Raw genomic sequence first — 104,420 nt, forward strand, 5'->3', positions numbered from 1 at the left:
GACTTCACATGAAGCAGGACCAGTGGTCATCATCTCAAACACACATGCAGAAATTTCTGGCCCTTGAAGAAGAGCATGTGCTCTCATTTCCATCATTAAATCTTAAAATTAAATGGAAGGAAAAATCTTTAAGAATACTGCTGTCATTTCAGACATTTGTATCTGAGTAAGTGTAAAGGATGGTCCAATGGAAGAGTCAACGTATTTTAATCGTCTTTAAATCAAGCAGCTCAAAAAATTTCTTTCATTGTTCAAGTTCTGTGTTTCAGAGCCCAAGCACCAGATAAATACAACACACACTTTTCCCCAAAAGCAATTATTTTAATGAATTGACACTAGGAGAATGTATCTATGCTGCTACTCTGTTGGCCAAAAGTTAGATACATTAAAGGGAGGAGAGGCATACACAAATCCTCTGCTAAAGGCTCTCACTGCAGGAAACAATTCCCACTGCAGACTAACCGTTTCCTGTATTAGTACTGAAAAAATATTCAAGAAAATAACTCGGTAAAGATTTCCACTTAGTAACAATATATATTTCTATTCTGCCAGAAAAAGACCAGAATAAGCATTGCTGATATTTAAAATGTTCACAGCATAAACATGTTTCACTTCAACATGTAGTTTTACAATTGCAGCATGAAATCTATTACTGCCTCATCACTTCATGTCCTCCCTACCTTTTTGAAAAAGCTATTTAAAATATTAAAGGAGAATCTATCTTCATTCTACTCTTCTTTCTTTATTTTTTTTAAGGGGGAAAAGACGGGTTTTGCTATCTGAAATTTTTAATTCATTAAAAATAGTTTACAAAATCTGAGGACAGACCTGCTTTACCCAAGTAGGAAAAAGCTAACTAGCAACCAATCGAAGAATTTGGTTCCGCAAGTACGTGCACAGCTGGTTCATCAAGTCTCTGTTCTGTCCTTCAACCCAGTGCATTTCTACTACTACATCATTTCCTTCTTTCTTCACATTCATTAAACACTTGAAGAGAAACCCCCCACTAGTTTCTTTAGGGCCTGGCTCTTTTTCCACTGTCAGATTGCCAGCTTCCTCTGCAGGGCAAGGTTCCTCCTTCACATCACCAGAACCTTTCCCAAGCGATGTTTCTCCCTGCTTTGCTTCCATCTCCTCTTCCTTCACAGGATCACTGTGCTCTTCTTTGGCAGCAGATTCCTCTGGTTGCTCATCACCCGCTGTCATCTGGACATCCTCATCAGGTGCCATAAACCCCATTTCAGAGTCTTCAGCCTTGGGGTTTTCACAGTCTGAGTTGTTGCTCACGCTCTTCTGGCTGTTCTTTTCCTCCTCCATTGCTTGCAGAACATCTTCAGAAGCTCGAGGAAGTTCTCGCAATTGCCTTACTCTCTCTCGTTTCTTTCTCCTCAAATGAATCCAGGAGTTTTCAATGGCAGTGACAAAGAGGCTAATTTCCTCTTTTCCACATGGAACGCGTTTATGCTGAACCTATTGCAGAAAACAGAATTTCATACAATCCTCTCAATGCTATGCTTTCAATTAGGACATTGTTTTAACATCTAATACTTCATACTGTACCTTCAGATCAGTGAGAATCTTCTCCACCCAGGCTCTAACCACAGCAATAGCTTCCACAGCATCCCAGCCCATAGCTGCAGCTTTGACAGACAACTCTTTGACTGTAGAAGCCAAAACCATGAATGTAATAGGTTTTCGTGGTTTTTCTAGTTTTCTTCTTTTAGAGGGAGGTGACTAGAAGAAGAAAGAAAAGAATTACAAGGCTATGCAGTATTAGTGGGGTGACTTTTGTACTCAGAAGACTGTGATTCCATAAGACACGAGGATTAAGAGTGTAACATAAGGCACTAAGCAGTCATTCATTTGGCACGTGCTCCATTTCACCCCCAGGAGTTTCAGACTCAAACCAGCTAACAGGATCATGCACTTTATGCTAGCCTGATGGACAGAGGGAGTTTATCTTCAGGTATTAGGCAAAAAGCTTCATTTGTTCCTTTAAACTATGAGCTCTCCATGAGCTGAGAAAGTGTGGCTGCTCTTGGGAATAGAGGCCAGCTGCCAATATCCACTTTTGATCCAACTTCATTGAAGGTTTACTTGCATCCTCCTTAAGATTTGTTATCGTCTATACCTATATTCAAATATACAAATATCCAGATCCAAAAAAGCAACTGGCTCACATTTAAGGTGAACAAGCTCCACTTACATTCATGTAGGCAAGTCTGAGTTAGACGTGGTCATACCTATTTGGTAACAGAATCCACATGTTAAATTAAAACTGAGTTCTCAGAGGGAAGTTTAAATTCAAATCCAGCCCCAAACTTAGCATATTTTTATTACTACTAAACAATACGAGGTATGTTACAAATGATCCTTATTTTCACTGAAACCCACAGGAAGTTCCTACAATGGTTTCCTTTTTCCACCCTCAGCAGGGGTCACTCATGAATCACATGTCACAACTGCTAACAGACTGGCAGCCATCTAAGAAATTCCACTGTCCATACAGCCCAGCACATCCAATATTCCAGTCTGAAGAAGAACAGTTTGTATCACAGTAGTTATAGCTCATTAGGCCCTTCCTTAAGTAAGAGGCAGAGAAAATCACAAGCAAACCAGAATTAAGCTACTTACAGGTACTTGCACATCATCATAGAAACTCCAGGCCAGAGCCCATCTCATGGTACGTCCCTGGCAGAATTCCGTGTGAGTGACTTTAGGGACCTATGCAAAGAAGCAATACAATATTTCAGATTAATAAACAACATTGTTTTACGGCACACATTTCCAAACAAGGCATATTTTCTCATTATACAAAAGGAAATTCTTTCTGACGTGGCTCAGAGGCGTCAGGGCCCTCCCTCATTTCTCTCCTTTTACTAAGACTGAGGTGCAACAGCTCAAGGACAGAGAAGGGAAATCAGATATTTTGTAGGGAAACCAGATATTTTGTATCTAGCTCAGCATGTGCTTTTGGTAGTTCACCTTTCTGGGAATTTATTTCACCGTGCATTCTCTTTCCTTCCACTGTACACACGGACACATCTCACAATTATTCTCTTTGTATGGGAATTAGTGAAGAGAATGCTTCTTCCAGAGAGCCATCCAAAAGTCCTTTGCACAGCCCTCTTTAATGAGAATTTTACTTGGTGCCAGAATTGAACACAAACAAAGCAAGAGTGCCACTTAAATCATGTTACTATTTCTTTCAACCAAATTGCTAGAAAGACTAGAAACCTTGATTTTTTTTTTTATTCTTTTTTCTTTACTACAGCCTTGTTAAGCTATTTTAAAGCAGAAACCCTGAATCTTCTAGACTGAAGACATACTCCAACATGTGCTAAAGACAAAACTTTGGAGATAATATTTGCCAAATATCTGTCAGTTTTGAATCTACAACAGTTAAACCTCAGTTGTTTCCCTAACAAGGAACTGCAGTTCCTTTCTATCATAAAAACTCCATGAAATAATTCAACAATAATTACCCACACACATTGAGACATACTAAATTCTGTATAGAACACAGGCAGGATATATAGGGACTCCATGCAAACTCACCCCCTGGATTCGAAGTTCTTCTTTCAGTGGTGCCAAACTGCATTTCTTACCCAACATGCAACTGTACCATCTGCAAAGCACATTACAAAATTAAATACCAAAACAACAACAACAAAAAACCACACTTAATCAGAGTGACTAGGACACGGTACAACAAAATTCAGAACAGAAGGTCCAAAGACAGACTGGAAAGGGAAATCTTTTTGAGCTTTTAAGAAATACATTAGGAGTATTTTAGAAACAACACACGAACTAAAAGCAATCTTGTTTCAAAGAGTGACTTCAGTCGTGGGGAAGATGTTACACCTTGCAAGAATTTGTTTCAACTTCTCCACTTTCTTTGAATGAATGAATCAAAACAAAAAGAATAACCAACTATTGGCAAGTAATCATGCTCAAAAGCAGACATACTGACTATCACTTGTGGTCACTCATATCTTATCCAGGTTTCCATCATGTAACCCATATTTTATGAGGAAAATATCAGGAAAAAAAAGGAAAAAGTTATTCTCCCACTTCTAGTGAAGCTTATCCTTCCACCCAGCTCCACATCTTCAGAATCTCCCAAACATTATTGCAGATGAAGCTCTGTTCTCCATCTAAATTATTATTCAAGCTTTACAACCCCATCTTTCACATTTTTTGATGACTGGATCCAAAAAAGTTTATTCATAAATATAACGTATTGAAGTACAAAACTTAAGATTTCCCAGTTACCAACACTGGGAGAGTGAAAGCCTGATGATAGAGTCAGAAAACTGGAGACATGCCATCCATTTCAAAATAAGGTCAAAAGAAAGTCTCACTATGGGTTTTTTTGCAGCTTCTGCTCACCCCAGATAGCATTCAGTACAACAGTGTCCTTTAGCAGGCAAAGCTGCAAGTTACCAAATTCAGCCAGGAAAATATTGACATTTTTAGGTAATCAACAGATAACTAAGCAGTATCATAAAGCCTCTTCCATCCCAAAAATCCTCAAGGATGAACCCTGATCTGTCTCTTATCAGGTACATGTGCTAATTTGGCTGCAAGCTACAAATGTCACTTTTACAGGCTATTTTTTGTCTTCTCTCTTTAAATACCCCCAGCAATAACTTCTAATTGCTGTTCAGGAACAATGGATGTGGAAGTGTGATCAAACAAACTGAGCAGATATCACTAGACCATAGATACTAAAAATAACATTGTTACATGACTTCTGCCAAAGATGAAGATAAAAGGTGTTAGTTTGGGTTTTTTTGACTGGAACAGAACACTTACCGTAACCTCTTTTTAAGTTGGAGACTATCATGAATAATTCTTTTGACAAATTCTAGTTCTCCTCCCTCAGCCATGATTTCTGTGATCCCTCCTGTATTTACAGAGCTGGGAGGGGGACGCCGTGGATTTCGAGAATTAACTCCCTGGATTAAAAACCAAAAACATTTGACATGAACATTTAATGAAATGTTATGCTGCTTTGTACACTGCTTCCTGTCCTAATCTTTAGGGGAAGCAAGCATCACGACCTCTGCTTATCCTCCCCCCATCAGAACCATGGATAACAAAGATCCATTGAAAATAAACATACCTGAGTGAATTGCCCACAATCTCAAACCTAGGTAAGCTACTTGTCACACCAGGATTCTGCTAATATGAAATACGTGGTTCCAATACATGTAAGACATGCTAAGTGCATCTATGCAATTACAATCTATAGTGCTTAATTAAATCTTAAACCTTCTTTTCTACTGCCCTGCATTATACATTTCTGACTATATTCAGTGGGTATGCATGACCTGCATGATACCATCTACATGACTAAGGAAATGAAAAATACAGTTAAGCTAAATTCCAGAGGTGCCTGTTATGCAGCAGGCATCTGATTTCAGATTTACCAGCTGTCTACTTTCCAAACTCATTTTCCAAGACAGTAAGAACTTATGAAAGAATGCTACAGCTCATTCTCCACTTTAGGAGGGGTAACAGTTAAGTTTTCAGAAGTTTTCCTTAAGTTTCCTTTAGGGGCTAGGTGATGAGGAGGGAGAAGACTTAAATACTATTCATGATGATTTGGGATTTTGCACTCAACCTTGCCCAAGCCAAGAGGTTAAACTGATGCTGCCTTTTCACTGACTACTGAAGTACCTATAACATGGACCTTGTTACCTTACCTTAGCTTCCAACTGGTTGGCAAAAAAGGGGGGGTTACACATGCAGAAATCATAAATTATCTCAGATTCCTCTTTCAGTGCATCCATTAGAAGAGTCTTCTGTGGTACCTTAACCACTATTAGAAAAAGTGAATTTGGTCAGTAAGGAACTTCATATTTTATTTAACATGCTATATACATTATACATTGTATAAAACCTGTACTTTCTAAACAATGCTTTCTACAAAAGAGATGTAACAAATATCACCATGCAAATAAAGACTTCAGGTCAAGGATTAGCATACAAACAGCCTGTATGTTTAAACACAGCAGCAGAACCACATGAATCTGTTTAAAACAACAAGGACTACCTGAGTTATGCCAAGTTCTCCAGCACAACCACAAATGTGCTTTAAGCCTTTCCAACTGCAAGCACTAAAACTCCACATGAGGCCTGTTCCTTTGCCAGCTGCTTTTCCAGTGTATTGAAACACCATCACACCACTAAACATCAGTGGCAGCAGTGACAGAAAACTCTCATTGTTCTCCACATCAAGTTCTGGATTTTCAACACTGACATGGACAACAGATTAAGACATGTTGTTCAAATGGATGCTTCTGAAAGTTTTTATTCAGAGCTCATAAATGGACCTGTGATTTTTACTACACTGTGTTCCTTCAGAAAATTCTCCAAGTTCATTCCCAGACCAAGTCTGGCATACTGCCTCTGCTACCATGGGCAGTGTCAGGACTTCATTCAAGAAGTGAGGATGAGGAACTCTCTGTACAAGATACACCTTTGTGGCAGCATCATGCAATTATCCAAGGGGAGCATTCCAGGTCTCCTACCAGCAGAAATAGCCCAAACACTATGAAATTCTTCTATAAGAGACAAGGAATGCAGAGAGAAAAACACCCCAGGGTGAAGTTTAGCTTTCAGATTTTTGTAAGGAAGAGTATTTCTCTATCCACACATCCCAAGCTAGACAAGGCAGCTTTTTGGTTTAAGCATGCACTGACTTCAGTAAATATTTTGCTCCAGTAAAAGTAATTGAGTAAATAATTGAGTAAAAAACATACTTGGAAGGAATACACATTCTGATATTCCACTGAACACGGCAAAAATATGCCAGAACATTCATATGCTACTAAATACCTCCTTACATTGTACCTTTTATAAGATCAGACAAGTTATTCTGTTCCACATTCTTCTTGGCATAATTGAAGCACATGTCATCCACTTCTGTGGCAAGGAAATACCAGCCATTCAAAGTTGCTCCAAGCAATGGGTATATACAGGATGCCCCTGTCCCTGCAGAAGTGAAAATCCATGAAAAGGGCATAATAAGTACTGGTGTTATACTGTTAACTATGTACTTATTACACCAAAAAGAACTAACTTCAAGAAAATTTATTATAATCATCTGCTGATTATTATCTGATTATTGATCATCTGCTACTCAATTCTTTAATGAACTTAATTTTTGTAACTTGAAAAATACCATTGTCCAATATGCACTTTTAATAAAAGAAAAAATTTAATAATCTGTAATAAACTTCTAGTAAACTATAGGCTTTGGTTTAAGCTATTTTTCTTCTATATGATATTGGTTAATTTATATAAAGAAAGCCAAATACATTCTGGCTTTACTGAAACAAAAACCCTACCACAAATAAATCTCTCTTCTGCATTTTTCTATCATCTATCACAAATAATCTACTTTGATGCATACAATAACCACAAAAAAAAAATCTGTTCCATCAGACTGCCTTTCTCTAATGTCCAAAACTATCAAAGAAACCTAAGTGTCAATTAAGATATTCAAAAAGAGAGACAGATAGATAAAAACTTGCTTAAAACGTGAGGGATGCCAGCACAAAATAATCATGGCATACCTAGGTGATCAATGACCATCAAATTATCAATGACAATCAAATTTAGGATTAAGGGGAATGGATACAAGAAAAGGGAAAGATATCCCACAATCACTAAACCAGAGTTTAGACATGTATTCACAATCTGTTACACTGACTTATTGAACCATCAGTAACTTCATCTGTCAGTACACAACAACAAGGGGTTACTTCTAGCACTTCTGTCAAGTCCCTCTTGGATGACTTCCTGCTTTTCCAAAGCTGAAACATCAAAGCTCATGCAAACTCAAACTGAAGATTTTGCAGTATGTGGAGGACTTAGAGGATCTGTCTCTCCTACCCAGCCACCTACCATGATGAAGTTCATAGAAATCATTTTCAAAAATGAAAACTAATATCAAATGCACAGAAGCTGTCTAAGATATTTCAAAGTTACTAGAAGAAAGCTGCTGTGGACACATATGTGATGATACAAACCTGGTATCCAGCACAACTCCAGCTAAAAATACAAGTCAGCAAATTTCAGGAGAACAAAAAAATCCCATTACAAAAAGTCATGCTAGCAGATGCCAAGAAACATAAAATCTGACACAGTAACAGAGAATACTGAACCTCACTTTTGAGGAATTCAGTAACTTTAAAGTTTTAATGTCAAGCATTAAAACAGGTTACAAAGGAAATTCCAACTTCTCTCAGTTTCATTCTAAGTTTTCTTCAGCACAAAACAGTCTTTGAAATCAAGCCTCTGGAACTGTAAAGGAAGATTCTATTGACAAAATAAAAGATGTGAACTAAACTCCAATATACTATCACTAGTGCCTTTTAAATAATTCATACAGAATAACCAAAGATTGGGAATCCAAATGCCAATTTTATTATTTGTGTGTGGAAGCTCTTATGGAGCCTTTCTTTTATTTCCAATGAAAACCAAAATATGGCCATCAGTTTACATTTCATACATTCACACCTCTCCTGTTTCTATTTATCTGCTGCCTAATCTAGAAATCATCCTGATATAACCCAATAATCCAGACTGAAAGTAGACAGTATCATCCATCTGCTGATGCTTGGTCCAACTTAAAAGACATTTTGTTCTCAACAATAAAGAAGAAATCTTTGACCATCTACAACCAAAACACAGCTTAGCTAGCATTTGCCCTGGTTTCTAATTTGGCCTCTTTTACAATTCAGCTCACATATATAACTGCATTGAAATAAATTAAAATAAAAATTGATATTTAAAAAGGACAGATCATTCACTTGTCCAGTACACCTAAAACAACAGGAAAAAATGTCATGTGAAAAACGCCAATCAGTTGTTTTTAAAATTATAAAAGTTTAACAGTAATAAAATGGTTGTAAAAATAGTAATACAATTCCAGTAATAATAATTTGGACAATATGAATTAGGACAATATGAGACAACAGAGACAAAGAGTTACAGACGTCCAGGTACTTTTTTCTGGGCAGCATGAGTGCGAAAAAGGACACACATTAACAGAGGATTAACCCTTAAAAACAACAGCCTGTTGCATATTCATACATCTCATACATGATGCATAAATTCCATCCAAACACAGGATTCTGTCTGGTCAGTGTCAACTTCTTCCTCTGAATCCTAACAGCACCTTCAAGGTGGGAAGAAGTTAATTTCTTCTGATAAGAGGGCAATAAATTCTTTTTCTCTGAAAGATTTAGGTGCCCTGTGGCTGCTATATGGTGCGAGCGCCTCATTCCTTTCTTAACAAAAATATCCCACTTACATAGCTCTTATTTTAACTACAAAAGTTACCTTTTAACTACAAGACTATATTTATCATATAATTAAAATGTTAATACAGCACTACTAATCAATACATCAAAATACATATAGTAAATATCTGCATAGAGCCATATAATATGCACTTTGCACATGTCACTCATTGGAGCACTAAAATATATTGCTATGCAACTCACAAACTCTCTGGTACAGACATCCAAAAAAAAAATCAATAAATTAGCAGCAAGACACAATTGGCTAGTTAGAACACTGAGGAGAAACACTTTTTAGATCCTTTAGAATGAAATTTTTGCCTGCATTTCTAGAAGCACAGCACACAAAGCTGCACTCCCTTGAGTTCGAGGCCCTGCAGAGCCACATAATTGCGTGCCACGATGTTCCTGCGTTTGTGCAGAGCAACGCTGCCCACCCAGCAGGCACATGAAACACCTGTGGAGCTCAGAGTGCTCCCACCACAGCCAGCACACCTCAGACCTCTCTCTTCCTCAAACCTGACGTTTTCCCGTGCTACTGTCGCTGATGGTAATAAGGATTTAAACATTTAGCCTTACCTATGTCAATGCCTCGTCTCAGGGTCTGCTTGTCAGCATCCCGGTGGCCGATGAGATCCTCCACCCAGTGGATGTAGTTCAGCCTCAAGGGGACGGTGGGAATGAGCCTTTCCACGGGGATGTCGATGGTCAGCCCGAAATCCTCCTTCAGCAGGGTGCACGTCAGAGCCCTCACGGCCTCGGGATCCTTGAAGTTCAGGCTGAAAGGCACACGCGGAGCTCTCAGGGCTGCCCGGGGCAGGACACACCGGGGGGAACACACACACACCGGGGGGAACACACACACACCGGGGGGAACACACACACACCGGGGGGAACACACACACACCGGGGGGAACACACACCGGGGGGAACACACACACACCGGGGGGAACACACACACACCGGGGGGAACACACACCGGGGGGAACACACACCGGGGGGACACCCGCCCGCCCCATCCCGCCCGGCCGTACCTCACCCTGCCCGCCAGGGTGGTCTGCACGTGCTGCTGGAACTCGGGGTACTTGCCAGCCAGGTAGGCGAAGTCGGGGGGCTTGTCCTTGTAGCGGTTGCGGGCGTGCATGGACTTGTTGAGGGCCATGTCGGGCCGGGACGTGCCGGGAAATGCCGGGATGTGGCGGGAGCGCGGGATCACGGCCGCACCCCCGCCCGCCGGCCGGGCCCGCTCCCGGCGCGCACCGCGGCCCCGCGGGCCGTACCAAAGCGCGGCGGCCGCGGGGGGGGCAGCCGGGCGCCGCCACGATGGGAGCAGCGCCCGCCGCCGCAGCGAGGGAGGTGCCATTGCTGAGGCGGAGAAGTGACCAGCACGGTTCCATAGGACCCCGGAATGTCATGTGTTAGAGGGGATTTTAACGACTATATAGTCCCAACCCCAGGGATACCTCCCAGTTGACCGGGTTGCTCAAAGCCCCGTCCAGCCCGGCCTTGAACGTGGCCATGGTTACCCCCTAGCCGCCAGTGCCTCCTCACCCTCGCGTTAAAGAATTGCTCCCTAATATCCAGCCTATATTTCCCCTCTTTCAGTTTACTTTTTGCCCTGTCACAACAGTGACGAAGAGTCCCTCTCCAGCTTCCCTTCAGGTACTGGAAGCTTGCTGGGAGGTTTCCACAGGCGCTTCTCCAGGATGACCAGAGCCCATTCCCTCAGCCTGTCCTCGCACGGGAGGTGCCCCCGTTCTCTCATCAACATCTTGGCCTCCTCTGGACTTGCTCCAACTGTTCCATGTCCTCCTCATGCTGCGGGACCAGAGCTGGACCCCATACAGTTAAAATGTAAGTGTTCTATATACAGGCATCATTGCTTCAGCGTTAGATAATCCAGGAGTAATGAAGACAAATAAATGAAATTACATAAATAGTTGTGTTTCTCTGGGGGCTGCTCTGTCCATGCAGCAGCCTGAGGAGCCTCCACTCCCACCTTCACATGTATTGCCCACCCAAGTCACCTTTGTCACCTTGAAGGAATCTTCAGCATTCTCTGAAACACCTCATAGCCATGGATTTCTGCAAAATTCCTGCATGAAGCTGTTAGTACAGGGTTAAATGTTTCTGAAAATCACGTATAACTAGGCCAAAAGAATGCTTGGTAATTGGGATAGTTTAGCAAGTGTGAAATATAAAGCTGTGTTTCGTGTCAAGTACATACTGGCAATGTGTGTATTTGTGATTGCGATATGTGTAGAAACTGACCATGGGACAATTATAAAGACAAATTCTAATAATAACTGAGGAAAGTAAAGCATGGAAGAAGGCCTTTGAAACTATCTTTTGTTCGCAATTAACCTTAGTTGATTTAGGAGCATTTGAATTAAAGCGTTAAGGATGTTGCTCTTTGCTTGTAGTTAAGCCTTAAAGAGTTTTGCAATGATAACCTTTTGAAGTATAATTTTAGAATATTGCTTGTATCCTTGAAACTATAGCTTTGGAATATATATAAAGGAAGCATGCTTATCTCACACCTTAACAAAACAGAGAAAAGCAGCTTGAGAAAGGAAGATGAACATCAACTCAAGGATTTATAGTTGTGACCACAGGAAGCTGGACATCACTGTTATGAGATTTATAGTCTCTGCAATTAAAGGTGGACACACATCTGGGGAGCTGGACTTCACCAGATGGGATTCGTCTTCCTTTTTTCGGATACCGGACCCCCACCATCTGGGGATACTCCTTTTGGGATACATCCTGAGAAAAACTAAATCACAATAGTGTGTAGAGTTGTGACGTAAAAATTGGGAATGGAAACTGCTGAGAAAGCTTATGATATGAGTACCCCTATAAATACCTGTAAGCCTCAACTATTGGTGCGCCGTTGGAGGGAAAACTTCCCCCACTGTACCCAGCGCTGTATTGCTCCTACTTTACCATATTAAATAATAAATTGATTGCTGCTTGAATATTGGCCTAGTCAAGCTTCTTATTTATAACAGAAGCTAGAATGTTTACAGTAACAGGGATCAGTATTTAGAGTTTCTAAGATACCTGTAGGTGAGATTCGTACATGTTCATACAAGCTCAGGATAAGCTCTAAAGAAGCAATATGGATAATGCTGTTACAGTGATTAGTGCTGTAGGTGAGATTGTACAAATATGTGCACTTTAAACAAAACCACGGAGCTAGATTTGGGTTGCTAATACCCCTAGTTCCTGTGTGCCTCAATTAAGCACCTGCATATAGTCTGTGATTATGTGTACTCCCCAACACCAACAAAGCCACTGGCAACCCAGCAGTGGCCTGGGGCTTGCTGCTTGTGGCCTATCTTGTGCCACAAGATTTGCCACACATGGATTTTAAGTGATGTACTGAACAGTTTGAGATGGGGAAAAAAATCCATGGCTTAGACATCACACCTGGAAAAGATTTCCAAGAATTTCCCCACTTCAAGCACTTTGAATATATAGCATTCACTTCTAATAATTATCATCCTGTTGTGCTTGTTGAACATAAATTACGAAAGAAAAAGTGTATTACAGTGTGTCGCAGACATCCTTTCACTAAAAATCCTCTCTTGGGATTTTTCTCCTTCTGAGAAGCTGAGGCCTCAGAAACAAAATGCAAACAATGGTTATCTGCTGCTGTGGAATGAATCAGGTGGTTTTTTGATTGGGCCATCTTGAATGTTTACAATTAATGGCCATCCACAGACCAGACAGCTTGGACTCTCTGTTTGAGCCACAGATCTTTGTTATTCATTCTTTTCTATTCTTAGCTAGCCTTAAGATGAAACCTTTCCTTCTATTCTTTTTAGTATAGTTATAATGTAATATATATATATCATAAAATAATAAATCAAGCCTTTTGAACACAAAGTCAACATTCTCGTCTCTTCCCTCATCCAAGAACCCCTGTGACCACTGTCACAACAGTGAGCTTTGTACTGCCTCTGATTAAAAATAAAAAAAAGCAACAATATCATCCTCAATTAAAATAGGATGTAGGCATAGCAAAACAAAGCCTCAAACTGGGAATTAAGACTGATGTCAGTTCCTGGCTTTGTCACTGATGGTTGGGAGCTTCCATGTTTCAAGTAGAATAGTCCTTCCTTATTTAACATGGTGCTCTGGTTCCTCAGACAAAAACATGTAAGATTAACATTAAAGTATAACCTATTATTATTATTTTATTTAAAGATCTTTTCCAGTTTAAAAAGCCAGATACAAATCCAAATGATTCATTGTATATTGCTTAAAAAGTCACTCTAAATGTGCTGGCATTCATATTCTGGAATATCTGAGAAGACCTGAAACTGGAGTCCATTTAAATCCTGCCCTCAGCTAGTTTCTTGTGATGTGAGGTCAGCTAAGTTTTACATACCAAAGTACATAAAACCTGAGTTTGTTTTTTTTTAAATGTACAAGACCACCAAACCATCTACTCTTGTAAGTTATTCCCCTTCGTCTCCCCCCAGCCACAGTCACAGAAAAGAAGCTGATATGAGCAAAACCAGAACAGAGGTAAAAATATTCACTTTAATTCAGAACATTTAGTGTATTTACAATAGAAAGTTCCTCTCTGATCAAGGGATTAGAGACTGAAAAACCCATGTTACAAACATGTGGACAACCTGCACCTGGTGCAGGCTAGTTGATTTTTTTCCATATCTGGTTCTCCCAGGGTAATTCTGGTGAGAAGCGATGGGGAGAGCCTGGAGATGGTACTGGATGGCTCCCACAGCCAAGCAGCAATCACAGTCCAGGAAGTAGTGTGCAGTTATTCAACAGTTGCTAGAACATCTATACAGACACGTAGACAGTCCCATGTGCAGTTAGATTCACGGAATCATCCAATGTAGGTGAGCAGGTAGACACAAGCCTACCAGCCTGTGTGCAGGCACAGACTTGCAGAGGTGCTCGTGCTACCTGTGCCCATGCAGAGGTGCCACTTCACCCAGGCAGGTGCACACACTCCTTGCCACCCTGCACCTGGACAAACACACAGGCAGGTGTTTTGTTAATGCTAACTTACATGATTTCTAGATACAGAAAAAAAAACTTGAGGAAAAAAGCACCAACCCTCTCATCTGACTCAATGGCTTGGAATTGTTACTCCTCTGGAACCTGAGGGACATGGTGTGGAAAGAATGATGTCCTCCTGTTTCTCACAGAGACAGAACCAGTTCTGAATCTCCAGGAGACTTTTGCTACAGCAATACCAACTAGTTGCTACTGGTTGACACCGAGAGGGGGCAATCCTCTCCTGTTCCCAGAAATAGGCACATCCTCCTACCACTTCCTCTGAGTCAGATTTAGCAATCAAAAGGCTGCAATATGAGCCACTTCAACTGGTTGATCTTGCAGAAAAATAGATCTGCAAGAAGTGAGTGAGTACTCAGCTTAACCAAAGCACCCTACAAGTTTACCCACCACACGATGTGTGGAGCACCTGCTTCAGCAACAACTTGTCCATAGAAGCTGATCCATGATCAAGTCACTCAGAGCTCCTATTTGCATCTTGCTCAGACTCCACACACCACTTCCTTGATGAGGTGCTTCCCCTCCTTGGGAGAGGAGGTGTTGCAGAGGTATGCCATGGCTTAAAGGTTGAACTATGTGGTGGTTAAGAAGCAAACCTCAGCCTTCCTCCAGCATAACCTGCTGCTGTCTCCAACAAAACCAGCTGATAAGTGTTACAAAGATGGGGAGATATGAGGAAAGAAAGAGAGCTATGATCCCCTCTTAAAGGTCAAAGGCAGCCTAAGCAGAAATAGATTAAAGATGGTTGCGGAGGCTGCAAGGCTGAGGAGAGTTCTGGTTGAGCAAAGCTTCTTGAACAGCCTCACTGCAGCCACTGAGCTCCATGTGGTTGAGAACACGGCTGATGTGCTCCACGGTGGCAGCACGGCCCATCTGCAGTCTCCAGAGGCGGAGCATTTCGTACTGGGCGTCCCGCAGGCGCCGGTGCTCCAGCTCAATCCGCTCCAGATCGCAGTCGCTGAGCCCCAGGCGCCGCACAAACTCCTTCCACCGCGACGGCGGCACGTGGTCCACCACCGTGTACAGAACAGCAGGGGCTGTGGACACACAGGGAGACCCTGAGAAGCAGGATTCTTCCACCTCAAGGACAATGGGGATAACCCAGGGCTGGAGGTTGCCCTGGCATCTTGCATTGCCCCCTCTTATTCAAGCCTTCTCCAGTTCTCCAGAGTAATCACACCGACTCCAGACTTGCTCTTGTCTCTCAAAGTATAATGGGAATGTTTCCATATGCTCTTGTATAAGGCTATGAGCAGAGTCAAGCACATTTTCTTAGGGTCTTTCTGCCATACATTCTTGACAAAGAGCAAATTATTAAAATTATTCTGGGTCACTGCCCGTATTGACAGCATGTCAATACATATGGCAATCCATTTTGCTGGTAGGGAAAAAGGACAACAGAAAGGCCTTGCACAGATATTTGCTATATTTGGCATATACAGACTCACAGGCTCTGGGCATGCTTCTGCCTTTCTACTGTGCTGTGCATGGGTACACATCCAGGTCACATACACTGGGTAAGGTCTCTCCAGCATACTCCTAGCTGCATCTGCGTAATTACGTTCCCATTTGACTGGGGAAGGAGAGAAGGATGGAGGAGTTTCACTTACTGTCTGGAAGCTGTGTCTTCCTGGCAGATCTGACACAGTCTGGTGAACTCTGGGTTGTATTTAATGGCAATTCTTTTTCCTTCTGGGACTCAGGACAAAGGGTGGAAATTTCATTTTTTTCCTCAACCTGAAAGGCACATTACATAGGCCAGAATTACCCACGGCAGCACAATACACCTGTCTCCTGGAAGCAGCCGCTAACTTTATATACTAAAATTTATCCAAGATAGATGAGGAGTGGGTGTTGAGATTTTAATCCTTCCTACATGCCTTGTTTCAGCAGAGGACACCAAACATTTCTTTCCAGCAGAACCCAAAGAGTTTAACTTTCTTTTGGCACCATAAAACAGTAGTCCAGGAAAAAGTATTTCTTTACAAAATCAAGTAAGGCTGGTACCCAAAATCACCACCATTCTAGAAGCTCCACAGGCCATCTTTCCCATCAGCCTCCTCTGTAAGGCTGTGGAAACCCCACCTCAGCTGCTGCCTGGGCACTCTTATTTGCAGAGTTACCTTGGACCTCAGAGAATACTGTGAAGCAGCACTGAGAGGCTTGTGGAGTCAAGATCTGAAGTGAAATAAAATTAATTAAATCCTCCAAGCTTGGGGTACATAGAGAGAAAAGGGGATTAAGGATCAACTACCTGAACAAAATGCATCCAGGAAAAAAAAAAAAAGCCAGGAGTTTGAAAAGCATCCTCTAGAAGAGGGGAAGTAAAGTGTTACTGGCTCCACCCTCTACAGGAAAAGACTTCTGAGTTAGACAGCCCTATTACTCAGCTCACTTGAAAATACAACGCCTGAAAACAGCCCATGGGGAAAAATATTACTCCAGATCCCAGGCTAACATATTTAAAAGTGGAAGGTAAGCTATATATATATATACTCATCATATTGCTCACCTCTGATACTCGCTCCTTGGTTGTCGGTGGCAAAGAAACTTCAAAGGAAGAAAAAAAAAAAAGAAAGTAGAAATTATTTTCACTTCCTCTTGTCCCAGAGAAAACTGGAAAGCAGCTACTCACAATCCTGCCCTCAAAAATGTTTTATAGCAAAATAAACATCCCAGAAATAAGCTCAAGTGTACATCCAGTCATAGCTACAGGCCTGGATGCAGAACTGCAATAAGAGCCTCGGCTATTTAATTCTTGTGCTACTCTGGCCTTGCAGCAGAGCAGAGTCAGGGGATCCCACTTTGTCCCTCACACACAAAAGCACACAGAAATCAGTGTCTATCCCAGCCAATATCACTGCACATGCCACTGTACTCACCACAGAAGCAGAAAGGCCCTGTCTTACGTTTCTGGACCAGCTTCCCTACTTTACATGCAATGCAGAGGACGAAGATAACTCCAAATATTCCAACAAGGGTGCCAAGTACAAGGTTTCCATCTGGACAAAAGGAAGAGAGCAAATGCATGAGTGAGTAAGAAAAGAGGAGGTAAGTGCTAGAGGAAGAACAGCAAGTGGAGATTTGCAAATGGTAGGGAGAAAAAGGATAAAGGTTTGACAAGTGGAAAATAGAACCCTTTACAAAAGGCATTAAGAAAACAACACCCCACAATGAAAAGATTCCAGTGCCCTTCAGTCCCCTGAGCACTCACTCAGCCCAGATGAGGTCGGTGAGGTAGTGACTGGGCTGGGACACAGCAAGCAGTCTTCTCCAGTGCAGCTAAAGGGGCAAATCAGAGAGGTGAGCACATGTGCAATGAAACTCTGGCCATTTCCAACCTCCCTAATTAACAGACAAGTCAAGATGAGCCTGCAAAGCAGAGCAATGCAGTGTGACTAGTGACTTTGGGCTCTTAGTGGGCTAATGTCCACATGGAGGAGACTGGGGGTGAAGACCTACTTGCCTCAGAAAGGCAATTAGAATATTGTAAAGTTATGCCTAGATAGAAGGTGTCATGAGAAGAATTTCCTCCCCCCATGAAGCTCCTGCTGTCCCTCCCACTCAGTGGTGGGGCATACAGAGTAAAAAAGCTCACCTGTTGCAAGGCTTGCAAATATTACTACGTGACAGGAAGAATTGAGGCTTACACCTGCAAATTGCATCTTTGTTCTTTGAACCTGTAGAGGAAAAAAAAAATCAGAAACTGTTGCCATAATATGGACAAAGAAGAAAACAAAGGGGAAAAAAATCAGCTTTAAAATGGATGAAAGGTTATCCTTTTTTTAAGCCTGCTACTGAAAACTGCTACTGAAGAAGAGATAAAGGAATTGATCTATATATAAAAACAGAGTTGAGGGAGGATAAAAGTAATAAAAATAAGAGTGCCTCTGTCCTGAAGGTGGGCACCCCTGTAGAGGCTTGGAAAGGGACTATAATTACAGAGCAGCTGGAATTAGTGTAATGCGCAAAAAGCAGTAAAAGTCACCCAAGTTCAAGCATGACAGGAAGGGGAAACCACATTAGTCAGGCCAAGATGAGGGAGAAGTGGTCCCTGAGCAGCTGGGACTGGTGAGGAAGTCAGTTCAGGGCAAGGAGAAATCATTACAAGTCATGGGACACATAAGCATTCTTCTGATGCCGTGAGTGGAAGGGGTAAGAAATGAAAGAACTCTCACTTCTAAGCAAGGCACAGGAGAGAGCCTGAATAAAACAGGTGTGGGGAGGAGCAGGCAAGAGCAGTGATGGAAGGACATCAAATTGCATGAGAGAAGGGGGAAATGTACTAGAACAAGGAGTATGCATTCTGATATGAGTGAGGGAGGGGACTGAAACAGTTCTACATCAGCCAAGAGGGAAGGAAGCTGCTCAAGGACAGTGTGCAATCACGACCCTTGAGGAGAAGCTTAAGCATGGAAAGTGTGACAAGATCATTGAACACTAGAGGGAACACATTCACCAGTGAAACAGCAAGCCTCACACTGGGCAGGGTAAGAGATGGGAAAGGGATCAGGAGCAGCACAGTGTGCAAAGAAGACAGGATAGCTTCAACACAAGGTAGGATGTGGCAGCAGCTGCACTGGAAGCATGAGCCTGCTAGACAATTAAAGAACAATGACTAAATTAATTATAATTGTATCTTTGATACAGATCATGAGCAGCTGAATAAGATGTTGAGAGGGGAGTGTGTGTCCTTGGACTGGAGACAGCCCCTAAGGAATGTATGTACGTGCAGATTTGGAAGACCAGTCAGGGTGTGAATGGGCATGGATGTGTGATGTCTTGTTTGGCTGCACAGTCAGATCCACTGGTGCAACCTTATAAAAGAGCTAATCAAGGAAAAAAGTTCACATTGCATCCAATAGTGACTCATGCTTTCTCAATCCTCACATCAAAAGAAGACATTTAAGGGACATGGAAAGAATTAGACTACAGACAGCAGTGTTTGTTAAGATCTCTGATTCCTGACTTTGGGACAGCTAACACAAGTACTTCTCCCAGACACTGGCATCATCCCAAGGTAATGCCCAGTTCCACTGGGTATAGTTCAGCATTACTAGCAGCTCTTTACTTTAGAACACTGTGGTTGCTCAGCAATTAGTTCAGTTCAGACAAGCAGTTCAGCTGGGCACCAGGGCCAGAGGTATTTTCGCCCATCATACTCAAAGTGCTTCCAGCAGTTGGTAGGGAAAATGCAGTGAGCATCAGGAGAAAAACAAACAAGGAAGGCAAAAACATAAAGAACATAAAGATCTTGCTTCTAGAGCATAAAGATCTTGCTTCAGGACAGACAAGGCAGAGGCACCAAAATTAAGTAGAAAGTAGCTCCTCACAACAGCTAAAACCAAGAAACAGTTCAAGGACAAAAGAAAGCAGCTATGATAGGAAACAGGGATTGATGCCAGAGCAGGCAAAAAACAGGAGTCTTTCTGGGGAAAGAGGGCAGACAAACCCCAGAGTTGTTCCAAAACCACCATCCTTCCAGTGCAAGGCACTGCAGCATATCAGAAATTCTACCCTACTACAGTACATCTGCACTGGAGCCATATCCATGCCATACTCACAGCTGGTAATAATCCCGTCAGCACACAAGCTGCAGTTCCTGCACTGGAAGTATTCCGACTCAGAATCAACCTGATACTGATTCTTCTGACAGCCACAGACAGTATCTTGCTTTGGGGTGCAGGGTGTCTCTACTATCTGCTGGAGTGCTGAGGAAAGAAAGGAGAAATTATTACTCCAGCCTCCACCTTCAACTGAGAGCACTGTCATGATCATAGGTATTGTTATCCCCTAATTTTCACAGAAAAAGGCCAGAAAGGCCTGCAAACTGTAGCTCAGACAGTTCTAGTTTGGTAAACCTTATCCTTGCTGTCCCAAATCCATCCCCATACACTGTCTTACCCATTCAACTGCTTACTTTTCCAAGCTCCCTTGCCCACCTTGCCATCCCCTCCAGCCCTCATCCACCCCCATTTTCCTCAGATCCTGCAGATCTGGCAGTGCCTCACCTGTACGGCAGCGTTTGCACTGGAAGCACTTAGACATGGTGTTATCAACAGCTGTGAATGTGCCATTGGCACATGGGAGACAGACAGTTGCCTGGTCAGGCCCTTCACAGTCTTTTGCCTTGTAGGTACCTGCAAGAAAATCACTTAGCAGAGCTCTAGAGGAAGGCAAATGCATTGTCTTAGGGAGGACAGGAGTCACTGGCTCCTCAAAGAAACCCTAGAGTTGGTGCCATAAGGACCAAGTATGCTTCCCCTCACCAGTGTGAATGACACTGACAGCCCATAAGAGGAGAAAAGGAATAAGAATAAATAAAAGAAATAAGAATTTATCTGGGTAGGGATAGGTACCAAGCGAAGGGAGAGCTGATTTGCTGTAGGAAAGAGACAGTTTGAGAGTGCAGGACCGGGAAATGCCTCCCAGGTGAAAATTACTACTACTGCATTTATTTAGTGTACCTGCATGACACCTCATGCAGCAGTGGGTCTTTCTGGGGTGTAGGTATTGTCCCAGTTGACAGTGCATCTGTTTCTTTTCTCTCCTCAAGGGGTTAGAGGGGTCTCTTCCATCCAAAGCCACCCGACGGACTTGCACTCTATATGCCACTGGAGTAATTTCTACAGATTCCTTTGTCAGCACACAGACAAATATTAGAATAACCTGTAAATAGAGAGAGAGGGAGGGAGAGAGGGAGGGAGAGAGGGAGGGAGGGAGGGAGGGAGGGAGGGAGGGAGGGAGGGAGGGAGGGAGGGAGGGAGGGAGAAGAGAGAAACAAGGTGAGAAAACATTATATCCTCCTGCACACTGCACTTCTGATTTCAGCACTTAGAATTACATCATATCATGAGTTCAGCTTACTTGGTTAATTCTGGTAATGGGACCCTCCACTGGCAAATATATGTGGGGAGATGATCTACAAAAATAAACCCCAACAAACCAATGCCTGCTGTCTGTGATATTAATATACCATTCAATGGCCTCTATGGTAAACTGGTTGTATATAAAACAAATATTTTTCATGATGTGCATTTTATACATGGAATGCCTTGAAAATGCTGCAGCTTGCATAGAAGTTACACAAGAGCAAAGAAATGTTTTTATTAAGGAAGGCAGTAAAGCTGTCCATGTAGAAACAGTTCCACAGAGAAGAATGCATCCAGTACTTGCAGTTCCACTGAATAAATACACAAGATGGGAAGTTTGGAATAAGATGGCAAAAGAGGATCGCACTGCCTACTAAGTACAGGGAATCTTACAAAACGCCTCCTGAGCAAGCCAGACCTAGTAACATGGGAAAATTAGGTTTTTGATTTCTCCCTGTGTCAAATGTACATTCTTCCTCTTAAACTGCAGCTGTTAACAATCAGCCCATACAATTCAACACAAAAATGAGCAGCTTCTTCTTTTTTTAACTCTGCTAAGATTTGATTTCTATTTTTCCACTTGAAAGTTACTGTTATCATGCCAATCTTAACAGAAATGTTAGGATTGGCATGACTGCCACATGACTGTAAGAAAGGGTGACTGTACACCCACACACACATGAACCAGGGGTTACAAGCACAGCTGCACCAATAATGAAGGATGCTGTTCCCTGGACACTGTTTGCAGGACACTGTTCCCAGCACTGAAATTGAGAAATATACTGTTTATGTAATCGCCAAAAGGTCTCCCCTCTGGTAAGAGGACAGCATAAATGACTCATCAGCAAAAGATCCTCTACCAGAAGGGTGGTAAGAAGATGCAGTGTATTACAAACACAACCTCTTTGCATCTTGGCCCAATAGAAAAACAGACCTCAGGCATGCATTTCAAACATTCAGATTAAAAAAACCATACAACAACAAAAAGGTTAAAAAAATCCCAACAAAACAAAACCAGGTCAAAACCTGGTCCAAAATATATGAAACCTGAAGTCAGCAAGTTTCTACAGCAAGGACCTATCTCATACCAACCAATGACTCCTGAAGAATATGAAAGATTTGTTGAAAAACTACTTTATGGTACCATGAAGAAGTCCAGCAGCATGATGAAGACTTGACAACTTGCATCCCTGGTCATCCTCTTTGCACACAAGTGATCCTGGCCACACTGGACATCCATGTGTTGATGCTTCTGAGTATGGTACAGATGTACCAATGAACTCTGTGCATCAGATCAAGTGAATGATGAAAATCAACTAATAACTTTTGCAAATAAACACCGCCCTGCCAATATAATCTCACACAAAGTTTTACTATACTACCTTCCCTGCAATTGTAATGTTTTCCCAGCTTGTTTTTTTGAAACTGTTTTTTTTTGAAGATGTCCAGCATTACAAGCACATCTTCAGAATTCTTCTTTTTTTTTCCCTTTTTTTGCTTTTTCAGCTGGGAGACTTAGAGCAAAAGCAAAGTAAACCAATAATGGTAAACCACAGTCATGATACCAATTTTGTGGTAGCAAGCTTACCAAAAGATACATAGAATGAAATGGTTATGACAGCCCTACACTGTTATGTTTCTCTTTCAGAATTAAAGCCTTGGGGGAGAAAGGTACACACCCAAAAGCAACTTAAAACCTCCAGAACGATGGAGTTTGCAACTTTGACAGAGCTAAAACATTGTTTTTTGGAGAGTTCTGACACATTCAATAGACCAGATGCTAAAATGGTGAACAGGAAAAAAGAGAACCACATATTTAAATAGATATCATTTCAGACTTCATTAGTTGACCACAGAATAATTGTAAGCACTCCAACAACTCCTCAGCAGAACTAAAAATTGTTTCAGCAGCTGACATTACAAGATTTATTGCTTGCAGGAAAACAGATAGAAGATCCTTCACACAGATGGTCTGACACACAGTAACAATAAAAACATTCTGATTCTCTAGCTAGTGATTAAAGATTGAAGATAAAAGCATCAAAGATTAAGTTAAAAATACAGAGAAAATTGGTCAGATACACCTTCAAAGACAAAAGAAAACAGAAGTGGTTTGAATTTTTCAGATTAAGTGAAAGCATGTCTGTAAGTGTCATCAAAGCAGAGTTAACATGGTACTGAACACAATTTGAAGAACAGAATGTCACAGGCCAGGAGTGACTCACACTCCAATGGCTCGGCCATCCAGCAAAATCATTCACATGATGGAAAAAAACCACCAAAACACCTCCATCTTAAGCAGCTCCCCAAGCCATTCAGCAATACACTGATTTATACCAATGAACAGCTTCATCAAATTCAGGTAATACATGAAATTAGAACAGTCTGTTCTGTTTCAGTTGGAAGGCACATAACTCATGGTATATGAACTGTAACAACCATATTACAGAACTGATGGACTACAGAACTGATCAAAATCCTCAGCAAAACCAAACTAAGAGGATATGAACATGACCACACAGCAACCACTTGGTAGTGAAAGAGTGACCCAATGAAGAGCAAGAAGACCCCATATAATAATGCTTTTTGATCCAGACTGTTGCTTGAGGAATAGGGAGTTTAGATCATAAGGGTGATATTGCCCAGGAATTTCTTTGTTGGGGATCCCTCTTTTGAGGCACCTGGCTTAAGCTACCATGGGACACAGTTGATTTGTACCAACAAATCTGTCTGATGGAAATGAGAGCCTGATTTTTAAAAATTCTTTTGCAGTTCCCCTCTTCTGGACACATTCAAGGAAATGTGCCAAAATCCTTAATTTGTGAGGCTCCCAACTGCTCCCAGCACTGCAGGTGAGGCCGCAGCAGCGCTGAGCACAGCGGGTGATGGATGATCCCCCTGTGCCCGGCTGTGCTCTGTGTCTGATGCCCCAGGACACAGTTCCTGCCCTCTGGGCTATGCCCTGCTGACCCTCACTGAGCTGCTGCTGCCCCCAGCACCCCCAGGGCCCTCCCTGCAGGGCGCTCTGCAGACACTCCTGTCACAGGTTGTATTTGTGCCCAGAAGTAACCCTGTCCCCACATTCAGGATCCAGCACCTGGACTTGCTCAATTTCATTCCAATAATCATTGCTCAATGCTCCAATTTATCTAGAATAAATACGTTGAACAGAACTGGCCCTAGAATTGAGCCCTGAGAAACACTGCTGGTGATCAGTCGCCAGCCAGATTTAGCTCTGAAGCCTCAAGTCATTGATAAGAGTTTGCCAGGCAAAGTTAAGAAGTCTTCTGCAAGTGAAACAAGCTGAATGTCCATTGTTAGGTGTACAACACACTCCACTTGCCAGGATCAAAAAAACCAGCACCCACTAAGCAATTTCACAGAGATAATGTGTATTACCTAAGCCGAGTGGTAATTCAAACCACGTGTGATGCACACCACTGATTCACACCTACTCCGCCTTTTCAGTCAGCAGGGACTACCAGGGAAAACAGAGTCAGCAGAAACTCTGGGGTTTACTTCTGAAACTGCTGCAGGAATAACCAAAATATGGCAGAACACTGGTTCCTTAAAACATTCCACCCCTCTGGATGACAGCTGCACATTTCCTCACACATAAGGCAACCCCAGTTCCTTCCCTGCCCTCACACCAGCACTTACTGCCCAGCACTTCACCTACAATGAAAAAAGACAGCACAAGCCCAAAAGTTCTTCTATGCAATGCTTTGACAGCTGAGACAGGAGTTAGGAGCCTTTCCACAATTTTCACACTCAAATATTCTCGAATTACTGCCACCACTACAATTTGCACAAGGGTGGAGGGAGCAGGAACAGTGACACACAGGTCATTTTGCTATCTTTAATACTGTTGCTTCAATATTTCTTGAGAAAACAGTACACCATACTACTAGTTATAACTATCTGTACTCTGTTGTAAATAATTGTGAATTAAGTCTTTTAGTCTCAGCATTATCATCATCAATGAAATCAGTATTTTATTCATATAAATATATTTTGTCATCCTTAATCCTCATGGACCAAGTTGCACAAAGATTCCATTGTAATAACTCAATCGACCACTTCTCTCAAAAAAGGCTTCGAGTTTGCAAATTCTATTTTTAAACTAATTAATTATCAATTACGTGCAAATAAGAGGCATTATGAGTTATTAGAGTGTCTCAAAATATTTTGTAACAGCAAGTTACCTTGGCTTAAGAATCTAGCATGATACACACCCCATGCACAAGTATTCTACACATAAATCATCTTTAATCATCATAAATCATCTGTCAGCCTTTTTAATGAGTCATAAAAAATTAGTCAGCTTGGAGGCTTGGGCAAAAAACAGTACTTGCTCAGACTAATGAGCTACCAAAGAAATCAGAGTACAGGATTTACTCTTATGTTCTTTGTCTGGTTCAGCCATTTCCAAAAGCTCTTTGAGGTTTGCATTTGTTTTAGTTTGCTATACAAAGATGAAAGGGAAACCAGAACTTCTGCTTTACACATTGAGAAATGTGTATGAAAGCAACATTTACAGGAAGCTTTCGTCATTGCTCTCTAAAAACTGGAAAGGACAAAAGAAGGCTACAAGAAATACTATTATAAATAATCCTCATTTTATGAAGATCAGATGAAATAATACTGTATTTCAGGCCTTGTCTAAATTCAGGAGACTAGTAATAGCTTTGATACAATGAAGCAAGGCCTTAGAAATCTTAACATAAAAATCAAAAGAAAACTGTGATTATCTATAAAGATTGTGGAGTTCACATCATTAAACATCATAAAGTGTATAAAGTTAGAAGGCTTTATTTCATGTTAGTAAAGATTAAGAAAATAATGGAGAAGTCAGAAGGCGATAACAACCATAAGAAAATTTCTTTGGAAGCTTTCCCTCCAAGGACACTGTGGTGGACACTGTGTCAGAGTGCCACGTCCACTGACCCTCAACACCCAGCACTTGGCCTGCCCGTGCTCAGGGCTGAGTTCCACTGTGCTGCTGTATGGCCTCACATCAGAGCACTGATGGAGCAGGAGCCAGGGGAAGGCTCAGGGGATCCTTACTTTTCCATCCTGAAATGATTTTCAGCTGGGCATGAGCCCTGGGCCCCTGCCCACGCTGTGCCACAGACCTGCTCATGCCCCTTGCCAGTGACTCACTAGGTGAACTTCTAAGTCAGGTGATTGTCAAACGCTGAGTCTTACTCATTGGAACAGATATATTCCTGTTTGGTTTAATAGGAAAATGTTGTGACATTGTTTGAGATGTGCTTTCCACTGTCAGGTTCCTAAGAGCACAACACAAGGATATGTGTTAGCAAAGGAAGCACTCAGCTATCCAGGGATTACTGAAGAGAACATGAGGCATCTGCCCCAAATACAAACAAAGTCTCTTTGTGATGACTAAAGAAAATGGGCAAGAAGGAGCAAAGTGACAACACTGGGTTTACCACAAATAATACTGCTAATGCAGAAAATTGATTACTTAATGAAAAGGGAAAGGCATCCAGACTGACAGTACTGGTTACTTGTGAGAACAAAAACTGCCACGTAAGTGTACTTAGCACAGACCCTAATACAAACATTTAATTTGGCTAGAAACAGTCAGTCCTAAAAATAGAAATTGAAACTAGATTAATATGCAGTTAAAGTTCAATTAATCTTGTTGAAAACAATCAGAAATGCAATCAAATGCTATGAATTATTAGGAAAGGATGCGAGAGCAAAACCAAGAGTGTTGTTATGACAATATATAAAGGATTGAATCTGACTGTAGTTCTGGTCCCCAGTCTTAAGAATATAAATTAACTCAGATATAATACAAAGAAAAGTAATAAGGACCACCATTGGTACAAACTGACTGCCACAAAGGGAAAGATAAAATATACCAGTCCATAAAAGAGACACCTGAGCCAAGGATCCTGTAGCAGGCTCAAAGCCACAAATGCCAAAGAGAAGATGAACTGGGATGAGTGTTCTCTGTCTCCTCCAGTACAAGAACTGGAGGCATCACGTAAGACAAGCAGCAGAGAGGTTCAAAACCAACGCAGGGAGGTACTTTTACAGCCAACATGTAGCTGAGGTGTGGGCTTCCATGAGAGACTGCTGGCTCTGCCAGAAACCTGTCCTGGTTCCAAAATTTATCACCACACCCATGGGAGAAGGAAAAAAAAAAAGCCACACTCAGGGATGCAAAATATGAAGACGCCATTTCAGCTTGGAAATTCCAACAGTCCCAGCCCCCTGGAAGCCAGGAAAGTATTCTTATTTTTCATTGCTGTACACTTGCCCTGCTCCAAATCCCTTGGCAGACACCTGTGACTGGTCACTACTGGAAACAGGCTGGTGGCCCAACAGCTCTTTCTTACAATGCGCTTGGTGGCCTGGTTTTCAATTTTTATATAATGTAGCTTCTAACTTCAAAATGGCAGTTTCTCCCTTTACTTTGAAAATAAATCAGTGCCAGAAGTACCCTTATGGCTATTTTGTCTTTTTTCTTCATAAAACAGAATTTTCTTTAATAAATGAAACTTCAATTATATTTTTTAATGAGACAGAAAACACCCTGGCCTCAGTGAAGACAGATGCAATTTTGTCCACTGTAAAAGTTAGGAGTGCATAGGGAAAACACAGAGCAACTGAAAATTAATTTAAGGACAGGCAGAAAGAGTGAATACATGGAAACAGGCTACAGGAAATTTTGAAGAATCACAGGAAACATACAAGAATCAGAAGAGTAGAAGGGAGGCATCAGGGGACCAAGAAGGTCTATGAGGGCAAACAGGATGATATGCAATGTAAATGACAGTGGATGGGCATGCAACAGAGTGAGAGCGAGACTTGAAACTCTGGGGGGGAACAAAAGAGAATATGATTTAATTGAAAAGATAAACGTTATCTGTAGGGAGTAGAGTGCTATTGACAACTTGATATGACATGCAAATAGGAAGGGAGAAACATCTTCAAAAAGAAATCCCACTGAAGGACACTTCCTCCAGTGCCTTATTTAACTGAAGATAATATAATGATTTTGGGGAATCCAACAGATCTTTCTCTTTTTGCCAACTGAATGAATAATATCACATATAGTACCAATTTGCACCAAAACATGTGCACCTCTATTCTTAAGCCAGAAATACACTTTTCAGGTTTGCTGCTTTGCAATCTGTCCATAAGTCAACATAAGTCCATAAGTTTGTGTGTCCTACCAAGGTCCCAAGGTGGTAAGTGATGCACAACTAGAGTCAAGGTATTCCTTCCCTCCAGTTTTAGCTGTGTTGTCCTGCCACTGCTAGCTTTAAGTCTACTACGAGGGTTTCCAAACTTCAAGCGGTAAAAAACCCCCAAGACCAAATCCAAACCCTTCTGGAAGGTAACTTTGCCCGCATTGCAACTTTCTGACCACAAATTAACAACTAAGCCAACATTACAAGCCCAGCGCAGCCAAGTGCAAGCACGCATTACCAGGATGTTCAAGTATTTAAGGACAACAGTTTGACCTCGTAACCTCTACAGCAGAATTTATAGCCATGTCATGATGCCGAGTGACACCACTCCGCTGTCCCAGCTTTAGCACACATCTGCTGATACTCGATAGCCATTCACGTCTGGCAATCAGGCTATTCATAAAACTCTCCGATATCTTTTAAAACTTTTTCGCCCGCAAAATCACAACAGGCAGCTTACGAAGCCCGGGCAGCCTAAAGAAGATCTACCGGCTGAAGAGCTGAACTTGCTCTTATACAAATCCCGTGGTTTGGGGCGTAGCTACAGCCCTCTAATCTTTGTTCAGACGCCCGCAGAGTGGCATTTGTGTGCGCCCGGCTGCGCAGCAAAGCGGGGGCGGCTCATCGCCGGTCCCTGCACAGCGGCCGAGGGAACGGAGCGGCTCCGATCCCGGCCCGGGCGGCTCCGAACCCGGCCCGGCGCTCGGTGTCCCGGAGCGGAGCGGCTCCGATCCCAGCCCGGGCGGCTCCAATCCCGGCCCGGGCGGCTCCGATCCCGGCCCGGGCGGCTCCGATCCCGGCCCGGGCGGCTCCGATCCCGGCCCGGCGCTCGGTGTCCCGGAGTGGAGCGGCTCCGATCTCGGCCGGGCGCTCGGTGTCCCGGCCCGGACGGCTTCGATCTCGGCCGGGCGCTCGGTGTCCCGGCTCGGGCGGCTCCGATCCCGACCCGGCGCTCGGTGTCCCGGCGAGCTCCGCCGCCCGGACCCCCCGCGCGTTAACGGCCGCGCCGCGGGCTTCGGGGAATCCGCTGCCGTTCCTGTAAGCCCAGACGCCTTCTCCCTGAGTCAGGGATAAATCCCGGGAACGGCGCCAGAGAACTCGGTGCCCAGCGGAGGGCGGGAGGCGGCGATCCCGGCGGTGCCGCTGCCCCGCGGGCACACGGCGGATGGCGCGGCTGCGCTCCCGGTCCCGCTACCGCCGTTCCTGCCGCTCTAGCGCCGGCACCAGCCTCCCCTGCGACGACGACCGCCCGCCTCGCCCTGCCGCAGACTCCCCGAGCCTTCTCCCGCCGCCGGCCGCCCCGGCATGGGGCTGCCGAGAGGAGAGCCCCAGCACCCCGGAGAGGGCGAGCAGAAAGCGGGCTGGGCGCAGAGCGGCAGCGATCGGGAGCCCGACGGCGGCCGGGAGAGTGGAAGAGAGCCCGGGCCCGAAGGCTCGACGGCGGACACCGCTCAGCGGACCCGCGGCGAGCTGCAGATCGCCGGGACCGGAGGCGTCGCCGGGCGAGGCGGTGTCCCGCCGGCGCTCGGCCCCGCTGCGCCGGGAGCGGCGAAGCCCCCGCCGTGCCTTACCGTCCCCAGCGAGGAGCGGGGCAGCGCCGGGCCGCGCATGGCTCCGCGGGCCGCTACATCCCCGAGGCAGGGTGCCCGGCGCGCAGAGAAAGCCGGCCCAGCCGTACCCAGCGCCGGCCGGAGCAGCGCGCAGGCTGACTACCCCGTCTCCAACTTCCTGGCAGCGGCAGCAGGAAAGAGAGCGGCGGGCGGGAGGCGGCCCGGAGCCCCGGCGAGCCCCGCCCGCCCGCCGCCGGGCCAGGACCGGCGTCGGCAATATTCCCTAGAAACCCCGATGGACGAGCCGAAGGAAAGCGACGGATGGGGCATCGAGTGGATAAAGCTGCTAGAAAACACAAGGGAAAGGAGTCAGAGGAGGTCTGCTGAAATCTTAAAGTTCTTGACGCAGGAGTGTTTCACTCTTCAGCTGTACTTTCCACGTGAAAATTAACCATGTACTTAGAAGAAAAAGACTTTTTGCATCTTAACTGCCTTAATTTTAAAGAAAGGCATTGTGCAGCCACGATCAGCATTTTTAGAGTCTATATGACCATCCTGCAGTTTTTAATTTAAAACACACCTTCTCTTGCATGCTCCAATGAACCAACTGTACAGATAGTGCAAATATAAGCAAAACCAACATGATATTCTGTGTAAGCCCTGCTTCATTTAATATATCCTCTTAGCATGTTTGAAAAACAAAAATACAGCTAGGAATGAGTGGCTAAATGTTAAAGAACCCCCCTTGATTTGTTGCCCATTAAGACTTCCCCTTGCTTTCTGGAATTGTCTCTATACTCCAGTAAAAGACATTAGATCAAGTTACTAAGCATTTTTTTGGAAGAATTTCCCCATTTCAGTACAAAATGGGTACAATTCACTCCATGGACTGCCTGAATTACTGCGGAGAAATCCAAACCCCTCCTCAGACTGATCCTACAATGGAGTTGCTTATCTGCGGTGTGGAAGCCAACGACAGCACGTGCACAGGAGAAAACAAGGAGGGCACTTTTCCACACTTTGGCTTGGAACAGCTGTGACTTCCCAGCTGCAAGTCTCAGGAGGGAAGGAAATAGCAGAATAACCTGTTATCAGATTGCAGCCATCTCTAGGGATAGAGGTGGAAAAGATTTTTTCCTGTTCTTTTCCTAGCCTCGAATGAGGACAATACAAAATTAGCCCCTAAAGGGAAAATTCTGGCACGCGTTCTGTGAAGGAGGAAATCATGTTTTTAATTAATAATGCTGTTTCGGGTTTAGCACTTGCTGGCATGTGAGTGGATGAGGCACATCCTTCAATCTTCCTGGAGCTTCAGCCTTCAAAAAAATAAAAAAGGCAAAACCCAGCTTCACTTCTCTAGAACTACATAAATGTCAAAAAATCCCTGTGAATCTTCACATTTGACTCCTCCCAAGTTTGGGGAGGGACGTTCTCACTGCACGTTTGACATTTACACCAATGTCAAATGCATCACTGCACATCCACTTCCCATCTTTCACCAGAACTCCAGGTCCAGGCCTCCCTCCATCCCTGCCACCTCCCTGCAGCCTGCCAGGTCTCCAGTGCTTCCTGAGGTCCTGTGGCTACGGGCTAAGGCCCAGAGGGACTGAGCCCACCCTCCTGTCTCAAACCAGTGGCTTGCAGCTCGTCTGACAGCCCAGCTGCTTCACACCCAGCCTGCAGAGCTGTGTTGGGCTTGCACAATCAGGTTCTGGTAGCAGGGGGACGACAGGGGTGGCTTCTGTGAGGAGCTGCCAGAAACTTCTGCGGTGTCTGGCAGAGCCACTGCCAGCTGGCTCCGAGGTGGATGCACCGCCGGTCAAGGCCAAGCCCGTGAGAAATGGCGGCAATGCCTCCGTGATAACCTATTTAAGAAGGAAAAAAAAATTATTGCGGTGATGTAATTGTGGCTGGAGAAGAGCAGAGTGAGAACATGTGAGAGGAACAACCTCGCAGACACCGAGGTCAGTGGAGACGGAGTGGGTGAAGGTGCTCTGGGCACCAGAGCTGAGATTCCCCCGCAGTCATGATGAAGACTATGGTGAGGCAGGTTATCCTCCTGCAGCCCATGGAGGTCCATGGGGATGCAGACATCCACGGAGGAGCCCCATGCTGGAGCAGGTGGATGCCTGAAAGAAGGCTTTGACTCCGTGGGAAGCCTGTGCTGGAGCAGGCTCCTGCCAGGGACCTGCAGTGCCCTGGAAAGAGGAGCCCACACTGGAGCAGGTTCCCTGGTGGGACTTGTGATCCTGTGGGGGACTCACGCTGGAGCAGGCTGCTCCTGAAGGAGTGCACCCTGTGGAAGAGCGGGCCATGTCGGAACAGCTCTGCTGTCCGTGGTAAAGGTTCACACTGGCGAAGTCCGTGGGAGGGCCGTGCCGGAGGAGCAGGGGAAGGATCCCTCTGTCTCCCTGAGCAGCGGCAGGAACGACGCGTGACGAACTGACCGTAACCTCCATTCGCCCTCTCCCTGCGCCGCTGAGGGGCGCGAGGGGCAAGGCGTATTTAAGATTTATTTAACTTCTCATTATGCTCCTCTGATTTTGCTTGTAGTAAATTCAATTATTATCCCCAAGTTCAGCCTGCTTTGCCGGTGACGGCAATCGGTTTGTGACCTCCCCGGTCCCTGTCTCAACCCGTGAACCTTTCGTTTTACTCTCCCCGCCCTGCCCACTTGCGGCGCCGGTCAGCGAGCCGAGCCGAGCCGAGCCGAGCCCAGGCCCGTCCCACCCGCTCCCGTTCCTCGCCATCCCGCGCGGAAGGGGCGGGAACAGCCGGGGAGCGGCGGCGGTGATTGGACGGAGGGCGGGGACGGCGCGGAGCCCGGCGCGCGCGCGCGGCGCTTCCCGCCGCCGCCGCGTCGCCACGGCAACGGCGCGGCCCGCGCGGGCTGTCATGGCGGCGCCCGGCGCGGCGGTGAGTGAGGGGTCCGGGCGGCTCCGTGCCCTCTCCCCCGCCCGCCCTTCGCTGAGACCCCGCTTCCCTCCTTTCCCCCCGCAGGAGCAGCGCTGGCTACGGGCGGCGCGGGACTTCGTTCGCGGGGCGCTGGCGGGGCCGGACGGGCAGGAGGCAGAGGCGCTGGAGGCGGTGCTGCGGTGCCTGCGGAGCGCGGGCGGCGGGGCGCTGCCGCTCGGCTGCAGGTGACAGCGGGGCGGGGGCGGCGGGGGCTCCGGTGCCCACATGCGGCCCTCCGGTGAGCTCGGCATGCCCGGATGCCATGCCCGCCCCGGATGCCGCTGTGGGAAGGGTGCTGCCGAACGCGGTAACCGCAGGCGTTCCTTCGGCCTCGGCGGGCCCGCCGCCCTTGCGGGGCGATTGAGCGCCGTCTCCGCCTGTCTGCGGTGACCGAAGCGGGCAGCGCTGCCGCACCGTACAGCCTTTGCACGGTGTGCAAAACGCCAATCACTTGTTTTTAAAATTATAAAAGTTTAATAGTAATAAAATGGTTATAAAAACAGTAATGCAATTAGAGTAATAATAATTTGGACAATTTGAATTGGGATAATATGAGACAACAGAGACAAAGAGTTACGGACGTCCAGGTACCTTTTTCTGGGCAGCACGAGCCCAAAAAAGGACACACATTAACAGAGGATTAACCCTTAAAAACAATAGCCTGTTGCGTATTCATACACTTCACACATGATGCATAAATTCCATCCAAACACAGGATTCTGTCTGGTCATCCTCAACTTCTTCCTCATAATCCTAACAGCGCCTTCGAGGTGGGAAGAAGTTCGCTTCTTCTGATAAGAGGGCAATAAATTCTTTTTCTCTGAAAGATTTAGGTGTCCTGTGGCTGCTATCTCAGTGTGAGTCCCTTCTTTAAAAAGAGCATCCTACATAGCACAGTTTCTATTTTAACATTTTTTTATAGCCTAAAACTGTATTTAACACACTACTTAAGAGAATTAATACAGCATTACTTTCTAACACAACACATGCAATTTTAATTTTAATATTTGCGAAAAGCCAATCATAAAATACGCATTTTTCACACATGGCAGCTTTCCAGCTGGATCCTGCGGGCCCACACGGGAGCATGCTCCTGGTCTCCCAACCTGTTGGCCAGCTGAGCTCAGCATTCGAGCATGTGCTCCTAAAAAAGGGGGATCTAGGATAACGTGGTCCATATTTTAGTTGCTAAAAGGCTTTTGAGTGCTCACCATCATGAAAAACATGTGGCTTATTGAGAGATATCCGTATTGGAAAGTTTGGCTTGTCTGGATCTGTTTCTCGCTCCAACTTGTGGGAGAATTAAAATCTCTGGCATGACCGGTTTTGGGAGAAAAGGTCAACTGGAATTGATTAGGGATTTGTGACCTTTAACTAGTAGTTAATAAATGCAGGTGGTTGATCTTTCACACCAGCTAAACTTACCTAATTTAAGCCATATTTTTCCTGTGTATTTTATGACATTTAAACCAGACTTTGGTTCATATTCAGAAGAATCTATAAAGAAGAGCTGAAGGTGCTTGGTATTTCTCTTCTGTGAGGCCAGTGGTCTGTTTGTGTGCTACATCCAAGATAACCACCCAGCTTTAAAGCACAAGGGGAGAGTCTGTTTGTTTTTGTATGTGATAACCATGAGCCAGTGTCCTGCTGTAATTCTGGTTTCTCCCAAAAAGCACTCAGCACATTTGACAAAAACACAAGCAGCACTGTGCTTTTGTGGATCATAGGTACCAGTATTATTACTGGTGGTGCTCTGTCTCTGAAGATGGAGCAGTTTCAGCCTATGGAATTTTCAACTAATCCCCTGTTCATTTTCCTGCAAAATGCACAGCCTAACTATCTGTGTAAATTTATGTCTTCTGATTAATTTTTCTATACCTAATTACTGTTTATTACTGATTCCGACCCATCACTCATCTGGACTAGTTTCTTGCTTTGAACTTGTGGTCCTCAACTAATCCAGTGAAACTCTTCAAATTCACACCCTTTGAATGTGATTATGTCCTGCTACTGAGCAAGTGGCTATTGTGACTAGAGCTCCAGTTTCACAACCTAAAATTGTCAGTGAAACTCACTGGAAACCAGTACCAAAATCACTGGCTGGAGAGCAGTTTGTGTTGGCTCTTTCAGTGTTGATATTAGGGTGCTTTGTAAACTGATTTCTTCACACATCCTGCTTTTATCTTGCTTTTTTTATTTCTTTCTTTCTTTCTGTTTTTCCAGTTTCATCTCCATCTCTGACCTACAGCATCAGCAGCGCATACCGTGCTGCAGCCACCTGAGCTGGAGCACTAAGGAGTTTAAGGAATGGTCTAATCAAGGACAAGGTGCTTTACCCATGCAGCACACTTTGCCAAGGACTTACCTGATCCTGGTTGGCTGTTTAACAGATGGAAGGCAAGACAACAAAGAAAGGCTGGTAGATGGTTGCCTGTATGTGAAGGACAATACTGGGATAATTCCATGTGAGGTATGTCCCCTTTCTGAGGGATTCTGTGTTTATTCCCACTCCTGGGCCAGTGTCACAAACCACCAGGGGCTTCAGGTGTTCTGCCAGAGTCTAGTGAAGGAAGTAACAGGCAGGAAAACAGCAAGCTCACATCCTGGGCAGAGGATAGAACATGTGGAATGTGCCTTTGCTAGAAGAAGTACTGGCTGTCTCTCTCTTTTCATGTACTGGCATGAAAAGAGAGAGACAGCCAGTACAGTTCTGTTCTATTCACCACAGTACAAGGTGGCCTGGGAGACTATTGTGTTTGTGGCAGGAAGGAATGATGAATCTGACTCCATGTTCTCAGAAGGCTAATTTATTATTTTATGATACTATATTATATTAAAGACTACTAAACTATACTAAAGAATACAAGGATACTAAAGAATATACTAAAGAATATAAGATATATATACTAAAGAATACAAGATACTAAAGGATACTTACAGAAGGCTAAAAAGATAATAATGAAAACTCGTGACTGTTTCCAGAGCCCCAACACAGCTTGACCCTGATTGGCCATTGAGTCAAAACAGTTCACAGAAAACCAATGAAACAATCACCCGTTGGATAAACAATCTCCAAACACATTCCAAAGCAGCAAAACACAGGAGAAGCAAATCAGATAATTATTGTTTTCCTTTTTCTCTGAGGCTTCTCAGCTTCCCAGGAGAAGAATCCTGGGCAAAGGGATTTTTCCAGAAAATATGACTGTGACAGGAGACCTTTCCACTCTTTGCTGAATTCCAACTAGTGGAGCAGAAATAACTTTCAGGAGAGCTGTACTATGTACGATGACATACTTTCAGGAAATAATAGCTTGCATGACAGTTGACTTAAAAGCCTCCTGAAGGTAATTGCAAGTGGAATTGAGATAACAAATAACCCCTACAGTGGTGGTGACAGAGCACTGAAGTTGTGCTTTCCAATGAGACAAAGTCTAGGAAAAAGTTGTGTTGGTAAGAACTTCTAACTGAAAACACAGGGGCAAAAGAAAGCAGGAAAGAATTTTAGAAAAATAGTCTGAAAATAACTAAGTCTTGCATTGAATTAATTATCACCTTTCTGTGAGGTTGTGGCTACAAACAGGAAGTGCTAGCTGTAGAGTTCAGCAAGTCTGTTGCATATTTGCATCTGGAAGGACAGAAGTTCTCTGTGCAAGGTAAGAGAGTGGGCAGAAAACCCTGCTCTCATTTAGTGATGAAGCTGGCAGTAGAAGAGTTTGTGATGCACATGCAAGGGTGTATTGGTAATGAACACTGCAAGTAGTGCTGAGAAAACAAACTGAAACTCATCTCAAGCTTCAATCTCATTATCTTTTGGTTTAGCTCTTGCACTTTGAACTGGACTGGCTGGACTCACTGTTTGTCTTCCCAAGCTGGTCATATATCCCACAGACAGACCAGAGTGCAGCAGGGTACTTGGAAATCCTGGTGGATCCAATGCCAGTAAATGCCCTCAAGGAAGTACTTCACAGCATTCCTGTCACCTCCCCAGTGCCAGCTGAGCCACTGCTTACCTCCAGGTAAACACCTGCCCTGCCCAGCTCCTCATGGCACTCTTGCTCTGGCTTGGCTTAGAAAGACACAAATTCTATTTCTGCCACACGTGAAGCATAGCAGCAAGTGGTGGATGTAAAAGTTATACAACTTTTCTTTAGTCTTATGTTTCCCAGAAGTTTACTGGAAGTTTTTGTTCTGTAATTTGAAAAAATAGGATGAATTTTAAGTATTTATAGATGTAATTTCAAATTATAGAAAGAATATTAGAACAGTGTTGATTCAATTGTTGATTCACTCTTTTGATTAGCGCAACTTTTTTTTTTTTTTATTCTTATCAGATTACTGAGATAAAAGTGCCAGTAAAATGTCAACTGATAGAAGTAACTGTGCTTTAGTTTACAGTATGTGAAAATGAGCCAATGGAATTGCAAATCTTATTGGAGTTGATAATTTCAAGTTGTGCTAGTTCATGTTTTATCTTCTTGAGTAGAGAATTCCTAGTGTAATTTAATTACAATAAAATGTCACTAATCATGCTGCTTTCATTTCTTTATAGTTATCTTTTGTTTTTATTGGGTTTATCTTGTTCAAAGAAAGTAATTTTAAGCTTAAATGATTGATTTAGCTCAAGGGACCTTTCTGAACAAGAAGACTATTTCCATATTTCAGTATATGTTCTCAGACTTTTAACATAAAGCTCCTTTGTTATTAAATGATATTTGACCAATTTTCCATGTTACAACTAAAATGTTACAGTGAAGTGCTGGTACCTGCTGTGTGTCTACTACTGGTCAGGGTTTTTTTAAAGTCATAAGGTTAGATAATTGTTTAGATGTTTTGGAATCAAGAATGCTTTTGTTCAGAGTAAGCAGGATGGTTATATTCAAGTCCAGTTGGAGCTGAAATGAAAATTACAAACATAAATTTTTTTGAAAAATTATTTTTTAATCTTTTGAAATGTAGGTTGGAAACAGCAAACAGAGTTTATTTAATAAATATCATCTCTCTCACCTCTCATCTGCTTTCAGTTTTGCTGCTCTTTCCCTGTGTGTCAAGTTTGTTAGAAAGAGTCCATTGTTGCTTTCAGGCCTCCTGTTCATAGGCTTGCAGCTTCCACAGTGTCATGTTCCATGGACATAGGAATCCGAGTTCTGTTTTCTGCAGAAGAATTGCTTGTGACTTTTTTCTTTTCCTTTAGACCAACAATTAGTTGCTTGTTTGTGGTAATGCCTTTTATAACATGGCTGTTGCCATGGAGTGTGTGAATTTGTTCTTCTGTTCCTTCTGTCTTCAAATGCTAAAATATCAAAAGGATTTAGTATAGAAAAGTTAAAGTAGAAATTTTGTAGTCAAATATTGTTTTGAAAACCCCTCTGAGAGATTGACCATATTGCTTCGTTGGATCTGTTATTCCCGGAATGTACATGCTGCATATTTGTTTATTTTGCTTTTGGGATACTTTGAAGATTTCTTTCATCTCTGATTTCGGTTGCCTCTTCAATTGCCCTCTAGGATTCCGCGTAAGAAAAGATCAAAGCTTACTGTAGCAGGGGAATTGACCAGACTCGGGCCTCTCCTTTGTGTTCACCACAAGACATTCTTCTTTCTGTTTCTGAAGTGCTTTGCATCTGCTGTTTGTGTCCCTGTGCTGGTGCGAGTAAGTACTTGGAATTTTGCTCACAAATTCACTATGTGGATCTGTGTGTGTGCTAGCTGATTAATTCTTTGAAGCTTGCCATTGATTTCCCAGTTTGATTTATTCTCCCTGTTACTAGTGATATATTTTTAATTGCACCCAGTGTACAGTAGTTTTGGTATGTAAGAAGTCTAGTTCTGTGCCCTGCCAAAATACAGTCCTTCTCCCTCATGCAGTTGCAGTGTCCCTGAATGTCTTGCAGATACAGTCATTTTGCTAAGAGTATGAGGCAATCCTCTGGGTGGAAAAAGGTTTTTTGGGTGGGATTATTTAGGTCGAGAAATTTTTTTTTCACTGGAGTTGATGCTGATGTTGCATTTTGTTTCTATGCTCTAGAAACCCAGCCAGCTGCTGTGGCATCGTGTCTTCCAGCTGGGTCACAGGTACACAATCACAGGCCTGAGTATGTCCAGCCTGAAGAAATCTGGACAAACAGTGTTCATCACCAGTGCTTCTTCCTGCCTTCTGCCCTACTGCGCAGAGCAGGTGAGGGAGCAGCCACTGGACAGTGCTTCACAAGGAGAATCCACTCAGTCTTCTTCCCTTGAGGCTGCTGAGCAGCTCAGTTGCTCCTTGCAGCTGGAGGCTGAAGAGGAGAGGCCAAGACCAACCAAAGAGTCCAAGATCATCTCCTATGTGGTAAGGGTTCATAGGCTTAGCCTTCACCCTCTCATGCACTGGGGTTTCAGCTCCTGGCCTGCTAGGACCATTATTTTCATCATGAGTTTAGTTTCTTACTGCTCAGGCCTGTGAGTCTCTTATATTTTGTGACTCCCTATAGTCCTTTTGCTTTCTGTTTGCTTTCTGTTTAGGGATTTGTCACCAAAGTACTCAATGTCCAAGCTGGTCTCTTTTTACTGGATAACCAAGTCTGCTTGTGCCTTGCTTACCAGCCCCTGCTGAACTCTGCACGGGGCCTCCGACCGGGAGCCTGTGTGCAGGTAAGCTGAGGTTTGCCAGGAAAAGACTCAGGCCCTGGGGATGGCTTGTGAGTGTCTGGTTCAAAGAAGGCTGCAGGAACATGGGAATTATTTCAGCAAGTATCTGGAACAAAACTGGAGATCTTGCTGCCTGGACTCAGTCGTGAGAGTTGATATGATTATTATCTGATTCCTCCCTAAACTGTGCTCGGTGCCACAGGCCTGATTATAGACAATCCAGTAGAGTGAGAAAGGATTTAAGGTGGGGTGACAGTTTTGGGGAGTGGTGGCAGACTGGCCATCTCTTCTCTTACCCTCTGTGTCTGTGTCTCCCAGCTCATCGACGTCCACCTCCTGCAGAAGCCTCTGGCCTCCTTCCCCTTCACTGTACTCGGTGCCTGCCTGAACAGCATGGTTGTGCTGAAGAGTTTCTCAAGGCTCAGCACCCCCTACGAGCCCCTGGCCTCTTCAGGAAATCTCTGCTTGCAGCTGCTCTTCCGCTTCAATCTGGGAATGCCGCTGTACCTCTGGCTGGTGAACCTCCTGGAGACCTTTGAGCAGAGGTGAGGACAATTCTTCTGAGGTCAGCACATGCCTCAGTGTACTTTGTAGGATATCTGGGTGTCTTCTAGACCAAAGGATCACAAAATTACTGTGCTTGGATAGTACAAGCAGCAATTGCTTTTGGTTTCATGGCCTAAGTAAGCCATTTATCCAGACTTCACATCCTGTGCAGTTGCTTGTTACCTTGCACTTGCTCCTAGGAGAAAAGCCGGTGCATTTTTCAAGTGCCGCTGAGGTAAAGGTCTTGGGAAGCTGCACTGCTTCTGAGCATTGTGCTCACATAATCCTGCCTGGAATGCTTTGCCCTGAAATACAGAAGCACCATAGGGTGTCTGCTTCCCTATGTGGTTTGTTTGGCAGATCAAGGTGGGTACTGAGGCTGAAGCTGGAAATTGGTGCTACAACTAGATCATAACTGATATAAAGGCTCTTGTGTTCTGACTGTGCACAGAAGCAGCAGCAGCTGTTCAGCATATCACTTGGAGATACTCTGAGTGTTCCCAGGAGTGTGATAATTTGTTTTAGAGTCTCTGTCTTGGCAGATTTTCCATCCCATGCTTACCCCCAAGTCTTCCAGATGGCTTCCTGCTCTCCCTGACACTGCAGGATGCTGTGAGCCAGTTTCTGGATTTACTTCTGGCTTCTGTTAGTGAAAATATTCGTGTTTGTTCTGAAGCACTTATGGTTGATCACTGTGACTGCTGTCTTGGACTTCAAAGTATATACATTTTACTGTCAGTGAAGTAGCAGTTTATAGAATGCTCAGTGTTCCTGTGCTTTACTGGCACTCTGGAATTTTGACATGACCAATAAAACAGCTTCAGTTTTACCTTGGGAATTATGCTAACTATAAGTTTTAGTTTTTATTATGTTTTCCACTTTCTTTAAATGTGATTGCTCAGTCCTGGTACTGCTTAAGAATTGTTCCAGTGAGAGCTATTTCTTTTCATTTGAGTTCACTTTCTGTCATATTTTGGCTGACAGTGTGATCACTTCCAACCATTCAAAAGCAGTAAGCTAAACTTATGAAAATAATTTTTCATGAGGGAAATGGAATAAGGATAGTCTGTGGTTGTTTCTGACTTGTGTTTTTGCATTCTGTGAAAGAAAGCCAAGTGTACCTAGCATGAGTAATCATATCATGCCCAGCCAAAAGGCATGGAGATCTATTTGTGTGGCTTAGAGGGAGATTATCTTTATGTCATTTGTTTCTCTGGCCATTTGGGTTTTGAGATTTTGCCAGTCTTTTAATTCTGTGGATTTTCCTGTTTCTTGTCTGCTCAACATAATTTGCATTTGCCTTAAATGCTCTATTTTTTAATAATTTCATGGGTTTTGTGATCTCATTAGTTCTTGTCCTATACAGTATATTCACTAAAAACAAGCAGAAGGAGTCCCTGACTTAGATGCAAGACTCACTAAAATGCAAGGACTGCCTGTGCTTTTAATGGTCATGACTTTTTTTCAGGTTTTCTTGTTTCTTTGGGCGCCGTCGATTGCTTAGCTCTATGCACCAAAACCCTGGAGCTGCTGAAAAGTTCCTTGTCCCCCTTCTGCAAGCTATGGTGCCAGACAGAGAAGAAGCAAGAGATATTTATAATGAAATTCTATCAGAAATACACCAGTGTCCCCTGCAGAAAGTGAGTAAATGTTCTTTGAGCTGTTTCCTGTTTGTCTGATGGGAAGAAACTCAGGTGATTTGTTTTTTCTCTCTTTTGTTCACAGTACTTGCCTCTGAACCCTCCATGCCAGGCCCCATCTCTGTCTGCAGTTTGCCGTGTGGCAGAACAGAAGAGCTGGGAGGGCTTCAGTCCATCCCAGTTGCTTTCCCCCTTGGAGGCACAGCACATGGGCACCCAGGAGCTGAATCGCAGACTGGCCTGGTCCTACTGCACACTCTCAGCTGAAAGTTTCCAGCCCCAACTGGTATGTGCCACCTCTTTCCTGTCTGTGCCTTGAGAGCTCCTGCTTCTCACCGTGCCTTCCAGCACCCTGTCCAGCACATCCCTCTTCCTCCTGTTAGGAAATTACTCTGCTTTTCTCTCTGTGGCATGTGGAAAACAGACTGAATTTTAGCTGCGGCTACAGACACTTTGATTTCTGGCTTTCAGGGATAGGAATTATTTGATTCTTTTTGCAGCTTCCTTTCTGTTGTAGATACTCCTGGGTGTGCTGAGGGTCTCCTCCAGGAGCGGTTTCCTTCAGCTGCAGGACAAGAGCAGCACACTTTGCTGTGTGATCTCCCGTAAGGATGGCAGCCCCTTTGCCCAGACTGCTCTCATAGGTATGTCCCACTAAACTGCATTTGAGGGCTGAGCTTTTGCTCTTCTGCCTTCCAGCTCCAAAACAAGGAAGAAGAGACGTTGTGTGGAGATGCTGAACTGTCACTGCCTGACCCCGTGACTTTAAAATGAGGATCTTGACCTTACTGGTTTTATGTTCTCTTTTTATTTAGCTCAGCTCTTTTCTCTGATGTGTTTGCAGGATCACTCGTGCGGGTGGAAAACTACCAGCTTGTAGTGGAGAGATTCCTTAAGACTGATTTTCCCTCCTGGGAACACCTGGAAAATCTGGAGCATGTGAGAGAGAAAAAAACTAGGTGAATCCCTTTATTCAGTGATCAAGTAAAATCATCACTTTCCAGCTCCTTGAGTTATTTTGGACTATGGTAAGCCTTCTTACCAACATAGCATTTCAGTGCCAAAGCACCCATTCCTTGCTATTTGCATAAAATGAGCTCTTTCTCAGCAACAAAGCCACCATCTCCCTTTTGTTCAAGGTACTTGCAGCCTGGGAGCGGCCCTCCACTTCAGTCTTTCCCTCTGCTCCTGCTGAGTACCTGTGTGGCACTCACCAGATGCGTTTTTCCCAAATAAGTGTTTGTTTAGGACAGCCACGTGTCAGGAATAGGGAGTTTCACTGTTACCATTTGTCATTTCAGTGTCTATGTGCAGTTCTACTTGGAGGATGTTCAGGTTCTCCATGCTGCTGGAGGACAAATCCAGAAAGGCCTTAGGAGTGGAAACAGCTCCTCTTTGAGGAATAAGAAAGATGGCAGCACAGCATCTGAGCTGGAAACCCCAGAGGCAAAAATGCTGAAATTGGAGGATCCGAAGGCAGATACTGGCAGAGAGAACTGTCAGGGGGGTGAGAGCGGCCCCAGAACAACGAGCTGTGTATCTCAGCTGTTCCTGGTCACCCAGAAGGAGGGCCTCATGTCACGCAATTACCAGCTGCCCACAGAAGGAGATAAAGAGGCACATGAGCTGCAGCACTGTTTCCAGGCCACAGTGCTGTGGCTGGGCAGACCACAGCTCTGGAGCCACCCCAGAGAAACTGGGAACCTATCGGAGCTGGAGGACACTGGCTGTGATGGAGAAGAGGGTGTGACGCAGCAAGAAGTGAGGCAGCTTTGGGGTGTGGTTTGATTAGTCTGGGAGCTGGTTCCTCTCAAGGGAGCCTGGGGGGTAATTTAGTATCAATGGGAAAGTGATTTTTGTGTTGGGTGCCTTTGTGTCTTTGTGCCAGCAAATTCCTTCTTGCACCCCAAGCAAGTTCCATCTTCTCTCTGTCACTTTCCTGTAAACGAATCTGCCTTCTCTTGTTAATCAAGACATCCTCTGGGCTGGGCTTGCTCTCTTTTGACTGTATTTTTCATTCCATACCTAACAGTTCTCATCCCCCCTCTCTCTCTCTCCCTTCCCCCAGCAGGCACTGCTGCTGTTTCTGGGGAGGTCTCTGCGATGGTTTCCATTCCTGCACGTGGACGGACTGTATCGCTTCACTGTGCCCTGCTGCTCGGTAAGAGACAACTTGTTGTGCTGTTCTCTCTTGGAGACTTTTGCTGAGCTGCATGTGGAAGTTGGGGAGTCAGACGGTGACTAAGCTGTTTTCAAGGTTTGGAATTTCCTTCTGTCGTTCCAAGAAACTGCTTTCGTTCTGTGTTTGATTAAAATTCTCAGAGCTCTGAGTTCAGTGGATTTTTTTTTTCTTTTGTAACCACTGTTCTTCACTTTTTCCCTATTGAACTTTAATCTCCTTTTTTCTAAAAGTCTTCTGCCTTGTCTTATCACTCTTATCTCAGGACCTGGAAGTGTTTTACAAGCTCTGTTCTCCACCTGTGCCAGCAACATTCCTGAGCAGGCCATCATGCCCCCCGTCGTGCCTGCTTGTCCAAGATAGCTGGCACTTAGAGCATGAGACCTGGATCTCCTGTCTGCCTGAGCACCAGGTATGCAGTGCCTTATTGCACAGGGCTTTCACAGGCTACCTGTAGGTCTCTCCAGAACTAGCTAGAAGTTATCAATATACAGTGTCTTGTTGGTGAGACTGTTCTGCTCTAAGTTGCATCAGAGCCTGGTGCTGGGCTTCACATTTTCCTGCTTCAGAATTCATCTGGAGAGGAAGCATGAGTTGCTTGACCTAGCTCTGAGCACACAGAGCTTGTCTTTTCTGCTCTGGCTGGGGATGCCTGTAAACTGCAACGCATCTGAGTCTGTGTCTCCCTCACTTGTAGCTCACAGCCCTGTCAGTGCTGACAGGCATGGACCAGAGAACTGCCTCCATCCCAGAAGTGCTTAGCAGCAGGTATGTTGGTCTGCCCCAAATTACAACTGACTGTGTCTTAGGGAATGGCTCTGTGGTAATTTTTATTGGGAAGTGCTATATTAAACTGCAATGAAATATCCACCGTGGGAATGTGGTTTGGAAAATCTGTGTGCAAGTAGTTCAGACTTCTCCCATCCTGGTTATTTAAGGTAAAGGGATTGTAGGTGACAAAACTGCAAAATGGTGTCCAGAAAATGGTTTGGCTACTGCTGGTGTGGACTAAGCCCCAAAGGAGCCTCCCAAATTCCTGTCAGAAGTGGAAACAAGCACAGCAGGGAAAATCAGGCTGAATGTATATTTTTGGGGGATTTTTTGTTTTAGATTTTTTTAGCATACCTTGCTCAAACACATAATAAACCTAGAACTTTTCCATTCAAAGCATGTTTAATCTGGGGTGATATGTATGTACACTGGATTTTTCACCAGTCCTTTATGGAAAACTGTGGGTTTTTTGCTTGGCTTCTTCATCTAATTCAGAAAAACAATTAGGGGTTTAGCAGAGAGGAAGGCTGTAGTGCCTTACTCTTCACCTTCACTGCTGAGCCTGAAGCAGAAGAAAGCAAGGTAAAGGGGCCTCTTGTCCCTGGGAGGGGTACGATGCAGCAAGCTGCCCTCAGTCCAGTAGCTCAGGTGCTCAAGGGCAGGTTCCCCAGAAACTGGGCTTAACCAACAGTGCTCCACCTTTTTGCAGTCTTGAAGTCAGGCCTTCTTCCACTCCCTTTGTCTTCAGGCGGGACAAAAATCCTGGTGTGCTCTCAGTTTCACAGGTTCCCTTGTTTCTTTCTGTGGGGAGATCATGGAGAGGACCTTGTGTGCCTCTCCCAAGAATGAGAAGCCACCTGGCCATCCAAAGCAGACAGGTAAGATTGTGGCAGCCTGTTGAGAAGCAATAGATTGGTTATTCTTTCTGTTTCAGAGAGCCAGTGCACTTGGCTGAGTGTGCCGCTGCATCTGGGAATAGTGGAAGCATGCCAGGATATTGCATCCTGTTGCATGTCAAAGGGCTTGGAAACTGCACACTGTGGATGTGGAGATGGGAATGGGAATGCAGTATCCAGGAAACCTGGGAGGTGGAATGGTGACAGCCTCATCATGATGGGAGGAAGAGCCCCTCTAGCAGGCCCAGCTCAGAGACAGGCCATGCTGCCTGTGTGAGTGAGCTCATGGTCTGTGTGGTTCTGTGCCTCCTCAGAGACTCTGCTGTCCAGGGATCACAGTGTGAAGCTCAGTGTCTCAGCTGCTCCAGGCTCCCCTGTTGTGATGGACATTTACATTACTGCCACCTACCTGCAGCACCTCAGGGGCTTGCTACCTGGAGCCAAGATCCTCTTCCAGAACTTGGAACGCAAGATCTCAAGGTGCTCCTGTCTTTAGAGCCCTGACCTCTTTTACTGTCTTTGAAACCATCTCTTAATCTGATTTCCCACGTGGACTTGTTCAAACCTTCATCTCTCCCAATCCCTTAGCATAAATTATTTTCCTAGCCCAGCCATCCCAAGAAAACTTGAGTGTTTGGTTTCTGTGAGCTCTTTCTGACGTCTGCTCTTTGATATTGCAGATTTTGTAATGTTTATTGCACATACATTGCCTCCAGCTGTGTGAGCATCCTATCTCTGCCAGCCTCTCACCTGCCTTCTAAGTAAGTGTTGGGTCTGTTCTCATGGTAGAGTGTCCAAAGAAAGGCTTCTATGTTCCAAGCTTCTCAAATTGCTGTTTCTTCTAGTCCTGCAGGAGAAGCCTCATCCCCCTCACTAGTGTTTCTATCCAGCTTGAGACCTCAGCTGCAAAATGTGGCCCAGGCCCGGATTTTATGCCACTTGTCCTGTGTACTGACTGTGCGCCTGCAATGGATTTGCTCACTTTGCAGCTGCATCTTCAAAGAGGTATTCAAGCTTCCACAAACATAATTTGTGAGAGGTCTTGCAGATTTTTTATTCTCACACATCCTTTGCTACCATGTAGAAGAGAGTTCCTGTCTCGATTGCAAACCCTTTTTCCAGCGTCTGAGAAGGACTTGCATATTAGAAAGGGACCTAAGTAATTAGAAGTGTATATCTGATGTCAGGCAGGCTGGCAGCTAGGACTGGGGATGAAATGAGGGCACTGAAGAGGACAATCCTACTCTTTAATGCTCTGCTCTTCCCATGTTCTCTGCTATTTGGGATCAGCACCTTGCAGCAAGGTGATTTTTCTTCCCATATAAATTTTTCCTAGGGCACTCACTGGAAATGCAGTGAAATGCTTTACACTTTTGCCTACTTAATTAGAGAGGGATTAAAATAAGCAGTGGCCCTTCCCCTTCTCACTTACACCCATACACAGCTGTGGCTTTGTTCTTCCTTCAGGGGAGGTGCACCCGACACAATCCTCCATGTCCATCACAAACAGGAGTGAGGCAAGCCAGTGCACGGTAACTGCTGTAGGGATTGGCTGTGGGGAGAGGGGGGAGGAGGGAGCAAATTACACCACAGATAGGAGGGGGAAAATCATATCAGGGATGGGATGTGGACACAACAGCAAAGATGGAGTTATCACATCTTCTGAGAGGTGAACAAACTCTCTGCTGAGATGTGTTTTCTGGGGTGTGGCCCTTGTGAGGGAGCAGGTATTGTCCTGCCCTCCTGATCCCAGCCTGCCTGCTCTCTGCACAGGGTGCTGGTGGAGGATGGAACAGGTGAAGCTGTGGTGCTGTGCAGGAATGAACATGTGGCAGCAGTGCTGGGCCTGAGCCTTCTCGAGTGGGAAGCTGTGCAGAACTGTGTGCAGAGCAGGGGCAGCGTGTGCATTCAGCACGGGGAAGCTCCTGGAGCAGGGGTGAGTGGGCTATTCCAGCAGCAATTGCAGCCTGCTGGGCTCAAGTCTTGGCTGGACAGGATTTCCCTTTGCTCTGGGTGTTGCAGTGCCTCCCTGCCTCCCACTGAACACTCCCTGGCAACACACTCTTTCCTTCCTCAGTGTCTAGAGGAAGCTGAGGATCTTGTTGCTCATTACCTAAGGAGTCTGTGCAGAAGTCCTCTCATATGTCGCCCCATCCTGTTGGATTTCAGCCTAGACAGGAAGCCCTCCAAGATCCTGCAGCCTGGTAAGCAAGTTCTGCTGGCTTTTCTAATATTTAGTGTGGGAAGGAAGTGAGGAGGCATCTCACCAGGCTGGGGAAGGAGAGGTGCCTTCACTGTCCATCATAGCAAGAACTTTGAAGGATTTTCCTGGAATTTTGTATTCTGTAGTGTAGACCTAAGTTGACTAAGTTGTGTCTTAGTAGATCCATGGCTATAAAAATAGAGAAATAATATTATGGAAATTCCTAAAACAACATAGGATAAATTTTTCTACTTCACACAGAAACATTAAACTGTTCTTGAGAAATATTCCCAATCCTTGTCTGGGACAGGAATCTGATCAGCGAGAGTTACTGTGCAGACTTCTCAAATCAAGTGAGTTTTGACTGTAGATGGGACAGCATGTAGGATTGATAGCAGGCCTGGAAATCCTCTCCTGGAAATCAGCACTGAAGTGTTTTGAATTCATGAGTGCTGAGGTCTGAGCTCATGCTGCCACAACTGTGCAGTTGCTGTGTTAAGGGGACATTCTTCACACCAATTCTTCACACTGTTTGCACACGTACCTAGAGCTTAAGTTTGAGTGCAGGTGCTGCAGGGGTTGATTTGCTAAGCTCACCAGAGGATGCTCTGCAGTGGAGACTTTCTGGCTGTCATGTACACTGTAAAGGCAGGTTGCTGATACTGATAGAGGATACAAAGCTCAGAGCATCAGCTCTGTGAGCACACAGTTCACAGCATTCATTTCACAGTGTAGAACGTCTGTTTCCTGCAGGTTGGAGGGATGCTGGCAAAATGCGTTCCTCTGCCTACATCCTGGAGTCATTCACTGTGCTGTCCTTTGAGGTTTGGCAGATGCCAGGCAGCTGCTGCAAGGCATTCCCTCCCCCAGCTGTGGGCTAGAACAGAGCCAGAGCCCTGTCCTGAGGTGTTCCCATTGTATCCTTCTCCTGCAGCTCCCCTGCAGCTGCGGAATTTTCGCTCCGGTGAAGTGGAGTTCGTGTCACGAGTGGGGCCTCGTCCAAGCCTGCTGTGCCTGAAGGTGGAGGAAGTGGGCCAAGATGCCTTAGGCTACCTGAACAGCCAGAGGATGAGCAGGACATCCAGTTCCTGCTGAGTGGGAGCCACTGCTTAATATCTCTCCCAGTGGGAGAGGAATTATGGAAATACCTATTGTGATCGGGAGCTTTTTAAAGCTCCTTTCAGGGGGAGCACAAGCCTGTGAGCACAGGGTGAAGGGTGCAGTCAAGCAGCTGCTGTGACTTGCGGAATTCCTGAATGGTCACTCTGGGCCATTGTCAGCCAGTGACTCTGGGCTACACTTTGGAAGAGAAATGTTCAGTGCTTCCTATGTGACAGCTCTTGCCTTGGGCCTTGGGCACGCAGTGTGTGCATTTGGTGTGGTAGTATCTACTGAATAAAGGAATGAAAATATTACTTAAAGAACACTGTATCTGTTTTAGTATCTATTTTAGTATTCAGTTTTCCTTGCTGTGTGGTGACCATTAACAAAACTATACAGTTCCCACAGGGTATGGTCTTCTTAACCTAATTGAAATAATTAAAATTACACTTTTGAAGCATCTCCTTCAAGAAAAGAAGGGAAGTGAGTCAGCTGCTGTTTGGAGACTAAATCACAGTGCTAAATGACAAGATTATTTGGGCATTGTTTTGCAGTTTATCAGGAGCAGCCTGAACATGAGGTGGGGCTGGTAAGAAAAGGCAAGCACTGAGCTGTGATACAGGCAGTGGTTTTTCTGAGCATGAGTGAAGTGTCTTCCCTCTCAAGGCTTGCTGTCCACTTCTGAGACCAAAGTGTGAGTGGCACAAGACCTGATAGATGCCACCATTCAGTAACATTGTGAGACTCCATCCTAAAAGGTTGCCAAAATAGCTTAAAGCTGAAGTCTTTGCAAATGTTGCTGTGACAGCCTTACTTTCTGTGAGTGCTTTCTGCAGAACAGAAAAGATTTTACTAAAGCTTCTCTCCACCCTCCAGAAAGAAAGCAAAACAAAACCAAAAAAACCCCAGAATAAACTATCTCAGTCTGAGGAAAATGTTGACTGTAAGTGATAAGACAAAGATTGAAATCTGGTTAAAAAGTGCAACTGAAAGTAGTCCTGTAATATGAATAACACAGTAGCAGAGAGAAATAGATAGGAAGTACCTGATAACACTTATTTAAAAAACAAAAAAGGAAAAATTCAGCTCTATTGTTATATCTGGGTTTAATAACTTTAATAACTTGAAGCTTCCAGTAGTATCTTACTAGTCTCCTTTTCCTCCTCGTGCTGTATGTTAGTTTTCTGTCTGCTGTCTGCTTATCTGTTCCTCTTTCATTTCACATTACAACTGCAATCATCACTCCTCGTACAGGACTTTAGATGTGGTTTGTCTTTGCCAGGATATTCCAAACCTGCTGGCAGTTTTCTAACCCATTGCTGTTCTGCCATTCACATCTTTTTCAGCAGAGGAGTTTGATTTAAGCACTCCAAGAAGATGAAGGAGGTTAAGTGCCTCTCTTATTTACAGTTTTATTGGTACAGTCAGAGAATCACAAGACAAGAGATGGGTGAATCAAATCTGTTTGGGGGGAATTAAGATTTGCTTGCTTTTAGTACTCTGAAGGAGCTATTCTCAGCTCTATTGCGGGAAACCCTTTTCCTGTTTGTGTCTGACCTTCTGCCCATGATCAAAGCTCTGGTCACTGTGTTAGATCAGACAAGGGAACATACTGATTGTCCTACAATCAGAACTTTTCCTTTATGCAATTCTCCTTATCACATTCCTTGCTCTCTTTGTGAAGCCAGACAAAGTATCCTGTTGTTGGTGTGGGTAAGAAATGATAACACAGGAAAAATCAGCTAATTTCATGTTTGTACTACAGTGTCCTCTGGAACCAGCAGGAACTCCTAAAGCCCTCAGCCCCATAGGGAGGAAAGCCTGAAGTGAGTCCTGCCATCAACGTAGCTGTAATACCTGTGTGGAAGGACAGACGTTTTCCTTTCAGCTGATTTTCTTTAGCTCACCCTTTCACCAGTTTTCCTCCAGGTCCTACCAGCCAAAGCCAAAGCCAATAAACACTGAAGGCAGCTGTCCTGTGCTTTGGCAGTGTAAGCCCTCCTTATTCCAGGTCTGCAGGGAATTGCTCAGGCTGGCAGCTCCCTCTAGCCATGTTCAAGGTGTCTGTAGTATTTACTGGAGAGGCTTGTACCTGTAGCAGGTCTTGTGAGCAGGGAGGGAGAGGAACAAGCCTGTGCTGCCTTGCAGCCATGAACTGCAGCCCAGGTCCAGAGGGTACCCAGGAAAGAAAATGAGGGGACAAGTAAGAGCTGACAGTTGATGGTGCAAGAGAAGGATCTCTGTGGTTGCAGAAAGTGATGGGAGAAGCCTGTGGGAGGGACAAGTCATGTGTCCCACCGAAAGGTGGGGATGGGGAAAAGATGGGCAGAGGGGAAAGACACGCTCTCCCATTCTGGCAGGCTTGAGATAGGTTTGCTCTAGCCAAACTCCGTAAGAGGGCCTCCATATATTGTATGTATATGAGTTTCTCTTCCCAAGCTTACCTGCAGGTCCAGCAGCGTTCCCAATTGCTTTACAGAGGCTTTATGTTGACAGCAGGTACAAGGGAAGCAGAAGCATCCAGTGACAGGCTGGAAAGGAGGATGACACTGACTCTGCATTCAGGTTCACCAGCTGCAAGTTGGTCACCTTTGTAGTGCTGAAATCTGTAGCAGAAGAATTATGAGAGGCTGCCAGAACAGGAACACAGCAGGGAAGGCAAATAAAGTGTGTATTTATTCCTTCCCATTTTTCTGAACATGGATGAAGGTAGACCCTGCCTCTTGTACTGGAGATCAATTGCAATGAAGTCACAGCTGTAGAAGCATTATGGTCCTTCTCATGTAGAACAGGAGAAGATACTCAGAACCTTTGTAAAGCTTGGTTTTCCATGAGTAAAATGGCTTTTAAAATAAAGGGATTGGGCCAGAGTCAGAGGTATTGTCACCAGTAACTGCTAAAGGGGCCTGTTGGTTTGGCACACGAATGGGATCTAAGATGACCTGGCTAAAGAAAGTGTCAAAAGATGTGAGGCTTGGTGAGTTGGTTTGGTTTTGGCTAACATTCCAAGCAATACACTCTTTTGAAGTGTGTCCCTCTTTCTGGTTCCCTGGCAGTTCTGTCCCCTAGCCAAGGTGACAATACCACGAGAAGCATATGAGAGAGAAGGAGCAAACACAGACCCTTTCTTTCACCCCAGGGACAGAGAAGTGGTTGGATTAGCCACGCTTTCAGTCCCTTCCTTGCCTGACTCAGCTGCTGCAGGAGCCCCTGGTGCACCAGGAACACTGCTGAAACTCTCCTCTCCCCCGTGCCTGTGGTCTCGGGGTGCTGTCGAGCCCTACCTGTCACTCTGATGTTGGCCACATCCTTGGCAATGCTGTTTTCAATCACACAGGTGTAGGTGGCATTAGCAGTGATGTTGTGCAGGAGGGAAACCACCTTCACAGTGATGTTTTTGGGGTTCAGCTGGTAGCTGGTGTTGGCAGCGAGGGGCAGGTGCTCCCCAGTGTCACCACAGGCCATCCAGCGCACGGCAGGGCGAGGGAACCAGCGCGGGGCTTCGCACTGCAGCACGTCCTCATGGCTTCCGTGCTCCACCTGCACCACGGGCATGCTGAAGGCTTTGGGAAGGAGGGAAAACAGGGAGACACTCAAAACCAGGCAAGTGATAGGAACTGGGCATGAAATACCCAACTGCATCTACCAGTCCCAGGTATTTCTAGGCAGCACAGCACTGCCTGGAGCCAAGCCAAAAACAGGCTCAGAGCTCTGTACAGGTTGGGCTGTGGGAGGATGAGCACAAGGGATCCAAGGACTCCTAGGACATAGCAGTCCAGCTTGACAGGTTCTGCTAAGGTCATGACACAACTTTAGTGTCTTTTAGTTATTCTTAATGGGAGAATGATGATTTACCCTCTCCGCTCACTGAGAAGGGGGCCTGACATACACCTACAGCTTCACAGAATCGTTAAGGTTGGAAGAGACCTTTAAGATCAACTCCAACTGTTAACCAAGCATAAAGTCCACAACTATACCATAGCCATAAATGCATGTATTTTTATTTTAAATCTCTAGGGATAGTAGGTAACTCCACTACCTCCCTGGGCAGCCTGTTCTAGGGCTTGATAACCCTTTCCATGAGCAAAGTTTTCTTAAATCTAAACTTCCCCTGGGGCAACTTGAAGCCATTTTCTCTCCTGAGCAATCCCCTGAAGACCTGGAATAAGGAGGGTTTACACAGCCAAAGCACAGGAGAGCTGCCTTCAGTATTTGTCCACTTTTATTTTGGGTGGTAGGACCTGGAGGTGAACTGGTGAAAGGGTGAGCTAAAGAAAATCAGCTGAAAGGAACATGTCCATCTTTCCACACAGAACAGGTATTACAGCTGTGCTGGAAATAAAACCCATTACAACATTTCACATGTTCTTTCTAATACCTTTTCTGTGTAGATTACTTTAAACATCCAATCAAGCAACACAAAAGTAGGCAGAGCCACCAGGTTTGAAGGAGGGATAGGGGACCAAGTCCCAGTGGAACATTTGCAACCCTCAGGCTTGAGCCAGAACCCTCTTTCACTTGAAGAGGTCTGAGGGCTTTTCCTCGCCCAATGTGAGCTGTAGGACAGGAATTCTGGCCACAGGGATGAGAGGGAAGGGTGCAATCTGGAAGAGACCTGCAAGGGGTTCATCCCTCAGTCTCAACATGAGGTGACCGCTTGGGAGGTGACTTGTTATTACAGCTAAATTCATCTCACTGGAAGAGGCCAAAGACCTGGTGGTTTTCAGATCTCTCCTGGAGGACTGACTCTTGTAAATATGTAACATTCAGGTATGTATGATATTCAAGGTGTGTTGCTTTGGTAGTAATTTTAAAAAACCGAATACTTCAGAAAAACTGAGAAAAATATATTAAATATGCTACAGTTTTTACTATGCAGCACTTCTGGCTGGAGATACATCCTAATTCTAGAGAGAAAAAGCTACCATGTTATCAAGAGTATAACCTTTTCTGGAACAAGGGTATCAAAAGAGGGGTTAAGGCCATAAATATCCTGTAAAAGCCAGAAATACACCCTACTCAGGGGTGTAGCAGCATCACAAGCACAGGTAGGTTCAACCAAGCCACACTAGCACGTGTTTTGCAGCAGGATTTTGCTCCTTGTAGCCCTCACCTCCTGTCCTGTAGCGCAGCACCGCTGCCCCGCTCCCTCTGGCTGTGGTGACAGAGCACTGGTAGATGCCAGCATCGGAGAGCTGCACATCCCTCAGCTCCAGGGAGGCATTCCCGCCGATCACCTGGTCCGCAAACACGGCCGTGCGGCCCTGAAATGATGGATCCTGCTCTTGCAGGTGGTCCTTCCCTCCCTTAAACTCGTGAACCAGCCCAACTACTCCCTCCTTGGCCCACTGGATTGCAATGCTGTCCATCTGGATGTCGGGCTCGAAAGAGCAGCCCAGGATGCTGCGCTGGCCAATGTTCCCCAGAGACGTCAGCGCCGTCACACTGATGGAGTGTTTTCCTGCAAGGAGAGAGCAAGGAGGCTGGAGAAAGGTGAGGCAGCACGCCTGGAGAAAGGCCAGGCTGCCCTGTGGCTGTCATGGAGCAAGCCCGAGGCTGAACAGTCACTGGCACACAGCAAGGCCTCCAGTGGCTGCCACCAGTGCTGCTGGTAGAGGCCAGCTCCCATGGATTGTATGCCATGAAAAAGCATAGGAGTGTTTCTGTAGCAAAAGAGTGCTTCAAAAAGCAGCTCTTCTTACTTGTTTGAGAAGAGTTCACATGGTATTTTCTTTTTTACTTATATGTATCAGCGATTTTTCTCTTTGCAGCTGCCAGAAAAGCGTGAATTTTATGTCTTTTCTTAGTCAGGACTTCCCTTTATGCAATATAAATGTGATTGGAAGGCATAATGATGGCAGAGAAATAGCAGCCTCTTTCCCCCTTACTGAAATCCAAATATTTTTCTTTCATTTAAGAAAAGTGAGCATCTGAAATCCTAAACTGCAAGCCTGAGAATTTCCAGAGCCAGGCCCTCTTCCCCATGCAGCCCTTCCCTACCCATCCTCACTCAGCACATTCCAAGGAAGCTGCATTTTGGCCAACACCAAAACAACACATTTGTGTTGGCTCTGAGGGTCCTGGGAAAGGCGCTCCATCTTGGCAGATGCTCTCTGATTTCACAATAAATCATCTCACATCATCTCCTCCTATCCAGGAGAAGGAGCAGAGAATGTGCAGGACTTTATGTGTAGGTTTGGGGTTCCAAGCCCAAGGGAATTTCAGCTGCACTGAATTTCACCACTACACCTCCAGCAGCACAGACTGCACTACCCCTACCTAGCCTTTGTTAAAGGATGTGGGCGACACTTCCACACATGATCACACCTCAGCCTGTGCACGGGATGGATACACAGAGGTAGAGGCAGGGCAGAAGTTCATAATCCCACCAGTCCCACTGCAGGAAATCTTTGGTAGTTGCTTTGGTAGTAATTTAAAAAAAACGAATGCTGTCACACACCTGAGACACCAAAACCAATGATCAGGGCGATCACTGCAGCCAGGATGACAATGACTGTAGTCATGCTGTTGAGGAAAAAGGATAGGACAGCATTAGCACAGAGCCCACCTCCTTCACAGCCCATGCCATACTGTCCATCTGCAGAGCTGCCTGCAGGAAGGAGGGGGAGGCAGGTGAGCCACAGACCCACAATGAGGTGGATGGGTAAAGCACATCACCACAATAGGCATGAACATTCAGCTGAGCAGCCCTTGTCACCAACAGTGGGGGACCATGTGGCAGGAGACCCAGGCCTTTGAGAGCAGGCAGCTGGCCCCAGGGCAGGATGCTTCTCTCTGCCCTCCCAGGTGCATATGCAAGTCAGGCAGTCCCTGCTGGTGCTTGTGAGTGACCAGGGAGTGAGCAAAGCCCCTGAGCCCAGGAGACACCAGGTACAAGACAAGGAATGTGCAGGAGGGATCAGGAAACAGGGCCTTTTTTTTTTGAGCTGGCTGGATTTGGGATGCTCCATGTGGGGATGGGTAATGGGCTGTTGAATGAGAGACTGAAGAGGAGAGGGCCACGTGCCAAGCCACACAGGTGAAGCAGCCATGCCAGAGGAGAAGAAAGGCAGCATGCCATGGATCAGCACAGCTCCAGCCTTGCCAAGCACAGCCTCTCTGGCACAGCCCAGCTTGGCTGACCCAGAAGCACAGCTGGCTATGGACTCCCACCACAGCCAGTGGAGCTGTCATGTGGTCACAGGCACATTTCCCTGTGGAGTGAAGGGTTGTGGCAGCAAACTTAGCTCCCAGCCAGAGCAAGCCCTCAAGCAGATCCCCACAAAACCCACAGGTACATCCTGTGAGTGCCCAGCAGTCTCACAGAGACTCCTCACTGTGAGAGGAGAAGCCCAGAGAGCTGCAGGCTGTGAGAGGTCACAGCCCTTCTGCCCACACAAACCCAGCTGCTCTGCCTCAGCAGCATTTACTGGTTTGCAGCACACTTTGCCAACACAAAGCTGATGGCCAGCCTCCTGCAGGACAGTCCATCATGTCCCTACAGCCATGGACTCCTCCCACCACTGATGTGTGCCTGCATCTGTGACTTGCTCAGTTGCCACAGATGCCACGATCACAGGGCTGATATGGAACTCCAGAGAATCATACCATGTGAACAAGCCTCTCCCATAGGGAGCAGCAGGGAAGGGAGAAAGGCAAGAGGGAATAGAGAAAAAGGGAGATGTTGCAGACTTGTTTGACCTCCCACTGTCTCCCTTGCATCCTCATCTTTAAAGACAGTGGGAAATTGTCTGAAGAAGCCCAGTTTGCACATGCTCAGAAGAGATCAGAACTCTGTATTTCACCAAAATATGTGGTACCTCCAGATAAGGGCTCACACAAATCCATTTACACATTCACATCCATACCAAGCTCTGCCTAGATGCCCTCGGAGCTGGGAGTTGTCATGTTTGGCTTCTTCCCCATTGTCAGCAGCTTTCAGCCATGGCTGGGATGAACAGCAGTTCCCCTCCTAATCCCTCAAGGTGGATCACAGCTGACTCTACTAGGAAAAAAGCCATGGATATCATCCAGCCATGGGCACCAGGCAGCTGGGGACCCAGGCACTGCCTCCCCCAGGGGCCTGCAGGATGGGGACTTTGATGGCTCCTGTGGATGCTGATGTGTGACAGCTTTCAGCAAAGCCTCGCCATGTCCCACGGGGCTCAATCCTGAGTCACTCAAGGTCCCAGCCAGGCCCACCGTGGGACATTCTGTGGTTTCCTGTTCTGGGGAAGATGCCAAGTGTTTCATGTACACTGAATAACACCCATCTTCTTGAGGAGCTCTACCAATTTCCACTCTGGGAGTTGATCCCGGAGTGAGATAGTTGCTATAAACTCAGCCAAGGTTGTCATGACAAGCCTCGGTTCTCACACCTGGGAATCACAAAGCAAGAAGCAGCCACACTGTGCTGACTCACAACAGTTGTGATTCATCTTTATCCCCTTATCTTACAATCCTTCTTCCCAAGGACAGGCAGAGAAGAAATTGCTCCGCATTGAGGGATGCTGCCAGAGGGTTACAGTAAATGCTAGGAGGTATGGCAGAGGGATGAGTAGCCAGGATGTCCTCCTGTCCAGTCCCTGAATGCTTCAAGTGCCACCACACTTGCCTCTGGTCCTTGAAAGGACCCTCTGGCCTGAACACCATCTCTTCCCTCCCACTCATCTGTCCGAAACTATCCTCAGCTTACTCACAGACAAACACAAACAAGCACAAACAGGCCACACCAATGCCTTTGTCCTGTGCAGGTGCCACCTGCCCCCATGGCTGCAAAGCATTGCTGGCTTTACACCCAGAGAGCAGCTACCCACCCTGCTCCAGAGCACCCACACGGCTGATTGGAAAAGCTGCTCCTTTGTCACAGGGGGAATGGCAATTTTGGGTGTACAGATGCCACTGCCCGCTTCAACATCCCTTGTGAGGGACAAGAAAAAATTAGTCCCTCTGGAACTTCCTCTGCAGAAACTGCAAGATGCAGGAATCACAAGATCCTTACAAACATTTGCTGTGTGCCCACCATGTGTAATGAGTAGATCTGGCATGCAGAGTGAATGAGAGGAACCTGACCTGGCCACAGGCTGGTGGTAGCTGTGTCTTGCAGCACTCCAGTTCAAGCACTCCTAGCAAAAAGCAATTTTCTGTGCATCAGCACCCCTGGTACCTCCAGTGTTTTAAAAGGCATAGAAACAGACTGATGTGGGTGGCTGAGGCTGCACCAGTCGGAGCCCTGACACCACCCTCAGTTCTCAGTGCCCATTTGGCAGCCTGTGGGATGCTGCTCTGTGCCTCCTACCCTATTTTCCATAGTCTTGTGCCTCACCAGTCAAACTTGGAATCAAATTTGGCATTAAATGGATCCATTCATTCCCTGTCTGAATGCTGCTGATCACAGCCCAGGGACAGGAAGAGGCTCACAGCCTGGCTGGGATAGGCAACAGTCCTAATTCTCCAGTTCTCTAGCTCCACTTGGACTAAGTTTTCCCTCAGGAATGAGCTTAGAGGGTCAAAAGAACTGGAAGATTAGGATATTGAGGGTCCCTTGCCTTCCTCATTATAGCAAAGTTTACTGTGGAAAAGAAATGGCAGTGGTAACCCAAAACAAAAGGGTTTCTATTCCAATATGCAGCTGATGATTGCAGAACCCAACTTTCTTCAGCACTTCAGGGAGTTTTGTTGTTGTTGTTTTTGTTGGAAATTTTTTGGTTTTGGTTTTGTTTCCTTGGCTGGTTTTGTTTTTTTCCTGAAATCAGCAGAAATCTCCCACTGCTTCTCTGAAACTTCCTGGAAAATTCACCCCCCTCTGTGGTCTGTTTCTGCATTTCAGGATTAGCCTGAAAAGCAAATGTCCCTAAAAGAAGCTCGCTTTTCCCAGTAAACTGCTGCTGCTTGGCAGGGCAGGCAGAGGCTCTGCAGAGCAGCAGGAAGGTTTTCACAGCAGCAAGGTACAGATGAGCATTTTTCCACACCCATCAGTTATTTCATTTCCCTGACGAAGGCTGGCTGGGCTGCCTCTTGAGAATAACAGAGCTGGTTATTGTGTGCATTCCAGACACATGAGGAAAGCAGTGCCCAGGGAATATTTACACTCTGTGTCTACAGGCAACCTCACTTCTGCCCGTGAAAAGGTGCAGATCTGTCAGGAGTTTAGTTCAAGCATGGCTTAAAGAAAAAGGCCATGAAGGCATACAGTGAGAGAAAAGTAAAAGGTAGTTGCAAAGCAGTTCCAAAAGCAGTTCCCAGCCTGATTTCTATAAACAATTAGACTCTCTCAGGCATCACTTTGTAAACAATAAGGTTCTCAGGCAGTCTTCCCATAACAAGTGTAACACCCTCTCTGGGAAAAGATGGCACCCTGGGAACAGATATGGAAGTTTTGGGAACCTTTCATATCACAGTGGGAACACTGGTTTTGTTTTGTGTAAACAATTAACGGTATTGTAAAACAAAAGGAGTGGTTAGAGTTTTCTCTGTTAGCCTATCATAAACCTGGATTTTGGAATATGCATGAAATTAATTAACACTGTTATTTAAAGTGACTGATCGATCAATAAATCGGAGTTCGATGCATTAAAGGATGGTCGTCTCCCCTTCACTTCAACACAGATCATATTGCTATTTAGTGCTTCCTTGATGCCCCATGTGGCAAGGCTCATGTGTGAGGTCTCTTCTGTTCACACATGGCCTGTCCTTCTCCCCACTGCTGCTCCACTCCAGTGGGACAGATACTGGTAACAGCTGAAAGCTTCTTCACAGAATAAATGCCAGCAGGACTGTCCCACACTGGAACCTCTGTCTCCATCCAGCCTGGGAAGTTCACACCTGGGATGGAAAGACACAGCTTGTTGCTGTCTCTGTTCAAGCAGTGAGGTTTAGATGAAAGCTCAGTCCATGTTCACTAGAGGATGAAAAATTTGCCCTTTCATCCATCTGGCAGGGGTTATTTTCAACTAATCAGGAGATAAGGATGCGAGGTAGATATTTTCATGGCTTCTTTTTCCAACTTTAGTTCACCAGCACTCAGTCAATAGCTCCAAAGGAAATGGGGTAATTGAAATGAGAGCCACAAAACACTTTGAGAATGTCTTCCCAGCTCTTAATCCTGCAAGGAAACTTCTGGAGGACAGTTTCTTCCTCCCCACAGCAAGCTGATGTGATGGAAACACAAGCAACTGTCTGAGGACCAGCAGAAGAAGGGTACCTTCCTCAAGCCATTGAACCCCCAAAATACAACAGAAGGAATACACCCTTCCTCAAGTGTTGCCACCCCAATCTACCACAGGATTCAGCCCTGGGATAGCAAATTCTAGCAAGTGCAGAGTTCTAGGACATGCATCTCCATCTTGACTACAGCTGCTGACTGCATATGGGTGTCTGATACATACATGGCCTTACAAATTGTATAAAACAAGCTGAACTGGTATTTAAGTAGCTTGAGTGAGTGCAGTACAGTCAAGCTGCAAAGAACTGCTCTCTTGAGAGCTCCTGGCAGCAGGGTGATACATCCCAAGAGTCTGAAAAGCACAATTCCCTCCCTTCCCTCTACCAAAGGAAGTGCAGATAGTACCATACCTCCAGAAAATGGCCTGGCCTTGGGATGTCATGGTCACAGCATCTACGGAGACAAGTCAAACACCAGGAGCCTGAAGGTCCCACACTGTTCAGCACAGCCCCTGCCTGTTTCATGATACATCCTCCCAAGCTGTCCTACTTAAATAACTGCACGCAGCTAAGGAGGGATGAGCCCAGGCACGGAACCCTCAGGAATGAGGAAACTCTGAGCATCTCAACTCCCCCCATGCCCAGGGCAGTCATAGGCAGGGAGGCCTGGTTAGACACTGGGGCAACAGGAGAGACCTCCTACACACCCATTTGAGAAACATGTCTTATTTAAGACAAAAAATGTTACAGCTTGTGGCTGGTAGCCAGCTAACCCTGGGGTTAGAGCGCACAAGTGTCCCAGGAGACCTGCAGCTTGGGGCTGCGTCATAACCAGGACCAGCTCAGGTCTCCCTACAAAAAGGTCCAACCACTTACCTGGCACTGGGCAGAGAGGTCCCACCTGAGGGTCCCCCTCCTGGCCCCATACACACTTTTGAGTTTCCCGTGCCTCTCTGTGCTGTGCTAAGAGGCTCCTACGAGCTCAGCAGTGCTCTCAGAGCCACACAGGTTTGGGAGCAGCCCCTGTTCTGACTGCTGTTTAATCCCACTGAACTCCCTCTGGCCAAACCACCTCTCACCCTCCCCCAAGGCAAGCTCCTGCTGCTCTTAGGTCTGCCAGGGTGGTGCACTTTGGGGAAAGGAGAGAAACTGGCACCTGCAAGGCCCTCCAAGTCTTTGCTTCTGGGCTTGGTCTCAGATGAGGCTGGGGGCAGGATGAGCATCTCTTGGGCTGAGAAGGGCAGAGAGGTTGTGAAAGAGAAGGGAAGGCAGCTTGCACCACCATGTTCTGTTTCCTGAAAGGGAACCTGCGTATCCTGACATCTACATCTGGACTGTGTTCTGGGGAGGATGGGAAAAAGGGGATTTTTTACAGTCTGTAGCTATCTCCAGCAAATTTGGATGGTTAGTGGGAGTGAACAGCTCTCCCATGCAGAGCTGAGGATGCCCACAGGAACTGGGAACAGTCCAGCATCTAAAAAACCAAACTACTTTGTCTGGAATAACCAGAAGTTATAATCAAGACCAATTAATACTGGTCAGTGGTGATAATCAGAAAAAATATCATGATTGTTTGTCAGCATCCTGCTGATTATTAAGCCTTTCATAATTTAGCAGTACAGTACAAGAAGCTAAGAATAGCTCTAGGCCACAGTGGCCCGGTGGGAAATTGAGAAATATCCTGTTGCCCTCAGTGACACTTGATTAATGGCTGAGGTGACACCAGATTTACAGCTGCGTGTGCAGACAAGGTGTCCCCTTTCCACTCCAGTTGACTCCAGGTCAGCCACAGCACACCCCATTGCACAGTCAACAACCAGGTTACTTCCACATTGGAAAAACATGTCTGCTTCTCGGGCACAGGCAGCTCCAGCAGGACCAGGGCCAGTCCCATTCCCCAGGGCAACACCACATTCATTCTGAGCAGATCCTACTGGAGCCTACTCCTGTCTGTATGCTCATACTGCAAAAAAAGCCCAAGTGGTTGGGATACTTCCCAAAGAAACCAAGGGTTTGTGACATGATCTGCCCAGGTCTTACCAATCTTGAATTTATTAGCAAATCCAGCCAAATGTGACAGCAGGATCTGGTCCCACATGCTCTGTGAGAGCTGGTGAGCACCTGGGACACATCAGCTGCCTTCACTGAGGAGAAGGCAACAGCAGGCACAAAGTGCTACCAGCTTTGCTGGGCCCAGCAGCTGCTGGTACCCTACAGAAGAGTTCCCTGCTTATGGGAAATTCACACCTCATTTCAGCATCACTGGAATGCTGCAAAAGCTATTGGTGAAGGAGAAGATGGAGTTGTGGCAAGCTCACCATTAGCCAAGTTTGACAGAGCATTCCACAGAGGTGTAGGCAACCAGTAAGCTGAAAGCGATGAAAGCTTTTCTTGGGGTTTGACCCAAAATGTAGGACATTCTTCCAGCTTTATGATCCCACATCTGTAACAATGATGTCAAGAGATGCTTGAGAAGTACCACAAATGAGAACACTAGTGATCTGGAAGGAGGAGAACTTGACACTGCCTTATTGGCAATACCTGTCCTCAGCCTCAACTGCCTGTGAAGGGAAGCTGGGAGCAGCAGCACTCAGAACAAGCCCTCACTTCTCAAAAGAGGAGTGCTGAGCCACCCTGGGCTGCAAACACACAAAGTCCTCCACACTGCATGTGGATCTGTCCCGACATGGCATTCCCTTTAGGTGGTGCATCCCTGTGAAGCGCCTTCTGCTGTGGGAAAAAGAAGAAGCCCATCCGAGCCAGAATCTGCTCTGCTCCTGACATCTTCTGGGACAAAATAGACACTGATGGTACAGGTGCAGTCGAGTCACCAGCGCGCTTTGGCTCTCAAAGGAGAGATACCTCAGCCTGACCCTGACTCTGCAAGCACCGTACATGGAGGCTTTCAGGTTCCAGGCATCCTTCCAGCTTTACCATAGTGTCTTGTTCTTCATGGTTTCTCTTCCAGCTACACTGTTTTCTTTATTGAGGCAGTAAATTCCCTTCTCTTGACTCTGAAAGCCCCTCCTCATGTTCATTTTTTCCCCAAATTTTGGAGACAAGCAATTTTATCAAGAGCTTTTGTCCTGGGAAAAGAAAAATATCAGTATCTACCAGTGCAGCCCTGTCAGCACTGCATTCATGTCTGTCTTGAAAATACCTTTATTATCTCAGGGACCAGCTGGACAGAAACAACATCATATAGCCCAGCAGACTAACTACACTTCCTAATGCACCTCCTGACCCAGATGTTTACCAACACAGCACTGGAAGCCTATCTGGGAATGAATGTTGGGGCCCAATGTCAGACTCCAGCAGATCATTTGTAAAGTGCTCTGAACTATAAAGACTGAGGCTGCTGTCAAATAATGGAAGAACAATCCGACCTAGCCCCCCCCACAAAATTACAAAGGTCATTAAATGTCTTTTATCAAGATTGGTTCAAGTTACCCTCATGCACAACCAACACCAAGCTCACAGTGGTAGCTGGCCAATGCTTCCTAATCCCTGGGACCAACTGGGCCTTCGAGTCTAACAGGAAGAAAAAATCAATACCAGGGCCTGACCCAAGCTGTCCAAAAACTGCTCTGCCCATATCAGATGGAGAGCTGCAGTTCAATGAAGGGTTTAAATTTCATTGGTGTAATTCTGACAAACAGCTTCTTGGAAAACATCAGCGACAGGGTGTGTAAGGGATACCTAACACAAAGAGAAAACACATTCCTCTGTCTGAGAGGACTACGATGTTTTTAGTCAGAAATTATGTGCCTAGAAGGTAGCGCTGTCCTTATGTGTTCCCTCTGCAAGTAAGCATGGAGGCTCTGAGAAAAAACTACACACCTAAGGGGTGGGGGAAAAGAATTGGAAAGACACAAAAAATTATGCATTTTGGTTTACATCACATTCTGCACTGAGCATTGACTGTACATAGCAAGGATGAGAAGGAGTTACTATTTGTTCCATTAATGGCTAACTCAAACTAAACTTTTGCTTTGAAATTTCAGACTCAGCAACCTTAAATTGCCTAACTTGGAGATTTAAACTGTCTAGCCTTCCCTGACTGTTTGACAGGGAAACTTTCTGGATGATTTATGGAAAGCTATAAACAGCATTTGCATAAGGATATCTATCTCCTTGGCTGAGAAGAAGTTCCAAAACTGGCTTTGTAAGAGGAACAAACAACAAATGGGAGACTTCTAAGGCTGAGCAAACAAACACAGTGCAGGTTTCTACTATTTACAAGCCAGCTGTCCTAACGCAGAATGCAAGACCCAGTCCTTGCTGTTGACAGCATTCCTCTCCCTCCCTGAGCTCCCAGCAGTGGGACCTTTGTGCCCAGCTCCTCGGGCAGAATTAGGAGGCCCTAGCCACACACACCTACTGGCAAGGTTACCCTCAGGGCAGTGGTGATCCCAGCCTCAATGACAGAAATGTGTTTTCTAAAGGAAGGTCTGCTTCACCCAGGCAAGCAGATGGCAGCAGGGTGGCAATTCCCCTTCCAGGGAAATGCCTCTTCTTCCTCATCACAGATTTCCCCAGCTATGGGTTGGTAAATGCCTTGTCAAGGTTGCACAAGCCAAATCCAGGAGTTTTGCTGTGTTCCATCTCCTGTGCTCCAGCTCTGGACAGACAATTGGACCTTGTGTCTGTGAGTCCTACTGGTGCTCAGACTGCACCCAGATCTTCCCTTGGTGAGCTGGGCACTCTCCTGGCTCCCCCACCACCCCCAGCAGTACCGTGTCCCACATCATCTCCATGGAGAACAAACAGGCCAGGTGAATGATACTCTGATTGCTGCTCCTATCAGTGCCAGGAGGTTTTCTGGGCCCTCCTGCAGATACATTACTGACTCACCTTGCCTGTACTTTGCAGGCAGGGTATAATGAGACTACAGTATACCCAGAGGAAAGGTAGGAGTTGCAAACAAAGAGCAGCTCCCAGAAGCTTGACTGTGCAATGTGCACACATCCAAGGCTGGAATCCAGATGCATATTCAACAGGGAGGCAGAAGCCCTATTCAGGTTGCCAAGCCCTTCCAAGGCATGATGACAAACCCTTTGGAATGAGCAGCTTTAACCTCATCAAGAAGGACAGCAGAGGCTGTTGACCCTGCAGAATAGGACACATCTTGACCCTGCTGTGAGGTTACTGCTCAGAATGAGTTTCCCCTTAGAGCATGTCCTCACAGGCCACAAGTCCTCAGAAGTGTAGGCAGCAGTACAATTCCCAGAATTTGTTCATATTTGAGCACAAAAATAACTTTGCATACACACCACTTGGTGGAACATAAGGCACAGTTTTTATTTTCCCTCATCCCGCCTCTCTCAACTCACACCCATCATGCTGTTTGCTGGCAGCAAGGCTGTGGCAGGGATCGATCATATGGATCCTCATGGATCATCTGTGCTCCTGGAGCAGCCAGCAGCAGTGCCCTGCACTCCCAGGAGCTCACCTGGCTGCTCAGAGTGCCACTGTCCTGAGCAAACTCCTCTGTGAGGTGTCACTGGGGGGCCCACACAAACACTCTGAGCTCTCCTTCACTTGTCCACAGCATGACCAGTGGTGGCAGCCAGGGTGACCTTTGTGTCCATGGCCACAGCCTTGGTACCCACCTGCAAGAGAAGAGGCACCAAAGTGGGCCAGAAAATCTCAGTGTGGTATAGGCTTTGGCCCCAGGACTTCTCTAAAGTGTGCTGATGAGAATGCAGCATATTCAAAGCCAAAATTGCCAGGACCCCATAAATAAAGAACAACTCAATAGCTGGGGAAAGCTGATGATTTCCATTCCCTTGCCTGTTGAATACAGCAAGACATGGGCATCCAGAACCCCATGCCAACTGCTTGTGGCTATGGCCAAAGATACAGATCAAGCACAGAAAAAGGAAGAGGTTAGTTCTATCCTAAAAACACACAAAACACATGATGACACATGCAGGTGAAGCACAGGGAAGATGGTTGGGATTAAACAAGCAAGGGAGTGGAACTCTTGTCCTAAACACGGACTAAGGCTTCTCCAGAGCTGGTCACTGTGTGACACAGCCCACAAGCTCCCAACATGTCCGCACTGGAACAGGAACACTGCAGGTGCAATGCTGCTCAGCCTCACTCAGAAGGGCTGAAAGGCTGAGGTGCCCTGCCCCACCTCCTGCACAGCTGGCTCAGGTCCCTGACTATGGGATGTGCCATAAAGCCCCTCTGTGTGTCCTGCTGCATCTCTCCCTGCTGCAGTCACCCCACCAGAACAGGTGTACCCACAGTCCACCACATTCCTGGTGCATGTCCAAGGTGGGAGTTGGCTGAGAGTATCTCCTCACACCTCCATCCACTAGGGAGGACCAGTGCAGCAAATCCTCCTGGTGCCAGCAGCTGAGCACCCACCTGGCATGGTGCCACCACAGGCACAGCGAGCGGCTTTCTGGCCTCCACTGGAGCAGAAGGTGCAGCAGTGAAACACCCCCTGGTGCTCCCGGAACTTGGGCTTCACTGTCAGAGTGAAGGGAGAGCCCTGCAGGGGACAAGCAAACAGAGAGATGCTGTCAGATGTGTCTGCATTCCCAGACACCATCTGGGTGACCCTGTCAGTCACAGATCACTAAGCTCAGCCTTGAACTGCTACAGGGTAGAAATAATCCTTAGACAGATTTGAAACAAATGCCTAAGAAAAGAAAAGTAGGTACAGAAGAAGCAGTGCAAGAGAAACAAGAAATGCTACCTGCACATGTTGCCCTTTCACACAGACGCAGACAGCATACAAGCCTGGCTCCTCAGGGCTGTAGGAAATACAGTAGGTCCCATCACCATTATCACACACTGTTGGCTTGACTGCACTGTGAACAGTGGAGAGAAACCCAAGAGGTCAGTGACTGGCAGAAAATTGCTTTAAATGTAAACCAGAGTTTGGCCTAGAGTGGCTTTCACACACCCCTGCTGCTGGAAGCTGCAATTACCATACAAAGGAAGTCACACAAAGCCAGTTGCTCTGCAAGGATTTGTAGCAACCTGCACACCGAAAGGCAGAAGATGACACATAGCACACTTACAACTCAGACAGTCTCATCAGATAAGAGCCCACAGAAATGGGGTAAATTCACAGCCCCAGCAAGCAGCTACCTACAGAAAAACCTATTAAGAAGATATGATATAATAGGGTAAGATTGAACCACTTTAAACACTATCCCAACTGCACTGACCCAACTCTTCCCTTCAACAATGAGGAGTTCTAGGTCCCTGCTGGTAAACTCTCCCTTTTCCTAGTGAAGCTCCTTGTGTTTCACAGGGAATTCTGGTGAACAGAGTGCTAGAGAGAAAGCCTCAGCTGGTTACTCGAGGATAAATTGCCTGCTCCACAGGAAGATGGAAAACTTTTCACAGACAATTATCAGGCAGCTCTGCACAGAGGAAGGTGTTCTTGCTAATCCCTGCTAATTAGTCTCCCGGGCCCCATGACATGACAGTTTATAATCTGTATTCCCCACCCCCAACACTTCACATCAATACAGCTGCCTACATAATTTCCTGCCATGAACTGTGTGGTGATACCTCATGCTCTTCTGCAGCTGTTGTGCATCAAAGCAAAGCCAGACAGCTTTCAGCAACCCATGCAGCAAGTGCATGCAGCCAAGACAAGAAACAGAGTTAATGTGGCCACAGCGACCTCTACCCCATCAAGAGAAATCCAGAAATCCCTGGGGCATGCACCTTCCTACATTATGGGTGCACTTATGGAAAAAAGGTGCATTGGAACAATACATGATGCTCTATTGATAAGCATCTGTGCAGCCAGCACTGCCTCTGTGTGCTTTGTCAACACAGCAAAGGGTTTTAGCATCCTGTCCCTTTTTTTCATCAGGTCATCCCATCATGAGTGTTCCTGGAACAAATTAATGCTGGCATCTGGTTCCAGCTACTATAAAACAATAGATGTTTTTCTTAAGAACTAACGCCCAACTGGGTCTGCTTTTATGCCTGGCTACTCTTTAGTGACAAGTGTTTGGAAACAGTTATAATTTTTTTCTGGTTGGTCATTTTCCTTGTGGAAACACTGAGGAGCTCAAGTGCAGCCTTTCCTGGTTTTGCCAGAAAACCTTCAAACATGTTACAGTATTCAATGCTTGCAACTACAGGAAAAAGAACTAAAGCACAACACAGATTCTTTCTCCAGAACATGAAGAAGGCACTTCCATCAGCTGTCAGAGGTTCGTGGTGCTGGTGAACTGACTGACTTGTGACTGCCATACAGGGGTTGCAATCACTTACACTGATTAGGCTTTAACAAAAGCAGGAGCCCCAGGTGTCTGCTGGGAGCAGTGAGAAGGAACAACAGCAACACACACAAGGAGAGTTGAATCCTTTAAGAAGCTCAGATCACTCAAAGACTTAATACAAATCTCTGTCAGCAAATCTCAGCAATCACTGTCCAGCCAAACACAACCACTAGGAAGCAGTGTGGGAAAAAGAGTAGTGCCTTTTCCTCTACAGATTCTGACCCACATGCTGAAAGACACACCCCCACCCACCTAAGCAAGCAGGGAGCCAGGATAAGGGAGCAGAAAGGCTAAGCCAGGGATTTCCTGTGTGAGATACCCACCAGTGGCTCTTGTCCCTGTGGGTGATGGTGACGCGCACAGCCTCTCCTCCCCGCCCCAAGCGCTCCCCCGCAGTGTCCCTGCACAGCAGGGTAAAGCCACTCAGCTGGCTCTGACGGGCACTGTGGAGATCTGGGGAAAAACAAACACCAAACCAGAAAGAAACAGAACTTCAAAGGATTCGAGTCAAGCCATCACTGCCACCTCCCACCTATTTTGCAGAGTTGTAGCTCCATCAGAGCACAGCCAGGACTTTGCTTCCAGGTTTTACAGCTCCTTCCACACACAGGGAAAAGTCAACACAACTCTGGGTATCAGGAGAGAGTGGGAGCCATGGGTTCTGAGAGATGTCTGGCAGGTTTAGCCCAGAGATCTGCACAGACCATTGGGGTGTTTTTGTCTGTCACTCTAAGCCCAGCTGGCACCTTCCCAGAAGGTCTCAAGATGCTCCATGCAACCCAGAGGAAAAAGGACCAGCCCCACTGTGCCCCAGAGAACTCAACACCCACACTTTGGCATGGAAGGGACTGAACAAGCTCTGGGTCTGTCTCATCTGCCCTGCACAGACCATTACTGACCACAGCTGGCTGTGCTCTGTGGGATGGGCTGAACATTATCTGTTTGCTGGCCCAGCTCCAAGTCCTTAGTGAGCAAATACCCATAAAACCATCAAGGTATTGCCAGGTACTCCTATAGCCATCTCAGCAGAAGCTGGAATGTAAAAACTTAATCAGCCACAAAGGGGATCTGCCTGGGCTCATGCTGCAGAACAGCCTGGAGCACCAGCAAAGCATCACCTCCTGCTACTGCAGGTGCCATTCCCACCCCCTGAGTGAGCCCTCCTCATGTCTCAGCCCCATGCTGAGGCTGCTGATGTTGTGGAGGGTAGTGCCCTGTGCTCTGCACACCTGGAAGAGAAAAGCTGCCTGGTTCCCTGCCCAGCACAGCTCCCATAGGCAGGCAGTGCAACCTCTGCTCAGTGTCTGCACAGCAGGGAGCCAACAGTGCCAGAAGCTGCACACCATGTGGGTACAGAGAGCAGAGGGGTGACTTCAGGGAGCAGTGCACTCCCACTCAGCTGCTGTACAGCACCCCATTACCTTCCCCATGCAGGGTACATCTGGCTGGATCGACCACTTTATTGAGAATGGCCCCAAAAACTTCATAGCCACAGCACTGCCCTGCCCTCTCGTGGGGGGAGAAGTGGATCCTGTCATCCACGCTGGGGTGGGTGCTGTAGGCAACGCTGTTGAGCTGTGTCAGACGGCTGGACACCACCCCTTTGGAGACCAGGATCTCCACATCTGAGCCGCTCGTCAGGAGGTGCTCCGTGAACTCCACGCCTGTCCTCATGTCCAGCAGCAGCTGCTGCAGCTGCGCCTTCTGCAAGTGCAGCAGGTTTTCCTTCTGCACCTTCAAGTCCTCCAGCTGCTTCAGCAGCCGGTCCCGGTGCTCCTCAATGGCTTTCACGTAGCCCCTGGCAAAGAGGCAGATCTCCGCGGCCACTGCCTCTGCGCGGCTGCGGACAGCGCCGCCCATCTCATCGACCTGGCTCAGCACATCCTCCAGGGTGTCCAAGTGCCGCCGGCTGCTCTGCAGCAGCTCCCGCAGGGCGTCCCCGTGCCGGTGGATGACATTGCTGGCGAAGTCACAGGGGTGCTGGCGGTGCCTGCCCAGCACGCAGTCCCGGCACACGGGCTGGTCACACTGCTCGCAGAACAGCTGCAGCTCCTCCGTGGGATGGGAGGGGCACAGGAGAGGCTTCCCGGCCTGGCTGCAATCCTTGGTGCTCTCCAGCTCTGTCACAGCATGGGAGGCCGTTTTCTTCTGTCTCCTAGGCAGGAGCAAACACCAATCACTTTATGCATGTTGGACACAAAACACAACAACTGAGACCTTTTGCAAACGCCTATTTGCAACGGGCTGCAAGTCACAGTGTGCACTGCTCCCTCCTGTCTCCACTGAAATTCCCTGAAAGGACTTGTGCTCCCAAGAACCAGGCTCCACACAAAGGAGGAGCTCGTTAGGGGCTGCTCCCAAGCTTCCAGAGTCCCCCTGAGTGCATGGTCAGCCCGGATTTCAGACACAAGGCAAATGAGCTCTGATATCCCTTAGGGGAAAATCTCATTCAGGCCACTGCCAGAAGACAGTCAAACAGTCAAACATTTAATGTTCCAAAAGTCAAACCTGGCTTCCTTCTGCTTGCCAGGTTAGGTTCTGCTCAGAAGAGACCAAAGATGGGACACAAAGAACCTGTTATACCCCAGACATCTACCATGTCACAGGGCAGCACTAGAATATTTCCATTCTTTGCTATTTTGGACACTGGGGGTTAGTTTTTGAGAAGGATGTAAAACCCTCCTCTCCTAATTTGTCTCCTGCACTAATGACTTGTGGCAGTGCAATGGGAGCTCCAAGCCATAACCAAAGACACTCCAAGGACCAAGCTCTGCAGAGTTGCTCTGGAAACACAAAGCAACCTCACCACAGGCTCTTATGCTTCTCCTTTTGCTTCCCACTAACCTCCCTTAGATGCAGCACATTTTCAAAGCCTTCCAGTGTTGTGTGACTTCAGTCTAAGATCTCTCTCACTTGTTCCCAGGAGCACAACCATGGCACTCAGAACCATAGAAACCTTCCCTACACACCAGGAAATCCTTTCAAAATGGTTTTCCTTAGCCCTCTGACATCAACTAAAACAAGTGAGTCTGTAGAAGCCAGTGGGGTGAAAAAATGATAGCCGTAAATACTTTAGGAAGAGGGTCACTCACAGGGACAAATTTTCTGCTGCTTTCTCTCTTCTGAAGTTATCTCTGGCAGAGCAGCAGGCTGCTATTCAAGGTCTCTTATCACTCTTCAGCAGCTCCACGGGGTATGAGGCATTAGCTAATCAGAATGGTATGCTGAAAATTACACCCGGAGTAGAAAGGTAACTAAGAGCCTAAACTATTTTCCCCACAGGCACCACTATGTGCAGGGGGGCAGGGCAGGAGGAATATGTCTCAGTTCCTTCTGGGGAAAGAATTTGCTAATCAAGCCGAAAGGAGTAGCAAACATGGAGGGAACAGGCTGAGTTGCTTAACCCAGGCTGAGGCTTCCCTGGCTTGTGCTGTTGGGTGTTTTTCTGACCCTGCCTGTCACCTCCTTGCTTCAGAAAGCCATTCAGGCTTTACATCACTTTCCGTCTTTAGTGCCTTTTGTCCTCTGAGAGATTGCCTGGCTTACAGGCCTCTGCATCCCTCCCCTCTTTGACTCCTAACTCTGCTGCAATTACCTCTTGTTTCTGCAATAATTCTACAACATGCGTCAGACAAGCACACAGGTTGATCATCAGCAGGTAGCAACCACACTAGGCAGGACTTCCACAGGACTTTCACTTTGCCTAAGCGCGCCTTTACACACAGACACAGTAAATGGTCCTGCAGGTGGAGAGAGGCAGAGCAGCAACTTAACATTCCCCTTTTCCTTTGGGAGATGTGTCTTCCCTTTGGGAGATGTGTCTTTTCCAAGGCAGGACAGTACAGCATGTGAGGCTCTTGTCCTGCTGGTACCTGCCCATACCCCTGCCTGTAGCCCAGTGACACTAAACTGAGGTGCTATCCAGCATGTGGACACCACTACAGGCAAAAGGTGGCTTGATTTTGGACTCAGTGGCCAATAACATGGCTGATGGACCTATTCCTGGGAAGTTCAAGAAGTGTTTGAACAACACTCACAGGCTCATGAAATCCCTGGGGCTGTCTTGGGCCAGGACTTGGACTCCATGATCCTTGGGGGTCCCTTCCAGCTCCAGACATTGTATGATTCCATGCTAGCAGCTTGCTCATCCCCACCCGTGTACAGAGCATCCCTGCGGACATCCTCAGGCCAGGGGTTGTGAGCAGTGGGCAACAGCCGGGAGACACGCCAATTCTTGCTCCGGCTCGCCCTGAGCGGGTCCGTGCCCGCTGCGCCCTCCCTCAGCCGCGTGTCCCGCTGTCCCCGTCCCGCCGCCGCTCACCTGTGCGCCCGGCAGCAGAAGCGGCACAGGCGGAGGCCGCAGGTCAGGCACCGCCCGGCCGCCGCCCCGTCGGCGCAGAGGTCGCACCCGGCGGCGGCCCGGCCGCGGCTCCGGGCCAGGCAGTCGGGGGGGAGCTGCCCCACGCCGCCGGCCGGCAGCGACAGCTCGGCGTCGCACACCGGGCACAGGACGGGGCGGGCGGCGCCCGGCGGCCCCTCCGGCGGCCCGAGCCGGCGCAGGCAGGGCTCGCACAGCGAGTGCAGGCAGGGCAGCAGCCGCGGCGAGGCGCAGGGCTGGGCGCACTGCGGGCAGCGCGGCCCCGACATGCCGGCAGCCCGCGCGGCCCCTCACGGCCGCTCCGCCGAGCATTCCCGTCGGGAACGCCTCGCGCCGCCCCATCCCACACCGCGGGTCCTTCCCCGCCCCGGCGCCGCCCGCCCCGTGAGGAGCGCGGGGGCCGCGCTGTGAGGGGCGGGGGCTGCCCGGGGACCCTGGTGCTGCTGCCTGCCCCGCCGCTCCTCCTCCGGGGAAGGCGTCCGGAGGGATCCGGCAGCGCCCCTTGTCCTCGTCCCCCTCACCGAGGGGCGCAGGGACGGACCCGCTGCTCCCGTCCGCTGGCACCTGCGGGGCTGTCTCCGCGGTTGTGTGGGAAACGGCCCCTTCCCACCCCACCGCCGGCAAATCATGCTTCCACTTTAGTTCAAAACTTCCAGGTTTACCGCCTGACCGGCCACTGCAGCCTCTTTGTCCGTCTGCTGGATGCCTTCAGGCCTTTTTCGTTCGGATCACTGGAGAGCTGAGCGAGAGCGGTGAAACTTTACCTGGGACGGTGCAAGGCGGCCGGGCTTCCCTGCGGCTGCCCACCACGACGGGCTGGTGGCTGTCCTCAGTCACTGTCCCGGGAATTGGGAATGCTGCACAAGGCAGGCTTGGAAAGCCCAACGTCAGTGAAGCCCTGCATGATGCCCCGTGGACTTTGATGGCATCTACACGGTTGTCTTTATTGGTCTGATGTGTAAGCTCTTCAAAGGCTGAACGCAATTCTTCTTGTTTTGAAAAACGCTCTTTTCTATAAAGTGTTCTCTAGAGTACTGCATTCAGCCCTCAATAATTGAACTTTTTACCAGCCTCTCCATTAGCTTGCCCAGGACATTCAGTAATTTACCTGTCCCATCCTGCTGGCCGTTTTGAATATAATGTAATGTGAAGAGCATTTGAGACTTCTGGAGTTTCAGTTCCCTAAGTCAAAAATCAACAGCCAGGAAGATTTCCAGCCAGGTTTTTGTTTTTACAACCAAATGGACCTCTCTGTCCCTTCAGAGAGCAGTAGATAAATACTTAATATCTGTATATAACACCAGTAAATATTTCCTCTGTAACAGATGTTAATGCCACTCTGATGCCCAATGGCTTAACACAAAAATCATCTTCTTCTTCTGATACACTCAAAAACATTTCTGTGTCTTTTATGTTGTAATACAAGATCAAAGTTTTAGGTCATGATGAAGTGTTTTCAACCTCAAAGCCAATCAAAAGAAGAAAGATGTTCCAACAGCCTTCTTCACATTAACTATTAGCAAGTGCAGTGGTTACAGAGGTTAGAGAGGATAAAAGCTGCAGTAATTGTGAGAGAAGATTACTTGATAACAATATTCAATATTGTCACAAAGAAAGACTGGTTTTTTTAATCATGCTGGAGGAAAGAATAGTAAATGGCCCTGTAAATGTGGGTGTGGGAAGAAAACTGGGGAAGAGTCATAATGTCACCATTGTGCAGAGAAGGTCAGCTACCTAGAGAACAGCAGCATCTTCCATCACTGCAGAGAGATGGTGGAATAAGCCACGACTGGCAGTGGCAGAGGAAATCTGAGGATCCAGCCCAGCTGATCGGATCACCTGCCCTGCCACTGCTCAGGTTGGAGCACAGATTGCTGCTGAGTAATGCATTTATGAGTTACCAGTACAAAGCAGGAGCACTCTTGGGGCAATTAGAAGAAATTGCAGTGAAATGGGCTGGAGAGAATCAAGGGAACCCTGTGAGACTTGGGGAAAGAAAGAAAAAACAGAAATCCAGAAAAAAAAAAAAACCAAACCAAAAACTGAACCCTCAAAACAGGAGCTGCATTAGTACAAACTCATGATTCCCTTTGGTTACCTTCTCCATAATATTGCTTTCTTGGGTACCGTCAGCCAGTGGAGGAAGCCCCTGTACCACTACATCCTAAATTGGAGAGGGACAAGAAAACTGGAGCTCTGTGAATATCTCCAATTAAGCACATTGTTCTGCAAAGCACTGCAAGAACTTGACTGAGAGACCCTCTCCCATCTTGGATTATTCAGAGTTTGCTTTGTAACTGATCAAAATTTACAGATGAAGAATCCAATGTGTTAATTTCTATACGCTGGAAGGCAATAAAGGAGCATAGTTACATAAATAAAGCAATGATAATGTCATTCAAATTAAGCCAGTGTTTTCCTTTTCCACAAGAGTTGACGGATAGCTGATTATTCTCATTTGACCCAAGATCTATTTGAAATTAAGTCCTCTTTAAACTTGTTTTCCTGCCCCTATTGTTAATGATGCCTATCAGAGCCTCCCAGAGTAATTGCTCTGAGTGATCTGGTCTTTCCCCACTTGACTTTCACTGCCAGTTCCTTCCTCTTTTTCCTGTTTATCTGCTTCTCATTTTCTATGATTAAGCACTAGATCATTACACTGAGATACGGAGTATTTGTTTCCTTCTCCCTTCTTGTCAAGGACTTGTGACTAATATTTCCATTGTATTTCCTAATTAGTCTCTTCTGGGGAAAGCTTTATGCTGCTTTCCCATTAATATTTTTATGAAGGAATATTGGTAGAACTTTTTGTAGCATGTTCAAAAAAATCTTTAAAGCACGATTTCCCTCCTAGACTCTGTGAGGGGTGTTGGCATAGTCCATTTATTAAATTTTGAATTGGATGCCTCATGCTTTCCTGAACTTATTTACTCTGATAATTTTAGGGAGTTGTTTCTGGATATCCTGTTTTAAGAAACAAATAAACTGAAAAAGTGGTGAAATGGAAGTCATTAGTGAACAGGACTGAAGAAAAGTCCAAGATGACTTGTTGACAGAAACCTGAGAATTTGTCCAAGTAGCAGAGCTTAGCTAAATGGCAGCCAGAGGAGTGTGGAAAATTACTTATTTGGGGAATTTACAAAGGAAAGACAAGTAGAACATACTGTTGGCTTCTTTCCTGCTGAGCAGGAAACAAGAGCAGTTTTGCTGTGAAATTTGTCAGCCCTGGGAACTACTGTGTTTCAGAGACTTCTCTGAATGTGGCAGAGCTGGCAGGCTTGGTCTGGGAGTACTTGATTCACCATAACCCAGCTGACAGCTCTTCCCCTGTATATCAACCTCAAGAAAATCCAAGAAAGGATTTGCAAACATCTCCCAATTTAGGCAGAACCTCTCCCTCAGTCAGCTAACGATGCATTTGAAATGATGTGGCAATTGAATGGTGAGAGGAGCATTTCTGTGAGGCACAGAGGTGGTGTCATTCCCAGCCCTCACTTTCTGCATCCAGCCTGATGCCCATGGTCTCACCACACTATGGGTAAAAAATTTCTTCCTAACATCTAACCTAACTCTCTCCTTTTTTACTTTAAAACCATGGATGTTTTAAAAGGAGGTGCCATTTGACCTTTACTTGTGCTGAGCCTCAAACACACACAAGTAAATTGCCCCAAGCCCAAGTCTCACATGACAAAATTTCTGCAAGCCGATGGCACATGGGGGAATGTGACAGCTGCACCAGAAGGACGACACTGATCTCCTGCTTGGGAACACCACTTGGGACAGAGAGAGAGGCCTTCTGTCCTGAGATGTCTCACATATTCTACAAAGCATTCCTAGGGGAACTCACTCTTCAGAGAAACACCAACACCTTCACTACTAAATATCTCCCTTTGCACATACACACTCTTTTAAATTTGCCAGTAGCTTTTAGTCTTCAGGCTTGTGTTGAGCATTGGAGACAAAACTAAACTGAATCCCAAGTTACCTCATTTAACATAAGCCCATGTATCTTCATTTTCATGCTGGACTCCAAAGTATTTCTGTGAGCTGCTGCTGTCACACATCAAACCTGTGCTCCAGCAGGACTTCAGCCACTGCAGTGTGACCTGGGAGAGGTGAAGGAGGAAGGCAGCCAAACACCACACCTGGCACCTAAACCTCTGCCCCTCACTGAGTAATCACACATCATCACACATGGACTTGGCTTAACCCTGAAATATCAAACAGAAGGGGATAGGGCATGGAGATGGGCTAACACTTAAAGCATAGAAAGAAAGCAGCAAAAGATGTGTGGATCTCTCTTGTCCTCCAAATTTGTGACAGGAAACACAGTCTGAAGTGGTCCAGCATTATCCCTTTCAGTTGGCAGCAGCAGCTCTTTGAAGACCAAAGCAGCTGCAGCCAAACCACCCAGCAACACAGGATTTGTGCAGACTTGCCCTTGCTGTGGCTTCTGACCAGACATTCCTGCTTTCCCCTCCTGCCTGCAGCTTTCCAGCCACCTGCTGCCACTTTCAGCTTTCTGCTGCTATATATATTCTTTTTAATCTCTCCTGAATCCTGCCTACGTTTTCTGAAGGGAAGATGAAACTGGATTTTTTTCCAAGGAGGCTTTTCTAAGGAAGCAAGTTCTTTGTGATGTCAGCCCATTAATCTTTTTTAGCTTCCCTTCAGCCATATTTGAGAGAGGGAAGTGATCTGAAAGGCTGTAAGTTTCTACATGCAGAAGATCATAGAATCATTGAATACTCAGAATTGGAAAGGACCCACAAGGATCATTGAATTCCAACTCCTGGCCCTGCACAGGACAGCCCCAAGAACCACACCATGTACCCAAGAATATTGTCCCATCGCTTTTTGAACTCTGTCAGGCTTGGTGCTGTGCCCACTTAATACTGATGCTACTGATGCTGAGAAGACAAATGGAGTTGTTTTTTTTTTTTTCTTTTCCTTCACTGCTAGGACCACGAGACAGAAGGATATTACAAGAGGGTATTTCACTGAGATAGAGCTAAGAACAAAAATCTGGCCTTCCTGCAGGGCAGCGAGAGAAGGGAATTCCCTTGGATGAGACTTGAGGTCAGTATGACGCCTGACCAAGCATGCTTTTACTCATACATGTACACACAAAGAAATAGAAAATCTGATTGCCTGCAACAGGTGTGCAGGAAGACTAGTTCCCTGCAGGAGCAGATGTCAGTCTCATGAGAGTCAGCACTTTGTTTCAGACAGGTAGAGGCCAGCCTGCTTATCAAGCAGCAAAGCTTGAGTTGGTGAGTCGAATTCTAGCAACAGCTGCAGTTTGTTTCTTGGTCTAGAACAGACAAAAAACCAACCCTCCCATAAAACTCTCTGCACTAGCAGTTTCTCAGACACTGCCTCAAGCTTCACTAACCTTCAGCATTCCAGCAAACACACTTCCCTGAAATCCCAGGGGCAGCTCATTTCTAACCACAAGAACACTGTGTGACCCCAGCCTGAACCACAGCAAGTCACCGGCTGTGGAGGAGATGGTGGGAGGTGACTGGAGACATCTGGAGTGGAAGTGTCCCTCCCATTTAGAGACTTCCAAGTTAAAGAAAATAGATGACTCAAAGAATGAATTCCAATCCTGCATTCTAAAAGGAATTCTCATTAATTCCAGAGCACTTGTAGCAAACATTAGCAGAGGCAACAGCATTAACCTGTGGCACTATGGTTATTGCTAGTAGTCCCATCCCAACTGTTTAACTGTTATTTCACAAAATACAGAAATATAAACTTTCTTCACTTCCCACTGGAAAAATAAATCATGGAAGCATCAATGAATACTTGAACAGATCCTCTTCTGAATCCCACTTTTTAAAATTTTAATTTGCTAGATCTGTTTAGAAGAACCCTTCCTCTACAAAAAAACAAAACAAAATAGAAAAAAAAAAAAAGCAGCAGCATGTTTTCTTCATTCTCTTATAGCTGAACTGACTGAGAGGACAGAGGCTGGCTCCACCCTATCACTACCTTTTGGAGGAAATTTCACAGTTTAAAAAAAAAAAAAGTCTGTTTTTGCTACTTGCAGCTATTTTCTTTCCCAGACTTGCAAATTATTTTCATTTTATAGACCTCCATCATAAATGTTTTTGGCAAGGTTTACTACAAGGTAAGGAACAGCTAACAAAGCATTTCCTCAAAGTCTTAAATTTTATAGGTAATCATTGCTAATAAAATAATGACTACTTTTAAAAGTCAAATAAAACCAATATAAGGACCATGGCCATTAGAATATTACATAAATACACAGCACCCCAGCTTAATACAATGATATGTATCAGTTTTCTGTTATATCAAAGACAACATACCTTAGTACACAACAAATAGAGATTCTGATTTTAATTTCAAGTAGTTACTTTGTATTTACTATAAAAATATTAAATGAGATTTTAAAAAAGCAATCCTCCAGTCCAGATGCAATCCCTAACATGCTAACTGTACAGAAAACACAAATTTTGGGAGCAACTGTAAACCGCAGAAGGAATAAATTCTTTCTGATGCAAATACTTATCCACCAGAAACAGACTGGCTTCCTAATCTCCAGGTTCCTTTTCAATGCAGGTACCTTCCCTCATCTCAGTTCTTCCTGACATTTTATTCCCACATCTTGTGCAAACAAACGCTCCAGAAGCTTCACAGGCAATTTCTAAAACCTCCTGTCTTCAGCATACCTAACAGAGGTATCAACCTGCTCACTTGTAAAGCTGCAGCAGCCTGAGTTTACAACCTCATGGAAGATTTTTTTGGTGAAAAGGTGTAAGGTCACAGCAGTGTGTCCAGCTCAGAAACTCATTCCCAGGGCCTCCTAGAGTGCTCTGTAGGGCACAAATACAGTAAGCACACAGACCTTTCCATACTAATGGCACTGACATGAAAACACTTCAGAGTTAAACTGCACATGTGTAGAGAGATTGTGATTTATTTGTAGTTAATAAAAAATATTTTAAAAATACAGGACTTGAGCTCAGCTTCCTTTACATAACGTGCATTGACAATGCAAACCATCCTTCTTCTTTTTGCTTTTCTACCTGTAAAAGAAGAAACCAGTTGAGATTCATGTACAGTAAATTTCCCATAGACCTGTGTGTTAGGACTGTTGTCTGCCATTGGCACCATGGAGGGAGTCACACCACCTACTTCAAGCCACACCTACCTTAATAATTTCAAATTTCCCTTCTAGGGATGTATAGTTTGCTGTCAGGATAGCAAGTCCTGGACCCTAACTCTGTTCTCCTTATCAAGCCTAATTTAGGTTATTTTGGACAGGAGGAAACAGGTTATTGGTATGTCCTGATGGTTGCTTTCAAGCCTATAAACAGCTCTTATGACTGGTTTATCGGTCTGTACCACTGCAGATCTCCCTGTGAAAGCATCTCACCACAGGCTATCCTCTTTTTTGCACATCAGGAGTCAGAAATATAGATTGTGGCTCTTTTTACCCATCCTTCAGGCAGGGACTTGTGCAACAGCTAGGGAAGAGCTTGCTTGCCTCTTGACTGTGGCTCTACCATGGCTTCAGATTCTCTGGAGTCATGAGGGAAAGACTTCCAAAGGTTTCCAGTTCTAACACACAAGGATGCCACAGCAGAAAAGGGTTACTTATAAATAACTCTGTGGCAGAAAATAATGAATGTCACTAGTTCTCAGGTCTCTTCTTACCATTTGTCTGTAATCCAACCTACTACTGACTGATAATAGCCTTGGGATATTTAAAACAGGACAGAGTTCTCCTCCCTTCATCCATCTTTTCCCTTTTATGACAACATATTAAAATTTTCTGGCTGAAGATTTTTCAGTCTCACCTTTGGTCTTTGGCTGACAGAAGTTAATTTGGCACTTTCTGATGTTGCACTTAAAGGTTTGCTGGAGTCTCCTACAGTCCTGGAAATATTAAAAATAAAATTTAAAAAGTGAAAAATGGAAGTGACTACTAGAATATTATCTCTGATCCTGAGTTAGGACCCCTCATCAGCAGTTTTCAACAACACATGTCATCTGTCTTGTGTCAGATTGCACATATTTTAAATACAAACATAGGAAGTTGTGAAAAAGCTATTAGACCTTTGTCTCACTTGCAGAATTTAATGCGAGAAAGTAAGGGAAAATCCACAAAGCCAAAAACCACATGGCAATTTCTCCATTGTGTTCAATTTCTGCCACGTCAGTAATTAAGATACTAAAAATAGGAAATAGTAAAGGCTGAACTTTTACCTTCTTATACTGGTCATACTGGCATGGGGAACACTGTCATCCTTGGAGCTGTCCATAGCCACTGTCATGGGAACAGAGGCTTCAACTGTCCTCCTTGCATTTTCTAGGTGATAAATAATTGTTTGATTCTGATGAGAACACAGCAACATTGCACAACATTCATTTTGTTTTACCATTTTTTCCAGAGGCATCACAACCTCTTCCCAATTGCACAGACACACAGACCAGAATTAAAGCAACAGGTTAAACATCAGTCTCACACTCACTTTCTGAAAATGACTGACAATGGAAGCAGAGACTCAGAGCAACTACAGACAACGCTCACATATATAGAATGATTCTTCCATGGTTAAATTTTCTGTGTTTTTTGGCAATTACAGGCTTACAGACTTCTGATCTCTCACCTTTGCTGCTTTAAGATTTTACTTATTGTGCTGAATTTACATTAAAACAGCCAAACAAGCATTGAAAGTGTTATGAACCAACCCAGGAGTCACTGCAAAGGCACCTGCATGCAAATGCCCACATGCTGCTCCCTCCTCCCCCTTCTTCCTCTCTCTAAGTCCTTCCCCCTCTATACATCCTCTGTGGTTTCTAAGGGGAAAGGACAGGTGTCTCACACAGAGCATGTGTACATGGCCACATGCAGTTCTGCTTGCAATGACAATAACTCCATGAAAAGATAAAGCAGCCCTGACCTCCTGCAAAGTAATCTTTTTTTACAGTTACATATGGCAGCTAATCTATGAATCTTGAACCAGCAAGTATATTCTCTAAGCTAAACTACCTCGTTACATGACTGGAAGCTCCTTTCTATTAGCACAGGCAGTAACTCAGCAAGACAGTCTGATGGAAAGACTACCCAAATGACAAAAACTAAAATGAGGTTGAGAATAGGATGACCACTCTGCCATAAGTTTTAGAAGCCTGATGTCAATACTTTAGTCTTTTTCACCCAAGATTCTGCACAACAGAGGACTGATTAAAAAACCCAGCGCTGACCACCAGAGATTACCACAGAATCAATTAAGTTGAAAAATACATCAGAGATCATCAACTCCAACCTTTGAACACCACCTTGTCAAACAGACCAAGGCACTGTCTGTGTGTCACATCCAGTTTTTCCTTAAGCACTTCCAGGGATGGTGACTCTACCATCTCCCTGTGCAATCCATTGCAATGCCTGACAACCCTTTCTGTGAAGAGGTTCCTGCTAATGTCCAAATGTAGCACCTGTTCTTCAGACACAGCAAAGATCAGGTTTAACATGAAGCACAGTACTTGCAGCAGACTAATTACTAAGCTAACTTCAGCAGAGGTTTAGCTGATATGTTTTTAGCTCTCTGAAGTAAGAGGTGTTTGTACCACAAGGCATTAACAGCAAGTGTAATTCTGACCACAACCACTGATCCAGTAAGATAAGGACTCGCCAAAGGAGAAAAACAGTCTGACTAGTTTTGTTTCTCCTGAAGCTGGGTACTCACCAGTGTAATTCAGGGATGGGGGTGGAACAGGAGACAGCATTGGAGGGACCATGTCAGCAGCAGCTGATTTCTGCTGGTCTATCAACTGCAACAGCTTATCCCGTGCTTCTGTACTCTGGCGATTCAGCTCCGCTATCCTTTCCTCCAAGCTCCTTGATACCATGAGATGACTCTACTTGGATAACGGGATAATTACTTCCAATGAAATATTTACAATTTTCACCCTAAAGGAGGGCGATCAATGTATTTCAAGTACTTCTATGCATTTCGTTTTCAAATTGAGAGTGAATATAATTATGTAGCACTTCTGTGAAAAATCTGATTTTGGCCCTTTTACAGTCCTGTATCTAAGTCCTCAACTGATTAAACATTACAATATTTTATACTGGTCTTCCCTCAAGTAGGAAAAATACAGCTGTTGTCCATATAATTTGAGAAAGAAAAAAAATCCCATGCCCCCACCCCAAAACCCCCCCCCTAAACCACAAAAAACAACATCTCTTCCCCCCACCCCCCCCAAAACACCAAACCCAAACAAACCACCAAACCAAACCAAAACCGATAAACACCCAACAATTAACTACAATTAAGAATATACATAATCAGAGACACATTCAGAGTGTGTGGGGGAGCAAAAGCAAGTTCTAGCAGTAGTGTCCTGGAACTCATCTTTAAGCCAGGTTTTGATTTCTTTGACCTCTTCCCCTCCCTGTCACTAACTACTTCCCCAAAACAACACTTACTAAGAGTTTGCATCACCTTGTACTAACAAATGACTAAATACTACACAGCATAACCTAAAGTGAAAGTGAAAACACTCTCAGCCTACATTTAAATGAAGAAATTAAAAATCTTCATGATCCTTAATTTAGCAGTCAACCAGCCACTGTGATAGAACAAAAGACAACAGCAAGGGCAGGGATGTTTTTGTGATGTGAACTTCACTCACTGGGATCCTACTGAGTAACTGCTTAGTTGCAGGTTAATTTTTTCCACTTAAACTGAAGCCTTCAAGGTCTCTTTCCCAAAATCTTTGGCATTCTCACAGAAGAGAACTGACAGGACAGACCCAATAAGCACATACACCATGATCAAACATTTGCCAAAGATGTATTGGCACTAACTTGAATCTCATCTGCTTTTGGGTCAGAGTAGCAGAGGAGATATGACATGGTTTTAAACATGCCTTTTACAAGCTTGACAAGAAGCTGTGGGCTGGTGCAGCAGTTTCACTGCTAACAGTATCCAAACTGCAAGAGCCTGGATCACATTGCAACACCACCTCCTGTTGCAGCATAACCTTATAACCTTCTTCAGAACCCAGGTACAACATAGGCCCAGTATGAGAAACTGCTGCTGATTTGCTCATGGAATAATAATAAAAATAACAAATCTCCAAGCAAACAAGTAGCAAGTGACAACATGAAAGACAAAAAAGCACTAGTAAACTATGGGAAAGCAGATCATCAGAAAGGAGATCCAGCCTTCCTTTCCTGCTAAATTCTAACCTGTCCTTGTGAAGAGCCTGGGCCAGGATCTGCATTTTGTGTCAGGCCTGGCTGATGCAGACAATCACTTTTGTCTCCAGGGACACCTCTGAATTTGCTCAGTTGAGCTTTAATTAGAGCATTCTGCCGTGAGAGCTCAGCTATCTGTCCCAGCAGATCACCATTTCGAAGGAACTCTTCAGCTGTGCTGGTTTTTCCAGTGTCACCTGGGCAGGACAGATTGGTTTTCTCATGGGAACTCTCCAAGTTTTTGTCTGCAGGAGGAACTGGTTGCCTTTGAGAGATGGGGCAGTTCTCCTCAGCTGTGCTCTGTGTTCTCAGGGAGGAAGGCAAGCTCCTTTCCTTGCATGGCTCTCTTTCAGTAGACTGGGAAAGGGCTGCCAACACTACAGACACAAAATAAAGGAACAGTGAGGACAGTGACACAAGATCCTCACTGAGGAGACTAACAGTGACTTTACTTCATCAAGTTACTAATAATCAAGCAGGAATTTGAATTGTGGCATCTGGCCTGAATGGTGTTATGGTACTGATCAAAACCATTCTATGGAATATCCTGCTGTAAGAACTCACTAGGTGAGTATTTCCTATTGCAAACAGTCTTACATTTAAATGATTTAATTCGAGATTGACAGAGTAGTCACTAAGAAGATACATTGTTTCAAATTTCTTAGCTGACAGATTAAATACTATTTCTTAGTTAGTCCACCATTTTCCAAAATTCACTTACCTTACCTGATAAACTAAGTTTTTGTTTCACTTCTGATATTTATTTTGTTTCAGTTCTGATATTGGGTTATTAACAAAACTTTCAGGATACTGAAACAAAAAAATACAAGAATTTAGCATGATAATTAACTAGTTAGCCCCTAAAGAAGAAGCAGTGTGGCCAACAAAATAGCAAATTATTTTTTTGTGGTCATCATCAGCAAAGAGATAACACACCCCAGAGACACGACTACAGTTCCAGCACTGTCTGCTGTACATGCTAAGCCCACCTTGACTTTTGTGACCAAAACCAGATTTTCTATGCTTCATTTACCAAATAGCCCATTCCTTCACAAGCTTTAGTTTTTGATTCTTGAGCAGAGATGAACACTTAAAAAAAATTACACTCATAATAGTGTAATAAATAGCTTCATAAAAGTGTGTTTTATGAAGCTATGAGCATAAAGAAACATTCATTAAGTTTAACATTTGTTGGGCCACTTAGCATCAGTCTTAAGAGAAGAACAATATATTTTAGAGAAATCTTGGAATACAGTTCTGCATTGCTGTTTCAAATGACAGAAGACATCTGACAGTTCTCAATGGGACTGAAACCAGACATTGCTTTTTGTAGATCAAGACCTTTAGTTCATTTCCTCCAGATTGTTTATGTACCTCCTCACAGCACAGCAGCCCACCAAGTGGCTGAACTAGATATAAACTTCCAATTGCCCAACCAACTCCTTAAAAATCAAAACTTTTGGTTATTTTTATGACTTGGAAAAGGCTTCCAAAACAAGGAAGGAAAGGGAGGAAAAAGGAGAAAAACACCAAAAGCCACTCCTGTACCCTCCTTCTTGCCAGCCACCGTGATTCTGGCCATGGATGTAGTTATCTGCCTCTCAACAAGGGTGTTATCCAGGGCCCTGGCATGTCCAGTGGGATGCATGCACTTTCTGTGACAATTGCAGCAGGAAACAGCTCAGTTTTAGAACCACAGAGTGCTTCCTCTTGCTCACTTCAGTGAGGATAAATGAGAAACACCTTTCCTAATCACCCTGATGAACTTTCTTCCTCCCATGAACCACAACTGAGCTATGGATACTGAGACAAGACTGAGCTACCTGGTTATCTGGCAACACAATTTCACCCAAAATTTGCTCAACCATTTCCTGTGTATGGAATGAAACCCAATGGGAACCTGGCTCCCATAGCATCCAAAAACCCCTTTGCTGGGGGGACTGGCTCAAAGCAGGAGCACACAGCCTACAGACATCCTGTTGAGTCTGCAACATTGCAGAACCAGAAGTTCCAGGCTTCTGTGGTCTCACCATCAAAGGTGATGGAGGCTGGATTACACCATCAGCAGGTGTAAATCTGAAATGATGTGCTGTAGGTCATTGACAAAGAGCTTCAGTACTAACAGATATGACAATCAAAATGAGTACAGAATAAAATGTCAGGCTGGATTGCCACTGGCAGGACTGCTGCCAGGATATGGAAAACAGGAAGTGTAAAGGCTGTCCAGCAACAGGCATAGCAACAAAGGAAATTCATATCTGGGTGCAGCAGTAGGATATTCCAGCTATTGGGCCAATTTGTCTAGGTGTAAAGATAAAAAATTTTCCATGGAAAATGCATCTTCAGAGGTAGTGTGAGATTGAAACAGTAACACACAACACAGACTCCTAAGTCTACTGCAGTCAGAGAAATCTCACCATTCTGGAAATGAAACAATTCCTCACTGCTTTTCTGCTGTGGTGGGGACAACAGCACAGCTGGCTGGAAGATGTGAGCTGGGAAGCTTCTACCAGGTCTCATATCACTTGAGGCACCTGGCCCTGGGTGAAATGTGAAAGGAAGTTCTTCCTGTGGAAATTTCAGCATATTTTCCTTATTGCCTACTTCAGTCCTGGGCTCAGGGTAGGTCATATCAGGTTTTTCTAAAGAAAAGGACAAAGCAGGGATAAAAGTTAAAGAAATGAACAAAACAAATCAACCAAAAACTACTTATAGTGAAATAGCAGTGTAGGAAAATATCAGTAACAACTCCTATGTTCAGACACTGAAAAGACAGACAAGAGTAGAGTATGTTCTACACCTTTCTTCTGGTGTTCAAGTACAGAAGTCTTTCACTCAAGCAAATTATAAATCTTTACTGGCCATAAGAGCAAGAAGAGCTCTTACACGAAGCCTCAGTTTCAGGACAGTGGCATGAGATCTGTTTGTAGCTCATGCATGAGACTTACAGATACATGTCTTGAACTATCTGAGCGGCATTTGGCAACATTCTCTTGAGAAAATCAACTTATGCACTTGTCCTAATCCCCCACATTATAAATTTGATGGCAACAATGCTGTTAGAAAACCATCCAAGGCTTTTTTGAGCTCTGCTGATCTTACTATCATTTAATTCAAATGAGAGGTCTCTTCAGTTAAAAAAAAAAAAAAAAAAGAGAAATTATTCTTCTTTTAGCTAAGGAAAATAAGGAAAAGATTTGAAAATTTTAGTGCTGCAGAACTGATGAATGTGAAGGTTTAGGTGTTAGGTTGGGAGTTTTTTGAGGGGTGCTTTTCTGACTGTTTGGATTTTATATTTTGGGGGTGGTTTCCTTTGGTTTGCTTTTACAAGACTTGGGTCAATCACATAAGAAAGGATCTGGTATGTGGCTTCTTCTGAAGAAGATAATCTTTCCAAGAAGAAAGCTTTTAGCTACAGAAAGATTCACAAAACCAACATTTAACTCTGGAATACAAGTAACTGTGAGAAATATTGGGATTCACAATCAGTTCCTGACCTTGGGAGCAAAAGCAATGCATTTAAACAACTGACCAGGAAAGACAGCTGGGAGGGAACTCAGTGTGAAAGGTGGATAACAGTCCAAGGTGAATCCTGTTTGGTTAGTTTGGCCACCCATCTGAGCTGGCTCAGCTCAGCCTGTCTCCGTGTCACACAGCACTCAGCTGGTCACTCTGCTCTCACAGAGCCACAAACACCAAGTGACACCTCTCTGTCTGGCTGGCTCCCGGCCTCAGCTGCTGCTGCTCTGGCGAGCAGCGACCTCCAGTGTCTCATGGAAGAACCAACCTCAGACTGCCAGGCTGCTCAGCAACAGGGAGCTGAGATCCTGATTCTGTGGGGTTTGACTTCTTTGGGTTTCTGGGGTTCTTTTAGGAGCCTCAGAAAGAAACTGACTTTGGAAGCCATCTTAATGGGGGAAGGCTACTCTCCTGCTTTGCCTGTGCTCACAGCAGAACCTATGGCCTGTGAGTTTACAGAAGTGACACTCATGCTTCTGCAAGAGGAACTTGTGCAAGCAGGCATCTATCAAATACCAGATTTTCCACTACAGGGATAAACCAACCACTCCTCTTTCATCCTTCACACATTCATTGTACATACCCTGGCTGTTTGCTGGGCCTCTGCTTGCAATTCCCAAATGTTTCGAACTTTGTTCTCTTTCAGGTTCTACCAAAGGGAGGCCTTTAAATGCTTGTGTGAGACACATCAGCTTTTCATCTGTTACTGTCATGTATTGCTGAAGCTTCTTCTAAAGGAGGAAAATAAACCACACACAGAATTACAGAAATTTGTGTTCTACCAACATAAATGAGAAAACTATATACTACAAGAAGTTGAGAGAAGAAATTTGGCCTCTTAATACTACTGCATGATTTTGCAGGATTCCAGTGAGAATTAAATATTATTGTCTCCATGTTTCTCATTTATAAATAATTTGTTTTGCCCTTCTTACTCATGACATTACTTCCTCTCTAAGGTTTCTTAATTGCATAAGTCCCAAATGTAGCCACTGATCAAATCTACCTCCACTGGAACCTAAAAAAAGGAAAATGTAGTATTACATCTACTCATTGCTCCAGTAGTGTTAACAGTATAGAAGTGTGAAGGAAGATGCCTAAACTTTTAGATGGATAAAGTAAAGTCAGTTTCACAGAACCAGCACTTTCTCAGGCTTTGAAGTTAAATAAAGATAAACAAATGACTTTCCAAATATTTCATACCCATACCTGCTACTGTAATTCTTGGGCTCCTTGCTCAATTTTATCACTTTCTTTCTTTTTATGGTTAAAATCTCCAGAACAGAGCTCAGAATTCTAATACAACCCTGAGGGATAAGAAGCAAGGGGGGCTCAGTACCTGCATAGTCATGTTTTCTTCCCTTACTTGAAGAACCTCAGCAGTCAGAGCATCAATCAGTTCTCTGTGTTCATCCAACATCTCCTTCTGCTGCTGCCTAATCATCTCTTTCTCATGCAGCTGCATTTCAGCCTAAAGATGGAGAAAAAAATTGAAAACTTACTACAAACCAATACAGACTCATTTGAAAACAGGAATGAGTCACGATAACATCATAATGTAAGAGCTCTTCCCACTATTGCTGAACTTCATCACTTTTATGACAAAATCAAATTGTCCAGCCTTGAGAACTGTCAGAGTTTGTCTGTGATCCTCCAGGACACTGTAGGGAATCCTAGACATCCTTGCTCTTCTGCCTTTACAGCTTTTACAGAATGTAACTAAAAGCATTTTCTCTCTGCACAGATACAGCTTCTTAAGTCACCGAATCTTCATGCAGGAATCAAATAATTCCAGGTGTGCTGATGCTTGTCAGTCTCTCATGCTACTTGTGCCTAATCTTTAGTTTCCCTAATTCATTAAAGAAGACAAATTTGACTAAGTAAGGGAGAACTTACTTGCTTTCTAATATTTTCCATCAGAGAGAAAAAGTTCTAGAAGGTTTCAAAAGTATGATAACCAAACAGCTCTGCATCCACATGATGTGAATGAACTAATATTTTTGAGAATAAATCACAGATACTCCACTGGAAAAAGACAAGCAGATACACCTTCCTTAAGTATATGAAAGGCAAACCATCAATTTTCTGTTTCCCTTCCAGCTGGAGAGAACAGGGTTTTTTGTACTGATCCAAGTGAAGCATGCTGGCTCAGAAAATGGATAAAAAATCCTATACCTGGCCTCTCTTTTCAGAAATCAGGCAGCCCAAAAGAAGCACTTCTACCCTGGTAGCAGTGATGAAGCTTCTGATGCCTTAGATCATCTGGATGAGCTACTGTATCTACTAATCCTTCACAGCACTAACCTAGTCTTGGAGGAAAAGCTTCCAAGCAGCTCTGTCTTATTTATGCATAGGGAAACCATCAGGGTAACATCTATTCCTATCCCCAGGCAGGATTTAGGTCTGGTATACCCTGAAAGAAGTATTTTCATCCCAGCCCACTGCCAGGTGTGGCTCTGATCATGGGAGCTTTAACACTGCACCAGAACATGCAGCAGACAGGGAGAACAGAGCAGCACAGATTCAGGGAGTATGCCCATTCTCTTTGTGGGTCTGGCAAAGAAAGAGCTTTCTCAGCAGAACGAGGGTGAGAAGGGAATGATTCATTCTAACACTTGGAAGGTGATGTAAAAATTAATTTAGAAACTAAGTCAGATTTATCCATTTCCCTTTAAGAATTTCATATGGTTTTGCAAAGATTTCAGAAATTTCTTTTTCTCTAGCCTCTCCCATAGTCACTATTTCCTTCTTATAGGTGTTGGTTAGTTAATCACGTAATAAAAACACTTTCATAGAAGATTCCTGAATTCAAGTTTCTCCTCCTGCTTCTTAGATCAATTTTGAGAATAAATTAGGCAGCATCCTTTATTGCAATCCTTCTGATTTTCTGCAGCAAAACTGGAAGGAGAGGAAGGGAATCTCTAAAAGCTTTGAAACCTCATGAAGACTGACTGTCTAACTGTCTAACTAAAATCAGAGGCTTTCTAAATATCCCCTGCAAAGTCATGTTCTTCAAAAGCACTGCCAGTTACAATTCAGGCACTGGAATTCTGCTAACTCTGTTGGCTAGGCAAGACAGATGGTGCAAACAAGTGCTTGATCTATGTCTGGCATCACAGGGACCAGGTTTTATGAAACACTCAAGACAAGCTGGGCTTCTTCCCAGCAAATTCTCAAATTATAACTGTAATTAAACCTCCCTAAAAAGGAGAAAAGTCACTTTAGAATATGAATGCAGTATCTTTCTCAAGCAAGCCTGAATACAATTAACCACATTATGCACCTTGAGTGACTTTGTAATATTGCTTACTTAAGAATTTAACTAGTAAATTTGTGTGTTGGCAGACAATTATGCAAACAATCAACTTCTGGAAGGATGGAATGGTAACAAGAAAAATTATGAGTAGTGTTGGAAGATGTCTAAGGCTCAGGAATAACTCATTTCTGCAGAAAAATTAAAGACAATCTAAATAGGATTATAACTGCAATTATATTTATAACACAAACTGGATGCTATTAAATTGATGTATTCCTAATAAACAGAAAACATTCTACAGAAATTCTAAGACCCTTCCTTATAACTGCCAAAGAACCAAATTTCATTCCCTGCTTTGGTATTACAATTTTAACAAAAACCAAGCATTATTAAGCATTTTTTTAAAAACATAAGACTTTCTCAGCTGCCATGGCAGTTGTTTTTCACCCTTGGACTGATTATTTACTACTTGCTTCCAGGACTTAATCAAAGTAAATTCTTCCATTCAGATTAAATACAGAGTAATACAAAGATTAAGTTATTATACATCTGGTAAGAAAAAATATACAATTCTAAAATAAGACGGGCTTCCCCCTTTCAATTATTATACACTCTAAAAAGGAACCAAAAAAAGAGAGTTCCACATGTCACATGGACCAAATCATCTGTGAGGCACTACTGCCTCTTGATAGCTCTGGGATACAGATGGATTGAAACCCTTTTTTTTTCCCCTTTCCTTTTTTAAACAAAACTTCTATATGGCACACAGGTGATCTTCTTTATGAAATTCCATTAATTCCCAGCTGTGCATTGTTAGAGTGAGCACTTCAGGTCATTCTTGCTTAAGGTAAAGTTTCTGTTCATGATGGTAAAAGAGGACTAAGGAATCCCTCAAAGAAAATAGGGGATTTGGGTCCACTGCTCTGGTGACAACAGCATCATCTTTGGGAGGCAAAGTAGAAAATAAATTTGCAAACAACGCTGTAGTTATTACCCTGCTACAATTCTGAGAATATGTGAATAACAAATTTTAAATTATTTCAATTGGTATTTTCTGCCCTTAGACACTGAGAGACTTTCACTGCAGTCAACTCCTCCATTTTCACTAGGGATACCAATTCCTAACAAACCAGCTGCCAACAAACCAGAAGTTTTAACTCCTAATTGCATGCAAACCTAGTAAGAAGTAATGATAATCAGAGTTTAATGTAAAATGCTTGGAAGCCAGAAAAGACCAAAGTTCCCATCTGCAAAATAACTTCACACCCTTCTTCATTGACTCTCCAGGAGCAGTTCTGAGTCTCTCACCTCCTTGAGGTAGCGCATCAAGCGACAGAGAGCGTTCACCAGGGACAGAGTGAACCCAGACAGGCCCTCACTTCTCTCTTTCTTTGGGACCTCACGACCTGTACATCGCTCATATTCCTCCAGTTCATGCTCTACTTCCTGGATCATGTGGCTGAGAACATCTAGGCTGGATTTGCTGTCCCTCTGAAGGTCAGTCTGGATTAAATTAGCTGGAGAATCACCTCTCTTTTGTCTTGCAGAGTTCTGTTCAGCTTGCTTTCTTTTCACTGAAGGGGAAGAAAAAGGGGTCATTGGCATTTCAACTTGTATAGAGATCTTCACAGTACCAATGAAATTGCATTGTTTATTGAAGTAAATCAAAGGAAATGCCCTCTCTTGCCATAAGATGAAACAGACCATCAAAGAATGTCCTCTAGTTATTCCAGCTATTTTCAGATCCTAAAAACCACATTTTTTGCTGCCACAGTAGTATCTCTCAAGGACAACTGACTGGTGCTTTTATCTTGGATACACCTGTTTGTACTTTTCTCCTTTCCAGTGAAATGCATGGAAAATAGTTTGCTAATGAAAAACATCAGCTGCTTTCTCATACTCAGTAAACAACTCTCCTTTTATGCTACAGCTTGCAAGTGATGCCAGTCGCCTCACACAAACACACAGAATATGGGGACTGAAATGCATCCTTAATCTGTGCAGCACAGAACACAAATCTGGATCAGAGCTAGACAAGTCCTGCACAGGAGAGGACTCCATGGGCAGCAAGGTGATGGGCAGCCTCCAAGGGCTGTTTTTATGGTTCCCAACTTCCCATGGACTCAGCTTTGCCAATGAACGTGCAGGACACAGGGAAATACACCAGACAAGGAGCTGTGGAACACCCAGCCTCAGATATGCTCAAGATTCAAGGACCCCATCATCAAACTTTGGTATTAGCCCTGCAATGACTCCCAAAAATCCCTTCCAACCCACATTTTCTGACATTAAGGACCTTGGAAAAAGGGTGTTTCATTTTTAAAAGTACTTAACTCTTTGCTGCAATTTGCTTTTGTTTCTTTGAGTTTGGGTTCAGCACTTGTCTCACAGTGTCAATGGAGTCTACAGACTCTTCTTCATCTTCATTCCGAAGTCTTGAATGGGTTCTCTTGATTACACTGGTAGCATTGAGGGCTGATTTAAACACAAAACAAAGAAAAAAAAAGTACATGTGAAATATTTCAGGCTTGTCCTTAATAGCAGTATGTTCTAGAGTACGATTAGAGCTGGCTTTTTAGTCTGAAAATACATCTGAGCCAAATTAGCATACATTTCTGTCTCAGACCCCCACCCAGGAAAGGAACTCCAGACAGGATCCTATGAACAGCTCAACAACCTTGCTGTGATTTGGCACACCCAACCTGACTGGTCCAATGAAGGGGAAACAGTTGTTGGAGTCCGAGGCACATTTGATTCCTGTGATAAGGTGGTTTTTCTCGCACCCTTTTCAGCCCACAATGGAGAATTCACCAAGGAATTTTCTTTTCTCAACAACCGAAGCAGCCTACATTCAAAACAAGAATAACAGTGAATTGTAACAGGACAATGGCACGATTCCACATTTTCTGTCTTGACAGAGCTCCTTAAATTATCTGCAATTGCTCAGGTGAGTTCCCTGCTCACTTTCATTCCCAGTCTCAATGTTACAACAAAGCCTTTCCCTGAAATTCTGAGATCAGGAAAGGAAGGTAAAGGGAAACAGAAGAACTAACTTAACTATACCCATTCAACACCCTTTTAACTTCATCTGTTTCCAGTGTCAAGCAGGTGGAAACCTGTATTTGTACTGACCTGTCAGAACTGATCCTGGATTTGAAACCAAACACATCATGGTGTCCATCTTCTGGTAATGCTTCCTCCTCATCTTCATCAAGAGGCTTCTCAAGAGACAACAAAGAAAACAAAATAGAATTCAGAAGTTAGAGACCAATTTAAAGGAATTGTTTCAAGAAAAAACCCAAGAACATTTGTTTTAGTCTTCCCTCTGCCAAACATGCTTAAAATAAAAATATCACACAGAAAAAAAGTACCAAATCCACACCCATTTGTAGGAAGTTCTGGGGGATTTTAGTCCCTAAGAAACACTGATACTGACAATTGCCTCTGAAAATAACACAGCAAGTGAATAATTCAATAACCAATATTTTCTTTGTATGATTTATATTAAATATGAAAATCCATGCAGACTAGAGGATAAAATACAAGCTGTTAAGGCTGAACCAAAACAGAGATACAACAGGCAAAATATAGAAAAGCAACCCATACAGTTTGTAACATTTCAGTCATTTGACATTACAAGCTAAGTAACTTCATAATGAGATCTGCAAAATTACATTTATAGTCTGTGTGTAAAATGCAACCAGAACAAAATACAATCCTATGTACGACATCTATAGCTAAATGCAAATAACCAAATTTGGAATTAGGGTTCCTCAAACTACCAAGTTTCTGAGCTGCTGGGTAGGTTTCACCAGATAGCCTTTAACTGTGATTTTCATAGGCACGTAAGAAGTCACAGAAGCTTGGCACACAATCAGTACACATTCCTTTTAAAAATTTCAGCTTATCTTGCAGCATGCATCCAGTGACACAGCTTACAAAGATGCTGTAGTTCGCTCCTCATATTAAAAAAATGGAAAAACAAATGCCACACCAAAATACCTAACACAGAAGTACCACAACTCAAATTACAGATATTTTTGCAAGATAGTAGGAACTGGAAGTAGAGAACCGTGGGAACATGAAACCATCACTTTTGCTCCCAACATCCTGTTTGGTCTTCATAACAGGAAAGTTTTCTGGGAGCACCACATGCCTGTTCTCAAACCCTAGTGAGCATTCCTGCTACAATATGTTATTAAAAGAAAACAGAGCACAAAGGCAAACTAAATTAAATTTGAAACATTTTAAAATTTGTTTACAACAAATCTGAATAAATGCAAAATAATGCGAAGTATTAAAAGTTAAACTTGTAGGAGTCATCAAGGCTGTGAACTGGGATGCAAATGGCTGTGTCCCCATATATGCAGACATAATTGGTAAATCAGACATATTCTGAAATATGGCAATTATTCAAGTGACACAAAAGTTCTTCTCTTAGACTGTAACCACATTGTACTCGTTCTGAGAATTCCAAAATTTAAAAGGGAGGGCATGATTATGTGAGGAGACATAATGGTATTTGTTTCTCATATCTGAGAGTTAAATCAAAAAATCACGATTCCCAGAGTCTTACAAAAGAAACTCACCTCTGTTTAATCTGGTCTTCTACGAATGTTATCAACAAAAACCAACTTAGTTCTGCTTGGAAATTCTTATCTTTGCATAGTCTTTATTTTGTGCAAACAAAAGAGCACCAGGATGTGTATGCATGGAACAAAATATACATTACCTGGGAATCCATGACAGACTCATTAAGGATGGAAAGCTGACTGGGAGGATGACTTTTTTGTACAATGGGTCCTTGAGATGATTCTAGGTCACAGTTAGGAGCCATTGTTACATTAGGAAAACCTAGAGGAATTAACACAGGGAAGAACACAGAGGACTTGGTCTGTACTTATGTTGCAGGATTATGTACTGAAAATCAAGCTCCTGTACTCCACAGAAAAGGGGTCACAGGGATGTCACTTTAAATAACCACCAAGGACTGACAATAGGGTTAATTTAATACACTGGGCCATATACCCAGCTTTTGTCCTTCCCACCTGCATAAATTCACTTGTGCAGAAACAGCTTGCAGGATCAAAGTGACCAGGAACAAAAAGAATGGCAGCCTACAGAGAAAAACCCCTAGGTTTAAGATTTCATATACAGACAGCCAATCCTGCCTTCCAGCAGCACAAGGATCCACAAGCCAAATTAAGAAAAGGAAAAGCTGATATTGCTGATAAATCTTCAACCATATCCAAGAGCAAAGAGTCAGCTCATGCAGCAATGAGAATCAGAACTATTGCAGCAGCTCAAACTGCCGCTCTGCACAGGCCAGTAGCTTGGCTGTGCAATGGTGAGCATGGAGGTGTTTCAAAGCACATGTTGTGAAATTCCACAGTGGACCAACACAGTGGAATAACCATCCATCAGTCACTCTCCCCTGCCATGGGAAGTGATAGCCTCACCTGTGTTTCATCCAACACGAACAGGATCAATCACACCACGTTAGACAATGAGATGAAAGCAGTTAAAAAGAATGCTTTGCAAAGCATTCACAGAAAGCAAGGAGATCTCTTAAATGTGCTACCAATACAGATGAGATGTGCTACCTGTTCGTGTGCGAGGAGCATCCTCAAGCAAGTCTTTTGCCACAGCCACAGCCTGACCAGATTGCTCCAATACATCTTGCAAATGGTACTGATCAGACAGGATCTGAAAGTACAGTGCAAAAGGAAACTTTACACCAAGCAGACTGATCCTTTCCTTTTTTTTCCCCCTGGTATTGTTTCTCTAAACAGTTACCAAGACAACAGCCAACAAAAGAACATTTGCAAAGTTGGTATTGCACAATTAGACCCTAAATAAGATATATCAGAACACCATAATTCATTCAGAGTAACTAGAATTCATACTGTTTTTCTGAAAAATTAAAGTTATTACTTCTGAGGCCCCTATCAGCACTGACTCTCTTTAGAACAAATCCTTCACTTCCTCTTCTCCTTCTAGCCTGACACAAGAAGCTGGGTATTTACGACATGCTCATCAAAAAAAAAGACATATATAGCAATTAAAAAAAAAAGAAAGCATTCCCCAAATCATTTGATCTCAATGTTAAGTCATAGAACACTTACCTACATCTGACACCCAAAACATGTACTATTTGATGATATTCAAACCAATTCAAGCAACTTGTTTCACTCAGTCTTGCCTCCTGAAAATCCTACCTAAAACTTAAGCCACATACCACCCAAAGTTCCAACAGAGGTAAACACAGCTGACAACATCTGGCATCAGAAGACATTTTGGGAATCTCCAGAAGATACAGCTTCTGTATTCAAATTTTCTTTCCCAAAGTCTCTCCCTAGTATATGAAGTCCATCACAACAGGTTCCTCCTAAGGAAGGATGTCTTGGAGTGCAAAGCAAGACGCATCCAGTTACCAAGAGCCAAATGGAGCCACCTGGGGATGGGGATTTGTGAGCAGAACACAACTTAAAGCTCCTCACTGATGCCTGGCTTCATTCAAAAGCTGGAAATTGAAAACTAGTAAAATTATATCCCACAACCTGGGGAGAAAGCAGATATTCTTAAACACCTGAAAGGAGATATGTAAGTGACCTCCTTCACCAAACTGATCCAGAGACTGTGAGTACTTCAGAAGACCTCACATAAAAGGCTCATGTATGCCCTCCTACTCAAAATTTGAAAACTCACTGACAATTTTTGCTCCTCCAGGAATCATAAGAAACTGTTTTTAAATTGTTTCACAGTACTCTGTGCTATTATCTCCACAGAGTTCTTTCCAATGTCCATTGGTAATTTTGCTGGCTTACATTTAGCCTCATACAAAAAATTCTAGGCAATGGCATTTTCCTCAATCCCCTATTTTACTACATGCTTTGTTATGTCACAAAGCATCCCTACATATCTGACTTTCCATGTTTTCTAGTCTTTTGAGCTTGCATTGCACTGCAGTAAATTAGACTTCTCATAATAATTTAGCAAGTCAGTAAATATTCACCTTTCAAGCACTTCACATATCTCCTTTTTCAGACCACTGTTCAATTTTCACATCTGATACAAACTAAATCTAGTGTTTTCCATTAAGCCATTTGACATCTAAACAATACAGGTTCTTAGGCAAAGTTATTATACCAGACCGGCAGAAGAAAAAAAAAATAGAACAGAAAAAGTTTATAGGATTCATTTTCTGAAGTGTTGATGTCTAGAGTGATGTCTATAATCAGACAAAAATTATCCTGATTAGCTTGTTTTTACCCTCCTCACTAGGATTTTTTTTGGCATCAGCAGGTTCCTAAGCTCTACCCTCCTGCTGAATGTGTTATGAACATTTTTAGAGCATTGCTCCCAAGGCAGATTAGCTCGCATTTGTTTGTGATGAGAAGAAAAAGTGGTATCATCTTGTAACCCCTTTAGGCCCATTTACATGGACAAATGCACTGGCAGTGTGCTTTGTCCCAGTTTAGTATCACCTACAAATTTCATTAAAAATTGCCTTCCCTCCTGTTTCAGATTGTTATCAAAGCAAATAAACAGGACTCATCCTAAAATCTCTCCACTACAGCAAACCATTTACCTCTACTCTTTGGTGCAATGCACTAACATTTTTTCAAAAATAAGTTGCTACAAGATCAATCTGTGTGATACCTACAAATTCACAGTCCTAAGTTTCAGAGCAAACTCATTATCTTTTCATTCACCTTTTTATGCAGACAAATCCCCAAAATATTAAAATTTTGCTTATCTATTTTGTAACTATTTAGTGGGTTCTGTCTACAGACAGCTACATGAGAAACAACACTAATAGCAGCACCTTCTTAGCTTTTGTCTCTGAGTCTTTGCAGTTGAGCAGGATTCCAGAGGCTTAGAAAGTTACACTCATAGAACTAAAAGATCACCAAGGTAACAGAGACAAGGAAACAATTCTCAGTGGTTGTGCTCTGCTGGAAGACACAGTGTCTCCACAGTAACTCTCAACAACAGGACCTGGCAATTAACAAGATTTAAGTTAGGGAGAAGTGAAAATGGTAACTCTATCTATTTTGTTATTCTGCTTTGGTTTTGTTTCTGTGTTTCTATCTGTTTCATCTTGCTTGGCATCATTTCCTTTTGCCTTTCTTTTCACTGATTCAGAAGTAAACACAGAGTAAACTGAATAAAGTAATCTCTTAACTATAAAGGGGAAAACCACTCAGGAGGATGTGAGATTTGTAGTACATTTTCATTAGAAACAGTAACAAATATAGAAGACTATTTCCTGAACATGAGTTTCACATCTGCAAAAGAATGAACTCACATAATAGGTAGCCCAGCCAAATATTATAAAATATGGTCTAATTTACCTTTTTTGACACATAACTTATTTCTGCATGGAAGTATTATTGAAACTAGGCTGCATCAGGGAAAGTCATGTAGGAATTCACAGTGTTTTTTGAATATTCTGCTGAAATATACTTGGCAGAAAAGTACCAAAGTAACAAAAGTCCAAATCTGAGGCTTAATTAGCAAAACAGCCATAATACAAAAAATTCTACTGTGATTGCAGAGAAATGGGTCAAATAGAAAACTAGGTGGTGATCTTCAATTCTAAGTACTTCCATTTGTTTGTCTATGCACGAATGTTCTCAGAGATCAGAAAGAGACTTCTGAAAAATTACAAAAGACAAAACAATGAAGATTGTGATGGTTAGTCCACTGCACATTTACAGAACTAGCAGATCATGCTTATTTTGACTGCTAAGTGAACACTGTTCATCATCACTCTTTACCAGCATGAACAATTCTCAGTGAGTACAGAGGTCTGAAAGCAAATTTTCAGATAAGTTTTTGTAACACATGGCAAGGAGTGACCTGCCATGTGAAAAAGGAGATCTACCACCACTTTTCAGTGACAGCCACTCTCTGTTAACTAGGCTTCGGTTTACTGCTACAGTTCAATACTCAAAAGCAAATTCAATAATATATTTACAGTCAGAGTGCTTTAGACTGCTGAGAACAAGGTTTTCAATCCTCAGATGACAAGCTTGGCAGCCATAGTTCACCAATCTTTGTCATGTCAATTTTCCTCCCTTAACAACTTCTTGCCTCACCTTTTCAGCCCCCTTGGCACTGCACTTTCTCTGTTTAAACAAACAATGTCCCTCCCTGACAGAGAAATGTTCATGTTTGCATCAAAGAAAAATGCCAGACACGAGGAAGAAAAGGCAAGCTGGCAATAAGAACCCACAGAATACACATACTTTTTACAACAGTTGAACTCTGCAAACAGTTCCTGTTCAGATGAAAAGAGGCCTGCAGAGTTACAGAGGGCACAGCCAGGGAACGTGGGTGAAGTGTGCAATTCCATGCAACAGCTGGATTGTCAGAGAGTCTACTCCAACCACTGCATGTGTGCAGCACACACAGCCTGTGCATGTATGAAATCAAGTTACCCAACAAGAGGAGCAATTTTGGCTTCCATGTGCACAAGCAGATTTCCAGGAGTGCTGCAGATCACCTGCAGCAGGCTGCAAGTGCAAATTCAGCTCTCACCTCACGCATCAGAGCCAATTTCCTTTTCTCAAAGGAATCCACATCCAGTTGCCTTTGCTTCTTCCATTTTCTGTTCAGTGCTTTCTCTTGGAGTTCCAGATGTGCCAATGCTTTGTTTTTTGATTTGTGTATTTCACGGCGACGGAGCTACAGAAATATAAATCAATTCAAAAATCAATCTTAAGAAAAATTTGCTAAGGAGTTCTTCTTGATTTTATAATTCATGCACTGAGCATTATTTATGTTAACTTCACACTAGTGCCAATGACAACCTCATAAACATCTACAAGTGCAAAATGCCATCAGTATTGCCATCCCAATCCCACCCAAATTTAAAGCAGTTCCAAAGGTTAATGGGGAAAGTCTCAATTTCTGTCTGTCCTACACCACTGACTTGGCAAGAGTTTACACAGCTGCAAAGGGAGGCAAACCCCAAACACTAGCACCTGTAAGGTGCAAAAAAAGACAAAATGCATTTTCCTGATTTAACATTGTCAGTCACGAGACATAGTGTCTCCCTTCTTCTAACAATTAGACTATATATAAATTATATAATTTAAATACAAATAAAGAAATTAAATGTGTGTGGTGCTTGCTAAAGTCTCAAGAAGCTATCAAGGCAAATACTTGTGGAATGAAGTCTTTCTCTGCTACTGTGACCATCTGTCCTGACAAACCTGTCAAAACTTATAATAATAGTTCATACTGCCTCTTCCATCCTGGTAATCAGTGCTATCAAGAAAATGCAAATACACATCTAAATACATGTAAATACAATGTAATTGACTAAATGTAAATACACATGATCTGTTTATTGCAAAGAATTCACATACTTTGCAATCAACAGGTCACTCAGTGTAAAGAAATTGTGTTAAATTGTTTAATTGAAAATTGAGTATTTTCAGAATTAGAGAGGCTCCTCAGAAAAAGCGCATCTTCCAGTCCTTCCCAGAAGTAAAACCTTCAACTAATCCACTAACCTCTCATGTATTTATGTTTTATGTTTTTATGATGGCACACAATTTACTGAAATAAAAATTGCAGCTACTGCTTCCCAGTGGGAACAGGAAACTGAAGAACACCAATTGCTGGACCTGGGGATGCTCAGTATCATAAACAAAAAACGAGCACTAAAGAGACATCATGGTCAGAAGCTTGAAAAAGAGATTAAACGTTGGCAGAAAACATTCCCATAAGCATAGTAAGCACTTCTCATGTCAGACAACCAGCTAAACGTCCTTGCCACAGGGACAGAGCAGTGAGTGCTATTAAACTTACAATATCCTCAGGAGTTGCACGATGCACTGTCAAATCATGGACGGTACTCTGCGAACAGGAACCACGGAACACGTCAAAATTCGTAACTGAGGGCAAACTTTTTTTTTAAAGTTTTATTTACCCCATAAACAACTTTTAAACTGCAGTATAACTAGCCTAACACTATACTACTGTGTACTCTCATGGCGCTGCAGAGCGTTCCACCCTCGGCGAGGCGGCCGCCAGAAGCGAGACCTGCACCAAACCTGAGGGCGTTCTTTCCCCAGGAGACGCAGCAGGCCTGGTCTCCGCCAGGGCCAAGGACGCCCGAGGGGCCGTGTCCCCGGGCACACGCCGCGTCTGCCCGCCCCAACCCGCACACAGCCCGGGCGTTTCCACGGCGCAGCGCCTGCGGAGGGCGGCGGCTCCCCCAGCCGTGGGCACGGAGGCTCCGGGGCCTTTTTCCCAGCGGAAGCCGCTCGGCAGCGGGGAGCACTTACATCCCAGTCCCGCCGGGCTGCTGCCGCCTTTCTGGGGCCCTTCCTGCCGGCGGTGCGGGGCCGCGGCCCGCGGAGCAGCGACATCGCGGCCGCGGGAAGGGGCGGGAGCCACGCCACCGACGGCACCGGCTTTGCTCGGCCCGCCCTGAGGGGAGGGGCGGAGCGCGGCCTCCTCCTCCGCCCGCCTCTTCCTCCTCCTCCTCCTCCCTCCTTTCCCGACCGCGGGCCGCGGTCCTGCCGCAGGAATAGCAACTCAGCTCTTGCGCCCCTCGGGCTTTCTGTGAGGGAGCAGTCTCTGTCCCCGCCCTCCCTCAGGGCTGCAGGGGACACCCCCGCTCCCGCCATCTCCCTTAAGTGGAGCCTTGGCCGCTGCAGCCCACTCCACGGGAGCTGCTCCTGGCGTTATCACTCGCCTTCCGTCTCGCCTCACCTTAATTTTCCTACTCGTTCACTTCTCTAATTGTCCCTCCTCGCTGCAAATATCCTCCAAAGATATCTCTCAGTGTCCCTCTGAAGAAGCCTGGGAATTTTCCCCGTGTGAAAATGTATTTCAGATGCTGTGACAGGTAGTTCAGAGCAGAATGTCACACAAGCCGTGAAAATAAGGTGATACGAAATTAAAGAGTAGCCTTTGTTTAAATTTAACAAACAGATTTCAGTAGCTGTGCCACCGAGAAAGGGTGTACCTCGGTAGCCACAAGGAATTTGTGGTTTCTGTAAAGCAACTGGTGGTTCTGAAATGAGTCATTGAGCTTACAGATGGGTGCAACATATTCCCTACAGATTTACCCCAGAATGTGCCGCAGATCTCCACTTCCCTCCACACAGGTGAAGATATGATGTAATTACTCCAAAAGGCTACAGTTAACATTTTGTATTACAGTATGAACATAATATTTTGTTTGTGGGAGCTGGAAAGTGAAGGCATAAGGTTTATCAGCTTTTCATTCAAAACTTTTTCCATTTCACCAAGATTTCCTGGTGCTTAGGGTGCCCATCAATGCAATTCTGCCTTTACCAGCATCACTGTAAAAAGATTCATGTGAAGGTGCAGATAGTAGTGGTTAGTGTATTGAGGGAAGGAATTGTATTGCATGTGATACAAAGAGAAGGTGGAAATCACAAGGGGAGTAAAAAGCATTTGAGAAATACTTTCAGCAATCGCCTATTATGAAGTGTGACAAATGTGGAGGTTGCACCTTGAAACCTTCAGTTTCCATCTAGACACTCAACATAGGTACCACATGCACCTGAAAGTGATCATCAGAGTTCAGCCTGTGGGAAGAGAAATCCATGTGAAGAATGTGAAGCAATTCATTAATCTGTGTTGGTCTGAAAATTTGGAAGCCAAAAGCATAAATCAAGGGCACATTTGGATTTCTCTCTTCACATGGCTTTAAATTGTCTTGAAGAACAAGGCCTACTGAATAAAAAAGGCAATAAAGACATAATTGCATCACCACATCATCTATTTTGAAACCTCTTTAACCTCTCTGCTATTATTAATTACAATCAAATACAAATGCTAAATACCTAATACAAGCAAATATGGTACAAGCCAGAGACAACTCTCATTCAAGTAGTGTATTCTCAGACACTTTACCCACATATAAGAAAGGTTGGAGCATGTTCTATGAGATATCTTTAAAGCCTGTCTACATTTCACTTCTCATTATTCTTCACACTGCATTTTCAGCAGAGCCTGAAAATGTGGCATTATCTCTGCAGAAGCTAGCTGAGCATCTACAGCATCTATTAACTTGCAGTGGAGCTTACATAAGACAGAGACTACATATGCAAACAGTAATTTTAAATCATCAGGTTTCCAAACAATTTGGTTTGTTATACATTTTTGCTATTTCCCTTTCTTAGTTAGTATGATTTAGGGAATATACTGTAATATTGTAATATACTCTATCCTGGATATTTTTGCAGCCATGGTTACCAGGGGAAATGTAGTTTCTTTACTGGTTTGGGGGTGGGTTTTTTTGTTATTTTGTTCCCAACAGCAATGAGATTTTCTGCTTTTGTGCTACTGAGGGGAAAAAAAAAACCAACAAAAAACTCAAAACCACACTGTTGTGAGCCTCTCATCCAGCACAGTTCCTTCTTCCCTCGAGACACTCACAACCCTAGGCTTTATTTATACTGGAAAAATAGGTCCTTTTACAAAATACATGCCCTCCTCACAGCCAGAGACAAGGGCCCCAAGATCATCATCCCCTTTTTTGGAGATTTGGCACCCTGAGCTCATAGGCAGCCCAGCTGAGGGCTGCCCTTCTTCCTTCCAGTGACTTTGGCATCAGGGCTGTGGGGAGGCTTCAGTGAGGGCTCTGGCCCCTCAAAAGGCAGCTGCA

The 104,420-nt window shown here is 44.7% G+C and overlaps 6 protein-coding genes and 1 long non-coding RNA gene across 9 annotated transcripts; 2 read left to right on the top strand and 5 right to left on the bottom strand.

Annotated features, from left to right (window-relative positions):
• Positions 1 to 300: 300 nt before the first annotated feature.
• Positions 301 to 10,554, bottom strand: METTL16 (methyltransferase 16, RNA N6-adenosine). 2 transcript variants are annotated; one of them, XM_059466833.1, is made up of 9 exons: positions 10,352 to 10,554; positions 9,897 to 10,096; positions 6,862 to 7,002; positions 5,712 to 5,827; positions 4,819 to 4,961; positions 3,559 to 3,628; positions 2,635 to 2,724; positions 1,561 to 1,734; positions 301 to 1,470 (listed from the first exon to the last, which is right to left on the bottom strand). In XM_059466833.1, exons 1-9 carry the CDS (start codon positions 10,477 to 10,479, stop codon positions 853 to 855), a joined length of 1,680 nt encoding a protein of 559 aa, XP_059322816.1. In that variant the 5' UTR covers positions 10,480 to 10,554; the 3' UTR covers positions 301 to 852. The 2 variants fall into 2 exon arrangements, with proteins under 2 accessions (XP_059322816.1, XP_059322817.1); XM_059466834.1 differs by having other exon boundaries at positions 10,357 to 10,470.
• On the top strand, positions 10,306 to 12,295 carry LOC132070191 (uncharacterized). The gene is made up of 2 exons (XR_009417904.1): positions 10,306 to 10,413; positions 10,969 to 12,295. It is a non-coding gene; the product is annotated as an uncharacterized LOC132070191 (long non-coding RNA).
• Positions 12,296 to 13,849: 1,554 nt separating this feature from the next.
• On the bottom strand, positions 13,850 to 30,202 carry TNFRSF1A (TNF receptor superfamily member 1A). Its single transcript, XM_059466835.1, has 10 exons — positions 30,045 to 30,202; positions 20,840 to 21,041; positions 20,384 to 20,512; positions 19,937 to 20,083; positions 17,971 to 18,052; positions 17,587 to 17,654; positions 17,255 to 17,374; positions 16,885 to 16,922; positions 15,983 to 16,109; positions 13,850 to 15,409 (listed from the first exon to the last, which is right to left on the bottom strand). Exons 1-10 carry the CDS (start codon positions 30,081 to 30,083, stop codon positions 15,108 to 15,110), a joined length of 1,254 nt encoding a protein of 417 aa, XP_059322818.1. The 5' UTR covers positions 30,084 to 30,202; the 3' UTR covers positions 13,850 to 15,107.
• A 2,716-nt stretch (positions 30,203 to 32,918) lies between these two features.
• On the top strand, positions 32,919 to 49,240 carry CTC1 (CST telomere replication complex component 1). The gene is made up of 24 exons (XM_059493925.1): positions 32,919 to 32,939; positions 33,024 to 33,163; positions 35,202 to 35,448; positions 36,798 to 36,994; positions 38,484 to 38,628; positions 39,004 to 39,306; positions 39,480 to 39,608; positions 39,924 to 40,150; positions 41,620 to 41,791; positions 41,877 to 42,077; positions 42,309 to 42,435; positions 42,636 to 42,750; positions 43,093 to 43,552; positions 43,863 to 43,952; positions 44,236 to 44,382; positions 44,668 to 44,738; positions 45,519 to 45,619; positions 45,952 to 46,117; positions 46,318 to 46,398; positions 46,483 to 46,642; positions 47,105 to 47,169; positions 47,411 to 47,573; positions 47,715 to 47,841; positions 48,775 to 49,240. Exons 1-24 carry the CDS (start codon positions 32,919 to 32,921, stop codon positions 48,933 to 48,935), a joined length of 3,816 nt encoding a protein of 1,271 aa, XP_059349908.1. The 3' UTR covers positions 48,936 to 49,240.
• On the bottom strand, positions 45,432 to 60,547 carry VTCN1 (V-set domain containing T cell activation inhibitor 1). Its single transcript, XM_059466010.1, has 6 exons — positions 60,516 to 60,547; positions 55,402 to 55,466; positions 54,055 to 54,402; positions 52,226 to 52,504; positions 51,386 to 51,571; positions 45,432 to 45,542 (listed from the first exon to the last, which is right to left on the bottom strand). Exons 1-5 carry the CDS (start codon positions 60,545 to 60,547, stop codon positions 51,426 to 51,428), a joined length of 870 nt encoding a protein of 289 aa, XP_059321993.1. The 3' UTR covers positions 45,432 to 45,542; positions 51,386 to 51,425.
• A 4,833-nt stretch (positions 60,548 to 65,380) lies between these two features.
• On the bottom strand, positions 65,381 to 73,015 carry TRIM45 (tripartite motif containing 45). The gene is made up of 6 exons (XM_059466312.1): positions 72,690 to 73,015; positions 69,790 to 70,523; positions 68,692 to 68,821; positions 66,817 to 66,931; positions 66,483 to 66,609; positions 65,381 to 65,716 (listed from the first exon to the last, which is right to left on the bottom strand). Exons 1-6 carry the CDS (start codon positions 73,013 to 73,015, stop codon positions 65,565 to 65,567), a joined length of 1,584 nt encoding a protein of 527 aa, XP_059322295.1. The 3' UTR covers positions 65,381 to 65,564.
• Positions 73,016 to 79,336: 6,321 nt separating this feature from the next.
• On the bottom strand, positions 79,337 to 102,235 carry SPICE1 (spindle and centriole associated protein 1). 2 transcript variants are annotated; one of them, XM_059466018.1, is made up of 17 exons: positions 102,064 to 102,235; positions 101,585 to 101,632; positions 100,307 to 100,453; positions 96,364 to 96,466; positions 95,493 to 95,614; positions 93,893 to 93,978; positions 93,463 to 93,605; positions 93,095 to 93,235; positions 92,069 to 92,334; positions 88,844 to 88,975; positions 88,088 to 88,235; positions 86,403 to 86,627; positions 83,977 to 84,362; positions 82,469 to 82,640; positions 80,985 to 81,087; positions 80,576 to 80,654; positions 79,337 to 79,801 (listed from the first exon to the last, which is right to left on the bottom strand). In XM_059466018.1, the coding sequence occupies exons 1-17, from the start codon at positions 102,145 to 102,147 to the stop codon at positions 79,748 to 79,750; spliced, it is 2,439 nt and encodes an 812-aa protein (XP_059322001.1). In that variant the 5' UTR covers positions 102,148 to 102,235; the 3' UTR covers positions 79,337 to 79,747. The 2 variants fall into 2 exon arrangements, with proteins under 2 accessions (XP_059322001.1, XP_059322002.1); XM_059466019.1 differs by lacking the exon at positions 86,403 to 86,627.
• Positions 102,236 to 104,420: the final 2,185 nt, after the last annotated feature.

This window comes from Ammospiza nelsoni, chromosome 2 (assembly GCF_027579445.1).
Source record: "Ammospiza nelsoni isolate bAmmNel1 chromosome 2, bAmmNel1.pri, whole genome shotgun sequence".
Taxonomy (NCBI): domain Eukaryota; kingdom Metazoa; phylum Chordata; class Aves; order Passeriformes; family Passerellidae; genus Ammospiza; species Ammospiza nelsoni.

Coding starts and splice junctions, on each gene's coding strand:
- VTCN1 (XM_059466010.1), bottom strand. CDS start 60,547: ATGACATCCCAAGGCCAGGCCATTTTCTGGAG. Junction 54,403..55,401: donor CATTGGTTTTGGTGTCTCAG/GTGTGTGACAGC, acceptor CTCTCCTTGCAG/GAAAACACTCCATCAGTGTG. Junction 51,572..52,225: donor GGCCAACATCAGAGTGACAG/GTAGGGCTCGAC, acceptor CTGTTCTGGCAG/CCTCTCATAATTCTTCTGCT.
- TNFRSF1A (XM_059466835.1), bottom strand. CDS start 30,083: ATGCGCGGCCCGGCGCTGCCCCGCTCCTCGCTGGGGACG. Junction 17,375..17,586: donor ACCGACCTCATCTGGGCTGA/GTGAGTGCTCAG, acceptor CCTTTTGTCCAG/ATGGAAACCTTGTACTTGGC. Junction 16,110..16,884: donor CCAAGGAGCGAGTATCAGAG/GTGAGCAATATG, acceptor TGTGCCTTTCAG/GTTGAGGAAAAAAATGAAAT.
- TRIM45 (XM_059466312.1), bottom strand. CDS start 73,015: ATGTCGGGGCCGCGCTGCCCGCAGTGCGCCCAGCCCTGCGCCTCGCCG. Junction 70,524..72,689: donor TTCTGCTGCCGGGCGCACAG/GTGAGCGGCGGC, acceptor GCTCCTGCCTAG/GAGACAGAAGAAAACGGCCT. Junction 68,822..69,789: donor ATGTACCCTGCATGGGGAAG/GTAATGGGGTGC, acceptor GTTTTTCCCCAG/ATCTCCACAGTGCCCGTCAG.
- METTL16 (XM_059466833.1), bottom strand. CDS start 10,479: ATGGCCCTCAACAAGTCCATGCACGCCCGCAACCGCTACAAGGACAAG. Junction 7,003..9,896: donor GAGACGAGGCATTGACATAG/GTAAGGCTAAAT, acceptor TCACTTCTGCAG/GGACAGGGGCATCCTGTATA. Junction 1,735..2,634: donor ATGATGATGTGCAAGTACCT/GTAAGTAGCTTA, acceptor TTCTTCTTCTAG/TCACCTCCCTCTAAAAGAAG.
- SPICE1 (XM_059466018.1), bottom strand. CDS start 102,147: ATGTCGCTGCTCCGCGGGCCGCGGCCCCGCACCGCCGGCAGGAAGGGC. Junction 92,335..93,094: donor AAAGCAAATTGCAGCAAAGA/GTTAAGTACTTT, acceptor CTTCCCCTTCAG/TGAAAAGAAAGCAAGCTGAA. Junction 79,802..80,575: donor CTGTCAGCCAAAGACCAAAG/GTGAGACTGAAA, acceptor CTTCTTTTACAG/GTAGAAAAGCAAAAAGAAGA.
- CTC1 (XM_059493925.1), top strand. CDS start 32,919: ATGGCGGCGCCCGGCGCGGCG. Junction 42,436..42,635: donor TGCCCAGACTGCTCTCATAG/GTATGTCCCACT, acceptor ATGTGTTTGCAG/GATCACTCGTGCGGGTGGAA. Junction 43,553..43,862: donor AGGGTGTGACGCAGCAAGAA/GTGAGGCAGCTT, acceptor TTCCCCCAGCAG/GCACTGCTGCTGTTTCTGGG.